Raw genomic sequence first — 144,179 nt, forward strand, 5'->3', positions numbered from 1 at the left:
TCTTCTGGATGTGTAACATTCACAACACACACCTACATTCACATAGCAGCACATCGTCCACGACAATGGACATTCCTGAATGAACACTGTGTACGGTATGTCTGTATGACCACTGCATATATCACTGGTAGCCACCAGCATGGCTGCCTACAACAGCGGTGTGTATCCTGTGCAAACATGGGTTACACCTGTCACAACACACCTGTGTCAGATGGCCCTGTAGTGGGTGACAGTGCAGTTCCATACATCATGTAACAGTATACATCGTGCACCAGTATGTTGCAGACATGTGAACGGCTGTGCTAGTCGACATATGCACACATGACACATCACCTGGTACACCGTGTCTGCCTTGCCACCTGCTATTGTGACCACCCTGTGATGACATTGTACGGCCCACATGGACTGGGACATGTGATGGCTCAATGGTGAATTAACCCTCCAGGTGTGTGTCTAGCCAGGTGTCCAGTAGCCAGTGGTCTGCACGCAGGGATAGTGTACATTGGCCTACTCTGTCACTGGGACTGTTGACTATGGTCATACTGTAGTTATGCAGGCATGTAGTGTTTGTCCAGTCTGATAGCCGTGTTCAACCACACTACCGTGGCACACATGACTTGTGGACATCTGCCTAAGGTGTGCAGCCTACATGTACATCTTCACATGCTATGCTGCCTGTGCAGCGGTGTCACATGTCTGTCTCCGGCAGGGCTGTCACAGGTAGGCACAGCATGCAGTGATGTGTGACAATGCTTACACCCTCCACTGTGCTGTACACACGCACTGCACACACAGTACAGCACACATGTCATTTATCTGCAGTGCCTGGGACCTGCCTCCATGCCCTACACGGCGCACCTGCCAGTCTAGATTGTACACAGATCATACCTCCCAGGCACATACCTGGACTGCAACACACACGGGTGGGTGGTTCCCACACCACACAGTGATTTACACACATACTGTATATTCCCAAGACACATTGCATCATAGGTAATCCATGTTCAGATACCCATGTTCGTGACCGCTATGCACATTGTGACACGTGACAGTGAATACACTGTACACCACAGGTTACATGCTGGTCATGTTGGCATACTGTACATTGCACCTAGGACAGTTGCTACTGCTATGTATTGACAGCAACACGCCCTTCCTAGTATGGACTCCCATGTACCCACACATGCTTAGCCATGCAGTACGCATAGCTGGGTGACACATTACACGACACATACCATACCTACACTACCCTCGGCATGCACCAAACCTCCATGTGTCTGTGTGCTATGCCTACACACATCCCCCCTCTGTTTGCTGAACATCCATGCTTCTCATCCCTGCTAGCCACACCCTAAACACACAACCATAGCAGCATGCATGGTACATACACTCTACAGCCGGTATTACTGACATCCACTGACAGAGGTAGTTGATGGCATGGCACCCCGTACGATGGACAGTCTACATGCCTATGCCAACACTGATCACAGTGCACTTCTGCTACATTTACACACTGGTAGGGACCATGCTATTCCACACAGAGACATGGTGGTACTGGCCTTTTCACAGACGCCACAGTGGTATTCCTGTTCCATGCACACATGCTGTATGGGCACATGTGCAGGCTGTTGCACGGTAGTTATGTTCACCTGTGTGTGGTGTGTCACTTGACAGTCATGGTGTGTCCTCATGGTGCATCACATACTCCACAGCTAGCTACCTACACATCACTGCCAGACATTGCAGTGTGGGCCCTCATGTAGTGTGGTGGTATGTCTCTGCTGTTTGACTACATCCACATTCAATGCAGCATACCACAGTCATGCAGGCATTGCCAACACAGATGTTGCTGGCATCGTGCCTGCCAATGGGGTACCTACCAACAATACACACTCTCACTCACTACAGGGTTCCAATCCTTGGCTGGACATTGTATTAACCCTGTGGACACATACATAGTACTGCCATGCACATATTATGTCCGGGAACACAGTCCCAATGTCACCTCCAATCACCGTAGTTGTTGTATCCCGCCAACCTGGCTGTTACATGTCTCTGCAGCAGCACACTGCATTGACTGCTAGCCCATTCATGCGTTGTGTACCCTGACCACCACACTACCACATCTATCACACTACACATGGGTGGTACTGCATTGCACGTATGGGGCTGCATTTGTACACCCATGACTGGGCCATTCAGTATGGCACTGGGCCACATCTTGACATACATGCTTCACACACTCATTGACTACCTGCATGCCTTTACTGGCACCCTTGTTGGGCTTATGTGCGCCACAGCATACCACATCCCATGCTGGCCACCTGTCATACTATTGCATGGGTGGTTGGGGTGGTACAGAGGGTATCACATCAGACATGATCTGCTCTTTGCCCTTCAGCACCATTCCACTTTATGCTATTGCCAATGTACACATCCAGCATCGCATCGTACCCTATGTCTCGGGATGTTACGCCATGTGCCTCCTGTACAGGTCACACAGTGGTGCAGGCATATCATGCTAACTACAACAAGTCAGGGACGTGTGACATTGCACAGTCCTCAGACATGTGTCCCCTCATGCTCAGTATTTGCATACGTACACTACCTGCTGTCACACAGTATTGTCCATGCCTACATATACCACATCTACATACCTGGAAGCATTCTAGCTCATCCTACTCATATTGCTAACAACCATACAGGTGTCAGTGTGGCAGATATATCATGTAGATATCATTGCATCAGTTACATCACACATAGTGCATACACATCACCTTTGCATAGTGACAGTCATGCAGTGTGTATCACATGGATACTGTCCCTATACATGCATATCACGTTGTACATGGTTGATGTACACACATGCCCCACATGGTGCTGTGGTTGCCATATTCCACCATGGCGTGGGTACACATGTGCAGGACCACGCATTTCTGGACCGTATGTCTAGCTGATACCTTGGGTGCCCTTGTACCTGTGCCATACACACATGTACACGCGGGCAGTGTTACAATAACACATGTGTGGTGTACCTTACACAATGGATACAACGTTACATGTCTCAGTATAGTCATGCTGTGATCTCTACCCGGCTCAGACAGTTTACATATGCAAATGACAGTCATGTAACACATCTGTACTCACCTGCATGCCACTAACACAGGGGTGTAATCTACTCTGCCATGGGCCATGTTCTCCGCAGTACTGATGCATGTAGTACTCCTACATGGTGTTTGCAGTGGGCAGGGTGGGAGTAGCAGTCCTGCATGTGTGCACACATGCCACATTGCTCAGCCCGGGCATCTGTGTGACATCCACAGACTGGACACACACCGTGCTGTGGGACATAGGTCCTATGCACATCCCACAGGGGCACACTGTGTCACTAGTCATGTGATAGCTCCCTTGCTGGTAGGGTGACACAGACCCATGGTACCACCACAGCGGAAGTACTGTATAGACATACAGTTGACATCCACTTCTGCCGTTCGGTGGACACTACCATGGGGGGGGTGACACTACTGTGTACATTGCACATGTGTTTACACGGCCCTGCCGGACATCATTGTGGCACACATTGCACCTGCTACGGAACGTTTGGACATGGTTACTTGCTGTTCCCTCCATTTCGGGTACCTATTCTGCTACTACATTGTCCCATATGTGCAGGGCATACATATCTTGTTTATGTACATAACATTAGGCCATCCCTCCATCATGCATGCTATGCCTGTGATACTGTCTATGATTTCTGAACATATCCATCATGACAGCTTTGCATTACACATAATTGACATAGTCACCCCTACTGCATGGGATACGTGCACGTCGTACGCACATTCCAACGGTATATGCCCATGCACATGTGTGCTGTGACACTATACATACATGGCCTATCCCCTGCTGTGGGGCTTCATTGTTCGATATCCACTGACAGCATCGGCGTGGGTGGTGGCATTGTTCTGTGTTTGGAATCCCTATGGCGGACCTTGGGTTATCACGTCTGTGTACATGTTGTCCCACTGCTGTGCACACGTTGTCCGCAGTCGTTGGTATGCTCCGCGGCTTAGCATTACATGACCACCTTTCACCACTCTCTGCCTAATGGACAGGTATCTTTACTTACACACATCGTTCACATACAGTGCAGATTAGTCATACGTATCATGCGTTACACATCAGTACATCTCGTGGGTTCGACATACCTTTCCGGCCTTTGCTTCTGTATTCGTCAATATCTTCCTCTCACTATTTTCTTTCGATAGCGTTTGTGTTCGTTGTGAACATACGGTTTGAATATCCAGGGAGTCTTCCTTTTATTTCGTCACCTGAGGCATGTGGGTTCATCACGCCAATAGCTGTTCCTCGGTGTGTACTTATCGCATATCACTGGTGATCCTCCTCCATTAAATGACGTTACCCAGGAAACTAGGCCATGGTTCATTCCTCGTGTGGCCGTTAGTTATTTGCACTACCTTCGTGGGGATGGTATGTATTGTATAATGTTTGTGTGACTGCATACGCTATGTGTGGTGTCAGGTACATTACGCTGTGGTGTTAGCCGTGGAGTGTGTGTGTTGGGTATGGTATTCTGTTTGACATTTGGGTGTCCATGTCCTGGCGGCGTCTGTCGATGGCATTGTGCATTCAGATGTGTAACATAGCTGTTATATTCCTGTACACAATGGATGCAAGGATGCATCAGCTGCTGCTAGTGTTTCCCACGCGGCTTGTTGCGGGTATGCCGCTGTCATTGACTGCCTGTATGTTTTTGCTATGGTTTTAGCTGTTATCCCTTTGATACGTGCGATGGGGTATATCTGCGGATGTGGGTGACGGGTACGGGGTGTGGGTCTTGCATTTATACATACAAGATATGCTTGTGTGTGTGCTCCATCCCTGCTTGGGGAGCTGCAGGTTACCTGTCTGTTGTTCTGGGAATGTTTGTTTTGTTGATGTCGTGTGGTGTCGGTATCGCCTGCATGTGTGCTTCCTGCACGTATTCCTCCTTCACATCGGTTATATATCTGCGGATGTTCGTCCGTGCCTACTATCCATTGGCATTTTGTCACTGATAGTTACGGTGATTGTGGTCCTATACTTGGGACGGCCTGTATGCTACCGGTAGCCTCCTATTCGTGTGCCGCTTGCTTACTTAACGGTCGTGGAACACACAGCGGTATTTACGGGACCGTAAGTGTTCACGATCGGTGCCGGGATAGCACATTCGTATTTTCGCCATACATGCCTGATGCTGTGTAACGTTGCCGACGTATCGTGTTGAGTCTACCTTATGGCCGCCATACATACGGTCATGGTTTGTACATGCGTCCTTTGCATCTCCTGTTGGCTATGGCCCTGTGGTACATTCTGGGACATTTCCGCTTTGCATCGTTTTACGTCGCCACGCACATAGCCACTGAAGAGATGTCAGTACTACTTTGTGGGTACTGCTGTACATACGCCTATGGTTCCTGTACTGTATGCCTATGCATGTTATTACACTCCGCCTGTGACATGTCACCTACATACACATTTTACAGTGGCACACACATTACACACACACACAGCGGAACACACGACAACCTCACCTCACACATACACATATTGCCGCCATGGCTCTCAACCTTCTATTTCCAAAATGAGGAACACACACATTAGTAATGTGGAACAAATGGGCATAATGTGGAACACATACTAATGGCATAGTAACAACTTCAGCTAAGTAGGTCATAGGATGGTTGAAATATGCTGATTTACTTACAATGAAGAACCTTTAATGAATTACTATGATTAATTTCTATTTACCAGGATGTCATTTAAATACATTCCTAACAATGGATGTTTGACAGACATTTTCAATGTGGAACTTTGAGGAACTGCGAGGAACATGAACTGTTTTAGACCCCAAATGAGGTCGTTCCTCATAATGACGTACACTTCACTGGTATGCTTGCCGCTTTGCACGGTTGCACACAATACCTACGTTGGCATCGCCGGCGGCGTGTATCTCCGCACTCATATCCTATGGATATGACACGCACATATCCGTTACTGTACCGTGGACTGGTGATCATCCCGACGCGGATATGTATTGATGCAGGTTGACATTTCCATGGCTGGCGTTACCTGCTCTGCCCACCCTCCCGGATGATCGGGTTGTCGGTCACTATGTTTACTATGTGGAGATTTCATCTTACTTATCTGTGAACTTGCATCCCTGGGTTCCATATTAACCTGTTGTACTTTATATCTGTGTATGCATACATATATTTCTACATGTGTACTGATATCTATTTCCGTATCTGTGTATGCACATAAGTACATATGTGGTCGACTTGCGGCGATAGTGGCAGCATCTGACTCGCCGTCTGCTGTAGAACCGGCGTGCGGTGAGGTGTTGGCGTTCCATGCTCTGCTGGCTATTGGGTGTGCAGTGTTTGGGCGGTGCCTTTGTTGGAGTCACACATAGGTCCATACGGGACACATTACGGGCGGACATGTTTGTGTGGCGTCCATTTCACTGTGTGTGCAGGTAAGGAGGTGTCAGTCCATGGGGCCTACACTGTCAAAGTATGTGCTATCGTTCCCTCTTTGCCAGGCGTAGGCATATTGGTGCGCCTCCGTCTACCTACTGGGGCTGGCACAGCATGTTCATGGCGCTGGAACGCCCTGTGCCTGTGCTTGCCTTGGCAGTTGTGGCGGGCTTGGTGGCCCTACACCATTATGTCCCTGCAGCAGCTGTTTCCGCAGAATCATATTGTGTAGCATACAACATACTATGAATATGTGGGCACATGTGCCTGGAGAGTACTGCAAGGCTCCACGGATGTATCCAAGCACGGAACCGTGATTTCAACATCCCAAACACACGCTCTATGATTATTCTGGTTTGTGCGTGTGCCTCATTATGGCGTTCTTGCATGTGTGTGTGTGCATTTCTGATGGGTGTCATCAGCCACGGCTCCAGTGCATAGCCAGCATCCCCACAAGGTGACCTTGTGTGATGTCCCCCCTGGCGAATACCTGATACAGCTTTGAGGCATGCCAGATGTGGGAGTCGTGGAAGCTTCCAGGGCTGCCAGCACACACATCCATGATAATGCCCTGCACATTGCACACGACCTGGCAATTGATGGAGGGGTATCCCTTGCGGTTTATGTAGCGTCTACCCTGCTGTCCCCGCGATGACTTGATTTCTATGTGCGTACAGTCGATCGCACCCAGTACCTCCGGTATTGTGCCACACGGTGGAAGCGGCGATATTGCTAGCCAACTCCTCCTGAGATCTGGGGAAGTTTATATACTCATGGGCATGTCGTAACATGGCATCCAGGAACTGGTGTAGTACCCTAGATGCTGATGCCTGTGAGATACCCATTATATCCCGGTTGGCCTTTGAAAGGTACCTGTAGCCAGTATTCGCAAGCTCACACATACCTTTGTGTCCACTGGGATGGGCTCCCCTCTGTTGTCTCTTGTTCTCAGGCGTGGCCGGCACAGCTCCACTATTTGCTGTAACGTGTCCCTGTCCACCCTGTAGCGCTCTACTATCTCCAGGTCTTGCAGCCCCTGGTAGGTCACCCTTGGTCTGAACACTCTCCTTCTCCTGTGAGGCCTACGGTAGTTGTCGGCACCATCCTCCGCAACTCTGTCTGTCTCTGCCACATACCTATGCATCACGGCCATGGCGGCACCCACCATATACATATTAAAAGTTCCCCGTGTGTTTACACCCTACGGTGCGGCATTTGGGAAATCGCTGTGTGTTGTGTGCATTCACACTTTATGCTGTTGTGCTGTATACCCGGTGATGTCATTGGGTGTGTCTGTGCAGCCGTATCCATGGATTATTTTCGGTGTTTTACGGTTGCAACTGCAACGGTATTGCCTTTAGTGTTACATTACAGTTGCCTGCATTGGCTTAGCTTTGCATCTTACATTACTGCATCCTGCAGGCACATGGCATATGATGCATTTTATCTGCAGCCGCAGTTATGCTACCTCTGTACTTGGCTGTGCTATTTCGGTTCTTTGTTCTTTGCATTTCTACTACATCCCCTACTATCTTTGCATTCATATGCCTCCCTTTCCCGTTATGCAGGAGTCTGCATACAGAGTTGTCGGCTGCCCATTTGCCCTTCCTGGATTGATTGGTGTTGATTGCTCATTACGGCTCCAATTACACTGCTTCGCATTTCCTCATATTCTCCGCATTACCTTCCTATATCCGTGGTTGTTGACGGGAGGCCGTCACATGACTGGGTTGGGGAACATAGTCATCCTCGTGCACATGCATCTGTGCGCGTATGTACTCTCAGCGCATCTATTTCCTCACACGCCAGTCTCTGCTGCTGTGATGTGCATTGTACAGCCCAGGTTTGCTGGCCTCCAATATGCTTCCTCCTACAGTGGCACACCCTCTGCGATTGACATGTATCTCGTGTAGGCCACTCCTTGGTGTAGTACCGCTGCGTTTGCTCCATCCTTACACCAGCGCCAGCTTGCGATTCACTATTATCTGCCTCATTTGCATGGCATTGACTGCTAATACATGGTTACGGGCGAACACTGCCACCACTCCTTGACAACCCTTGCACTGGGGTTGAGGCTTTCCATACATACTATGGTGTGTGGTGGCTGTACAGCTGATGTGTATTATACAGCTCTTTTAGGACATTGTCATATTATTTCATTGCTTTGCACCTTCTGTACACATATCCGGGGTTCTGCTGTGGTTTCTACGCATGACATTTTTGTCATTATTTACAGTTTGTGCATGTTTTCTTTGGACATTCTCGGTGCCTTTCGCCTTTGGCATATTGCACCTGTATGATACCTGACATTGACAGCCTTCCGTTACTCCTTGGTCATGTTTGGGTAAATGTAAACCATTTTTTTCGGTTTACATTGCCGTGCCTTACGCTTCGCATGCCCCACTGATCGCTATTTGCCTTCATTTGCATGGTGCAATACCGCACACAGTGTGATTAGCATACCTACGCCGGGCGGCGGTCCGCGCCGGTAGTGCACGTGGGATTGCTTCATACCTGAATCGCCGGTGGCCATATTTGGCTTTATAACGCCGACGCTATGCTGGCCTGGCGCAAGGTTCATGAATCCCGGGGACATTCTTTCAAGTTTCTTTTTATATGGCACACCCCCCTTTACTGGTAACTTGTTTATTAGCGTTCCCCATCAGAAATACCAGCACTCTGCTATCTTAATAAACCACTTTTTCCTTACTTTAATGTCTTTGATCACTCCTGGAAAATGTTCCCATGGATTTACATAATAATATTGTTTCATCACATTATTATACCACATCCTTCTCTCTGTCTCTGTATCATTTTATTGTCCATGTCAGTATTTTTTGACAGTTTTTAATTTCTTCATTTACATATTCTTTTTCTCTTTTTCTTATTCTCATTTTCTCCCAGAACTGTTTGTACTTGTATTTAAACATTCTCACTATTAATTTCTCATTCTCTTCCTTTATCCACTTTAATACTCTAGACATGTTTAAAGAACCAGAATAAACAACTGGATTTAGTAATCACCATCCCCCTACATCTTTACTCATCTGCAACACACCTCTTTTCATTGAGTTTAATCTTGAACCCCATATGAAAGAAAGCACCAGTTACATCATTTCCTTTTCATATTTTCTGGTGTTATGTAAACATTTGACATATATGCTATTTTCCCATAATACAGAATTCACCAGATAAGCCTTTTCCCTGAATGCTAATCTATATTTCTTCCACAGAGGACATATATATTTTTTATTTGTTTGATCAGACCTTCCCATTGTATCATAACAACATATTTTTACCAAATTTTATTCCTAGCAAAGACACTTCATTCATTTAAAAATATGCACATTTCCTTTAAACATCTATTCAGACAAACCAAAACTTCCCTCATCCGTATTTTGTCCTTAGCAGCTACCATTATATAATCTGCATATAACTATTGGAATTGCTACCTCCTTTTGTATTACATATCTAACATCTTTCATTTTATAAGCTACTTCACTCACAATCACATTCATTACCAGTGCAAACAATAATTCTACTCATGGGGTATCCTTGTCTTACACCACACTATGTGCATATTTCTTTACTCAGCCACCCATTTACAAACACTCTCATTCTATTCATTAGATATACTGACATAGACACTCCCCTAACTCTGTTACCTATTTCATACTTCTCTGTAACATCCCACAAAGCAACATGACCTATTTTATCAAATACCTTGCTAATATTACCTATCATAAGTTTCACATCCTCCCTTTTACTTATATCATCCACAATTTCTCTTGCAACCAGTAACACTTCTTAGCACCTCTTCCCTTTTATGCCATGTATACTTTCTTCCATAATATCCATAATTCTTCCTTCCATTCTCCTCTGTATTATTCTCATCAAAAATATAATCTGTGTTATTTAATATGATGGATCTCCATTTGTTTTTATTTTATTCTTTTCATCTTTCTTCCATATAAATTGTAATATCCCACTGCATAACCCTTCATAAACAAAACTCTTCCTTTGACCATTCATTCAGTATATTTACAAAATACTGTATTTGGCAATTCATTAATTTCATATACATTCCATATACCATCTGGGCCTGTCACTGAATCAACATTTACTCCCCTAAGTTCTTCAACCAGTTGACTAATAGTATTGTTTGAAGTCCTTAACTCATTCTGGATTTTTTTTTACTGCAATACTCATAATTTGATCTTGGGGTCTTTTTACCTCTTCTTTTACATTTTTAATTTCCCTCATTATATTAGCATCCTCCTTTACTATTTTACCCAGAAGTACAGATACCTCCTCCCTTCTCCCTTGTAAATAATATCGCTGCCTAAATATTAATGCCATAACTTTTTTCTTGATTTCATATCATAATACTTTCTTGTATTCTCTAAATTATCTAATACATTTTATATATTTTACCATACTTCACTTTCCCTTCCTTTCTTACATCATCCTGATATTGAAAGAGACCTTTTTTATACTTCTTTTTAAATTCATTCTAGTGTTCATACTAGTTTTTATAGAAGTCCTTCATGATTATAACTGCACTACTTTCTACTCTCCAATTTCATTCCATAATTTTTCATTTATTTATTTTTATTCCCTTCCCTATTTTAATATATCAATATTGCTAAATGGTCTGAAAAACCTGCCACGACTACCTTCTGATAATACAAGATAATCAATTTCAGATCCAAGTACCCCCCTTCTATAAGTCCATTGACTTTTGTTCCACACAGCTAATTTACATGTTGTCACTTCCTGTCTTTTTAAAAATATTCTCTTTGTTTTTACATTTCCCCTTAAATTACAGTTAAAGTCCCCTGTAATTAAAATGCCCATGTCATCCACCATATAGTATAATATTTGATGAAACAGATTCTCATGTTAACCACCACACAGTGTAATATTAGATGAAAAAGATTCTCTCTTTCCTTGGTAGTTGTATGTTCATGCAATGCTATAATTCCATATGATGTTCTGTCCACCTCACCTCCACAACAGTTAACCCTACCATCCTTACTAATATTACATCTAGTATTTTTCACTGTTTTCTTATGCAACACAGCCACTCCAGAACAACGTTCACTTCCTATGTTCCATATTATATTTCCAGCCCACAATTTTTCTGTTTGCAGTCTTTGTTCACTTGTCAGGAATTTTACATCCTCTACCAGAATAACATACACTTCACATTTAGTATACCATTCCAGTATTCCTATCTTTCTTATTACATTAATAATAATGTTCACATTTGCTGAAAGTATTCTAAAAGTGTTGTTTTTCCTGCTTTTTAAGTTTAGGGGAAATATTTTTACATTTTCTTTTTCTTATTTTCACTTTTTCTCCAATTTAATATTTTTCCCATGTTTATGTACAAATAATTATTAATCCTCAGAATAAGACTTTCATTGGCTAGAACTTTAAAAAAAATATTTGTATCAGTCCCTTCTCCTGGCCTCCCTTCCTGCATGCACTCTCCTTCTCTTCATTTCCCCTCCATATTTTTTTCTTTTCCTACAGTTGCTTCTTCTTCTTCTTCATCTAGTTCACATTCTGCCCTAGCCTTTTGTTGTCCTTTCTTGTGTCTGTTTTCACCCTCTTCCCCAGCCTCTTGTTGTCCTTCCTCATGTATGTTTTCTTCCATTTCCCTTCTTTTTCATTATTTACTGTTTGCTCTTGACAATCCATCCAAAAGTATCCCTGTTTTTGCACAATCAGTATTCAGGCACACACCTTCTTGCAGTATGTCATTTCTTCCCACTGTGTATGCACATAAGTACATATGTGGTCGACTTATGGCGATAGTGGCAGCATCTCACGCTACGTCTGCTGTAGAACCGGCGTGCGGTGAGGTGTTGGCGTTCCATGCTCTGCTGGCTATTGGGTGTGCAGTGTTTGGCGGTGCCTTTGTTGGAGTCACACATAGGTCCGCCATACGGTACACATTACGGCGGACATGTTTGTGTGGCGTCCATTTCACTGTGTGTGCAGGTAAGGAGGTGTCAGTCCATGGGCCTACACTGTCAAAGTATGTGCTATCGTTCCTCTTTGCCAGGGCGTGGGCATATTGGGTATGCCTCCGTCTACCTACTGGGGCTGGCACAGCATGTTCATGGCGCTGAACGCCCTGTGCCTGTGCTTGCCTTGGCAGTTGTGGCGGGCTTGGTGGCCCTACACCATTATGTCCCTGCAGCAGCTGTTTCCGCAGAATCATATTGTGTAGCATACAACATACTATGAATATGTGGGCACATGTGCCTGGAGAGTACTGCAAGGCTCCACGGATGTATCCAAGCACGGAACCGTGATTTCAACATCCCAAACACACGCTCTATGATTATTCTGGTTTGTGCGTGTGCCTCATTATGGCGTTCTTGCATGTGTGTGTGTGCATTTCTGATGGGTGTCATCAGCCACGGCTCCAGTGCATAGCCAGCATCCCCACAAGGTGACCTTGTGTGATGTCCCCTGGCGAATACCTGATACAGCTTTGAGGCATGCCAGATGTGGGAGTCGTGGAAGCTTCCAGGGCTGCCAGCACACACATCCATGATAATGCCCTGCACATTGCACACGACCTGGCAATTGATGGAGGGGTATCCCTTGCGGTTTATGTAGCGTCTACCCTGCTCCCGGGGTGACTTGATTTCTATGTGCGTAGAGTCGATCGCACCCAGTACCTCCCGCTATTGTGTCACACGCTGGAAGCGGCGCATATTCCTAGCCACCTCCTCCTGTGATCTGTGGAAGTTTATATACTCATGGGCATGTAACGTGGCATTCAGGAACTGGTGTAGTACCCTAGATGCTGATGCCTGTGAGATACCCATTATATCCCGGGTTGGCCTTTGAAAGGTACCTGTAGCCAGTATTCGCAAGCTCACACATACGTTTGTGTCCACTGGGATGGGGTGCGCTCTGTTGTCTCTTGTTCTCAGGCGTGGCCGGCACAGCTCCACTATTTGCTGTAACGTGTCCCTGTCCACCCTGTAGCGCTCTACTATCTCCAGGTCTTGCAGCCCCTGGTAGGTCACCCTTGGTCTGAACACTCTCCTTCTCCTGTGAGGCCTACGGTAGTTGTCGGCACCATCCTCCGCAACTCTGTCTGTCTCTGCCACATACCTATGCATCACGGCCATGGAGGCACCCACCATATACATATTAAAAGTTCTCCGTGTGTTTACACCCTACGGTGCGGCGTTTGGGAAATCGCGCTGTGTTGTGTGCATTCACACTTTATACTGTTGTGCTGTATACCCGGTGATGTCATTGGGTGTGTCTGTGCAGCCGTATCCATGGATTATTTTCGGTGTTTTACGGTTGCAACTGCAACGGTATTGCCTTTAGTGTTACATTACAGTTGCCTGCATTGGCTTAGCTTTGCATCTTACATTACTGCATCCTGCAGGCACATGGCATATGATGCATTTTATCTGCAGCCGCAGTTATGCTACCTCTGTACTTGGCTGTGCTATTTCGGTTCTTTGTTCTTTGCATTTCTACTACATCCCCTACTATCTTTGCATTCATATGCCTCCCCTTTCCCGTTATGCAGGAGTCTGCATACAGAGTTGTCGGCTGCCGCCATTTGCCCTTCCTGGATTGATTGGTGTTGATTGCTCATTACGGCTCCAATTACACTGCTTTCGCATTTCCTCATATTCTCCGCATTACCTTCCTATATCCGTGGTTGTTGACGGGGAGGCCGTCACATGACTGGGTTGGGGAACATAGTCATCCTCGTGCACATGCATCTGTGCGCGCATTATGTACTCTCAGCGCATCTATTTCCTCACACGCCAGTCCTGCTGCTGTGATGTGCATTGTACAGCCCAGGTTTGCTGGCCTCCAATATGCTTCCTCCTACAGTGGCACACCCCTCTGCAATTGACATGTATCTCGTGTAGGCCACTCCTTGGTGTAGTACCGCTGCGCCGTTTGCTCCATCCTTACACCGGCGCCAGCTTTGCGATTCACTATTATCTGCCTCATTTGCATGGCATTGACTGCTAATACATGGTTACGGCGCCGAACACTGCCACCACTCCTTGACAACCCTTGCACTGGGGTTGAGGCTTTCCATACATACTATGGTGTGTGGTGGCTGTACAGCTGATGTGTATTATACAGCTCTTTTAGGACATTGTCATATTATTTCATTGCTTTGCACCTTCTGTACACATATCCGGGGGTTCTGCTGTGGTTTCTACGTACATGACATTTTTGTCATTATTTACAGTTTGTGCATGTTTTCTTTGGACATTCTCGGTGCCTTTCCCCTTTGGCATATTGCACCTGTATGATACCTGACATTGACAGCCTTCCGTTACTCCTTGGTCATGTTTGGGTAAATGTAAACCATTTTTTTTCGGTTTACATTGCCGTGCCCTTACGCTACGCATGCCCCACTTCGTGAATCGCTATTTGCCTTCATTTGCATGGTGCAATACCGCACAGTGTGATTAGCATACCTACGCCGGGGGCGGCGCAGGTCCGGCGCACGCCGGTAGTGCACGTGGGATTGCTTCATACCTGAATCGCTCGGTGGCCATATTTGGCTTTATAACGCCGACGCTATGCTGGCGCCTGGCGCAAGGTTCATGAATCCCGGGGACATTCTTTCAAGTTTCTTTTTATATGGCACACCCCCCTTTACTGGTAACTTGTTTATTAGCGTTCCCCATCAGAAATACCAGCACTCTGCTATCTTAATAAACCACTTTTTCCTTACTTTAATGTCTTTGATCACTCCTGGAAAATGTTCCCATGGATTTACATAATAATATTGTTTCATCACATTATTATACCACATCCTTCTCTCTGTCTCTGTATCATTTTATTGTCCATGTCAGTATTTTTTGACAGTTTTTAATTTCTTCATTTACATATTCTTTTTCTCTTTTTCTTATTCTCATTTTCTCCCAGAACTGTTTGTACTTGTATTTAAACATTCTCACTATTAATTTCTCATTCTCTTCCTTTATCCACTTTAATACTCTAGACATGTTTAAAGAACCAGAATAAACAACTGGATTTAGTAATCACCATCCCCCTACATCTTTACTCATCTACAACACACCTCTTTTCATTGAGTTTAATCTTGAACCCCATATGAAAGAAAGCACCATTTACATCATTTCCTTTTCATATTTCTGGTGTTATGTAAACATTTGACATATATGCTATTTTCCCATAATACAGAATTCACCAGATAAGCCTTTTCCCTGAATGCTAATCTATATTTCTTCCACAGAGGACATATATATTTGTATTTGTTTGATCAGACCTTCCCATTGTAGCATAACAACATATTTTTCCCAAATTTTATTCCTAGCAAAGACACTTCATTCATTCAAAAATATGCACATTTCCTTTAAACATCTATTCAGACAAACCAAAACTTCCCTCATCCGTATTTTGTCCTTAGCAGCTACCATTATATAATCTGCATATAACTATTGGAATTGCTACCTCCTTTTGTATTACATATCTAACATCTTTCATTTTATAAGCTACTTCACTCACAATTGCATTCATTACCAATGCAAACAATAATTCTACTCATGGGGTATCCTTGTCTTACACCACACTATGTGCATATTTCTTTACTCAGCCACCCATTTACAAACACTCTCATTCTATTCTTTAGATATACTGACATAGACACTCCCCTAACTCTATTACCTATTTCATACTTCTCTGTAACATCCCACAAAGCAACATGCCCTATTTTATCAAATCCCTTGCTAATATTACCTATCATAAGTTTCACATCCTCCCTTTTACTTATAGCATCCACAATCTCTCTTGCAACCAGTAACACTTCTTAGCACCCCTTCCCTTTTATGCCATGTAGACTTTCTTCCATAATATCCATACTTCCTCCTTCCATTCTCCTCTGTATTATTCTCATCAAAAATATAATCTGTGTTATTTAATGCGATGGGTCTCCATTTGTTTTTATTTTATTCTTTTCATCTTTCTTCCATATAAATTGTAATATCCCACTGCATAACCCTTCATAAACAAAACTCTTCCTTCAACCATTCATTCAGTATATTTACAAAATACTGTATTTGGCAATTCATTATTTTCATATACATTCCATATACCATCTGGGCCTGTCACTGAATCAACATTTACTCCCCTAAGTTCTTTAACCAGTTGACTAATAGTATTGTTTGAAGTCCGTAACTCATTCTGGATTTTTTTTTTTTACTGCAATACTCATAATTTGATCTTGGGGTCTTTTTACCTCTTCTTTTACATTTTTAATTTCCCTCATTATATTAGCATCCTCCTTTACTATTTTACCCAGAAGTACAGATACCTCCTCCCTTCTCCCTTGTAAATAATATCTCTGCCTAAATATTAATGCCATAACTTTTTTCTTGATTTCATATCATAATACTTTCTTGTATTCTCTAAATTATCTAATACATGTTATATATTTTACCATACTTCACTTTCCCTTCCTTTCTTACATCATCCTGATATTGAAAGAGACCTTTTTATACTTCTTTTTAAATTCATTCTAGTGTTCCTACTAGTTTTTTATAGAAGTCCTTCATGATTATAACTGCACTACTTTCTACTCTCCAATTTCATTCCATAATTTTTCATTTATTTATTTTTATTCCCTTCCCTATTTTAATATATCAATATTGCTAAATGGTCTGAAAAACCTGCCACGACTACCTTCTGATAATACAAGATAATCAATTTCAGATCCAAGTACCCCCTTCTATAAGTCCATTGACTTTTGTTCCACGCAGCTAATTTACATGTTGTCACTTCCTGTCTTTTTAAAACTATTCTCTTTGTTTTTACATTTCCCCTTAAATTACAGTTAAAGTCCCCTGCAATTAAAATGTCCATGTCATCCACCATATAATATAATATTTGATGAAACAGATTCTCATGTTAACCACCACACAGTGTAATATTAGATGAAAAAGATTCTCTCTTTCCTTGGTAGTTGTATGTTCATGCAATGCTATAATTCCATATGATGTTCTGTCCACCTCACCTCCACAACAGTTAACCCTACCATCCTTACTAATATTACATCTAGTATTTTTCACTGTTTTCTTATGCAACACAGCCACTCCAGAACAACGTTCACTTCCTATGTTCCATATTATATTTCCAGCCCACAATTTTTCTATTTGCAGTCTTTGTTCACTTGTCAGGAATTTTACATCCTCTACCAGAATAACATACACTTCACATTTAGTATACCATTCCAGTATCCCTATTTTTCTTATTGCATTAATAATAATGTTCACATTTGCTGAAAGTATTCTAAAAGTGTTGTTTTTCCTGCTTTTTAAGTTTAGGGGAAATATTTTTACATTTTCTTTTTCTTATTTTTACTTTTTCTCCAATTTAATATTTTTCCCGTGTTTATGTACAAATAATTATTAATCCTCAGAATCAGACTTTCATTGGCTAGAACTTTAAAAAAAATATTTGTATCAGTCCCTTCTCCTGGCCTCCCTTCCTGCATGCACTCTCCTTCTCCTCATTTCCCCTCCATATTTTTTTCTTTTCCTACAGTTGCTTCTTCTTCTTCTTCATCTAGTTCACATTCTGCCCTAGCCTTTTGTTGTCCTTTCTTGTGTCTGTTTTCACCCTCTTCCCCAGCCTCTTGTTGTCCTTCCTCATGTATGTTTTCTTCCATTTCCCTTCTTTTTCATTATTTACTGTTTGCTCTTGACAATCCATCCAAACGTATCCCTGTTTTTGCACAATCAGTATTCAGGCACACACCTTCTTGCAGTATGTCATTTCTTCCCACACTGGTTGTATTGTGCCTTGTCATAATCATTAATTAAATGAGAAAAGGTCCTCACAAAAGAAACAAATAAGACCAGCTACAAAAATAACACTTGGCAAGTGTTTCATCTTGTTGTTTCCACATAACAATTTCAAACCTCACCCTCCATTCCATAAGTTTCTCTCACAATATTATCGAGAGATTCACACAGACCCTGCATGCATTTTTAACACCATCTTCTTCCAGTTCATCAGTTCTAAACTGCAAACTAACATTTTTTAACATTTAAGTTACTACCAGAAAACAAATAATTACTCCACAGATAAAATATTCTTTTTGTTACACCTTTCCAGAAATTTTATCATCAGTCCATCAGTTTCAAATGTTCAGTCACAGAAAGTCTATGTCCAAACATGTATAAAAGACTGAATTTCTTGAGGTTTAAAGACCAGAAAAGTTACCAGATTGTCCCATACATAATATCTGTCTATTACAGTGTAATTTTTATTCCTATTCTAACAGTTGGTCTTCTCTTCTTTTTAAAAACAGTATTACAGTTTGTTGCCTCTTTTCTTTTTTTCACACTTTCACAGACTCACTTATTTCTTTCTCCAAGGAGACAGCTAAACACTGCTCATTTGTAACACCTACCACACAGGAATCTTTGTTTACATTATGCACCTCCATATCAAACATATTTTTCTCCAAATTGCCACCTTCCACTTCCAAACTCTCCATAGCTTTTTGCTCCTCCTCCATGCTGCTGCTTCCATTAGGTCTCTTTCTTGATGTTGTAGGAGTCCTCCAGCACCATGTAGCAGCTCCAAAAAGTAGGGGAAGCTCCCTGGTGCCCTATCCAAATTTCCACTAGTCAGTATTAATATCCCTTCGGGTCTCCTCTGAAAAGAGGTAGCTGGTCTGCTGGGACTATCCCAGTCAACAAAGTACAAATAAAATAAAAATAATTGTTGCATTTTATCAAGTTCATTTTCAGATTCTAAACTCATATGAAGTTTTCTGATCATTGGGATTTCAGCAAAACAGAACATTGAACATTCCTTGGCAGTCCCATGAAAAAATGTAAAAAGAAAGCTTAAGGGAATACATAGGTACTGATCCTCTACCTTCAACCTTTGTATAAACGCTAACTGATTCAGAGTTCTGCCTGTAAAATCTTCATTTCTAGTGAGTGAAGGAAATGAATGATGCAAGTCAATCATTTATTCTGAATGAACCATGTAGAACTAAAACATTAGTAGTCATGAAAATAGTTATTTTGCCTAATACTAAGAATATTTTTTTTCTTTAATCTGGGGGCAGTGCACTGTTAGAAGATCCTGATTATTGTGCTTACAAAGTAAAAATGCTATTTTTATAGTATTAGTATGAAATAGCAGATAATACTTTTCCTCAAAAAGGAGAGTTATGATGTTTATTACCGTATTACACTCTGTCACTGTGGCCAACGTTTGCCTACATAGGACTTGTATGCTTTTGTCATTTTAAAAAGCACACCATATTTGTGTTAAGGGGAGACTGAACTGTTTTGTAAGTGAGAAAAAATAACCACAAGTGCACAATATGAAAAAGACGTGCATAATGAGACACAAAAATGATGCATATAACTTTTCATTCCTCTCTCCTAGTCTTTTCCCAGGCGAGTTTATAAGAAACATCTAACTATGCTTGTGCATCTCCATGAAATGATGATTAATACCAACGATGAGATTTCAAAGCAAGAGAAAGCTAACAAGGAAAAGGCTAACATACAAGCGCAAAGGAAGGACAGTAAGACAACCACATACTCCCTGGGTGGTCAAGCCTGGACTGCTCTTGGAGTTTTTTTAATGGGATATTGTAACACTGGTGTATACCAGTTACCCCTGTTTCATGGAGCACCTAGCAAGGTAAATATAACAATTAAATACACTTGAAAGGAGGGTGTTATTCCTGAGAATATGAACTGCATTAAATAAGACCTGATAATCTTGTATAGAAATAATATGTTTTCTGTAGCTTTGCACTCTCATGATGTACAATAGCATGCCCAGTAAGATATTTTAAGGCTATTTTGCCCGCTAGTCCAGTTATGTCTGAAGCCAAATTACAGCCACTGATTAAAGATCAGCAGCGCAAAATTCTGAAACAGAACTGAAAAAAAAATGGCGAAATCATTTTATCTACTTTTATTGCAATATTTTGCCTTCTGCTAGAATCAAAATAACTAGCAATGGTAATAAGAGGCGGTGTCATTTCAGAACCCTGAGAAAAAGGCCTTGTTTTAGATAGAAACAAGGCCTATCTTTCTCATCAAAAAGATCAAGATGAAACAAGTAAGTGACTAACAAAACAAGAGGACACCGCTTCTGTTTGTCAAAAGAGGTTAATTTTATCTGCTAAGGCATCAGAAGACTGTTGCAATATTTTATACATTTATGATACAAAAATTATGTTGTGTAAAGACTACACATTGCTGTTTTACAGTATTATTTAAAGATTTTTCCAAAAACTGAACCACAATTGCACTGATACACACTCTTTAAAACTGTATTTTTTTCTGTTTTTACACTAAAGAGTAAAAGAAAACAAGTTGCAAGTTATATTTAATACGATTCTTTTCAACTTTGACAGTTTTTAAGGAGATAATGCATAAAACAGTGAAATGTGTTTTTATTTATGTATGTATATGTATGTATGTATGTGTGTATGTATGCATTTATTTATTTATTTATTTAAGATTTGTTAACTGGGGTTGAACCCTGACCCAAACGGGCAGTCTTCAGGGTTCAGCCCTGTAAAAACCTGAATACAACATAACATTAAATACTACAGAAATAAGAACAACAATATACATGAAGATTACAAATAGTATAAATGAAGTTTACATAATTGCAAAACAAGTATTATATGACCATAAATGAAGCTTAGCAGTGAAATTGTAAACAAAGGTGTTAGTTTAAGCACACACACACACACACACACACACACACACACACACACACACACACACACACACACACACACACACACACACCATTGCACTGGTCGAGTGTTTGTATCACTAAAATAGGAAATATTAACTCTTATGATCCATTCCCATTTTGTCAATAGTTACAGTGCTGTATAAGTGTGAAGTTAGCAGACTGTAGGGTTAAGGAAGTTTCTTCTTTTCCCCACTGTTGTGTGATCTCATCATGGAACTTTTAAGGTATCATACAGTGAAAACTCTAGCTAATATAGTATTTTTGCAGTTGTTACTGAATGGTTTGCCAGCGTGACCTTTTTACCATTTGGTTTCTTTAACAGAAGAGCAAACAAACAAACAAAAAACATGATTTCAGCTGGGCTGGGCTGCGACTACAGGAAGATGACTGGTCCATTGGTTTCCTTACAGGCAAATCCATGCCCTTAGCTCTTTAATAGCGTAGCAAACAAAAAGGACTTCAGCACACTGTAGAAAGCTGATTGGGCCATCAGCTTCTGCAGCATGTATACATATATATATATATATATATATATATATATATATATATATATATATATTTGTATACGTATGTGTACTTAAAAATATCTAAACACCCATATGTGAGTTAACACAAAAATTTGAATATCTATGGTACTTACGTAGTATCGCAACCAGATTCTTAAACTGCTGTAATCTGAAATGTTTTTGCAAAATGATGTATCTTAACATAAAAAGGGTGTGTAAACTCTTAAGTAGTATTCTGTCACATTGTTTTTGACATAGGAAGAGGAATAACGGCAACATTCCTCTTCCTGGATACCGTCCTTTTCTGACATAACTTAATGGAAAATAAAATAAACACGTCTGCCACTTCAGAGTTGTCCTTAATGGTACAACTGATGAAACACACAGTTCAACAAAATGAGATAGATACTTAAATCAAAAGGTGCTTCAATGAAGTATTAGTTTAAGGGTGTGCACACTTATGCAACCAGCTTATTGTATGTTTTTTATGGTTTATATTTTTTCCCTAACAGATTTGTTTATTTTTCAGTTGAATTGTACAGATTATAGGTCACATTAAAGATGGGAAAAGTTTTGAAATGATTTACTGTGGTCTCATTTTTTTATATCACAGAAAACCTGTCATTTTAACAGGGGTCTGTAAACTTTTTATATCCAGTGTATGTCTCTAATGCAAACAGATAACCTGTAAATGGTTCATCTCCCAGGCCCATGCTTACACTTATCAAGTTGTCAGAACTTGTTAGAGATTCGGGATGCATGGCTAGACTTAAAAAGGCCCTTGTGATTGTTAACCTGGTAAACACCTATGAATCTATGAACATTTCAAATAAAATAGGTGAAAGACCACATATGTTTATACAAAAGGTCAGAGCTTAAAATACACTGTGTAAGGCTTGTGCCAAAAAAAACAAAAAAACAAAAAAAAAACAATAATACACATAGGGTATTTAAGATTAATAAATGTGGCCAATGTTCTATGTGTAAATTTATTTTAGTATGTCAACAATTTAAGATCAAGGAATCTGATTTTAGAATGAAATGGTCATGGAACTGTCAAACATCTGGCATTATGTATGCTACATTGTGCCAAATATGTCCTGCATTGTATATTGGCAAAATGGAGCATAAACTAAGAGCTAGAATTTACATGCATACCTATGACATCAGGAATAATAAAGAATACAATGCCTTAGCCAAACACCTGAATGAATGTACAGGACATTGTTTTAAATTTGTTGTTATTGAAAAAGTTAATTCTTTGATACAGGTCCATGGCCTCCTTTTTGAAAAAACGGTAAATATACTGGTAATTAATGTTGAATGCCAGCATATGACCAGGATTAAATGAGCAGACATCCATCAGCTACTTGATAAAGCTAAAAGTACTTGAAAGATAAATATCTTATGGCTTTTTTATGGAGTGAACCGTTAATTGAATATTTATTTATTTACAATGATTTCCGCACATTTGTAAGGTTTAATAATATATTATTAATATGTAGATTGGTATTTATAATAAAGTTTAAAATGAGTGACTGGTGCTTTAAATCTATTCTTGCTATGGGGCTCAGCTGTCATGTAATTTTAGGTGACTATTTAAACTGCATAATTTACATTGCATTTTATCTGATGAAGTTTTATACTCAATAAAATGAAAGAGCTAATTCATTGAACTTGGTTTACAAGTTTATTTTAACTCTACAGTCATAAGTTTACTTCTTTTGTGGTTTTTAAGCACGGTCAGAGTCTCTGCAGACCAGTGGTGTGTTTTATCTAGTTTGTTATTCTCTTGGTTTTTATTTTTTTACCATAGAGTAGATGGAAGATTGTAAGAAGGATGGCAGAAAGTTCACTTTAATATTTTTTATAAAGCTCTGATGGCTAGCACTTATAGTTTTAATATTTGAAAGCAAAACATCTGCTGGTGTGAAGGCCATTTTAGATGAATTCTTAAACTTCTATACAGATTTTCTGGTCATAAAAATTACAAAGAAATTGTACAAGCTGTCATACATACTGAAAACGATGTATCAAACATTGGTGAGGAAATGGGCTCATGGTCTCAGAGCTCCAACTAACTTAGTGATGACGCCATTGTTTCCAGAGAGGCTTTTTGGTGCATTAAGATCACGCCACTGCTAGATAAGTGCCTGAAAAGGCTGTTTTGCACTGTATTTTTAAAAAGTTAAAAGTTTTGATGTTAAACTGCACAGCTTTTGAAGAAGATTTTGCACTTTAAACCTGCTATTTAACTGTTACTGTTTGTGTTTGTTGGACTGCATCCAGAGCCAACCAGAACTGTTTATTTAATGCTGAGTATTGAACTGCTCTTTATCTGAAAATCTATTAGTGATGTATGGTTCATACATTCATAGGTGTGTACTAGGGTAATGACCACTGGGGCCTTTTTATACCTAACCATGCATCTCAAACCTGTGACAAGTTCTAGTACTCTTGGTAGTATGAGCAGCGGCTTGGAAGATGAAACATTTTTTAAGCAGGGGCCTTGGAGATTAAATATTTACAGGCTGCCTGTGTCCTTTAGAGAGATAAGTGCCAAACCAGGAGAGAATTTCCCGTTCCCCATCCCGATGTCCAAGTTACACTTGAATTGGATTAGGGAGGAAGTCTGATTCACATGGCTGGGAGCCTGTTCCAGAGAAAGGGTAGTATCTGGGATACATACCTGTCTTTCTAGCAAGTCCTATTTATATTGCTTGTTTTGTGGATATGTAAGAGGTCCATCAAAGTGGGGTCCAAAGATGCTTTGTTTGCTAGGCTTAGAACTCCCTGCTCAACAGCCTGTAGGAGACAGACTACAAGGATAAGGTTTTGAGAAGGTCTGCATAGGACTTGCTGTTTATTCCCCATATTCTTTTAGTGAGAAGCCTCTTTGGATGCTCCAATTGTTGGATGTGCCTGGTTAGGTGAATACCAAAGGGGGCATTATATTCAATGATAGTTATGATGACTATTAGATGCTATACCTTTATTTGTAAGTTGAGCAACATAGAGTGATTTCCTCACTACCATAGACATATGATGGTCAAAGGTTATACATAAAGGATTCTGAATTCCTTCCCACAAACTATTCATGCCTCAGAACAGACAGACTCCACAAAAAGGTGGAGGCATCACCTTATTATATCCAAGTACCTTCTCAGTAATTCCATATTCTAAGCCCATTCCCTCCTTCTCTACTGTAGAATTACTTATCACTTATTTCAAACTAAATAACTATAAAAACCTATGTATTATAGTCATATATATTCCCCCAGGCAACAATATTCCCATTCTCGAAGACATCCTTGCTTGGACTACCAATAACATAAAAAATGAAACAATAATCTTAGACGGCGTAAATATTAATTGGTTAGACATGTCCAATAAAAATCACTCCTTAAACATCAACCTTCACATCTATACCCAGCTTATTTCTGATATCATCACACCTTACATTAGGAATAAGAAAGGTTCACTCTCAGATTGGATCATGGTTTCTGACCCTGATAACATTTCCACGTCTGATACTCTTGCAGACAGTATAAGTGACCACTCTCCAATATTCATAATACGTAAGCCTACCACTCTACTTAGCAAACACCAATATAGATACACTCGGAACTTATCCCAGTTCTCCCCAAATACCTTTAATGATACTTTGCAAAATACTAACTGGAATCTAGTAAAATCTAGCCCTCTTAATGAAGCTGTAGAACCTTTCAATACTACATTTCTGACTATCCTAAATAATCTTGCCCCTCTCCAGTTAAAAAGAGTCAAGACAAAACATGTCAACTGGCTCACAAAGTCAACAAAGCAAATTATGTCCTCTAGAGATAAAGCCTGGATAAAAAACAAAACTCCTGCCACCCTCATGCAATATAAACAACTTAGCAATCAGGCCAAATGATTAGTACTCAAAAACAAAAAAGATTACTTCCAAAGCCTCCAAAACCAATATAATCATAACCCCAAGATTTTTTTGGGAGCAATCAACTCCTTACTCCATCCTGGGGCCATCCAGAAACCATGCCCTGATCCAGAAAAAAACACCCAGTGAGTTAGCCTCTCTTTAATTCTTATTTAATTGACACTATTGCTAAGCTTACTACCACCTTCCCACTCATCAACACTGACCAACCAAACCCCACTATACTACATACCTCAACAACTACATTACCCACATTCTCACTGTCCCCCATACCTACCTCTACCATACAAAAGCTCAATCACAAACTGAAACCATGCGCCAGTGCCCCAGATGACCTACCTGTAGAATTCTTACAATTATCAGCCCCTCTACAGCATACCCCATCAGCATTCTCCTTAACAGGTACATTCAGGAATCATGCATACCTGGAATCTGGAAAAAGGCATATGTTCTCCCACTTCACAAAGGCAGCAATAACTCTGACATTCCTAACTTCCGGCCTATTGCCATTCTCTCCCCCATCTCAAAAATACTAGAGAAGTGCATTCACACTCAACTCCTTAGCCACATGACTAAACACCACCTCCTTTCCTCCACTCAACATTGCTTTAGGCCAGGACATAACACTAGCACTGCTCTCATTTCCTTCCTGGACATAGTTAATAGAGCCAGGGATGATGGAAACATAGTTTCCACACTCTTCCTCGATCTATCAAAGGCATTCGACACCGTTTCCCACTCCCTTCTGCTTACTAAACTCTCAAACCTTGGCACCTCTCCGTCCACCCTCCAGTGGTTTTCCAACTATCTCAGTAATAGGCAACAAGCTACTATGTGGCAGGGCTGCTCCTCATCTTTCACCAACATTAATATAGGAGCACCCCAGGTTTCCATACTGGGTCCCCTTTTCTTTCGTATAGTCATCAATGACTTTCATACAACTCTTACCCTCAGTACTGTAATCCAATACGCTGATGATTCTACTATTATCTGCTCTTCTAAATCTGCCTCTACACTACAGTAACTTAGCCAAAATGCATTCACCTCAACTGAATCCTGGATGTCACAGAACCATCTTGCCTTTAACCCCAATAAAACTAAACTCTTAATATTTACCCCCCAAAAATCCAGCCCAGTTGATAAGTCTGAATTTTCAGTTCATTCCAAAACAATACTGTTATTGAAGTTATTCCCAGTACCAAACTGCTCAGTGTCATCATTGATGATAATTTAACTTTTGACCTTCATATCCATAACAACATAAAAAAAAAAAACTCAAAAGCTAGGTGCCCTCTATAGGCACAACTACTTTATCAGCTTCTCTGCACAAAAAGCTCTTGCCTCCTCATTCCTACTTCCTACTCTCCTATATGGCGCCCCCATCCTGACCAATATTCAATCCTCCCTGAAAATTAAACTCAATTCATGCTACAACAAAGTTGCCAAATTTGCTACAAATGCTAAATTCTCCTCTCACCACTGTTCCACACTAACAACTTAATTGGCTTAAATTCCCCCATTACCTCACATACCTACAACTAACTACTGCCCATAAACTTATTTACTTCCCAGCAACCTGCCCAGCCCTCACTGACATCTTGACCATCTACCATCCTAATCGACACCTAAGGTCAGAAAACAAAATGCTATTAAACACTGATAAACTTAAGCTCTCAGCCAGTCAAATGCTGTATTCTTTTACTGTCTCCAAGCTTTGGAATAATCCCCCTCCTTCAAAAAGAACTATCAGTAGCTCCACTGCTTTAAAAAAATCCCTTAAACTTCACCTCTCATCACATTGGATATGCACCTGCACCCCTAATTACAACCCCATTACCTGACCCCCTCCCTAAATCCTACTCATCCTATCTCTACACCTAAACTTTTTTCCCTTCTCTTTATCACATCAGCTCCTTCTGCTGACACTTAGCCAGTGCCATTCCTACTCTAAGCCTTCTGCCTCCTTCTTCTTCCCTTTAATACAATCTCCTCTCTCAGCTAACAATCTTACCTACCATCTAAAACTACTATTTCTATACTTCTACCATGATTTTAACAATTCTTTACTGATATTACCAAGTTATATAATGTGAAAACGAATACAGGCACCAATGGAGGTGAAATAAATAAGTCTAAATGCTGATAATGGAAATGACAGCTAAGTTTATTCATTATCAGCATTTAGACTTACTTATTTCACCTCCATTGGTGCCGGTTTTCGTTTTCAAAGTTGTTTCTTGGGTTTCCTAGGCACTGTAACTCAATTTTGGTTAAGTTATATAATGTGATTACCATATTATTGTATGTAGTTCTTACCATATTATTGGATGTTGTTATTTACTTATCTACCTGATATACTCTGTGTTATATGTTCATTTTTTATGTAACTACATGTGGAGCTTTCCTCCCCGGGCCTCCACTGAAAATGGGCTCATTTCTGGCCCAGTGGACTTTCCCTGTAAACAAATGCAGCAAACAAATAAATAAATAAATAAATAAATGTCTATGTGTGTTCCCATGTCCCTGACTATTGGCTCAACTCTTAGTGTTGTGTTGTCAGTATGGCAGTTACAAAGGATGGCTGAGATCCCAAAGGATACTATTATGTATTTCTTGGTATTTAGTTTTAGTCCATGGCTGTGACATCAGTTATGTGTCTATGTTAGCCATTTTTGAAAAACATTAGTGTTGGTAGATGATTCTATGACTGCCTCTAATTTGCAGTCATCTGCAAATCTGGTTAGCCAGAGGCCCTTGACACTGGCCTTGATTTCAGTGAAGTAGATACCAAAAATGAGCAGTCCCAAGCCTGATCCCTGAGGGACATGTCTGGTGAATGGCTTTTTTTGTAGAGAGTTCCCCTGTTCTAACTTCCTGGGTCCTGTCTTTGATCCAGTTGACTATCCACTGGGAGACATAAGGGTTTAGACCTAACCGTCTGAGTTTGTCAACAGTGCCCAAGTAGGGATTTTGTGTTAAATGCCTTGGCCAGGTGGAGGTAGGCAGTGTGAACCATTTTGCTGACATCCAGTGCTTTGGTGACCTTCTCAAAGAAGTCCACCATTTTCAGCAGGCATGACCTGCCCTTGACAAAACCAAACTGGATTGGGTCCAATGTCTGGAACTTTCCTATGTCATTAATGATCATTTCCTTAATAATTATTTTCATGGCTTTGCATATGAGACAAGTAAAACTGATAGGTCTATAGTTTCCAAGATCCACAGATGGTCTGCCTTTGTGCAAAGGGGTGATGGCTGTCCTTCTCCATTCATAAGACTTAAAGCCTGTTTAGGGTATTACTAATCTGTGCATTAACTACTGTGATCTTGTTCTTAGTTTGAAATTATCTGTGCCCTAGACTCTTGCCATGGTCATTTTCTTTGATTTCCTGCACTTTCTGTTTAGCTTCTAGCCTTGATCTGTTGCCTCTGCACTTTGGGTGTCCCAGACAGTGTTTTTATATTAGGAAGTCTTTGGAATGCTCTCTAATGGTAGTAGAGGGGGGCAGGCCACTTCTGGGCTGGGATACACTGTTTGAAACCTCCAAGTGCCCTCGTGCTATTGGCCAGAGGGCTAATTTGTTTGTTTGATATTTGTTTCTGCCTGTATAAAGCCATTGTATTTCTTCAATGTTACTCAGTGTGCTGCAGTTTTCACCTACAATTGAAAATTTTCCTATACAACTACCTCTCTAAATATCCTGAACTGTGCACTGAGCAGCTAGTTTGTGTACTAAGTGTCCAGTTTGTGCACCCCTCAAGTTTGACAGTAGGCAGTTTTAGGCAGTCTTGTTAGTAATCTACAGCAACCAAGCTAGCCAGCTGTGAACCAACCTTGTAGTATCCCCCTGTAGAATAAGCAACTAGAATTCAAAGCCATGGACATGCACCTCCCTGCTCTCTCTGCAGCTGGCCTGCTGGACATGAAAATCCAGAGGAAATGCAGCCATTGCCTCATGTACATTGACAACCACCTGATCCTCAAACATACAAATAACATATGGAAGAGATGTACTTATACAATGTCATTAGAGGCCAGGCTCTTACCTACAAGCACCTACACTACCAAACAGGTTGTCAGTAGCATGCAAGACACCCACAACTAATAGTACAAACCAGTCATGTAGACCCACATATGCTGAAGTTCTTAAATGTAATCTCCCCAAAAAACAAAGACCTCACAGACAATGCACATACACAAGAAGACCTCACCATTTCACAAAAACAGTTCCCAAAAAGACACATACTCCTAAAACCTATGGTATCTGAATCTCTAAGCTGATACCACTACACAATGTAGTATTCTGGTCATAAGATACTCCATAGTAAAACACACAGGCTAAGCAAAGACAGAGTCAAGGTCAGCTGCCTTTCAGTGGCCAGGGTCCATCATGCACTCGGTATCCCTAAGAGTACAAGTATGACTCACTTATATAGTCCATGTGGGTGGACCATGGTAACAGTCTGAGATATACCTCCTTGGACTATATGAAGAGAGAGACATGACTGAGCTCTTGGACTATTTGTCCCAAGCTGATATGATCTTGCATTGAGCAGCATTCTACTTTTTCCAACAATTGGTTTGAAGTATAGTGTCATTCAAAGGGGGTACAATATCTGTCTGCCTTGGTGGACTTAGTTGACAGTCCATGCTGCTTTGCCATGGATGGTCTGCACCTGTTCCCCCCCCCCAGGATTTTGAATATTGGCTAAAAACTTTTACACTCCATATTGCCTTTTTTAGGAACTGATAAACCAGTTAAACCTTCCAACATAGTTGTACCAAACCAGGAAAATCTGAAGATGTTACTGTTTATTGCCAGGAGTCTGAAGAAGAAACTCTACTCCCTGCAAGCTTTCCTCATCTTGGGAACGTAGATGCTTATGCAGTCACTAAGACATAGTTTAAAGCCATGGAAGGCACCCTAGCAGTAGAGGGCTACAATGCCTTCCACATGTTTAGACCAGCTACTGCACAAGAAGGGACAAAGGGAGGAAGTATCTATATACACACTAAAATAAATACATCTAAAGGCTGGTCTATCACCATGATGGACCTGAGCTTCTCCAAGTCCAAACCACCATAAATAAGGTCTCATACTATACCCTTGAAAACTGTAGGTTATCCTCAATGATCCAAGAAAACTACAACACTTATTTAAAGGCACTCAACACAGTCCCCATCCAACCCAACACCATATTCAATGGCCTCTTCAAGTACCTCAATGTAAACTGGGAATCTTGCACAGCCCCCCAACATAAAGGCCCAGAGATTCCTGGACTATGTAAACACCAACTTCCTGGGCCAGTTAGTTCATACATCCACTAGGGGCTCGAACATCCCTGGCCATTTCCTTACAAACATGACAGAACACTGCAATCCCCCAGTTTAATGTCCTCACTAGTCAGTTCAGACTATAAAGCTGTCTCCATAGAGGTATAATTAAAACCATTGACACCTGGAAACCCTAGAATTTTGAAAAATTATTCCAAGGAAAACTTTCCACTACTAAATGGCATCCTAAATAAGTTTCAAGTCCTCCTAATCCTGAGAATACTGCTGCCTATGCAGAAACTGTCACAGAAACCCTGTATAACCATATCAACAGCTATATGGAATCTGCTATACCTACCCAAAATAAGCACAGGGCTGGTGCAAAAAACAAGCCATCCTGATGAAATGCCAACATTAATAGGCTATAGAACAAAAGGAAGAAGCTTGTTGCAAAAACTTAGAGGGGTAATACACCACAAGGTGAAAACACCCTCATCAGCCTAAACAAGCAAGTCAGGGGGTTAATAAAGTCCAGAAAAGTCAAACTGTGTTACAAATAGCCACCCAAGTCAAGGACAACCACAAGGCTTTCTTTAATTATGCCTGAAACCTCAAAGGCATTATATAGCAATGTACCAAATTAATTGTAAGTGGTGTCATCTACATGCAGCCAAAAGATACAGCTAATCTCCAGACTGAAAAAATTGGCTCATGCTTTACCCTCCTCTCCCCCAGATATTCCTCAGAAACTTTCAATATCCATCTCATCCCCAGCCATCACTAGAGAGCCGATCTGTAGGGCACTCTCCAAGGCCATGAACACTTCATTGGTGGGTCCTGATAATATCACAGGATGCCTCTTAAATAGCATGAAACATAAACTATTGGTCTTACTAGAATTATTCAGCCACAGCATCCAAAAGGGCTTTGTACCTAATGAATGAAGGACTGTAATGGTCATGCCACTGGGCAATGGTTGTCCACTAACAGACCTGGGAAGCCAACACATTATCCTGATGAGCCTGTTGTGCAAGGTTATGGAAAGGATAATCATAGATATCATAAATGATGACATAGTCTACAAACACTGGACCCTAGCCTGTTCAGGTCTTGCCTGTTAAATCTGACCGAATTTTTTGAGAAGGCTACCAAAGTGATGGATGAGGGGAAATCAGTACTTACTGCCTACCTTGACCTGGCCAAGCCATTTTACACAATACCTCACTCAGACATTGTTAAGAAGCTCAATAAATAAGATATTAACTTATACATCACCCACTGTATAGCCAGCTGGCTCTCTGACGAGACCCAAGAAGTTAGAATAGGGTATCTACCTCCACAAAATGGCCAGTTACTAGTAGGGTCCCCCATGGCTCAGTAATGAGGTCACTATTGTTTGACATCTAGTTCTCTGAAGTCAAGGCTAATGTTAAGTGCCTCTGGATGGCCAAGTTTGGAAACAATTGCAAAATGGGTGCACTGATGATCCCCCCAAGACACTAATAACATCTATGAGGATCTGACACAAGCTAATAACAGAGTCCTGACATAAAACTTGGTGCTATGTAGAATATCATCCTATTTTTCAGAGAGATGGCCGCTCCTGCAAACTACCATATTGATAATACACCTCTGAGAGTAAAGACTATAGTCAGGGACTTGGAACCTAACCCTAGCCAGCCACATCAATAAGACATGATGGAGGAACAGATATGTGTCTCAGAGGCTCTGCCTTCTCTGGAACTACCCTGAAGTTATTCAAGCAGAACCTGGACCTGTGGATGGGGAACTGCAAATATACTCCTTGCCTGCCACGCATGTATCTTCTAGAGAGACTTAAACTGAGAGCAAGTCTTTTAGAATCAGGGCCATAATTTGAAAGCTAGCAGGTAGAAAGGGCCTTATTTGATTATCAGCCTGAACTTGTATATATAAATAGTACAGAGATCTGCAAAGTCTCTTACTTTTCTCCTATACATATAGGATGAAGGCTGTTCAGATGACAACATCTAAACTAGGAGAAAGTATATAGTAGAAGTCATATCATGAGAGACTGGATGTTTACCCAGTTCTGTGCTGTAGAGAGATAAATCCCTGACTATGATCCAGCCAACCCAAGTTCAGCTAGCAGGCCAGGTTCTGCAAGAGCCAGGCTGAGGGATAGGAGTGAGTAGCAAATAATGGATTGTCCATTGTGTGGAGACAGGGAGAGAGAGAGAGAGAGAGAGAGAGAGAGAGAGAGAGAGAGAGAGAGAGAGAGAGAGAGAGAGAGACAGACAGAGAGAGAGAGAGAGAGAGAGGTGGTTCCAGTTAGCTGATCGTCACCATACAAGCCTTTGCTTGCATGACACTGAAAACAGATAAGACTGAGGTATGTGCTTGGAAGTGCCAAGATGGTGATGACATCCTTCATTAGTGCATGTGTAGTACCATGCATGCACATGAAGAAGTTGTAACATGCCCAAACCGACTTGCGTGATCATGTCAAAAGTGTGAGGTGAAGTGAGGGCTCATTAGAAATGCATTAACCATCATTGATAATAATGGCTTCTTGGGAAAAGTTCTCTTACAAGCAAAGGGAAGAAGTAACAAAAGAAGAGACTGAGGCAGGGAGACAATCAATGAAGACAGAAGGCCTCTCCTGCAGGTCTCTTGGTCTGATAATCCAGACAATTTAGATGGGGGTTGGCTGCAGATAACTGCTGCACTAACAGCCTTCATGCCTTCTTAGATGCTGGTTTCCCCTGGGTGGCTGATGCCTGAATCACATAGGAAAAAAAAAAGAAATAGAACAGTTTAATATGAACACCCCAATAAAATAAGTGATGGGCCATACCAAAAACTTTCAGATACTACAAGGTAAATAACAAGGATTTGGTGACAGGTGCTTTCGGGCTTTAAAATGTAGGGATGCCAGGATACATAATTTGTAGATGGCAACAGAAAATGGAAATAATACGAGAACTTACTTTTCATAGGTAGATTGGCAGACCCATGAAATAATACTTCTGGGCATGATGATGGATCAGACACTGAAAGAATCAGAGTACCTGGGATTTATATAAGGCAATTACAGTAAAAAGGTAAAACCAAGCAGGCTGCTGCTTATCACGTGAATACTTGCATGTATACTGGCATGTCAGGTGTCATATTGGTAGTCACCCATTGGAATTTCCTCTGATCTGATGAAGCTTTAGCTTTTTGTCTCTTGCAGTGCAGGTAACATCTGGAATCCCTTTTCTGAAAGGGATGAAAGCCATCCTTGTGATATCTGGCCACAGTCCATGTTTGTGTCCACATTGGTAAGACAGCTAGAAATAAAGGATGAGTATTATGTACTTTAGTGGGTCTGTTCCAGAAACAATCCAGCTAGCATTGAATATGTATATTACTGTTGAGTTATTTAGGGTAATACATATAACAGATGTTTTAGAAAAAAGTACCTTCAGATTATTTTTGTAATGCTGTGAATATTAACTCCTGATGTCTTGATGCTTATGTGGGACAAAAATGAAAGAATGGTGTTATATCTCTTACAGATACATAGTTAAAATGCATAACTAAATACATAAGCAAAATATCCCTAATCATCAGAGTGCTTTCTCCATTTGTGTTATAAGTTTTCAGTTTTAGTCACATTATTTATGCAACCACCCAATTTTATATGCAGATCATTCTGAGACATTCACTTATTGTATTATTATAAAACCCTGTCATATTCTCTTCTGTTGCATTTCAGTTCAATGTTCATGACTATGTGTTTTATGTCCTACTTTAGAGTATTTTGACTGCTTTATCCCAAGGAGAGTGCCACAGTGTCATTAAGGATCTCATGGACAGTAAGTCTGTAAGTACTTTATAAACTTAAAGTTCCAAATGTGTATCAGGATTAAATAAATATATAGGAATGATTTTTGAAAACAAGTGTAAAGTAGTAAGGCCGCGGTGGTGCAGCGGTTAACGTTGCTGCCTCACAGCAAGAGGTTCTCTGGTTCGATCCTCAGCTAGTGTGCCTTCTATGTGGAGTCTGCATGTCCTCCTTGTGGTTGTGTGGGTTTCCTCTGGGTGCTCCGGTTTCCTCCCACATCCAAGAGATATGCTGTAGGTGGATTGGATACTCTAAATTGGCCTTAGGCATGAATGTGTGCATGTGTGTGCCTTCCGTGGAATGTTGGGCACCAGGCTGACAATTTGACACTGTAAAACTCCACTGCCAATCATGAGTGGACACATGATCTGCTGTGGTGATCCCTAACCAGGCAGGAAAAAGCTGAATGAAGAAGAGTTTAAAGTAATAAGGCCTTGTGTTTCAAGCACAAATTGGTAGGAACCAGGATCCTTGCTGTAAGTCAGGAACATATTCAAATTGATCTCTACCCCCCAGTTGTTTTATTTGATTGGCATTATTGCATGCATAGGCAAACAGGATATCATTATTTCTTTTTGTTGATGAAAGACATTTCCTGAACTTACATGTGGGATCCATAAGAGAAAAAAGACAATGAAGCTACAGGAGAAGGTAAGCCTGTGCATCAGGGTAAAATGCTGGAAACACAAGTGGAGGGGAGGTGGTAGAGAAGTATAAGAGGCACACTACAAGAATGGAAGCTGAAAGGCAACAAAGAAGGTGAGGATTGCAAGGGTGCAAGATGAAAGAGAGTCGCAGAATGGAGTCAAAGTTGGGAACAAAGGCTTGTATAGGTATATACCTGAAAGATGGAACAGAGTTACATACCTGACCATGCTGAGTAAAGATGGAAAGGAGATCATGGAAGACTGAAAAAGCAGAGATTGAATGAATACTTTGTTTCAGTCTTTAGGAAGGAAATTAAGGGGGAACAGTGCTATGAGGGAAGTGGAGAAGAATAGAAAAAGTAGTGGAGAAACACCAGGCTAGTGAGGGATGATGCTGAGAGGGAACATATTTCCATAAGAGATAATAAGCTACACAGACCAGATGGGCTGTCTTCCATGGTCCTAAGGAATCTATTCAGTGGCGTGTGGCCAAGATGGTGACAGGTTAGCAGCATAATTCTTCTGCTCTGCTATTTGAAATATATTTCTGACAGGAAATTTTAATTTTAAGTCTTTCAAAATACCGTTTTGTATGGGACTAATATGGTAACATTACATTGAAGTTTTTTTTAAATATTAGATATTAATATTTTCTTGTCAGTATCATAACAGAAAGGTTCTTATCTGTTTTTGAAATGAGTCATACACAATCTAATTTACAGGACTCATCATTAAAAAAAAGAATTGCAGTCAGTTCTGACAAACATGCAAGAAATTTCATTAAAATGGATAAAATGGACAACAAACTAGATAATTTTAAAGAAAAATGTTCTAAACAAATGGAACAGTTCCAAGAGATAATAAAACAACAGAAAACTCAAATCTTTGGAATGAAAGAAGCCTTGAATGATATAGATGGCAGAATGTCAGAAGGAGAATATAACACTTTCTTCTAAAACAGAGCAATTTATTACTGAATAAAATCAATGATCTTGAAAACAGATGAAGAAATAACATTCATATATATGGTTTACCAGACAAAATAGAATGTGATAGCATGGTAAACTTCCTTACATATTGGCTTCCAAAAACTTTAAACTTACAAGAATCCATGTCATTTGGAATTGAAAGAACTCACAGATCTTTAGTCGTTCCTTCTTCAAAGAAAAACTCTCCTCCAAGATCCACAATTGTTAGATTCTTCTCTAGTCAAGACAATAAATTGATATTAAAGACAGCATGGACTAACTCTCTGATTAGAATAAATGACAATGACTATTCTACAGCAGTAAAGACAAGAAGGGGGGAACTACTACCACTACTGAAAGAATTAAAGAAAAAGATTAAAGTACATTTGTTGTTTCCTGCCAGACTTAAAATATTTCTCCAAGATGATACCAAAGTAATTGAAAGCCTAGAAACATTTATGTCTTTCTTAAAGACAAGTAGAATTCTTGATCATACAGAAGAAATGAACAGGAGTAATAGTTCCTTGAAAAGACATGCAGAAAAAAATTGGCTGGAAGGTTAATGGGAAGAAGAAGAAACTAAAAGATAAATGACTTTTTATTTAATACAAAATGATTCTTTTTTTTATATCAAACTGACAGAATAATTATTGTTACTGTAAGCATTGTCTTATTTAAATCAAACCTGAAGGAAAAGAATTGTGAATACACACAACCATAAGGTAAACATTCTAATTATAAATTTCAATTTATAAAAAATTACTATAATAAATACTTACTAATTGCTAGGTAATAACTTATGTTGATATTTGACATATACCACTTAATCTAAGATGAATGCTTTTAAAATAAACATAAACTCTTTCTTTGCTGAAAAATGATTAATGTTATTAGTAAATATATATATATATATTTTTCAATTAACTTAAACCTGCAGGTAAACAACATACCACCACTTACATTAGTTTAAAATACTTGATTAATGCAATATAGTCATGGCATTAGTTAGAACTTAATTGTTGGGCATATGGTCATTCTTGTTTAGATGTGTATGACTTATCTGCAAAAACGTTCATGCCTCTCTTGATGATGCTTTCTTATTTATTTATCTATTGTCATTTGTTGACTGGGAAAGTCTGACTGGGACAGGAGACCATTTTCAGTGAAGGCCTGGGGAGAAAAGCTTCACATCCACAAACACATTATGACTGCATAGTATTTTACAAGAATTTACAGAAATTACAGTACAATACAGTACAATGTAACAAAATGAGAAACAGACTAAAAAATTGTGGGATGTTATAATATGAGAGAGAAAAGCAGAGTAATTTATAAGATATGTATATATATATATATATATATATATATATATATATATATATATATATATACACACACACACACACACACACACACACACACACACACACACACACACACACACACACACTTTTTTTGTAAATATTGAAATAGGTTGAAAAGAAAGGAAAATATTACTAGAGGGGTAGTGTTAGGTTGAAAGAATTAATAAAGGGAAAGAAAAATCACTGGCGGGTTAGTTTTAAAGGAGTGAGGCATTATAATGATAGTTATGGTTAGAGCGATTTATAGTAAGAACAGAGTTGTTTAAAATAACTTAGAGATCAAAAAGAGTTTCCTACTGGTTTCAATGGGTAAAGATTGGGGTAAGCTAGAGGAAGGCTTAAGGAGAATAGGATGTTTAACTATTTGGATAGATGCAGGGGCAGATTTTAGTATTTAGTAGGTAGTTCTTTAGGGTAACTTTACATTTGTTGTAGCAACTAATGGTGTTTATGCTGGTTGAAAGTGAGTTCCATAGTTTAGTGACAGTGTATGAGTGAAGGCAGTGCCTGGCTCTTTTGTTTGGTACACTAACAGTTATGAGTTGTTTACTTTCAGAGAGAAGGTTTCTGGTGGGGCTATAAGGTATTAAAATTTTCTTAAGGGCAGGGCAGTTGTTTGGATTGTAGGCAATTTTATGTGCTATGGACAGTTGAATGAGGTTAAGGTGATGTGGAAATTGAAGCCAGTTTAATTATTGTAAGGCTTGGCAGTGATGTGAGTGGTATGTGCTGCCTGTGGCAAATTTGGTGAGTTTATGGTAGGAGGACTAGAGCTTATTTTGTGCAGATGAATGCAGGTTAATAAAAATGGGGGCACTGTATAATTGGGAGGGGAGCAAGTAAATGTTGGATGGAGCTTTTTTGGTGGTGCCGTCCATGAAAATGTTTATGTCTGTATAGGGCTCGTAACTTGCAGTGTTTTTTTTAAATGGCCTTACCAATATGGAGGTAGTTTACATAAATATTTAAGGACGTTTAATGCAGATTATATTTCTACAAGAAACATGTTTAGTACAAGAAGATACAGATAGATGTAATACAAATAATTATTCGGCACTTTCTAGTTATCTTTATATACAAAAGAGAACAGGAGTAGCAATTCTATGGAAAAATTCTTTACTAACACCTAGAATGTTAAACACATATAATGACCAGAAAGGTATGCTTTGTCTGGTGACCTTAAAATTGAAAGGAAAGATACATACTTTGATTAATTTTTATTACATTCCAATAATAGGAATAAAAGCTGTTAAACAACAATTTGTTGAGAGATTACAGTTTTCTAAAGGGAGTATTATATTTGCATGCAATTTTAATTGCATATGAGAGATAAGAACACTAATACTATCAATATATATATATATATATATATATATATATATATATTTTTATCACTAAATAAATAAAATAAATATATTGCTCTTGGCATTTTCAAAGGGAGATCCATTGGTCTGACATGCGAGTTAGTTAAGATAATAGTTGCAAACACACTAAGCTAAACAGAGCTCATGCAATATTTAACAGTTCTCTTTTAATTTTACATACTAATTTTTACTTACTTGTTCCCATTGTTGACTCATGACAGTGTTGTTTTTCATTTATTCAATAAGGGGGAGGGATGTGAAGAAAGAACTGAGAAGAAAAGAGGAAAGACGTCTGTATGATATCATTTGAGAAAGGTTAAAGGTCCTATTAAAACTGGAGACTATACTTTTTGTATGGAAACAAGAAGTTTTAATCCACTTTATAAGGCACTAAGCCAAGGAAAAAACAAATATCCTTTACAAATAATACAATTTTAAATAATTTATGAATGAGAAGATTATTGTATTAAGTTAAATAAGAAGAATATTGGTTTTTAATGTTTGCTTAAGAAAAAAGAAACTGCTTTTTTTTAAAGTAGAAAGAATTTTTTCTCTAGTGTTAAAACTATTAGATATTAATTTATGATTAATAGATATTATTAAAGCATGTAAATGAAATGCCGTTAAGAGCCTTCTGTGGGGCAGATTTTCTATTGCTTACATTATCAGTACAGTAGATAAACTAATGAATGATGACATATATTACATTTATATTCTCTGTTTTTCTTATGCTGTGTGTATCTTGGATAATACAATCATTTTACTAGCATATTGTACTAGACTAAACTTTAAGATATAATTAGGATATTGTGCAAGACTCCATTGTATGACATGTAAGACAAGTTCTAGTAAAAAGAAATATATATAAGCTACATTACAGAAGTGATTATTAATACTGGACAGCAAAGATAATTATTCTAAAAACAAACACTGCATGTCTTAAATAAATTTTAATGGTCATAGCTTAATGAATAATGCAAAATATAGGTTATCTAATAAAACAAATATAACCTTATATTTTAAACCCTACATAACTGCTAAATGTTCAAGTTAATTATTCTCAGACTTCAGTTATAGTTAGCAATATTAAGACTAAAATAGTCATAAGGCTAGTGGGAATAACTTGATTTATATTCCATAATATAAATAATATAATTTATAAAATCAATAAGAAAAATATTAAAAAACAAAGATATAAATATGATTAGTCATTTGAGAGATGTTAATTGTGCATTTCAGTTTCATAAATACTGTTACTATATCTTGTTTAGTATACATATTTGTATAACCATCGAAATATGTCTATCTACTATTTTAACAACTGAGTTACTATGTTTAAAGTGCAAATACAGAGTCTATTTCTTTACCATTTATTTTCTAGTAATAGTGCACATATGAAATATGAGCTTTATGAAATCATAATATAATGTGCTTGCTTTAACTTCTTTGCTTGAATTACATGTATTAAATCCATTCTATATTAATTTATTTATTTTTATTTTATTTTACATTTGTTGACCAGGCTAGTCCAGCTGGATATATGTCCATTTTCAGTGGAGGCCCGGGGAGAAAAGCTCCACAAACAACAACCAAATAGGACAAGACAATGATATTTACAATAGAAATTGGTACATTACAAAACTTTATAACATATTACATATCTAGGATTTTATATTCTGTATTCCAATAGGGGAAAACCTGATGTAAAATTAACCTAGATACAACAGTAGTTTGAATTAATAATGGAAATTATATCTAAGATATACTACAGATACTAAAGTCACACAAAATATCAACACTAGGGTTAAGATGATAGAGTATACAAAAGCAAAATGCAAGGATACAATTATAGTGTTCAGTCTCACAAGAGTTGTGGTCTTATATGAAAATAGTTAGTCATTCAATAGTATATACATATTTACATGAGGACAAATCCTCAGAATGGTCAAGCACACTGTTATCAGTGAGTAAACACAAGATAATGTTCATAAGAGGCTAGGAATCAAGGGAGTCTAGGAAGGTTAGTCTGGGTTATCACAGGGGCATAGCCAGTGTGATTTGAGGTAGGGTTTGAGCTTGCTTTTAAATAGGTTAACTGAGGATAGTGAGGTTAGTTGACTTGGAAGGCTGTTCCAGGTTTTACCTACTGTATTAGAGAGCAGGGTTTCACCAGCTGAATTGTTGGATTTAGATATTTGTACAAGTAGTTTATTAGATGAGTGTAAGGTTTTGAGATTGTTATAGGGGGATGACTAGAGATGTAAGTATGGGTGTATTTTGAGGTAAGTACAGGATCTTATGGGCCACTATTAGCTGATTGAAAAGTATTAGATTTGGCAACTCTAACCATCCAAGTTGATTCAGGTTGATACAGTGATGAGTTCTATAGAAGGACCCAGCTGCAAATCTGGCAATATTGTTGTAGGAGGATGACAGTTTACTCAGATTACTTCTGCATATTTTGGTATAGATAGGGGAGGCATAGAGCAGGGTAGAGATAAGGTGGGTGCAAGCAATGGTGACTCTGGCTAGTGGAGTTAGAAAGGGTTTGATTCTGTAGAGGGAACCTAGTTTCTTATTTACTGTTTTTATGGTGTTATTAATGTGAGGTTCAAAAGACAAGTTATTATCTATTAGTACTCTGAGTAGTTTGGTGGTTGGTTCAGGAGATCTTATAGTTCCATTATTTGAAGTAATAGTAAAGTTAAGTGGGGAGGTTCTGCGGGTGGGGGTGAATAGTAGCATTTTCGTTTTTTTTGGGGGGTTTAAGATAAGACACCTTTGTAGGAGCCAGTTTTTGGCTGTGCTAAAGGTCTTTTGGGTTAGTGACTGAAGTTCTGATTGGGAAGTAGCAGAGCATATGAGTTTGGAGTCATCTGCGTATTGGATATAGTCAGCTTGTAGAATTACAGAATGGAGGTAATTTGTAAAGATGGAGAAAAGGACCCAATATGGATCCTTGAGGGTCCCCTAGGGCAACTGGGAGGTGGGAAGATAAAGTATTATCCCATAGTACAGCCTGTTGCCTATCATCTAGGTATGATTTGAACCACTGTATAGTAAGGGCATCCAATGACAGGTTTTTGAGTGTGTCTATGAGGAGGTGGTGGTTAACCATGTCAAATGCTTTAGACAGGTCAATAAAAAGGGCTGAGGATACAGTATCATTATTATGATTACTATTAATATGGTTAGTGAAGGATAAGAGAGCAGAGGTGGTGCTATGAAATGGTCTAAAGCCATGTTGACAGGGTGCTAGTAAATTGTGTTCAAGTAGGTAGGTTAACAGTTGTAAATGAATACATTTCTCCATTATTTTTGCCAAAGGAGATAGTATGGCTATGGGCCTCTAATTGGAGAACTCCTTGGAGTTACCACCTTTGTGCAGGGGGATAATGTGAGAGACTTTCCAGATTATGGGGATAGTTCCTTCAGAAATAGTTCTGTTAATGAGGATGGATATGGGGTAGGCTATGACTTTAGCAGCTTTTTGCAGGTATTCTGCAGGTAATAGATCTGCAGAGAGTGTGGTGGATTTAAGTTTCTGGATGAGGTTAAAGATGAGCGATATGGGCACTGGTTGAAAATGAAATAGAGGAGGATTATTGGTAGAGGTTGTGGTAGAGCATGAGATGCTAGGGGATAGCTGGTTGGCTAGGGATTGTATTGTTTCAGTGAAAAATGTGTTAAATGAGTCGGCTATTTGGATGGGATTGTTGTGATCAGAGCCAGAGGGAGTAGGAGTGCATGAGTGTCTGGGGTGTAGGAGGTTATTGATGCCTAGACAGAATTTTTGAGGATTATTTTGGTGGGTTTGTTGAAGCTGGTAGTACTAGTTTCTTTTATCAGATAATATGGCTTTTTTTGTTTAGTTTCTTAGCTGTCTGAATTGTAAGTGATCTGAGGGGCTTTTTGTTGAACGCCATTTGGCCTATAGTTTATTTCTTTGGAGGATTTTTTGTTTGGTAGTTTTGGTGAGCCATGGTGCTAGTTTAGTTCTGATTCTAACTTTGCGTTTGAATTAAAGTATTTAACTGCATTATCTAGTGGGAAGTGTTTCAGGGGTGACCAGTCACAGGCACTTAGTTCAGTTTGAAAGTAAGCAGGATTAAAATTTTTGTTAGTACAAATAGTTCTGCAGATAGTTGAGTTTGGAACTTCAGTTTTATATCTGATTAGATAGGTAAGTAAGTGGTCACTTATGTCCTCTGGGAGGGTGCCTGTTTTATAGTTTTGTTGAGGAGTATTAGTGAGTATCCAGTCAAGGGTACTTGTTTTGTTGTTAAGTTTATTAGTACGGGTAGGGGATGTTATAGTTTGGGTAAATATTAAACCTAAGCTTAATTTATACCTTCCACTCTTCATGGAGTTTAATACTCCTAGTTTGAAAAGTATACCTATCCAAACATATTTTCTAGCATCCAAGATCATAGTCAAACTTTTCTCTCTTACTATTTGAAATTTCATATTAAACAAAAGGTGAGTAGAGGGACATCTCCGTTGCTTATTTTAAAACTGTCTTGCTATGTTAAACCCATTTAACATAGCGAAAACAGTAAAAAAAAAAAGCAACGGAGATCTTGCTTTCTCCGTTGCTTTTGCCCACAGCTCTGATGTATTGCGCAGTACATCAGAACTGCCGCGGATGCCAGACATCTGCGGAAGGGCAGTAAACAGGCATTATACTATGCCATTATTTAAGAAAAGTAATAGTTTCTTTTCTTAAATAATGTCATGGTATAATAGCAATAACCACTTCTGGGTGTGGGTAATGCTGTATTTACCCACGGTTGGCTTTGTTTGGTCCCTTGGGCTTCACCCTCGGGACCAAACCACGCCAACCGTGGGTAAATCCAGCATTACCCACACCCAGGCGTGGGTTATTGCTATAATAGTTTTCACTGGTTGCTAAAAGAATGCTTTTCAAAAAATAAAATTAAACCTATTAGGTCCAATTATATTATTACAATATTAAATACTTTAAATATACATATATATATATATATATATATATATATATATATATATATATATAATATTTAAGAATAAATAGAAAATATGGCTGTTTTTATAATTTCTTATTGCCTTTACACAAGAAAATATTAACACTTTAAATATTTCAAAAATGATAGGATTTAAAGACAAAAGCTTAATATTTTGGCATCAATTGATGAAAAATGAGAAAGTACATTGTAATAATTTTATTATAAATAATTATGATGTAAATGAATACATGTGGATAGATATACAAAACTGTAGACAATCTATCATTAAAGGGATTGAGTTAATGCGTTCAACCATAAAAATACAGTTTCTAAATTTATACAATTTTTAATTAATCTAGTAAGTCATAATGTTGTTGGGAAAGGATATTATTTAAAAATATAAATTAGTTAAAAGTATGAAAGTATATTATAAATATAATTGATGGGGATTATTTCAGATTTCTAAATGAACACTCTCCAAATGGGGAAGAAAAATAATACTGTTGTCTTCTAAACAAACTACTCTTTCATTGCACTGGAGATTATTCTCCACGCAAAATTGAGTTAATGCATAAAACATAATTTGCTTGCTGAAGAAACTAAAAATAAAACCTCATTGGCAACATATGTTTTATGATTGCAAACTGCTTAAGTCATTTTGGGAAACTATAAATTCCTTTTTAGAAGCTATTTTTAATGATACATATCTTCTAACCAAATCTTTAGTGCTATTTAATGCATTAATCTCTACATATGTTGCCAGAATAAAATATCCTCTTCTCTGGAGTCTTTTGAATATAGCTAGTAAAAATAATCACACGTAATTGAAAAGAGTCTGCCCTACTATGAAAGAATTCAAGAACATTGCTAAAAATGCATGTCAACTTGAATTAACTGCAATCAAGACAAGAACAGACATAATTACTTCATATTACAATATTTGGTTGAAATGTAAAGATTTGCTAGAAAAAAAATGGATGATAATATTTAAATAATATGTCAGAAGATGAAATTATTAATAACTTTTATTGTTTGGTAGACACATTTGTTAATAGTTTGTTGAAATTAATTTTTATTTTAATTGTTAAAAATGTTTTAAATTTTAATGTTATAATTTGTTAATCTGATTAAAAAACTGAGCAAAATTGAGGTTTAAAATAGATCACCAACCACTATCAAACTGCTTGAGAATGGGAAGACAGTAATTGTCAGAGCTTTGTATAAGGAGGAATATGAATAACCCAGTGATTCACAAGCCTGTTAGCTTTATGCAAAGATAAGGAAAGGAAAATCTAAAGTGAAAGGATGGTAGTTTTACCAGAAGACAATCATTTTCAGGACAAGGACCAACATGGGTTCAAGTAAAGAAGAAGCAATTAGTTAAACCTGATTCAGTTTTCTGACTAGATTACAAGAGAACCTGAAAAGAAAACAGCAACAGTCATGGCCTACTTGGACTTCTTTATAGCCTTTGACTCAGTCCCGCACAGGTAGCTGCTAGAATAATTGGAGGGATTGTGGTAAGATCAAGACTAGACAAGGGTATCAATGCATGGCTTACTGGTAGCACAGAGACAGAGAGAAACAGTGAATGGAATAAGGAAAATGGCAAGTGAACTATTGCAGGGGTTGGTCATGAATGCACTATTCTTCAGTGTGTTCATTTTAGGCATAGTGAAAGGAATGAAGAATAAAACTCTCTGCTAGAATCATGGCATAAAGACTGGTGCAGTGGTTGCAGACTAGACAAATGTCTAAGTGAGAATTTGGAAAAGCTGACCTAGTGAGCAGAAATGTGTCAGTTGGTGTTCAGTGCAGACAATAATTGCTGGACCTGGGCCACAGTAGCTCTGATGTGATGTATCAACAAGAGATTAATAGAACTGATGTCAAAAGAACAGTAATAGGATCTGGAGTGTTGATCAGACTTGTATTAGAACATCAGGAGCAGAAGGAAAGTGCAATGGTAACAGAAAACAGGATGCTGTGTATCCTTAGGAGGATGGATTCCAGAAGTAAACAGGCAGTGTTCTAACTCTGCTGGGTCATGATCAGGTCATACCTTGAGTAGAGAGTGCAGGTCTGAAGGCCATAAAAGGTGAAGGGCATCATGTTTTTGGAAAGAGTTCAGATTAAAGCCACCAGATAGGTGCATTGGATAGAAGGGAAAGGATATTCATATAAACTAGAAGAGTTATAGCTCTATAGTTATGTAACAGAATATGTGTATAAGGCCTCACCAGAGAGAGACATGTAAAGGGAATGCAATGAACAGAAAGAATGGGGGTAGGGAGTACAGGCAGTAGATTATAGGGACTGGCTACTCCTTGGATCTCCAAAAGTATTTCTTCATGGAGAGAGAGTTTTGGGCATATGGAAAAAACCAGTGCAGTGGATGATGGTGATAGAATCTAGTGAATTATTTAATAAGGCATGGAACAGGTGAAGAAGGAATGATGGGAAAGGCATGGATGGAGGGGAAGTACAATGTTCAAAGCATTTAAACTACAGATTAGTTAAGCCTATTATCTTTTATTATTAAATAAATGTAGTATAATGCAATGATGCGCATGAAATAGTTTAAAGACTTATTATATATTGTCAAGTTATTTCAGGTGACTTGTGTGACAGACAGCAACAGAATGCATTGCTGAAGTCACTAATGAGTCAAATTATTGAGCTATAAAGTAGTGCAATGATCTCACTTGAGTAGGTAGATATGCACACCAGAATTAAGCTGCAGAATATGCTACTTTGATTTTGGTAGATATGCAGAGGTCAGGGTTTAAATTGTTGTCTACCACATTCCCTAGAACTTTAAGGGTGCCTTTTTGTCATCAGATCATTACATTTGTATCCATAATTTATTTCCTTTTTGCTGAATTTTGTGATGCTAAATTTATTGATAATAAAGGTGAATTACTGCTATGCACAGTATTTTTTAAACTCTCTTGAAGAGCTTCTTTTATTTAATTAACTATGTGCCTATCTAGCAAACATCAGCATGTGGGGTTATTCATAGCCAATTTCCAACTTTTATATCTGAAAAAAAATAGACAAAGTGGGTAGTCCATATACAACATAGTACTGATACCTGTGGACAGGGCCAGATTAACAAGGGCACTGATGGAGATGTAGCTCCAGAACTACATGCCTGAAATAGACCCTGTTGTTTCTACTCCTAGTTTACTCTAAAATCTTGTGCTATTGTCACAACAAAGAAATAGGCTCCTTTTATCATTCAACTTCAGGCACATGATGCTCATAACCAGCAATGCCTGCTGGACACTACTGGTTCTTCTGAATCTGCCCCACATCGTGAATTGTACCCTGTCACTTATAGTGTTTCCATATAGAACTGTGTACAGAGTGACATTTAATGCATTTAACTTGTCAGTCATTTACTCATGGAGAATAATGTCAAACGCATTAGTAAGATCAGGGAAAGCAGCATGCACCGTCAGTCTTTTATCAAGTACTGCTCTTAACTCTTCAAAGAATGTCCCAAGAGTCAAAACACACTAGGCCTCATCCCCCTTTGTAACTAAGATGCTCAACAGGAATTGTTAACAATTTTTTTTGAGATTTGTATAGTGATGAACTTTCACAAACAAAGACACACAAGAAATTAAATTAACATCTCCTGAGCAACTTGACAATATAGACTATAGCACTTTTAAACTTCCTTCTTTAGCCTTTGTTACATTAAAGACATAGAAGTTTCAACAGGCTTTACTACATAAAACCCTGGCTTGCTAAATGATAATGAGATGGTGAATTGTGAAGTTCATATTAGGCTAACTGCCCTGAAGGGCCATTTTAAGCCTAGCCAATAACTTGTAGTTAGAATCAAACCTTGTACCTTGTGTGTACGAGGTCAAGACCTTAACCATTATGCCAAATCCACCTCACTCTTCAAAGATATTGGGCAAGTGAAATGAGAACTTCACTGAAAGTAACAATGTTAATTTTCCTTCTACATTCAGTATTTCAAGATAATTAAGCAGAAGTTGTTACCGACTAGAAAAGAAGTGCAGTTAACGCTAAGTTAACTGGAACACAAGCAAACGGCACTCTCAAGCAACAGCAAAAAAAAAATTGAAGAAATGCAGCACAATTTTCATGTGTTGCACTTTCTGTTTTGCCCCTGCAGAGACATACCTTACATTTTTAGAGTTTTAGAGTTTTAAAAAAGAAGGTAGGAATTAATTCCTTCTCTCCCTAACCTGAGAACAAGTCAAACCAAGCAAACATTATAGGGTGCAGCATTAATAAGGCCTATTTTTTAATAGTAACTCTCAAACAACCAGAAACTATAGTTATCTGGCAGTTACCAATCCCCACGGGTGCCAGTTAACTGAGAGTTTACTGTACTACAAAAATATTTTAGTTTCATTCCTTCACAAAGAGAAAAGATGGCCAAAACTTTAATTGCCCTGAAACATTTCACTAGAAAACTGAACCTTTATTCAACCTTTCCCTGAAAAAAACATTGACTCCTGGTTAAAAGAAGCAGCAACTTCTAGCCATCTTTAAATCAGACTATTTCAGCCTTTGAAAAGGCATGTGAAAATTACATTTGGGCAATATTAGACAAAAGCTGCCACTTACAGATATGTTGCCCTCATCCCAGATGAAAATGCTGTACTTATTGGGTTGTCCCACAGCAGTCAGCTGTCTATAAGGAAAGCAGCAAAGGTGGAGGAAGAGTGCTGTTTTACAAGCAGCAAAGATGGAGGAAGAGTGCTGTTTTACAATCAGCAAAGGTGGAGGAAGAGTGCTGTTTTACAAGCAGCAAAGGTGGAGGAAGAGTGCTGTTTTACAAGCAGCAAAGGTTGAGGAAGAGTGCTGTTTTACAAATAGCAAAGGTGGAGGAAGAGTGCTGTTTTACAAACAGCAAAGGTGGAGGAAGAGTGCTGTTTTACAAAACCGGCTATATTTATGAACTGCCATTCATGATTTGTGATGCACAATTTTATGAAGAAGTTGCTTTATTTGATCTTATTCAATATTTTAGTGATGGTATATTATTTGAGCTACTACACAGTAATAACTTAGCTTTGCATCTGCCTGATCTTTTACAGGTAGTCTGATCATTTCTACTCTCTCTGAAATTACAAAAATACCCAAATCTGCTACTAGACTTCCCTTTGGGTCATTAACTTCTGCCACAGATTCTAAAATTGAATCTGTAGCCATCTTGACTGACACACATCTGAACACTGTAGTCTAACTGGGTCTATATTACGTTGTCGAACATTTACATGTTCGAATGTCGACACCATATGATCGAACATGTAAATGTTCGAACATTTCAATGGAGATCTCCTTACAGTGTGGAAATGGAAGTTTTCCATTGTCTGCACTGTGGCCCGATGTCAGAGTTGGTATATTTAAAGAGTGGGGGGTGCAGGGGGGCTTGCCCCCCCCCCGCTTAAACTTTCAGGTTGTTTTTTTCTGTTTTTCTTTTTTGATTTTCGAACATTTAAGAGTTTGAACATAAGGTGTTTGAACTTTTAAAAGTTCGATAATATAGACCCGTCTAACTACGTAATATCATCTGTTTACTACTCCTTTTCACCACTTTCCTATACTTCCACTTTCACCTGTTAATCTAGACAAAAATAGATCAACACACGGGTCCACTTTACATGACTGAAAGCTCATAATACTGAAATTCATTTGACTGAGTCCACAATCCTGAATGTTCAAAATACTAAAAACTCATTTGACTGACTTTCAGAATACTGGAAGCTTACAATGCAATGATAACTGTGATCACTCTGTTTTCCCATGTGAGGGATGTCAGTGATATGGATGGCAGTCTGGCCCAAACTAGTCCAGTCTTCAGAATTATACTGAGACCATTCATAGCTCTCCTGCAGGTGCCTTTGTTTGCAATCCTGATGGAGGAGATGTAAACATAATTTTGTCTCCTCCACACACTACCTCTGTGCTCTGAAAGAAGCACTAACGTCTCCTTATGCAGCCATAATGTCAAGAAAAATGTCAAATAATAGGTACTCAGTTCAAGTCTTGCATATCCCACCTGTTGTACAACTATAGGCATCGATAGCATCGCATTTGTGAGATGCATAGCAAACTCAGAAAATATAGATTATCTATTATTATGGATCACAATGTCAGTTTAAAATGTTAAATATGGCAGTCCTAAATGACATTGTATGCTAATCAGCAACATGCTGTACAGTGACTCCATGTCGAGATGGTTAAAGATTGAATGACACCCCCCCCACACACAAGACTACAGGATGACCACACATGTTCAGTGCTACCTGCAGAGACCCTGGAGTGTGCACAGCATCAAGTAGAAATCTGCATGATGTTTATAAGGTGTGCTCATCATACAAAATGAATGATTCAGAAAGAATAATGAGCCGAGTCCTAATTAACATAGTCATCCTGACCAAACAGATGAATCCACACAATACAAGCATAATGAGAAGCACAGTGCCGCATCACATAACTGAAGAAAACACTGCTAACAGAGATTGATTCCTGACACAGGTGACTCTGCACTGCAGTTTTTTCAGTATAATGTATCTGGCTGTAATAGAAGAGAGCTAATCTTATAGATCCATGCATTTGCTTTTACCTGTTATTGAACTTGTTGTCTGTAAGAGATGTCAGTTTGACATTACTTTTAAATGTGTTGGCCAAAGTGAATGGAGGGGTAGATTGCAAGGGTATTGGACTTAGTAGCCTGCAGGATAGCTAAGCTGGATGATAGTCACTCCCTGAGCTCATATTCAGAGCACTGCTCATTGCTACTTTAGAGTTATATACTTTGCACATATGTCATCAGCCACAATATTAGTTAACAGTACTATTGTAATGGTCATATGTCCTTGGACAGTTGTACTTCTGTGATTGTTTTCTGGAGATATGTGGTCAGTACACCTACATGTGTCACATTTACTTAAAGAAAAGGGATACAGATATCTAGCTGTCAGGCACAAATGCAGCATACAATGTAAGAACGTGAATGTGTCCAAGAAGAAAGCTATAATCAATATTCGCATTTTGTTCTGTGCCTTATCCTATTGGTCTTGCTAAAAAGTATTTCTAACTTAGACAATATATTTGGACCGTCATCTTTCTCAAGAAAAAGCTGATTAATTGGTTTATTGTAGGCCATATCTTAATTGTCCATCGATTCCAAACAGTAGTGGAATAATGTACCAAAAATAACCTACTTGAATTGTACATTTTGGATGACTTATCCAAATGCACTCACCTCTGAAGAGTCATTTAAAAAGAAATGTTCCATTTACCTCAAGTGCACTAATCCAGGAGATTGTTATAGTGATGTAAAGACACAGCCCTCTGCACAAATGTAAGGTGCTTTTGCCTCTCCCCCCCAAAAAAATGGTGAAAAAATTTAATGAGCTTTGGATGATTAAATCAAAAATATTTTTATAGGTACTTTTTCCTGCAGGCCTGTTACAAGCCTCCCCCAATGGTATTATGCCTGTTTTTTCCTTTACAGTAAGGAATTACCCCAGTACAGTACAAAGTTGACAGCCATCTGGAATGACTATTTTACAGGCAGACATGATAGCTGCTTATGCCCTCATTAGCATGCTCATAATAAGGGGATTTTATATAGCCTAACTACACACCTTGGTTGAAGCTCCCTACATCACTGAAAGACTCATAATGCCTAGGCCCATGAATACATATGCCATATACTAATTAATGAAGACTAGCACCAATGCAGTGGATGGTATACTGAAAGCCCTCCCTTGGGATGTCCACTCCTCTTCTGAGGAACTATGACTGTACACAGCCTGCTCTGCCCCTCCCTGTCCCCTCGATATGCATTCCAGTCCTCTCCTGCCAGTCCTGTCAAGTGCCCAAGCCCAAGTGGCACAGACACCAGTCAAACTTGAGTTTCTTGGGCCATATTCATGGCTTTATTCATATATGCTATAGAGCTGCCATATTACAACCAGAAATATCTGATGACTGGAAGATGTTGATTAAACATCCTTTAACACTCCACATGAAGCTAACAATGTTACTGCTTCAAATCACCTCAAGTATGCCTTAAATGAGATGCACCAGGAAAGCAGTCCCAACTCCAGTAAAATACGTAGTTTTGTTGTTTTCACAGGTTGATCTCATCTAATGGATTATCGTAACAAGATTGTTTTCATGATCTGAATCTTAAATGCTAAATGCCATCTTATGGGACTTTGAATTGCTGTCCATTGAGTTCTTTCACCAAAACAAGCTCCAACTCCACAATATCTGGCCTTCCTGCTTCTCAATTAAAGAGTTTTCAAAGAAATCAGTCACACCAGATTCAGTTTATAGTGGATCTGACAACAGCTCATACTATGTTGTCTTCAGGAATAGTCACCAAATGACCTGCCACTTAAGAAATTCTATATCCCTTCTAAGCCATATTTTGTAGTACCTCATTAAATTTAAAATATTAAGCTTATTTATTAATCATGTTCATCTGAAACATATTTTATTGCATAGTTCATAAATGCCATTCTATAGCTAGGAGGTTAATATAGGTCATGTGATGCATCATAATTAATGCAGACACAAGTCTAATGACCCTTTGTTGCATAAACAGGCTAAGAATGTTTTAGAACAGCTCCTGGCTTATCTACCATGTATTATGTAGCTTAGAAATGATAGTTCAGATGTTCAGATGTCACCACAATTTACATTACTTCTCTAATTTAAAAGTTTGATGACTGCTTTATTTTTATATTCTAGATCCAGTTGGTGAAAGGTGCATCTGTGATTGTAAGAATTGCAGATGGAAGACGGGATGAAGAACTCCAAATATTCACCAACAGGGTAATTATCTTTCAGAATACATTTGCCTTATTTCATAAGTTTTAAATTATTATTATTTCAGTAGATAATGTGATATGTCATTGTGTATGATGATTTTTCTGGAATACTTGACCCCCAAGAGTGACTCAATACCTGGGGGATCACACCTCCAGGGATACAAATGGAACTCCTTCTAGCCAAATAATTATTTTGATATAACCATATTCATTTCTCTCCATAACCTGCACCAGTAACACCATCAAAACATACTATGTTTTCTCAATCACCCTGCCACTGAAGATGTAGGGAACCTACTGCCTGATAAATTTAGCTCTGTCTTTACCCCTCTCTCCCCTCCATCTGTCTCTCAAGATATACCTGAAACTGGCTTTCCTCCAGCTGTCACACAAGACCAAGTCATGAAAGTGCTGCCAAAATGAAAAACTATATTGATGGGTCCTGACAGTATCCCTAGATGAATCTTAAATAGCATAAAGCATGATTTAGCCACACCCCTAACAACACTGTTCAATCTCAACCTCCATGCAAGTTTAGTACCAAGAGACTGGAGAACAGCTGCATTCATTCCCCTGCATAAGGGAGGACCTTCCACAGACCCAGGCAATTACAGATCCATAAGTCTGACTAGCCTCATGTGCAAAGCCATGGATGGAATTATTATGGAACTAACCAATCAGAACATAGAAAACATCCAAACACTGGACTCGTCATTTTGGATTCGTCAAGGGCAGGTCATGCTTACTCAATCTGATGGCCTTTTTTGAAAAGGTCAAAAAGCAAAAAAAAAAACAAGACAAACTAGAAAAACAACAAAGGCAAGGGTATAATCCAAAATCCAAACTTTATAAATGTTAGCGCTTTCGGACACTGCCAATACATGACCTTCTTCAGACAAGGAATCATGTCAGAATAGTGAAATATATACTTACTCTCCTAATGACATCATTACACCAATTAAAATCTTAAAGGCACATGTATACAAAATATAAAGTATGCATAATATAGATACAAGTGTAAAAAATCTCAGTTAAAATAATACAGTGGTGTTGTTTGGGAACTATCTCCCCAGAGATTTCTTTTTAAGAACACATTTAATACAACACAAATCATTTAAACCTGGAAAAGCAAAGGCATTGAGTTTCAACTGCCAGTGAAGTTCCTTTTCTTCAAGGTATATTTGCCATGGCCCACCTCGGGGTGTTTGTTTAACTTGTTCAATGATAAAATAATGAAAATAGTGTCCAGGGTTGATGAGCACGTGTTTAGCTAAAGCATTACTCTTATTGTTTTTGGTAATGCTATATTGATGTTCATACATTTGCCCATTTTGTCATTCAAACAAAAAAAGTTAGTCTCAGAAGCAAACTTACAAAAATTACAGCTCCCACATTTCCACATTCCAGCATTATGGGGGGGCTAGTAAATGTTTTACGTTTTTTGTTTGAATGACAAAAATTACAAAATTAAGGGTAAATTTAATTGTAACACCCAAGGGGTTGCTTATGTTGCAAAGTGCCAAATGTGTCCAAGGTTTTATTTTGGTAAAACAGAGAGGCACTTTAAACAGCGAATGTATGAACATCAATATAGCATTACCAAAAACAATGAGAGTAATGCTTTAGCTAAACACGTGCTCATCAACCCTGGACACTATTTTATTATTTTATCATTGAACAAGTTAAACAAACACCCCAAGGTGGGCCATGGCAAATATGTTGTTGTGTCTTTAGGCTTTTCCCGGTTAGGGGTCGCCACAGCGGAACTCCAGTCCGCTAATGATTGGCAATAGATTTTTACGTGCCGAGTTGCCAGCCCTGACGCACAACCTTCAACGAAGGTACGCCCATTCACGCATATCTCCACACAGAAGACGCTCTAGCTGAGAATCGAACAGGACAATGTCTTACTGTGAGGCAACAATGCTACTGCAGCACCACCACCGCAGTACATGGCAAATATACCTTGAAGAAAAGGAACTTCACTGGCAGTTGAGACTCAATGCCTTTGCCTTTCCAGGTTTAAATGATTTTTGTTGTATTAAAAGTGTTCTTAAAAAGAAATCTCTGGGGAGATAGTTTCCAAACAACACCATTGTATTATTTTAACTGAGATTTTTTACACCTGTATCTATATTATGCATACTTTATATTTTGTATACACGTGCCTTTAAGATTTTAACTGGTGTAATGATGTCATTGGGAGATTAAGTATATATTTCACTATTTTAACATGATTCCTTGTCTGAAGAAGGTCACGTATGGGCAGTGTCTGAAAGCGCTAACATTTATAAAGTTTGGATTTTGGATTATAGCCTTGCCTTTGTTGTTTTTCTTTTTTGAAAAGGTCATTAAAGCAATGGATAAAGGCAAAATGTTATACACCATATACCTCAATCTGGCCAAAGCTTTTGGCAAACTTCGACTCTCAGACATAGTAAAAAAGCTAAATAAACTAGGAATAAACCCCTATGTCACCCACTGGAATGCAAACTAGCTCACAGATAGGATGCAGGAAATTAAAATAGGGGAATTTATTTCCACAAACAGATCAGTCACCAGTGGATTCCTCAGGGTCTTGTGCTGATACATCTCCTGTTTGGCATCTACTTTTCTGAAGTAAATGCCAATACAAAATGGCTTTGGCTGACTGAGTTCGTAGATGACTGCAAGCTATGAGCAGTCATTGAATCCTCAAATGACTTAGCCATGCTGCAGGAAGGCCTGTCCCATATAAATAACTGACACGAAAATCATGGACTGAAACTAAATGCTAAAAATGCATTATTGTATCCCTTGGGAAGTTATCTACCCCAGGGATCAACCATCTTGACAATACCCTGCTGGGAGTTGACCCAGTTGTTGTCCATTGTTGTAAAAAAGTCCTTCTATATTGCTCATCTTCTAAACAAAGGGATTATGTCTAGATCTAGGGATGCCAATGTCCCCCCTTTTACTCAACCCTAATTAGGCCAATTATTAAGTATAATTTCTCCTTTGGCATGTATACATCCAGACACATGCAACAACTGGAACCCCTACAGAGATACCTTACTAAAAGGATACAAGGCCTAAACAACATGTCTTATATGGACCGACAGAAAGCCCTGTCGCTGTACTCTGTATCTTACAGACTGCTAAGAGATGACCTATGTCTGGCATACAAAGCATCCTCAGAATCCTTACTGATGGATTACTGCACATCAGCAAGTTAAATGGCATACGAAATACTTGGTATAGGCATCTAATCCTCTTTTGCAACATCAACAGAACAGTTTAGAGGGACAGGTATATCTCACAGAGGATACCACTGCTTTAGAACAGACCCCCTCCCCCCATCTACATTAAAACAAAGTTCAGCCCTGTTCATATTTCAGCACAACTTAAATCTATGGCTGGGAAACAGAGAATTAACCCCAGGACTGCCCCTGTATTAATGGACAGAGATACATCTCCAAAATGCTTCATCCCATGCATGGGTGACCTCCAATTATCTATAGTATAATCCCAGTTATTCTCATTAGGGGTACTATATAATATATAATTATTGACCATGGGATGGGTAAGGCCAATCTATAAACAAATGGCATAGGTTATTTTGAGTACAAAAAGGGAAACTGGTTAGGCTTAAAATGGTCTGCAAGGGCAGCTAGCCTAGTACTTACCCATGAACCTACTAATGGACATAGGCAGCTCCGAGATGCCTTATCTCATGCAATGGTATCATACTTTTCTGTATTTATCTCAAGGCCATCGTTTCAGCATCATTTATTTGTACATATTCATCTTTCTTGTAGGACCTAGCAGCCCTCTACAGAGTTTATGATGGAACCACGTTTGCAATCATCAGCAAATGTGATTAGCCAAAAGCTCTTGACATAAGCTTTGACATCTTAGAAATATATGTCAGATAAGGGTGACCCAAGTGTTACATGCCTCTTGTGTATTCAAATGAGACACTGAGGCACTGGATGGGTTCAAGTCATTTAATGTACATAAATGCATCAGGAGCTGTAATTAAAATATATACTTTGAACTTCGTATGTTTACTGACTCACTCATTACTTCTAACACACTTGCATGTGCATTTCCATTCAAGCTAGCACTCAGTCTGAATGACTATACAAAATGGCACTGATCTTGCATGTGCTCAGTAACTTATATGCACGTGCTATCTAGCTACAGTCACTAACTAGGTACAATATACACACTGATCTACACCAAGTACCAAGCCCTGGAGTACACCACTAATAATGGGCCTTTTTTGAAGACAGTGGGCAACTCCCAAATCTAAATTACTGAGTTCAACCTGTTTGCCATTTAACTATCCAGCAAGTAACACAAGGTTTACCACTAGTTTGAATGATTTGCTTATGATGTCTGAGTGTGGAATGGTATCAAAGACCTTAGCAAAAGTCAAGGTATAGTGTGACTATAAATTTGTCTTCTTCTAAGATCTCAGTGACTTTTAGCTCCCTTGAACCACCTTACCCATGCCTGCAATCCCCTGCCCTAATAATACCTCTCAAACTCTTAGTGGAAAATAATCTGGTCAAAGCCTGACATAATGGGGGACAAAGGTCCAAAAATAGGGACAGATTTTAAATATTGCTCTTATAAGCTTAGAAAGTTGCTAGAATAACAGGATTTGTCTTAACATGCATTTTTCTGAAGAATATGAAGTCTGAAACACAAATGTATATCATTATTTACAAACACACACAATGACACACACACACACACACACACACACACACACACACACACACACACACACACACACACACACACACACTCCCACCCCATATGCTGAAACTTTCTGGCTGAAGCTGTACATCTGCCCACACAGTCGGACTCTAATCTAACTGGAGAGCAGGCAGCTATAAGCCATAACTGTCTCCACAGTTTTTATTTTAGTTCAGAGAAATGCAGTATCCATCACTCTTAGTGATACTGGAAGAGCAGGGAATAATCTACACACACACACACACACACACATACACACACACACACACACTTTAAAACATATCAACATGGGGGGGCTTTGCCCCCCACACCTCCTAACTAAATATGCCAACTCTGAGATCACATTACAGTGAGGAAAGGAGCAAACACATGGGGATGGCCAAGCGATTTCTTTCCCAGGGAAAGAAATCGCTGTTTTTAGCTTTCATGCTTTAGTGCATTTGCTCATTACGTGTAAACCAAGTGGTGTTCACTGAAACACCTCTTCAGTCTTTTAATATAGACCCAATTATTCATATGCACCTTGTCATGTTTTAGTTTTCATGGATAGAGACCATACACGTGTATTTCATTTTATGGTGGTTGAGGTTATAGATGAAAGTATTAGGTTGGGTGATCTGGACAACAGAACAGAGAGAAGTGAGTTATGTTGGATACTTAAGCAAAGAGCTGATAACAGTTCTGGTTTGAATGGAATAGTTTCTATTAAACCAGTTCTCAAATCAAGAGAGCTCCTTAAGTAATTTTTTTGTTTATTTTTTTCATGTGTTTAGATTGTATTGAGGTTTTATATATGTTTTAGGTGCTGACTTTGAAGTTTAAGTCATTTCAGAAATATTTTGCACTTAATAGAGTATATGCCTGTAATTAGTGGTGACGTTGCAACATGAATACCTCTCAACTGTACAGATTTTTGCAGTACGTCCAGATATTTGCCTCATATTTTTGGTCTGTTCCTCATAAAATTTGTGGTTTTCTGGCAAATCACTGGAATGATCTGAGAATTGAAATAACTAAATAATGACATACATTTGAGTTTCACACTTCAAATACTTTAAAAAAATGTATGTTAAAACAAACCCTGTTACTCTAGCAGCATTCTAAAGTTTATAAGAGCAATATTTAAAATCTGTCCCTATTTTTGGGCATTTGTCCCCCCATTTTGTCATGCTTTGTCCAGATTTCTTGCACTAAGAGGTTGACAGATATAAACCTGATCATGTTGGTTAGTATGCATTTCTTTATGTTTGGTGAAGGGAACTGTTTGAATGAATGGATTCAGTAATTATGTAAGTTTTCAGTTGTTTTTATTGAATTTTTTTCTGATTGGCTCGATGTTTTTAAAATGTGAATGTGTGATATATATATATATATATATATATATATATATATAAAAGTGTTGTTGTTTTATTTAGTTTTTATGTGATGGTCTGATGAAGTGACCTGTATGGTTAAAAAAGCACTAACCTTTTTCTAATAAACCTGAGTGTGTTCACTGCAGCCATGTATCGGTTCACCATTTTATTGTTTTTATTTGTAGTTTTTGTTTTCTCACTATCGTGTGCCCAAGCAATCATTGTTATTTCTGAATGTTTGCTCATTTGATTCACTGCACTATGCCTGTATGTATGTATGTATGTTACTTCCTGTCTCTGTATCTTGTGAAGTTTTTTTTCCCTGGACCTCTACAGAAAAAGGGTTTTCCACCCAATTAGACTTTCCAGGTCAACAAAGGTAATAATAAATAAATAATTAACTAAACGTGCCCTGATTAAGACATGATGTCCATGCCAACTGCTGTATTAAATGAAAAAACTGGGGAAAAAAGCGTAACAAGAAACAATCCACTGAATATATTACTCAATCAGTTTAATGCTTTTATTCTGTATACATTCAGAACTTCATCAGGGCTGCTCAACTAACACAATCCAAACATTTAAAATACTGTCAAAACATCAGGTAACATGAAACAAACAATAAACTAACAATAAAATCATAAATCATTTATGCTGTGGTGTTTTTTTTTTTTTTTTTTGAGGTTATTTAGGAAAATCTTCTGGACGAATTCTGTGTTTTACTTGGTGATCTGCATCATCTATATAAAATAATTTCACAGTTCTAGCAGAAAAAAAGTAGAGTTGTGTAAGCTGAACTTACCACAGTCAATATTCAAATAATCACTGTTATACTAGCCTTAGCTATATGGGTTACATCCTGTCAAGGTTATAACAGCCGGCCTACTTCCAAAGCTTCAGGACACCTTCCACACAGAAATTTCCTGCCAGCAAAGTGAGGGAGGCTGAGCCCTGAAAGGACAACCTAGGAACAACAAAACATAAATGTCCACACCCTGGCATAAAAAACACACCAAAAAAAGTGGGGGTGGAGACCTACTGCAGTAGTGACCATTCAAGCATCTACTGTTATGGTAAGTTCATTTTACTCAACTGTACTATGTTCTTCATATTGATAACTACTGCAGTAGCCTTAGCTATATGGGTGAATCACCATAGCTAGCTATATTTAGGAGTTGGAAGGAGAAGGGTCTAGGAATCCCTGGAGAATGGTCCTAGCAAAGTGTGATCTAAACCTAGAGAAGGACTCTAGCTTATAGTGCTTTGTAAAAATATGTACAGAGGACCAAATAGCAGGTTTTAGAATACTTCTAGAATCCATCCCTTTCCAAAAAGCCATAGAAGACGCTAAAGTCCTTGTAGAGTGGCTTTGACCCAGTCTGGAAATAATTGTTATGGTGAGTATAACTAAAGGTAATAGAATTAGATAACCGGTTGGAAATAGTGTGTTTTGGCACCAGCTGTCCCTTCCTCTTACCTTCAAAAGAAGTGAACAATTCACCCAATGGTCTGAAAGATTTAGTTCTGTCAAGATATTATCTGAGTTCTCTGTGGAAATTAAAGGTATGGATTATCCTTTCTACCTCCGTTTTAGGTTCAGAAAAGAAAACTGGGAGATGGATAGTTTGGCTTAAAGTAAACTCAGATCCTATTTTAAGCATAAAAGAAGGATTAGTTCTCAAAGAAAACCTGTCCTTGCAGAAAATGCAGAAAGTGAGGTAGGGCTGGCAACTCAATACCATTTTTGCAGAGGTCAGACCAACCAATAAAACTGTTTTCTAGGTTAAGAACCTCATTTCAGCCAGATTAGCTGATTCAAATGGAACAACCATTAGCTTTTCTAACAAAAAATTAGGAACCCAAGGAGGGGCCACCAGTTTACTTAGAGGTGTCTTATGCAAAACCCCTGTCAAGAAAATTTTAACATGCAACTGCCTTGAAAGAGGAGGATCCATGAGCAACCATGCTGAAATGGCCAGTAAATGAACCCTGATAGAGGAATAAGAAAGGCCACAGGATAGTAATGCACAAAAATATTGTAAAATATTGTAAAAGCAGAGAACAACTATTCCTGAATGGGTCCTGGTTATGTCATTGGCACCAACTAGAAAACCTTTTCCAATTCCTAATGTATGATTTTCTAGTAGCAGGCTTTCTTGTCCCCATTAGTATCTGCTGCACATCCTCAGACAACAGGTGCCTAAATGGAATTAAGATCCTATCATCCAGGCAGTCAGTTCTAGATGACCGATGTTAGGGTGTGTCAAACACCTCTGTTCTTGTGTGAGTAGATCCATTCTATAAGGAAGCTTCTGGTAATTGCCCCTGCCACTTCAAAAGAAGTGAGAACCACGGTTGCCTGTGCCAGGAGGGAGTCATCACAATGATCTTGTGGGATTCCTTATGAATCTTCAGCAGTACCCTGGATATTAGTGGAAAGGGTTGAAAGGCATACAGGAACATCCCTGTCCAAAGAAAAGAAAAGGCATTTGTCTTCCAGGCCTTCTTGCATGAAGTCCTATAACAGAATTTTGACAGTTGATTGTTCAGACAGGAAATAAAGAGGTCTACTTAAGGAATTCCCCACAGATGGATCAACTTTTGGAAGACCCCTGGATCTGGTTTCCAATTGTGAGGGTCTGCCCTGGTCCTGCTCAACTTGTCTGTCACACAGTTTTACTCTGTCAGAATGTAGGATGCCTGTAGAGTGAGACCGTGCTGTGAAGCTATATTCCAAGCTAACATGGCTAGTCTGCAAAGGGGGTACAGTATGGTTTCCCCTTGTTGGTGTACCACATCACTGTGGTATTGTCTATACCCACTTGAATTGGTCCCAGGGACCAAAGATGGTTCAGAAAATTGAGTGCCTTGATCAGGGCAAACATCTCCTTGATATTTATATGCTTGCATCTGTCCTTGGTATCCCACACCTCCTGCACTCTGCAGCAGAGGGGCCAAACACTAAACCTCCAACCATGGGAGAATTTAAAATCTCATTTTAATATCACCTGGAAGGCACTGAGAATGCAGCCAAGCAAATATCCTTAAAACTGCCCCAGTGGTCATAATCCTGAAGAAGTATAAACAGTGTCATACACACATTGCAAACAATGAGTAGTGACCTGGGCAGTAGAAGAAACTATGTTATTTAAAGCAGATTTTTCTTCAACAAAAGAAACTTGTAGATACAATGTTCCTCGTATTTTCACAATATGTCAGAATAAACTTTAACTGATAATTTAAAATTCTGAAATTCAAAGTTGCAGAAGTATGCATTTTTCCCCTACCTAGCAATGCTTTTTCCATCCTTATTAGAAAGAGTAGGATTAGAATTAACTGAATGCTTAGCAGCAGAGACATCCACTGAGGCTGTAACTGTTGAGTCATGTTTGGGAGTAGTGTATAATAATTTAAAAGACTGAGGAACTTTAGACATCCTATCTACCTTTTTAGGGACAGCTGGTTGACTTTCAGGAAAATTGCAGGCAGTACCACACACATCCTCTAAAGCAGAAAGGACAGGAGGAATGTCTGTAGGTTCTGGAAAAGCCTTCTGTAATAAATCATAGTAGTTTTTGAAGGACAGAGACACCTCAGTATTCTCCCACTGAAAACACTGGGACATTCTAGCAATAGTCTCAGAGAATGAGAAAGAGAAATCCCCACAGAGAGAATCAGAATGTGAGCTTTCCGCTGAGTCTGAATCAGAAACCTGAGGACAAAACTCTGAATCCATCCCTGCATCTTCCTTTTCAGATTCGTAATTATGAATATCTTCAGGAAAGGAGACATCCCTCTTTCTTTTACTGGAAACTACTCTACAAAATGGATCAATAGCCTGAATCAAACTCAGAACCAGTCCAAGTAAACTACTCATATCCCAAAGAAGTTTGAGGAGGAGTAGATACATGTTTGGTTTTCTGTTTCTTTTTGACAGGAAAAATTGGGTCAACCATGTTACGAATGGCAGTTTCTGCTTTCCCAGGGATGGGCACAACATTTTGACACAACAGGTAAACCTTTTCTGTTCCCACTCCCAGGACTATTAAGAGTGGTTCTCCCTTGCCCACTGAGGGCACCCCAGCAGCTGCAGAGGATGTGGCTAGCTACCAGTCCATAGTGACTGTAGGTGCTACACCAGAGGTTCCAGGTAAAAGATTAGAGGTCTGAAGTACAACAGATGGGCACAGCTGAGTCACCTGCCTATGACTGAGGCTTATTGCAAGCCTGCAGTGGTGGCAAAGGCTGTTTGCTTAACTTTTTCTTTTTGGGACTGTAAGAAAGGCCGACCATGGGACTGACAATTTTTTCCATGGTCAAGCCAAAAATGGTGCCTCTGATCTGGGGAAAACAAGCAGGAATGCCAGTAAAACTTACAGTCTACAAAAGTTATATTTTTTACAGGAAAAAACACAGTAAAAAAGCACCTTCAAACACTATGGCAGCCCCACAAAATTAAAATAACACAATTTTCTCCACATATATCATTTTATAAGTTAGATAAGGCTACTTTTAAATGGGCAGAAGTGAGTGCTCTGTTTAAAAGTATGTTACAGTTTCCAGACATGCCATTAAAATACAACACTCCTAGCTTTAAAATAACCTTCTGAAGTGAAAAGTAATAAAACGTGTAAAAAAATAAGAAAATGGAAGTGTTTCTTCCCCATAGGGAACTTATATGTCCAGCTAAGTAAAGCACAAGCTGACTATCAGTTCTCAAATGCCTCAGAGGATCATACCCTTCAGTGGCAGTAAAGCTCTGAAGGGCTTCACACCTAAACTTGTATTTTAGTTAGCTCAGCTCAAGCTGCTTGACAGTCTGGGTGCATGGAAGATGCCCTGAAATTTGGGAAGCTGTCTGGGTGTTATATCCTTGGCAGGATATAAGCCATATAGCTAAGGATACTGCAGCAGTGATCAGTATGAAGAACATCATGTTGAGACTTGTTTATACGAGTCAATAAGAATAGAAGACCAAATATGCAGCTTTCAAGAAACATCACTCTCAACATTCTAGAAAGCAGGATGAGAACTCCCAGTACTAGTTTAAGACGGTATATCAAAAGGACAACTATGACACCGTATCATGACCTAAAGGTTAAAATCAAGACCCTCATCACCAGCCCAACGAATAACAGAGCCAGTCCCTGCATTCCTAAAAAAGTCAGCAGTCTAAGCTAAGGTCTGAAAACAAAGCAGCTCTAGGCATAATTTCATCTAGTGTAATGTGCTATTCTCCGTGCAGTCATTTACATTAAACATGTATGTGCCCACTTCCCAGGATTCAAAGATTCATCTTAAACTTGGTCTGGCCAATGTATTATTTTGGATGTACCAAAAATATAATTTGCACATTCGTTGTTGAAATCTACAGTGCTTCTTAATGATGTAATTAAATGCTGAACTATTAGCATACCACACAGATTTATAATTACATAGCAATCAAAAACTATATTTTATATAACCATAACATGTCCTCATGTATTGTTTTGTTTTGTGATATTGACGGTACAAAGCAATGTTTGACTGAGTACTTACAAAGCCTAGAATCTTTGTAACATTTTTTTTGTTTTTTTGAACACAAGAATGCCTTCTTTTTTGAGTAACAGCATATAAGACAGAAACAGGCCACCATGGCAAAATACAGTACAGCCCTCCATGAATGATGTATATTATAGGGTTAATATAGGACTAAGCAGAATGTGCCATTTTCTGTACACTAACATTAGGGAGCCTGCACATTCATGGACCACTGGTGTATATATTTGCAGGTACCTGTGGTGTGGGTCTAACAAGCTTATGGTTGCAGAAGATACAAGGAATGTGAAGACCTCAAATTCTAGAGCCAGTGAAGCTCTGACTATCAGAGCCATATCTGCTGTAGCACTTTGGCAGAGCTGCCCCTCCGCTGCTCACTGATGCTTATTTTGTATTCTAGAGTAACTGTTTGTTTTTGTTTCTCCAAGGATATTGATCAGTCTTTTCTTCCTGTCGATGAACTGGATGCATACATGGCAGAACCTAAAAGAGATGCCATCTCAAACTTAGTACTACATGGAAAAGCTGAAGAATCAGTTAAAATACAGCTAGCCTACAGATTTAAACAGGTATAATTAAATGTTGCATTGAAATGAAAGCTACATAAGCAGCTTTTTAAAAATGAATCTGTGAAACATTCTGTCCAGCATTATAAACTGGGTAAATTTTACACGTTGTTATACTGTTTTAATGTTAACAAACATTGTTCCATCAAAATCCATCAATATTTACTCCACAGACTCTCAATTCTTGTCATTCTGTGAGATATGCTATAGCGAATTGCTTCAGTTTTGACCAGCTGCTAAGGATGAAACCTTCAAATTGATTTGCTTAGTGGGTAGTAGTGTGTGAGGAAAACTAGTTAAAGATTAAATATTAAAGCAATAACTGACAACGTGGTGTGGTATATTGAAGATTTACCCATAGTTGGTGTGGTTTAATCACGAAGGCGAAGCCTGAGAGATTTAATAAAGCCAACCGTGGGTAAATTTCAATATACCACAACCATTGAGTCGGTTATTGCTATTATACAATGACATTATTTAAGAAAAAAATACTTTTCTTAAATAATGTCTTTGTATAATGGTGCATCACTGTTCTTCCGCTGGTTGTAGTACACTGCTTCCTTGTTTTGATGTACTGAGCATGCGTATGGGACTTGCGTCCCATGCATACCCAGTACATCAATGTTTTGAAATAGAAGCAATGGAGAAAAGACAGTCTCCGTTGCTCCGTTTTTTTCTTTTTTCTTTTTTTTTATTTATTTAAAAAAAATGTTTTGAGGACTTTATACCAATGGAAAAAAGTTCAGGTGACCGGACCTTTTTTACATTGGTATATTGTGGGATTTACACCGGGCATGCTGGCTAATCAACGTGCATGTTTTGGAATACTAATGGGTGGGGGGGGGGTCATTGTATAATTTAAAATATGATATAAAGCATGCTTTGAAATGAAAGAATGGTTGTCCGAACCAAGATGTTTGCTTAGCCCCGGTGAGCACAGTATGTGTGATGAATGATTATACCCAGAATGTGAAAGATGGGAGAAGTGCAAGGTTTATACCAGCTGGCTTCATGACTACAAAAGGTATTCATGCAGTTATCCAGACCAGTAAAGGGAGCTAAATAGAAGCCTTATTTGTGCTAGTGGGAGGAGAAAGGCACTGGCAGCCATCCTGAGGATAAAGGCCTATGCAAAGCATGGATTGAGCAACATGCCATCTTGTAGATGGTGCCTCTGTAACAGTGAGTGATATGGCAAGAAGAATGAGAAACCAATTAAAAAACATTAAACTGCATTACTGTAACATTGGATTAAGAAACATTACACTGCATTACTGTAATATTTTATTAAGAAATGTTACGCTGCATTGCTGTAACATTGCATTAAGAAATATAACACTGCATTACTGTAATATTGCAGGGAAGCATTACACTGCATTATTGTAACATTGTATTAAGAAACATTACACTGCATTACTGTAACATTGCATTAGAAAATATTACGCTGCATTACTGTAATATTGCATTAAGAAACATTACACTGCATTACTGTAATATTGCAGAGAAGCGTTGCTCTGCATTACTGTAACATTGTATTAAGAAACATTACACTGCATTACGGTAATATTGCAGGGAAGCATTACACTGCATTACTGTAACGTATTAAGAAACATTACACTGCATTACTGTAACATTGCAGGAAAGTGTTAAAGTGAATTGGTCACTTGCTGGGCTAGTACAAGACTCATCTGATGTGCAGTGCTGATCCAGTGATAGTTCTAGTGAGTGAAGTGCAAGCTAATCAGAAGGGTAGACCAAAACCTGAGCTACAGTCTCTAAAAGAAATTTAAATAGTGCTGAATATTGAGGGACCTACTGAAGAGACAGGAAAAGGAAAAAAGTGGATCTTAAAACTGCATTGATTTAGAAATTTGCAAAAATGGCTTAGACAAGAATATTACATATCTGCAAAACAAGTCATTACAAGTGTTCCACGAAGAGTGCCATGCCTCCTTAAGTTTTAAGTCATTTTCTTTGTTTTAGAAGGTAGTTCTGCATGAGGACAATACTAAACTGTGTACTTTCAACATTATCTAGGAGATATTGTTTTCTCTGCCTCATCTTTGGAGTCTGTTTCATTTCAGAGGCATTTCAAAGACATGACAATAAATTGTAAAATAATGAAGGGTGATATCAAGATGTAAAGCTGCATAAGATTTCAGCCCAAGCTTTGACACCCAGACTGAAACTAAATAAACAGCAGAAGCATACATTTTAGCTAGGTGAAACTATTTGCATGGGAGTCAAACTATTATTTATTTACTTATTTTATTTATTTTATTTTACATTTCTTTACCGGGAAAGTCTGACTGGGCAAAACTTGCTCATTTTCAGCAGAGGCCCAGGGAGAAAAGCTCCACATAGTACATCATAGTACAAAAATATTCAAAACAGTCAGTACAAAAATATTCAACAAAGTCATGACAAAATACATATACATAATCCACAGAAATTTGTATACAGGTGGTTAACGTGAGATAGTAATACACACTGAAGTGTCATGCATTATGCAACTATAGAACTTTATAGAATATACCATTTACATTCAGAAGAACTTGTTTAATAACTCCAAAAAACAAATTGTAGTTAAGTGTTTTCATCTGTAACATCCACAGACTTCTCCAGAAATGAAACCACCACAGGGGAACATGAGCTTATGATGGTTGAAAATGGAGGTGCTGTATCCATTTTCTACTATAATAATTTCTTTATTTTCAACTGCCGATCTTTAGAAATCATGCCATTATATTTCAAGTTATTCAGTATTGGATTCATGTTCATAACAACACCCAAAAATAAAAATCACAGGCCTCCTTTTGGAACTAACACTATTTGTGAGGAAACTTGACTTTTTTTTTTTTTTTAATGAATATTTTAGCATCATAGGTCATGGACTCATGAGAAGAAGCATGGTGAATCCATCTTTAAATCTGACATTCTCACTTTTGTGAGAAGTATGAAACTAATATATACTTGCAATATATTAAACAAAAAGAGGTTCTATAATTTGACTAAGGAGGAAAACCTTCTATAGTTATGTGTTGATGCATAATGAAAGTAAACAACGGTGTGGGGGTGTTATTATGAACAATATTGATTATGTGAGCTGTATGGGCTATATATATCATTTAATATGATGTTTTACCAAAGGACTTCAAAACATAAATTGAACATATCATACTCAAGCAGATATGATGTTAGAAGACCTTTTGTTACAAAGAGTTATATTTGTCAAACTACATAATACAAGGCATTATCTTTGGAATACCAAAGATATGTAAGGACATATATGACAACCCCCCCCCCCCACCCCACAAAGGCCAATTGTTTCTGCCTGTGGCTCTAAGACTGTACATCTGGCAAAGTTCATTGACAACAAATTAAAAATTTTATTTAACATTAAAGTCCAACTTGAAACAAAGCCAATTTTCAGAGGAGGCCTGGGGAGAAACACTCCAGATGCATGTTTTTATAACATGAGAAGAAACCAGAGCAAACCCACACAAATGCAGGTAGGACATACAGACTCCACACAGAAGGCACTCCAACCGAAGGACCTCATGCCATGAGGCGACAATGCTACCACTGCACCACTGCGCCATCTGAATCATTGACATTATTACTTACTCAAAGCAAGTACATTCCAAGAGACTCATAGCATTTTTACAGCATACATTTAAGATTAGTTTTGATAATGACATTTATAAGGTGACTGGTGATGTTCAAAATCTAATCAGCATTATCCCTAAAGACGAGGGTATGACATGGCTTATGAATACCACTGGGGAGGGAGAAAAAAGTGTCTAACACAAACTTTAACAGAACAATTTATGGAATGCTTTTGTGATTACAATTATTTTTTATTTTTACTTTGAAGGTGAATTATACCTCCAGACACAGGGGATTGCTATTGATGGTGCTTCAGCCCCTATATGCAAACATTGTAGTTTGGGAATGGGCGAGCCTACGTGTTCTTCCATTACCCTATGTGTCTTATATCAAACTGTATTTACAATTTTTAGTTGATATAGTTTTGTTGTTGTTGTTGTTATGGCATGGAGATGAGAAAGCACTAGCAGAATGTTTTGAGTATTTAGAGGCTACAACTACTTTCCTAAAATGTGTTTAGAAAGCCTCAAAGGACAAGATCAGTTACTTGGACACAAGGGTGCCCGCAGGCAGGTTCAAGGGGGTGCACTTGCACCCCCTGGAACGGGCGGGTGGGCGGGAGATTAATTTTCTTTTAATAACCAAAAAAAAAAAACTTTTAAGGGAGTTCTTCTTTAAGAACGGTCTCGTAGCTTGCTGGTCCAGTCGCATCAAGTCTGTGCATGCAGATGTCATGTTCCTCTTCACCCACGCTATTTGAAATTACTGTTCACATTGTTTGGTAAGGGAATTGTGTTGAATGCTGCAGTAAGTAAGGGAATTCCTTGCCCACTCTGTTTTGCTATTGCTTTTGCTTCTCTTCACGTCAAGTCAGGTAAGGGAATTTAGTTGCACACAAGACACAACACTATGTACACATAGAGGGTATTCCGAGACATTTGCTGTGTCATGGCACAACATTAAATAGCTACTTTTGGAGCTTAAGTGGTTTAAAACGGGCGCATAAACTCGTAGGTCAAGTCTTTCCTGCAATGCATTGTTTTTATGCTAACCTTTTGTGGTGTAGTCTCTCAAGGAGGTGGTGGAAGACCACAAGCTGAAACTTCAGACTGGCTTTGATTTGTGTATTAGAGACACTTTATTCATACCGGATCGTCAAATAACTTAGTAGTATAACCTTCCATTTGTATTGTTTGGAGGTGATACAACTTGTGGATATGTGAGTTTGTTATTGTTATTATGTAATGATTCAGCTGAATGAATGAACTGGTGGTTAAACTGGTCAGCAACAGTGTTTCTGAGGTCTGTAGTGGATGGGTTACTCATACTGATTTGTCCTGGATGGAAGAGATTGCTTACTGATGTCCAGAATTGCTCGGGATTATATTTATTTCTATTTTGAAAAGACGTGTAGTGAGATATCTTTACCTGATCTGATACAATGATTGGCTTGATTCATGAGATGTCTATAATACTGCATTTTTTTTCTTGGAGTTATTTTGTGACCAGGTTTTCCAAGCTTTGTTCCTATCTTTCATGACTTGTTTAGTTTCGGTGGACAGCCATGGCATAGGGTTTGAGTTAACTCTTTTAGTTCTACGTGGAGCATGAGTACTGGAGATATTCAGAAAGGCTGTATTAAAATCTGAAGCTGCAGTATCAAGTGGCTGGTTTTTAAGTGTGTACCAGTTAAAGTGTGTTTAGGGTATTTTTAAAGTTCTCTGGTTGGAACTTACTGAAATCTAACTTATTCATAATGGTGTGGTTTTTCCGGGAATGTTTATCTGGCTGACTGCAAATACAGGCAAAGAGCCACTCATAGTATCTGTAAGGGTACCAAATGCTGCAATGCTACTTGTTGACAAAGTAATGATCCAGTCACATGCTGAATCTTTGATGGATATTATATTATGTCTGGTTGAGGAGATGATAAGCTAGGTGAAACCATACAGATGTATAACGTTGGTAAACTCTGCTCAGCTAATAGTCATTCAGTCAATGTTTAGGTCACTTAGGATAAATGTTTCTTGTGCAATTTTATTTGAAACCCAGCAGAGAAAGTCTTTAGTGGCAGTATTGCTACCATGTAGAATGTATCTGCCTATAATTACTATGGATTTGTAGTTATTAAGTTTCAGTAGTGAGATAACTATTTCCAAATTATGAAATTGTGGAATACTGTGGGGTAGGACAATAATTTGTGAGAATTTTTATAAATTACAGCAACATCTGCTTTTTTGTTTGTTTTGTCTAGTCTATGGGCATTGTAGTAAGGGGTAAAAACTGAGTACCTGTTTTTTAGCCATTAGTATTTGATTTTTTATCTTATGTTTGGTTTCAAAGCTACTGAATTAATTTCACAGCATGTTTTTCCTGAGACAATTGACTGCTAACCCAACTCAAGCAGAGAGTTTAAAGAGCTGAATGCATGCTGTAATGTATTATACAGGAGCAATGCATAAGAGGCTAGGTAAGTTATTACTGATAGAGCCAAGAAAGGTGATATGGTGTAAAATCTCATAGGTGAGGTGATGGTGGTAAGACGTGAGGTCTGCTGATACATTAAGGAGGTAAGTCATAAGTAAGTACTAGGCTAGCTGTTCTTTTTTGGGCCATTTTAAGCCTAGCGAAGTTCCCTTAGTGAGATTCAAACCATGTACCTCCTGTCTGTGAGGTAAATACTTTAACCATTACCTCCACTTCCAACTCCGAAGATGAAGTCCTGTGATCTGCATGGGAAACTGTTTGAAGCATGTTGTGTAGGTTGATTAGAATTAGATATGAACATTGCAATGCAGTGTTTGTGGTGGAGGCAGTGATATGAAAGTGACTGGACAAGAAATATGCTAAAAGGTACAAGGTTGGGTGGGAGGGTACTTTGAATAGGAGGAGCAGTGGATGGTTATGGGGGGGGAGGTAGTTCAGCAGTAGCACCTTCTCTTAGGATGAATCAGCTTGTAAGTTCTACTGAACTGATCGTTAAACTTAAGTTTGGGGCAGCGCAAGAGCGAGCGTTGCTGGCATGCTTGTGCAAGTTTATCAACTAATTATTGTATTTTGTTCTCTACAACTGATCCGTGATAGTCTGCACCTTTCTTGGTTGGTTCGTTCAAAAAAGTTGCCATTTTGGATGGGGTTAAGGAAGACTAAACATCAACTGTTTGTGGTGTTCATGTCGGTGTTGTGAAAGTGTTATGCAACCGCTGTTACTTTAATGATCAAAGCACGAGTCTGTAGTTTCTTAAAAGAAATTCTTTATCATTAAAGAGGCCGCATATTGAGACTTAAGCAGTTGGAACTGTAATGCTGAAGCTAACAAATAGTTGCATAGTTGGTAGCATTTCTTGTGATGGTACTCCCTTTTTTTGTTTTTTTCTGGCAAATCATTCAGGATTGAAATCAGAAAATAATGGCAAACATTTGAGTTTTAGATTTTATATCCTTAGAAAATGCATACTAATGCAAACCTTGTTGTCCTATCCACTTTCTAATGAGGTAGGGGGATGTATGTGTGTGTTATACCTTTCAACTCTACAGATTTTCACACAATGTCAAGATTTTTGCCTTATATTTTTGATCTGTTCTTCATAAAAATTCTGTTTTTTTTGACAAATCAGTGGGATGAGCTAAGGATTAAAGATGCTAAATGACATGTATTTGAGTTTCGGACTTCATGTCCTTTAGAAAATGCATTCTAACACAAATCCTGTTATTCTAGTAACATTCTAAATGTGTCCCTAGTTTTGGGCCTTTGTCCCCAACATTATAACAGGCTTTGTCAGGCTTTGTCTAGATTTCTTGTGCGAAGAGATTGAGAGGTGTGTGTGTGTGTGTGTGTGTGTGTGTGTGTGTGTGTGTGTGTGTGTGTGTGTGTGTGTGTGTCTTTATGTATAAGAGGGAGGTAGCATATCCCTCAGTTGTCCAGGTTTTTGCAGAATGTCCAGATTTTTGCCCCATATTCCTCCTAAAAAGCATTGAATTTGCTAAATAATAGCAGGCATTTGAGTTTAGACTTCATACCCTTTAGAAAAATGCTTACTAACACAAATCCTGTTCTAGCAATTTTCTAGGTTCATGAGAGCAATATTTATAATCTGTCCCTATTTATTTTAGGCTTTGTCCAGATTTCTTGCACTAAGAGGTTGCGGTGTGTGTGTGTGTGTGTGTGTGTGTGTGTGTGTGTGTGTGTGTGTGTGTGTGTGTGTGCGTGCGTGCGTGCGTGCGTGCGTGCGTGTGTGTGTGTGTAATGCCCTAGTTAGAGTTAGCAGATGGAATTTATTTTCAAGGAATTGTGAGCTTCAAGGGAAGAGAAGTTTACAGCTGCTCATGCCAAGTCTGCTTAAAATGTGCAACTGTTTTGTTTAGCAAATGGCATCATGATTGTGGTATAGAATTTTAAAGCAGTGTTAGTAGCACAGCAGGTAGCATCCTTGCATCTTCATGTAGAGGGCTGTAGGTTGTAGTTCCACAGCAAGTTGATTTTAAGGAGGTGGGGTGCTGCAGTGCTGAGTATGATGTTCTCTGGATGAAATGCCTAGAACCTATGAATCTGTCCAGCCATTTTCCTATTGCAATATGCCAGCTTACTGTTTTTTTAATGTAACAGAGGCAATTTATTCTTTGAGGGCAGCAGGTACTGAATTTGTAGATGAAACAGTGAAATATAAAGTTGTTTTCTAGCAACAACATCTTCACTATTTTCAGATATCTTTAATGTGGAGTTATTCAGATGACTTTTACTTCTGCAGAGATTGTGTATATTGACTGATATTGGTGGATTGTAATGGCAAACGTTTGAGTGGCCTTTTATGGTTGAAATGTTCTGAATTGGGCAATTTGTCATTATTGGTTTGTATGTTTTGTTTCATTGCTTAGTGGAAAAATGTTCAAAACTATAAATTTAAAACACACTCTCTAACAAGTGATGCTGTATTATGCAAGGGATATAATTCAATTTATATATTATAATTAATACAATCAGTAAGGTGAATCAAAGAACGTTTGCATGGCCCTAAAAAATGCGTGCAAGGGCCTATGATTTGAAAACAGTCCAAAGGTAAACTTAACCTGCCACTGGCCAGATACATTTTCTTTAAATGTGAGTTTCAATGCTGTTTCAATGAATGTGAGTTTCAAAGGTAGAGAAGTTTTAATGCTAAGTCTGTTTTCATTGTAAGACTATTGCTTTGTTTAGGTTTAGTAAATGTCTATCAGTGTTTGTGCTATAAAATGTGAAATAAAAGCTGTAAATGAAATCCAAATATCTGTAATTATTGTAGATGTAAAGCATAAAACAGTATGTACACTGAGAGATTTGAACAGTGTCTATGACAAATGGGGAGAAATATCCAAGTAATGGGACACTGGAATGGCTGCATGGGTGGGGGTGGGGGGGCTGTGTGGGTGGAGGGGGTGGGGCTGTGTGGGCAGAGGTGGGTGGGGCTGTGTGGGCAGGGCTCTGGGTTTGCACCCCCTGCAAAAAATCCTGTGGGCTCCCTTGCTTGGACATTATGTCATACAAGTATAACATTAATGAAAAGTTTTGCTCAGCTATATACAGAAAACCCACATTCTCAAATACTTTGTAATATTATACTAGCAGCCACCCAACGTGGCAAAAAAAGGAATATAATTAAAGGCCAAATGGGTAAAGGTATCTGGGCAAGTAAGTGAGGAAGAAGTATTTATCAAGGAACTTGGAAGCCTGAAATAGATATTTTTTGACAGAGACTATCTGCCTAAAATAGTTGAAGCTATAGCCCAATAAGTTAAAAGTCACAGAGCAAAATATTTTCCTCCTGTATTATTTAGAGCAATAAATAGTATTAAGCTTACACATGGTACTAATGCCATAGATAATTGATTCTCTAAGGCCATGGTTATTCCTTGTATGCATCAAAGTTTGACATCTATTTTTACAGGCAGCATAAAAAAGTATTAAAAAAATATTGTGACTAAGGACATTAACATCATGACATTAGGGGATATATCTGTTTTTGTGTACAGGTGGGGTAGGAACATTACGGATGTTCTTCAATGTAAAATGGACAATCAAGTAAATTATAAACCAAATGACAGAGTAAAATATACAAATGTACATCAAGTGAAGGTCCCTATGCCTTAGTAACTTGTTATTCTAAAACTATTGCTTGTCTGGAAGCCTGTAACTATAAAATCAAAGGGGTAGTGCATTTGGCCAGCTGCCTTTCCTGTGATGTTTTCTATGTAGGGAAGAAGAGAGGCAGTTGAATGACATAATTTAGGAGCACCTTAATGACCTCAGAAAGACAGCATCTAATAATGTCATTTAAAACATTTTACACAATGTACCATTGTTCTTTATAATACAAAAGGTAGATATTTCACCTTGAGGGGAGTATTGAAAGAACACTCTCAAGTATGAAGAACTTAGGTGTCAGATAGTACTAAATGCATCTAATCCATCTGGTATTAATCATGCCATCTTGATTAACAGTATATTAAAGCTAAGAGCAGATTAGCTGTGAAAATATTACAGCATGGATTTTTACTGTGTATTTAGTGCATGGAGTACAGTGATTGCATTCAAATATCTGGAACTGTCCTGCTTAGCCCAGTCAGTTTGTAAAATAACTCCTTCTCTTTGAAAAATCTTTACTGTACTACATATGAAGTGTCCTGACATTAAACAAAACTTGTAAAAATGACAAAGCTTGAGAAAAAGCACCATCTTCGTTGATTTCAACCCTCCCTGTGTCAATATGAAATGGAGAAGAAACGTTTGAGAAGATCCTTTCCATTAATTTGAAATTTTAAAATACCAAGCAGCATACCTCTCAACTGTTTAGATTTTCACAGAATGTCCAGATTTTTGCCTCATATTTTTGGTCTGTTCTTCATAAAACTTGTAGTTTTCTGGCAAATTACTGATGACTGAAGCCACTATATAGCTGAATAAATTTGAATTTTAGACTTCATATCTTTCAGAAAATAAATGCTAACATAAATTGTGTAATTTTAACTACTTAATAATTTATATAAGAGTAATATACCTATTTTTGGGCCTTTCTCAACCGATTATTTTAGGCTTTGTCCACATTTCTTGCATTAATAGGTTGACAGGTATGGCAAGCTACATTTCAAGCACCCTTCTTGTCAGTGTTATACTATCTACTTTCAGTAAGGGCATAGATCTTTGTTTCAGATTTCAGATTCACTAGACCTACTTTTGTCACCAAAACAAGTCCTTACTTAGAAATATCCTTAGAAACTAAAAAAAGACCTTACTTAGAAATCTCCTCAGAAACTACTGTTTATACCTTTGAGTTTTTTCTCACCAATAGCAGAAGATGAACCTGTACTAGCTCCTTCAAATCTCTATATTTTGAAAAAGCATGGAATGTTTGTCTTGGAACTTGAGATTTCTTATTTTAGCACCTTCTGCCATGTTTACAAAACTCAAAATATTAAAAATAAAGGTAATTTTATTCAGACACAAATGCTGCTGCTGTTTAAATAAAATCACAGCTACAGCTCGGTGATTTTTCTCCAAAAGTGAAAGTAATTTCAATGCACTTTCTTTTAAGTGTAACTTATATACCAGTGGCCTACAGTAAAGGAATCTTTATTATAGATCTTATTACAGTTTAAAACAAATTTTAAACTTAAAATTTGACAGACAAATTTTGATCTCTTAAGTGCACACTGCAAATAAAGCAGGAAAACCTACTGAAGGGTGATAGCTTATTTGAGATAGACAATCCAGTGAGATATTATAGCCCAAACACCTTATCTGCATATCTCCAAAAAAAGATTAGCAATCATTTTAGAAAAGGAACAAGTATCTCAGCTCAAGTGCAAATCTTCTGTTAGTAAATAAATACTTGGCATAATTACTTGACACAAGCTTTAATCTGTCAGAAAAATAAACAGTCGTCAAGTAAATAACATAGATGATTTTGATCAGGTCGCTGAGCATAACCTGTTTATTATGTATTTGAGATATGGATGGCAAGAAATTCACCTCAAGAGCCATGTGACCTGATGATAATTCTTTGTATTGCATGGAGCTTTATCTGCTCCGTGTACTACTACTTACAGAAAAAAGAAAAATGAGTGATAAGTGTTTTGAGAGCTTTCAAAGCTGTAAAGCACTTATCGGGTACTGTAAGAAAGGCAGAGTAACATTTTCCACTGTGTTTACACTCATCTTTTATGGCTCTCAACAGTCCCGATTTTTGTAAAATGTCCAGATTTTTGACTTATTTATTTGGTCTGCTCCTCATAAAGTCTGGGGCTGACAAAATCATGGAGGACTGAAGTCATTGAATAGTGGCTTACATTTGAGTTTCAGAATTCGTACCTTTTAGAAAAAAAAATATACACTTTTGGCAAATGCATCCTGTTATTCTAGCTACTTTCTAAGTTTGTAAGAGGAAGGGGCATGTTATCTCTTCAGACAGCAGTACTGCCACTGTCATTTACTAGTCAGTACTGACATATTTAACTGCCTAGCACTAGACCTGACCATAAAAACTTAAAACATGGGGTGCTTAACAATTGTTAAGGTCGGGTTTCACTTTACTTTAACACTTAACTGATTTGTCTTTTTTTCGAATTTCAGACCATAATCACCACACTCCATGCGTTACAAAAATGTTTTGCACTCATATAGCAATCAGGAAATAATTTGTCTATGCAGAAATTGTCTGAAACAATTCAGCATTCATGTACTGAACAAGCAAATAAGTTATCGGTATCATAAATAAAACACATCTGGTCTTCTGCAATTAGGAGAGATGTGACTGTGGCTGAATAGCAATATACAACAAGTAGTCTTGTGTTCTCATAAATTGCATCTCATTTCCAAAATATCATCTGGCAGTCCTTAAATATTATGTTTCATTAGTACAGCTTAGTTTTATTCACTATTATACTGATATATCACTGAAAAACGGGTTCCAAAACACTGTGCTATAAATCTTTTATGTTTACTATTTGTGTAATATATACAATTTCTGGATTACCTTGTTGAAATAACAAATTTCTGAAAGTTTTGACAAATAATTTGTTGGCTATGGTGTTCATTTGGAAGAAGTAATATAGTTTTCAACGTTCATTAAAATTCTTCCACTTTTCTCATTCCATCAAGACTAACTGCTTCTGATATATAAAGAAACAATTTGTCATATTCTAGCACATGTGGCCTTGGCAGAGCTTTCATGCCACAAGGCTTTCAAACAGAAAACAAAATTTTCTCGACTACTTCTTTATTTGCTGTCAAGTACTTTGAGTTATACAATTGCGCAGAAATCATTCTTTTCTTAGAATTGAACAAAGAGGAGATGTAAGTAGTTTTGGAAACTGGAAAAGATCAAGCCTTTCTATTATCATGTAGCCAGTTTAAGTTTTAAATAGATTATAGGTTATTTACTCAAAGTTTAGATAATACAATTCTTTCAGCATTAGAAATCTTAATGTATAATAACAAATGTTGATTTCTTCAAGATAAGTAGAATTAGTTATGTCAGTGTGAAGGCAAAAAATACACACACACACACACACACACACACACACACACATATATATATATATATATATATATATACATATATATATATATATATTTATATAGATGTGATGCCTGTGCACTGGCCCATTAATCAAGGAGCCTCAATCCTCACCACTAGCATCAGTGAGGGGCATGCACATTGAGGGGATAACAAATACACACAGTAAAGTACAATTTCCCTTAAGAGCACACAGAGATCATAGTCAGTCTGGGGCCGGTTTTTCTCTTTGAAGAAATCTGGCTAAGTACAGCCCCTACCTCATGGTTCAAAGCATCCACCTGCACAACAAATTCTTTGCTGTAATCTGGACTGGCTAACACAGGGGGTCCTCCCAAAGCTTCTTTAAGCTTCTGGAATGCCTGCTCACATTCTAGAGTCCACACTATCTTATCTGGCTTGTTTTTCCTTGTTAGGTCCTTGAGAGGAGCAGCTATGGTACTATAACAGGGGACGAACTTTCGGTCGAAGCCTGCTATCCTTAAGAATGCCCTCACCTGCTTTTTGGTAACAGGTGCAGGCCATGCCTGAATGGCTTCTACTTTGGTCAGTTCTGGACAGATCTTACCACTTCCCACTCTGTGTCCCAGGTAGGAGACCTCTGCCATACCCACCTAACATTTGCTGGGCTTAATGGTCAACCCTGCCCTCTGTAGTCTTCCCAGCACCTCCCTGACATACTGAAGGTGCTCTTGCCAGGAATGGCTGTAGAAGGCAATATCATCTAGGTAAGCAAGGGGAAACCCTCTTGCTCCTGCTAGGATATGATCTACCAGCCACTGGAAAGTGGCTGGGGCATTTTTCATCCCAAAGGGCATTTTTGTGAACTCATACAAGCCACAAGGGGTCACAAAGGCTGAGCTCTCTCTAGCACTGGGAGTCAAAGGCACCTGCTAGTAACCCTTGGTAAGATCATTGGTGGTAAGATACTTAGCCCCACCCAGCTGCTGTAGGGCTTCATCTGTCCTAGGCATGGGATAAGCATCTGACTCTGTGTGACTATTTAATTTCCCGTAGTCCACACAAAACCTGGTGCTGACATCCTTCTTTGGCACCAGCACCACTGAGGAGGCCCAGGGACTGTTGGACTTCTGAATTACCCCTAGTTCCAACATTTCCTGTATCTCCTCCTTCAGAGTCTGTTTGCCTCTCTAAGGCACCCTATAAAGTGCCTGCCTAATAGGGCTTTGGGGTCATGTATCCACCTGGTGCTCCACCAGGTGAGTACATCCTGGTTTCCCAGTGAACATGTCCCCAAACTCCTGTGGCACTACTCAGATTTCTCGAACCTGGATAGGACATTGCTACTTCTCCCATGGAGGTGTTAGTCTGAATTCACTGAGGAGATCAGTTACAAGATCTCCCTCAGACTCCTCCTGTAATCCACTACAAATACTCAACACAAGGGCCTCCCTATCATGGTAGGGTTTTTTCATGTTAACATGGTGCAATTTGTGCCCCTGCCTCCTACCTAGCAGTTCCACCATGTAGTTAACATCACTGACCTTCCTTACCACCTTGTAGGGTCCCTCCCAAGATGCCTGCAGCTTGTTATATCTGACAGGAACGAGAACCATTACCTGCTGTCCTACAGCAAATTCTCTAGCTCGAGCATTCCTGTCATACCAGACCTTTTTCTGCTGTTGTTCTTCTGCGTGGTTCTCCTGGGCCAAGCCCATGAGTTCCCTGAGCCTTGTCCTGAGGTTTAGGACATATGCCACTGCAGACACCTTGTGAGATTCACACTCTCCCTACCACTCACATTGAATTAAGTCTAGAGGCCCCCTCACCCTATGCCTATACAACAACTCAAAGGGTGAAAAACCTGTGGATTCCTGGGGAACCTCGCTGTAAGCAAACAAAAGATGGGGCAAATATTTGTCCCACTCCCTCTTAAACTGGTCTGTAAATGTCCGTAGCATGGACTTTAGTGTAGAGTTTAACCTCTCAACAAGACCATTAGTCTGGGGATGGTAGGACGTGGTATTTAGGTGCTTCACCCCACAATACTTCCACAGACAAGCCAGCAGGTCTGACATAAAATTGGCACCTCTGTCAGTCAGTATTTCTTTTGGGAAACTTACTCTGCTGAAAATTTCTAACAAAGCATTTAACACCTTTTCTGCCTCAATGGAGGACAAAGCCACTGCCTCAGGGTATCTTATAATCTACTACCACTAAGATATACTTTTTCCCTGTGGAAGTTGGGGTGCTCAGAGGCCATACAGTATCCATAGCTATCCTCTGAAATGGCTTCTCAATCACAGGCAAAGGCATCAAAGGAGCTCTCACCTTGTCTCCTGCCTTGCCTACATTTTAGCACTGCTCACAGATCCTGCAGTACCCTGTTACATCTCTGGAAATTCCAGGCCAATAGAAGTTCTGCATAATACGTCTCTTTGTATGTTTTATGCCCATATGACCTGCAAAGGGAATATCATGGGCTATGGTTAGAAGTGCCAGATGGTAGGCTCTAAGCACTACCACCTACTGTATTCTCTCTCCTTCTAGCTCTCCCTCAGGGGTCCACTCTCAGTAACCCTTTGTCCCAGTAAACAGATTCCCCCTTCCCTTGAGAATCAGGTGCCTCACTGGCTACCTGCCTCAGGCCTTGTAATGTAGAGTCTGAGAGCTGAGCTTATCTCATCTCTCTCTTTGTAACCCTTCCCAGCTCCCCTTCCACAGGAAGTCTGGTATCCTCTGACAGCGGTGCCACACTTTCAGCCTGGGTACTACTACTCACCTCTACCTTTACAGTCACTTTGTCCAAGGGAACATCATTTGTGTTTCACATTCAGTCTCACTGCTACAGAGTAGCTCCCTCCCTGAAGTAACCACCTCACCAGTCCTGGCTGCAAGTGTGCGGTCTGTCTGGGTCTTCCCCAGGCTACCAGACCCACATGCTTGTCTCCAAGCCTCACTGCATGTAACTGCATGAATGCATGGTGCTGCAGTATCAAAATCATTCCCTATCAGGACATCTGCAGCGATATCCTCAAACACACCTACTTGCTGGCTTCTGTTTCCACACTCCCAGTCAATGTGAACCCTAGCCAAAGGCATTTGGAATGGGGTCCCTCCTAAAGCTCTGACAGGAGTAGACTACCCAAGCAAGTAGTGCTCCTCTGTAACCATTGCAGGCTTCACAATGTATGTCTGCATGTCTGTGATGTAATAGCAAGGCATTACATGTGTATATGTCTGTGAAAATAGTCTATATGTTGTTTGCATATTGAGTCTGGAGACACGGAATTTCATTCAGTTTTTGCACTTGTGTGATTTCTGAATCACAATAAAGTTTACTTTGACTTTGACTTTGACAATGGTTATGTCAGAGGCTATGTCTCTCTTAGCAATGGCATCTTTGCCATTCACTAAGATAGGCTATAACTTGTTGTGGTAGTTTGATACCCTTGTTGTCTCAAGGCAACCTACTGTCGGCATTTTGTCTTTCCCACTTACTGGCTCTCTCACCTTTTGTTCCCCAACTTGCCTCCATGGACATCTATATGCCACATGGCCCCACTGGTTACATTCAAAACATTTAACCCTTGGTCCTGGACATGTACCTGGACTAGTGGCTTCCCCTGATACTGTCAGATTCTGTTGTGGCAGTCTGGGCTGCCCATCATGGGTTCCTTTAGACCCATTAGCAGCACTGGTTGTCCCTTTCCTGTGCAGTGATGCTTTGCTTGCTAGGTATAGGTCTCCCTTCTTCCCCAACTAATCTGATGTAGCACATTGTCTGTCAGCTAACCAGATCCTCATGTCCTCAGGCAAAGTGCTAAGGGCTTGTTCCCTCACCAAAAGGTCTGCCAGCACTTCAAAAGTGGTGACCTGACATCCACTCACCCACCTTTGAAAACATGTGCTTAGTTCAGCAACATATTCACACACACTTTCATAGGTTCATAGGTTGGTACTAGGCTATCAACCCTATGGCCTATACAAGCCTAGCCATAACAATTCCCTGGCTACTTCTTCCCACACTATTTACTTCCCATTTGCCTTGCATCTATGCTCACATAACTTTTTCATGTAATATTCAGGTGTTAGCTTAAAAAATTCTAGCAAACAATTCTTTACAGTATTATAATTTAAAAAAATCATTGCCAGAGAGTTTGGAAAGTACATTCGTAGCTTTACCATGGAGTAAGGGGTTCAGGAACTATACCCAGAGCCTTTGGTCAACATCATACTGTTTACATACCCTCTCTAACATATGAATGAAAATATCAAATTTACTGACCTTTTATGGTTTTGGGGTCCAGCTACTCCCTTCCCCATTACCTCCATGACTCTGGTGAAGAGTCAGCATCTCCTTTTCATGTTGGCTCTGCCTCTCCTTCTCCTCACCTTCCATTTCCAAACACCTGGCCTCCAACTCAATCCTCTTTATCTCCAGATGGATTTTTAAGACCTCTGCAGAAAGGTTGAGCTGTCCATTCTCTGAGTGTTGTACATCTCCCTGGCCAGTCTGCTCATCCTCCGGGTTGCTATTTTCTGAGGCAGCTGTGACCAAAGCTGCAATCATGTCTGCTTTAGTCAGGTTTCCATGCACCAGTCCTTTAGCCTGGCACATCTCAGCCAAATGGCTCCTAGTCAGCGTGCAATATTTCTCTGCTGAAATGCTTGACTGCTCTCCCTGACTAACTAAGCTAACAAAAGAAATAAAACAATTGTGATCAGAACTATGAATGTTCGCTGTGTGGTTGATTTAAATTATCTCTACACAAAACAGCCACAGCTGAAATGTTTAAAAATATTTAATAATAAATAATAAAAACACAAGACAATATTTATTACTTCAACACAATGACATTACAGAGTTCAGAAATCACAGGAAATACTTTAAAACAATATTGTAGGATAGTCTGACATAAATATAGAAAACAGCTAGACTAATCTGGGTATATTCATATCTATCTCTAAGAGAAATCACTGTTCTAAATTCTACTAAAGAGCAAGCAAGTGCTGGTGAGTGGATGCTCTTACTAGATCCAAGACAAGATATACAATGCTCTTCTTTCTTTTTGAGATAGCCCTTAAACTGATAATGCACAGAACTGCTGAGTCATTTCAGATTACATCATTCTTGACACCTTTGCTGAAGTTTCCCATGCTCACAGAACTTGAAATTTTACATATCTTTGTAATTTTGCACCTGCCAGAAGCTACAGCAACAAAGGACACTTTACATGTAAAATCTAGTAATTATCTCTGTCTTACAACAATAGAAACTTTGTTAAAAAGGAACAAAACCACACTGAATCCAACAATATGGTTAGCGCTTTCGTTTACTGATTAAGCAAACTTCTTCAGACAATTCAAACTACAAGAATACATGACTTAAATAAATTTACAAGTTATGACATCACATAACAATTAAATGCCAAGCCTTCATTTAAAGGGCTAAAAGCCCTACATTACTCCATGTTAATAAACATTAAAAAGACAAAAAAAAAATAAAAATACATATATGTTAGCATATACTAATAATATTCAAATATATAAATACATAAATATAAATCAAACTCATTCCTTTCATCTGGTCAAAGCCTTCAATTTCAATATACGTTTAAAAAACAAAGCATCATTCAAACAATAGAAAGAATTTCCTAGCCAAGACATCCTGCCTCCAAGCTTGAGATCAAATACAGTTGTAAAATTCTTTACTTAACAGCTTTCTTCCAGCAGGGTGCACTGTGGTTACATTTTTGAAGCTCAGTACAACATATAGTTTAATCATAACATATATTTCTTTTTACATTTGTAAAACAAGCCTGTGGATTATATTAATATTTACAAATGACATAGAATTGTTTACAAATTTCTATCTAGCTAGGCTGGCAGCCTTTCAGTTTATCACTATATATATATATATATATATATATATATATATATATATATCTATAATACACACACAACTCACACACACACACACACACACACACACACACACACACACACACACACACACACACACACACACACACACACACACACTCTCGCACATATATATATATCTATATATATATATATATATATATATATATATATATGTGTGTGTGTGTGTGTGTGTGTGTGTGTGTAAAATAAAGGTGTCCCTGCTTTTAATGAAAACACCCATAGATGACTGCAAAAACATCAACCACATATGGACAAAAACATGGAAGTTGACACCACATTATTCATGCGCCAAGAAAGCCTTGGCGCATGCAATTGCAAACTAAAAAAAAATCAAAGTAAAATTCTGTTTTCTGCAGGGGGGCAAGCCTTCCTGCATGCCCTCATACCCATACCCACTGCTAATTATATATACTAACTCCTAGATTGCTCAATCCCCAGGGAAATGGAACTATCCCCTACCTGAGGATTATCCTCACACACCTGTCAATCATCTTCATACTCGACCATCTAAAGTCAACTAGACACAGACCTCCCAACCATCCCAAATTACTCGGTATTTACCGAGTTTTGGTGTCCAAATGAAGGGGCACCACGATTCCTGAGTGGTACCCCTTCATTTCCGATTTCTTTGCTTTTGTTTTTTTTTATTTTTAAAATTTTTGCGCTGTCGGAGATGACATCATCACGTGCGTGATGACATCAGCTCCATCAGCACTACCAGCCCATTGGAAGTGAGCTCAAGGAGCTCATGTCATCATTTCCGGCTGGCTGCGAGCATGCGGGAAGTGCTTTGAACTTTTGCTGCAGAGAATGGTGGTTTTGAACCGTTGCTGCCGAGAATGCTGGCTTTGCTGCTTCAGACAGAAACTGCTGACTTTGGTGCTGCCTGTCGTTTTGGACACAGAATGCTGCTGAGAGGGACTTTGCTTCTGCTGTATTGTTGCTGCCAAGCCGAGAGAATAGGGACTTAATCTGCTGCCATTTCATATACTGACTAGGTTAGGAAGTGTGTGTGTGTGTGTGTGTGTGTGTGTGTGTGTGTGTGTGTGTGTGTGTGTGTGTGTGTGTGTGTGTGTGTATTTGATGAACTATAGAAATAATCCACTGCACGATGTTTGCTTGCTACCTGCTCATTAATGTATGAACTATTATACGAGTAATTAATGATTACTGAATTGTAAACTGAACATAATTCCTGGGTTTACTTCACTGCTGATTCCTGAGAAAAGAAACCAAGTGCAAGTGACAGAATTAAAAAAAAATTGTCAAGTCAATAACTGTACTATTGTAGACATGCTATATCTGTGTCTGATCTAAAGAAAAATATAGGTTTCATAGTTTTAGATATCTGTGCTCCAGCCCAAAGGTCATGTTAAAGCATATTCTCTAGATACAAAGAGAATGTTACATATTCTGTTTTGTGTACTCGTATTACTTACCAGATGCTTTTGTATTGTATCTGAACTTCATTTTGCACAGGTAAATCCATGTTTATTGTAACGTTATGTAAACAATTTACCTTTTGACATACATGGCTGATGGTAGTCATGGTACCTACTGTCTGCATAAGTCTTATGGTTAAAATTAGCTTGCTGGTTTACAGAGTCCTTTAAAAAATGTGCTTTCCCAAATACTCATCCTTCAGACATAATTAGTAACAAAATTAACTCTATGATTTTTAGTGACAAGAGAGAGCTTGCTTTTTTGCACCATAGGAAGGCAGAATTTTAGTTGTAAAGCAATTATTTTCTCTGTAAATTGGAAATAGGTGACATCAGTGAAAACCTGTTAGATGAACACCATTCAGTTAAAACTGAATGACCAAACAGTGCTTCATGTAAACTGTTTTTGATTGTATGTGTCATGGCTGTTTACATAGTTTAATAAACTCAAAGGTAGGGTAATGCAGGGGTGAGGGTATGTAGGAATAAGGGCTTTGACCCCATGCAAAAATAAAGAAATAAAAACTTTTATTTAAACTCTGGTCATTCAGATTCAAGAAATAAGTATAAGGGGTTTCTTTGACTATTTGATACAGCTTTCAGATTCCCATCTGCAAGGTATAAATTGCAGAGGCAAGACAAAGGACCACTTAGGCAAAGGGCCACCCAGGAGTAAGCATGGAATTATCTTAGGCAATAAATGTGTTTCATAGAAAGGCAGCCCAAACTAACAAACTCCAGAGACTGTAAACTTACATTTTTTTCCAAAATGTTATTTTTTTGGCTAAATAGTGGGTTGTACAAAAGCAGTGCTGCTTTAAGCAGTTTCCACTGCAGAAAAGTTATAGCCCATCCAGTGGTAGGGTGGTATGAAGGTGATGCTGACCTGATTTCAGTGATATATTAACACTGGAGTAGGTCAGGCATGGTAAGGGTTTATAGTCACATGAAAGGTATGTGCCAGGACTTGTGTACTGTGTCTATTGCAATTTGACTGACACCTAAGAGAGAGACAGAGTACATATACAACAACAGTCACTGGGGATGAACATGGAAGACATATACATCCTCCAGAATCTCTCATGCATGTCACTCTATGTTGCATTATCTAAGTGAAGGGATTATGAGATAGAAACAGGCCATCTTAAGTTGATTGATTGACCTTGACGTTACCATGCTCCCAAATAGCACCTTAAGAAAATTCTGGTTCCAGGATGGAGAAAACTTATTTCAGATATTATCTTTTTTTCATTTCCTTTGTTACTTTAGACTGTAAATATGTTTAAACTCTGGCATATGTACTTTTTACCTGTGGCAGGAAATGTGTGTAACCTTGTTCTAGTACTTAGCATGGCTAAGGGCTCATATTTATGTCAGTTAAAATAGCTAAGGTAGTTATCTAGTTTAAATAAATGTCTTCTTTAGGAGTTATGTCTATACAACTAACTGTTGTTTTATATCCTTTGTGCATCTTCTTTATCTTTGTAATTTTAGTGGGTATCAGCACTGTCCTGATGTCTTTATTGTTTGAGTAATTTTTTTATACATTTTTTTTTATTTATACATTTCTAAGCTCTTGGGGCTGAGTATTTATTTATTTATTTATTACCTGAACAAATACCATTTGGCACTATAGGTTGGCAAAGCATATTACCAGTGTGCTATTAAGTCAGGTCTGTAGTTCAGTAATATAGAGTGGTTGCAGTACTACTTTACTGGAAGAAGAATTCCATCTGCCTCCCCCGCAAACTGTGTGTGTGTGTGTGTGAAAATGCCCCCAATGTAATACACCTGGTGGCTAGAGGTATTTAGGCTCAAACCCTGTACAATGTAATACACCTGGTGGCTAAAGGTATTTAGGCTCAAACCCTGTACCTTTGGTACAGGGTAAAAAGAGCCTAAAGACCCCTGCCACCACCATTTCTCTGCTTTGCCCAGATTTTTTTTTATGCTAAGAGTTGAGAGCTATGATGACAACAGAATTTGTATTCCCCCATTATTGGCTTTGTTGTTTGTCCAGTTTAAGCCCTTCTGTGTTGGAGGGAAGCCTTCTAGCTTAGTTTTTTTTTCTTATAACTAGCCAGTTTTCTAGTTTCAGCACTCAGATCTGTTTCTTTGATCTCAGCACTTGTTCAGAAAAAAAATCTGCTTTTACTGTACTTGTGTTTCTACCTACTTTATTTTACCTTTGCATTATCTTAAAAGTACTCAATTGTATTTATTACTGCTTGGTGTAACTCATTCTAAGCCTTTTGGTTTAAACACTTGGGCTTCAGACCAGTTGTTTTGCACTGAGAGGGTTTGTGGTCTGCACTGTAGTGGCAGAACAGGTAGCTTACATCCTTCTAGGTTAGGAACTGCTGATTGAGGGTTCAGTGTCTGTTATTCTAAAAGTGTATTAATTCTGGTTTAAGCACTTGGGCTTTCAGGTCAGTTATTTTACATTAAGAGGATTTGTGGTCTGTACTCTTGTGGGAGGAGAGGCTGGACTCTGCCCTTCTGAGCTGGGAATTTCTGGTTAAAGGTTTATAGTGCCTGAATATTTGAACTGTATCTTACTGAAATTGGTACACCTTATTTGCTGTAGCATAGACTAGATCCAGGCCTGCTGAATCTAGCTTTGTTTATATGCTTGTTGTTTGTTTGCTTGTTATTTCCCTGGAACGCTAATTCCACCTAATACGCGCCTTCTCAGCGCTTCTGTGGATCACTAGTGATATCTGCATTGCTTACTGTACTTATTTCCTTGTTTCACTTGAAAGAAAGTTACTGTTTGTCGTTTTTGCATTTAAGTTACCTGTAACACATTGCACTTAAGTTACCTGGCACTTGCTCGCTAAAGCAATTATATAAGTCAGCACTAAAAATTAAAAGCACTACACCCTCACTCCCCACTGGCCCTTGTTTTCAGTTATTAAGGAATTCCCAATATTATTCTAGCAGGTCCAAAGGTCAGTTGTCAATCTCCTCTCCGGTCCAGCTGGTGAATCTGGGAATCTTGAGGCAATGTTACAACTGCCTCATGTACACAGACAACCCTCTCCTCCTCCCAACAAATTCCAACACATGTGAGAGATGCAACCATATAGCCAAACTGGAGGCTAAGCTCTCTCAACTCGGTACTGGCATAACCAGTCAGGAGGAGAAGGAAACCACACTCACTACAATTCCAGTCTCACATAGACCTACCACGACAGCAAACCAAACACATAATCACACAAAAACATACTTGGAGGCTCTAAATAAAGATTTGCCTAAGCAGCAGAGACCTCCAAAGCAGACACCCAAGCAACCGCTACCCCAAAACAAAACACGTGCAACACATATCTCACAAAGCCAGTGTGCTGAACAGTCACAGCCCTTAAGACTAAACAACACACCTGATACACTTGTAATAGGTGACTCTATCGTCAGGCACACTGACTTCCCGCTCACCAGGCTGAACAAGGAGAGGGTCACGGTGAGCAGCCTGTCGGGCGCTAGGATCCGCCACATAACACAAGCACTCAGGTCACTCCAAGGCAAGTACAAATATGACTCAGTCATTGTCCATGCTGGTGTGAATGACCTGAGATGTACCTCCCTGGACTACATGAAAAGAGACATAAAGGAGCTCTCTGAGCATGTAGCCCAGGCTGGTATGACCCTGACCTTGAGTAGCATCTTACCCTCACCAAGAATGATGCCACAATATGAAGACAAGATGATCAATTTCAACAATTGGCTTAAGTACTGGTGTCATTCAAAGGGGATCCAATGCCTGTCAGCTTGGGATTATATGCTCAACAAGCCACGATGCTTCGCTAGGGACAGCTTGCACCTGTCACCCCTGGGCTTTCGGATATTGGCAAAGGCTCTTGCTACCCCTATAGTGCCTTTTTTAGGCAAGGCTCAAAAGACAAACCCACCTCCATAGGTATCACAAGGGATAAGAAACTAAGAGTAATGCTACTCAACGCCAGAAGTCTAAACCTCAAGATGCACGCACTCAAAACTCTCCTTAGCATGGAGAACATTGATATCTGTGCAGTAACAGAAACCTGGTTCAGGGCTCCCGAGAGCACCCCAGCACTACCAGGTTATACCTCATACCATGCTTTTTGGCCCCATAACTTGGACCGAACCACAAAAAGAGGGGGAGTATCGATATTCATCAAAGATACCCACACCTCCAGGTTGGTGGCAAAGCACGAAGCATCAGAGACTATCCATGTGCAACTAACAGTGGGTAAAACTGCCTTCCAGTTTATAGCCTGCTACAGACCACCCTCCCAAACCCAGGAACCCCACTCAGCCTTTCTGAGAACACTGGAAAATATGAAGGTCTCTCCAAACACCATTATATTGGGCGACTTCAACTACCCAAACATAGACGGGGAGCATTACTCTAGCTCCAACACCCTAGCCCAAAGGTTCCCAGAATTTATAAACTCAGATGCTATGGAACAACTTGTTACCACTCCCACAATAGGGGAAAACATACTGGACCTGATCATCACCAACATGGGGACTCTATGCTCCAGACCAGAAGTGTATCCCTCACTGGTAAGATCAGACCATAAACTAATCTCACTGGATATTCACATCCCGACCCCACCCCCTGCCCAGAAAACCACAGTGAAAAACTTCTCTAAAGCAAATTTCACACTCCTCAAAACTGAGGTGGAATCCTTCAAAGCCCCCGGGCCTGTGGAAAATATGGCCCAGACCGCAGAATCCTTTATAAACACATTCTATGAACACCTTCAGGAATGCATGGATCATGCGATCCCAAATAAAACCAAGACCCAATCCTCCAAAGGCAGACGTCCTGTCTGGTGGACCCCAGCCATAAACAAACTATACAACAGAAGGAGGAAGCTACTAAATGATAGAGCAAAATCCCAAAATGGGAAGGCATCACTGATCAGTATTAGCAAAAAACTACGGGCACTCATAAAATTGTCTAAGGCCAACTTCGAGAGAAAAATTGCACAGGACACTAAGGATAATCACAAGGCTTTCTTTAGTTATGTTAGGAACCTGGGTGGTAATTCTCAGATATGCTCAGAATTAGTACAAAATGACAAAAAATACACTGAACCCACAGACATTGCCAACATCCTAGCTGACAGGTTCAGCGCAAACTCCACCCCCCCTCCCCACCAAAAGGGCAAATATCTATCCCAGCAGAGTGCTGCCCCCCTGACATCTCAGATGCTCAGGTAAGAGCTGCCCTCTCCAAAGCAAAAAACACAGCATCAATGGGACCAGGCGGTGTCCCGGGCTGCATCCTACATGAACTCCAAGAAGAGCTAAACCCAAACATAAAACTACTGTTCAATCTCAGTCTTACTACAGGATATGTGCCCAAAGATTGGCGTACAGCAACAGTGGTCCCTTTCCATAAAGGTGGTGCCTCAACTATCGCCCCATAAGCCTGACTAGCTTGGTCTGCAAAACTATGGAAAGGATCATCATGGACCTCATAAATAAAGATATTGGGGACCTACAGACACTGGATCCAGTTTGGCTTTGTTAAGGGCAGATCCTGCCTCTTAAACCTGGTTGATTTCTTTGAAACAGTCACCAAGGCCATTGACGAGGGGAAGGTGGTCCACACAGCCTATCTGTTCCTTGCAAAAGCCTTCGAAACAATACCACACTCGGGCATTATAGATAAGCTCACCAGCTTAAATATAAACCCCTATGTCACTAGATGGATTGCAAACTGGCTCAAGGACAGAACCCACATGGTTAGAATTGCTGGAGCCATGTCAGACTCCAAACCAGTTACAAGTGGTGTCCCACAAGACTCAGCCCTGGGACCTCTCTTGTTTGGTATATATTTCTCGGAGGTACAGGCCAACACGGAAGGACTGTGGCTGACCAAGTTCACAGATGACTGCAAACTGGGCGCCATAATTGACTCTCCAGCCGACACAAGCATCCTCCAAAAGGGCCTCATAGGAACAGACAACTGGTGCCAGAGCCATGGCCTCAAGCTAAATGACAAAAAGTGTATAGTCATCCCCTTTGGCAAAAACAAAGTGCCCACAAATTACCACATAGGTGGTAATCCATTAAGTACAGAAGAAGTAATTAGGGACTTGGGGACCCAAGTTGATAGCAATCTCTCATTTGACAACCACGTGGCCAAAGTGGTTAGAAAAACATTTTATATAGCCCACCTAATCATGAAGGGATTCACATCTAGATCAGGGAGGTCATCGTGCCTCTTTACTCATCCCTCATCAGGCCCATAATTGAGTACAATGCCCCTTTTGGGATGTACCTTACCAGACACCTGCAGCAACTGGAAAGACCCCAAAAGTACCTCACCAAGAGGATCAAAGGGCTCAAACAGATGCCATATGCTGCCCGGTTAAAGAAACTCCAGCTCTACTCAGTGGCATACCACCTGTTCAGAGGCGATCTGTGCCTGACGTATAAAGCCATGTCCAACCCGGAATTAATGGACATGCTGCACCTCAGAAAATCCAAATCCCATCGAGCAACGTGCTCGAAAGACTTGAACCTCAGCACTGAAATAAATAGGACATGCTGGAGGGACAGATTCATAACCCAGAGGCTCCCATCATTCTGGAATAAAATCCCAGTCCAGGTTAGGTAGAGTCCCTCATTGACTCTCTTCAAGAGGAATCTTGATGAGTGGATGGGAGATCGTAGGTTTACCCCGGGTATCACTTCTGTGTCACTGTTAGACAGAGGCACAGTATACTAACCTCAAAAAAGGGCATAGCAAAATAAATTTAAAATGGGTGGCAAAAGCCAAACACATTCTGGCTAGGCTTATAAATGCCCTAGGGCAGATAGTCTAGTATGAACCTATGAACCTATGAACCTAAGAGGTTGAGAGCTATGGTGAGAAGTGAGAACTGAATTCACTAAATGATAGCCATTAAGTTTCAGTCTTCCTAATTTTTAAACTGCTGATTTAGCATAGTGGTATGTTGCACTGACTATAGTGTTCTGGGTTCAAGACTTGCCAGTAACATGCATGGTGCTAACGCAACATTTTATTCTAGCAACTTTCCAAAATTATGCAAGCAATGTTTAAAATGTGTTCCTGGTTTTTGACCTTTTGCCCTCCCCCCCCAAAAAAACCTGAAATTGAAAATAAGTGCGAGAAGCTGTGCAAGATGCCTATGGCTTACACTGCTGTCATTTTGATTATAGCTTGGGTGTGGAAGTAGACTTTTTTATGATGGAAATGTTCTGAACTGGGCAGTTTTGTAATTATTGGTTCATGCATTTTCTTTCATGGCCTACAGTACAGCCTACTGGAAAATTGTTCATCCAAACAATAAATTTAAAATGTGCTCTGTCTAACAAGTGTGCTGTATTATACAAGGAATATAACTTAATAAAGTCAGGAAGGTGTATCAAAGAAAAGAACACATCTATGTTTCTTGTTTTGTGTGCAAGGGGCCAATTGAAAACAGCCCAAAGGTAATCTTTATCCACCTCTGTCCAGATACATTTTCTTTGGATGTGGTGCAGGTTTCAGTGCTGTTTCAATGAATTTGAGTTTCAAGGACAGAGAAGTTTTAATGCCAAGTCTATTTTCATTGTGAGACAGTATTGCTTTGTTTATCAGATGTCTGTTAGTGTTTGTGCATTGATGTGCTGCAAAATGTCAAAATAAAATCCAAATAATCATTGTAGAAGTAAAGCAGTATTTAGTGTTTCTGGTAAATGAGGTGAAATAGTCAGGTAATGGGACATTGGAATGGCTGCAGGGGGACTCTGGTGCCATATTTTGGTTGTCTGTTCTTCAGTTTGTGTTCGAAAGTTGGTATCCCACAATTCCATTGGAGTGGGTGGGGTTACATAATTATGTATGCAAATTAGATGTTAATCAGCGTACAGATTTGTACCTTTTTTTCATGGCCCTTGTCCAGATACATACACATAGCTTTCTCTGTCACAAAACCTAATAGGCAACATGCTGTTATTAACTCTAAGCCTATTCACTGCAAAAAAAAAAAAAAGAGAGAGAAATCTGGCCCAGGCAACACACTATTATTAACACTAAACCTTTTTGGTACAAAAACAGAAAATCTGGTACATTTTTTTCATATCATCTAAATTCAACTTTTGGATGGCAGGTTATTTTTTTTAAGACAAATGTTCTCTACCTTTAATTTTAATAAAATAACGAGACAAATGTTATGATTATTATTCCTGCTTTTTACTCTGTTCCTATTACTTTTGGCCCTGTTACTTAGCCAATCATCATTCCCAAGAATTTCTATCAATGGGAAGAAGGCATGTTATCAAACATTTTTTGATCACCTTTTAATATTATTATCTAATCTTGTAGAACACCAGCAAAACTGTTCAAGTAATCAGCATTTATTTTATAGCCGCTATCTGTAAAAATAATGCTCATGGCACATCAAAATCTTGTGTCTGGTCTTCAAAAAAAAAAGTACTGATTTGGGCAAACAGTGGCTTTTCTAAATTTCCTATGCTACCATTCCTTTTGAAACCTTTTGGAAACTCTACAGGTCCAGTCATTCAAGCTTTCTCAGATGGATGTCTCTCGAACCTCCCAACTCGTTAGGTTTTCCTCAGCAAGTCATTCAGTCATTCAGTCAGTCAGTCCCTGACTGCCTGCCTTTTCTTTTTTGAAATTGTCTCTGCATTCACAGGATCCCATTGATGTACTTTTTGCTTGCTGTCAGTTGGCCAAGTCTACATTCAAGAGGCCATGCCAAGTACATCTCTTGACTTCACATAAAAAGTCAGCTCCCAAAAGTTATGTTTATCATCATCTATATTGTCTGCTCCTTGGTTGAGCACAAGTTCTTCACATTTGGCCATGGCTTTCTCTCTGGTCACATGATATTCCACTGGTAAACTGGCTGCTGCTGAGTTCCTTCGGTCTTTGGTGAACTTATTTCATTACTTAGTCTGGGGAATTTCCTGGCTCTCCTGACTGCCCATGGATTGTAGCTCACATTGTGTACCATAAGTCCCATTGAGCAAATTCCATGCTTAATGCTGAAGGACCCAGCCACTTTACTACTCTTGGTTGGATTCCTCCTCACAGTCCTATCTCATTGAGAAATTGCCTAGTAGCAGACCATCTCACCTTTCTTCTTGTGATTGGCTTGGGACTCATGATTTCCTATTGGTGAAAGGAGCTGCCTACTCATTGACTGTCTTTCTTCATGTCTTAGGATACATTTTCCTATTGGTGAAAGAGGCAAGCTACTCACTTTCCACTGGTTACTTTGACAATAAGTATAAATTATAGGAATGATAAGCAGAATCATAACATGGTACCCATCCCCAATAGCTACGATCTGCCAAGGGCACAGTTTCATTGGGTTTTCTAGTCCCTCAGCATAATGAATGGTTTGGGATAGATGAGCTATGGATTGCATTCTATGGATACATTTTCATTGTCCCCATTGGTGGCACTGTATTTTTTTAAGTGTCACTCCTACTGGCTGCTGATCTTATTTCTATTTCAGAACTGAGCCAACCAAGGTGAAACCCTAGTGGTTTGCGCTATTACTGACCATTTACTGATTGGTGTATGGTTTTATTTTTCATTCACTGGTTTGACTTAAAAAATGTTCTTTTATTATGTGAATTAAGAATATGTTCTTATATAATTGTTTATGACATTTTAGTCATGCAGTCTGACAAAGTTTATAAGAACAGAACCCCAAACTGCTTGTAATTAACTTCTTTAATATAAAGATAAACATAAACATTACCTCATTTGCAGATGACATTTCACCGTGTTTCAAAAATCTGGAAAAATCTATTCCATGTTTATAGCAGTGTCAAATATTAATTTCTCTCAACGAATTAAATACTTTTTTGTTACATACAAACCTGACATCCATATTTTCTACTATATAAACTTCATGATCAACTTGGATAACTGGAATAAAATCAGTTTTATTTTATTTTATTTATTTATTTATTACATTTGTTAACCAGGAAATGTCTGACTGGGCCATGAGCCCGTTTTCAGTTGAGGCACAGAGAGAAAAGCTCCAAAACCGTAACAATTCTATCAATAAACATACAATATGGAATACACAATTCAGTAACAGTGTGTGCGCGCACACACACACACACACACACACACACACACACATATATATATATATATATATATATATATATATATATATATATATATATATCTACAGACAATCATTAACAGAGACACTTTTTAGAGTTTTTTGTTCATATGTTCATAGGTTCATAGATGTGTACTAGGCTAATGGCCCTGGTGCCTTTACAAGCCTAGCCCATAGGATTACCCTGGCATCGTGCCACCCGACCTTAGTTCCTAGAGCCAGTGGAGTGATCCCCAGGGTGAATTTTCTATTTCCCATCTACTCATCAAAATTTCTCTTGAAGAGGGCCATTGAGGTGCTCTGCTTGACATGTATGGGAAGTCTATTCCATAGCATAGGCAGTCTCTGGGTTATGAACCTGTCCCTCAAGCATGTTCTGTTGATTGTGGTAATGAGGTGGAGGTACTGGGATTTCTTTAGATGTAGCATTTCTAACAGAGTTGGGTCAGACATGGCTTTGTAAGTCAAGCAGAGATCGCCTCTAAGTAGGCAATATGAGACAGAGAATAGTTGGAGTTTTTTTAGTTTGTCCATATAAGACAAGTGTTTAAGACCTAGGATCCTCTTTGTGAGGTACTTGTGTGGCCTCTCCAGTTGTTGCAGGTGTCTAGTGAGGTACATGCCAAATGGGGCATTGTACTCGATGATTGGCCTAATGAGAGAAGAGTAGAGGGAGACAATGACCTCTTTCTTCTTGGATGCAAAACCCTTAGTAATGAGATGTGCCACATAGAAGGACTTTCTGACCACAGTGTCAACGTGGTGGTCAAAAGAAAGGTTGCTGTCAACTTGTGTTCCCAGAGCTCTTTTAATGCCTTCTGTGTTCAGTGGACTACCATTAATGTGATAATTCAAGGGAACCGGGTTTTTCCCAAGGGGGATGATGACACATTTTTTGGCACTGAGCTTAAGGCCATGGTTCTAACATGAGTCATTGGTCTCACTGAGGCCTTTCTGTAGGATGTCAACATCACTTGGGGAGTTAGTAATAGCTCCCAACTTTCAATCGTCTGTGAACTTCGTCAGCCAGCGTCCCTTTGTGTTGGCCTGGACTTCAGAGAAGTAGATACCAAATAGGAGAGGACCCAGGACTGAACCCTTTGGGACTCCAGTCGGGACTGGTCGGCAATCTGACTTGGAGTCAGCTACTTTCACACTTGGGTTCTATCTGTGAGCTAGTTTGCAACCCACCTAGTGATATAGAGGTTGATGCCTAGCTTAGTGAGTTTTTCTATGATTCCTGAGTGGGGAATGGTATCAAAGGCCTTGGCCAGATCAAGGTAGGCTGTATGAACCACCTTGCCTTCATCCACAGCTATGGTGACTGACTCAAAGAAGGTGACCACGTTCAGTAGGCATGATCTACCCTTCACAAAACCAAACTGTGTAGGATCCAGAGTTTGGAGATTCCCTATATCCTTGTTTATTAGGTCCATGATGATGCATTCCAAAGCTTTCCATATCAGACTTGTCAGGCTAATGGGGCAATAATTCCTGGGGTCTGTAGTCGCTCCTCCTTTGTGGAGAGGGATGACTGTGGCAGTGCACCATCTGGCAAGGATAAAGCCTGAGGAGAGGCTGTGATTGAACAGGGCATATAGATGGTGTCAGTTCACTCTGTAGTTCATGCAGGACACAGCCAAGGATATTGTCAAGTCCCATAAAAGCTGTATTCATGGCCTTGGCCAATGCTGTTTTAACCTATTCAGCAGTAATACTGGGTGCCTGGCAATCTACTGGTATTGTGATTGGTCCTTTTGAGGGGGAGGTAAAGTTAGCACTGAATCTGTTGGCCAGTATATTGGCAATATCTTTTGGCTCGGTATAGGAGGTACCATTGTACAGTAGCTCAGAGCAAATCTGGGTATTGCCGTGGAGATTCTTTACATAACTATAGAAGGCCTTATGGTTTTCTTTACTATCTGCTGCAATTCTGTTTTCATAGCTATCTTTAAAGGATTTGATGAGAGATCTCAAGCTTTTGTTGAGGCTGATTAGGGAGTTTTTCCAGTCTTGGGACTTCACCTTATTCTGCATGTTTCCTCCTTCTGTTGTAGAGTTTGTTTATGGCAGGGGACCACCAGATTGGCTTCTTTTTTTTTTTGAGGAGACTGTCTTGGTTCTATCGGGTGTTGCGAGATTCATGCATTTGTGTACGTGTTCATACAGTGCATTGGTGTATGATTCAGTGGTCATGCAACTATTTTCAATTTGCATGGGTGCTGTGAAGTTAGCCACCTCTGTTTTTAGGAGCCCAAAGTTAGCTTTGGAGAAGTTTTTCATGCTGTTTACCTTTGCGGTGGTGGGTGGTTGGAGGGATGTGGATTTCCAAGGTGATTAGTTTGTGGTCAGATCTAACCAGGGAGGAGTTGACTATTGGTGTAGAGCAATGGTCGCCCATGTTAGTAATGACCAGGTCAAGGATGTTGCTACCTCAAGTGGGGGTAAGAACGAGCTGGTCCAGGGCATTGGAATTAATAAATTCCAGAAAGCATTGGGCAAATGTATTGGTACATGAGTAGTTTTCCCAGTTAATGGAGGGGTAGTTGAAGTTGCACAGTATGAGAGTGTTAGGTTGGAACCTAATATTCTCCAGGGTGCTTAGGAACATGGAGTGCGAGTCTTGGGACATGGTTGGGGACCTATAACCGGCTATGTCCTGAATCACTGTCTTACCTAATGTTAGTTGCACCTGAAGTATCTCAGGCGCGTTATGTTGGGCTACCAGTCTGGAGGTGTGTGCATCCTTTATGAATATGGAAACACCACCTCCTTTGGAGCTTCAGTCCAAGTTCTGGGGCTGAAAGGTGTGGAATGAGTTATAGCCTGGTAGTGCAGGGGTGCTTTCTGCTGCCTTGAACCAGGTCTCTATTACAGCACAAATGTCGATGTTCTCCATTTTAAGGAGTCCTTCGAGTGAGTGCATTTTGAGATTTAGACTTCTAGCATTGAGTAGCATGACTCTCAGATTGCATTTGTTTGTAGCTGTTACGGTGGTAATTTGGTATATGAACTACCACCTAAAAAAGGCACTATAGGGGTGGCAAGAGCCTTGGCCAGTATCCGAAAGCCCAGGGGTGGCAGATGAAGGCCATCTCTGGCAAAGCATCGAGGTCTGTCAGTCATGTTATCCCAGTCAGACAGATACTGGATCCCCTTAGAATGACACCAGAAGCTTAGCCAATTGTTGAAATCAATAATTTTCTGCTTGTACTATGGTATCATTCTTGGTGATAGTAGGATGCTGCTCAGGGCTAGGGTCATACCCACCTGGGCTACATAATCCGAGAGCTCCTTTATTTCTCTTTTCATGTAGTCCAGGGAGGTACAGCTCAGGTCATTCACACCCACATGTACAATGACAGAGTCATATTTATACTTGTTGTTGAGTGACCTGAGTGCATGCGTTATGTGGTGGATCCTGGCCCCTGACAGGCAGCTGACTGTTACTTTCTCCTTATTCAACTTAGTGAGTGGGATATCAGTGTGCCTCACTATCGAGTCACCTTTGACTAGTGTGTTGGGCATGCTGTTTTGCCTTAGAGGCTTTGGTTGAGTGGCACACTCTTTAGGAGAGTTATGTGTCTTGTGATTAGTGTTGTGGTGGTCGAGTGTGTTTCTGCCTTGGAGGTCTCTTCTGTTTGGGTAGATTTTTATTGAGAGCCTCCATGAAGGTGGGTGTGTGATTTGTGTTTTTATGTGAAGGCAGTGCTGGTGTGTGTTCTGGATGGCTATGTGTTCAATGTGGTGTGGTTCTCCTCTTGACCAGCTATTCCAGTCTTGGCTGTAGAATGCGTGTCTTCCAGTTTGGATATATAAGTGCATCTCTCACAAGATTGAGTGTTGGGAGGTAAGAGGAGAGGGTTGTCGGTGTACATGAAGCAGTTGCTACATTGCCTCAGGATGCCAAAGTTCACCAGGTTAATAGGATAAAGCATAGGGAATTGACCTTTAGACATGCCTGGAGGGGTGGGAATTAATAAGTACTGGAGCTGTTTCCTTGTAGAACATTTAGTGCTGGTAGCACTTTTGTGTGCTACAATATTTGCTACAAGATGTCTGGTAAAGTGCTAAACTAATAAGCTAGTAAAGGTGCAGGAGAGGAGAGAACTAGTAGATCTAAGGGAAAATTGAAGAGCAAACTTTGGCACTGCTTATAAGCTTACAAACAGTCCTGGATGCAGCAAATCTGTACCTGGACTAGATTAGTTACAGGAAAGGTGGGAAACAAATGCAAATATGGGCTTTTAAACCAGAAAGTTGAAAGGGATGGAAAAAACTGCCCAAACAGCCAATAGGCTAGAATTTCTGGGACAGAAACCACTCCTCGTGTGGTTGATAGGCTACCTAGTGCTTACCACTCCAACTGCCAAGCTAGAAGCCTTTCCTCCAACACAGAAAGGCTTGGGGGGCTCAGAAGCTTACAAACAGTCCTGGATACAGCAAATCTGTACCTAGACTAGACTAGTTACAGGAAAGGCAGGAAACAAGGGCAAACATGGACTTTTAAACCAGAAAGTTGAAAGAGATGGAAAAACTGCCCAAATGGCCAACAAGCTACAATTTCTGGGCCAGAAACCACTCCTCTTGTGGTAGATAGGCTAACTAGTGCTTAGCACTCACACTGATAAACTAGAAGGCTTCTCTCCAACACAGAAAGGCCGGGGGGGTTCAGAAGCTTACCAACAATCCTGAATACAGCAAATCTGGACTAGATGAGTTACAGGAAAGGTGGGAAACAAGTGCAAATGTGGGTTTTTAAACCAGAAAGTTTAAAGAGATGGAAAAATTGCCCAAATGGTCCATAAACTACAATTTTTGGGCCAAAAACAACTCCTCTTGTGGTAGATAGGCTACCTAGTACTTATCACTCCCACTGATAAGCTAGAAGGCTTCCTTCCAACACAGAAAGGCTTGAGGGGCTCAGAAGCTTACCAACAATCCTGAATACAGCAAATCTGTATCTGTACTAGACTAGTTACAGGAAAGGCAGGAAACAAGCTTAGAATTTTTTTTTCAGGAAGCAGCTAAAACAGCACTAAAAACAATTCAAGTGCAGTGCAAGCTAGCACACTTGAGTGTGTAGCAGTATTGAAGCAAATACAGTTTAAATATATGCAATTTATTCAAATGTATTCTGAACAAAATTCAGTTGTTGTTTTATTCAACTCTGAACAGTTAAAAAGTGCCAAAAAATATACTTATCTGAGAAGCACACTCAGTCAGAGCACAAGGAGATTTTTTTTAATTAATATACTCCCAAGGCTATTTAATTTTTGCAATAACTCAACTTTTCATATGTTAAACATATTCTTTTAATCTTTTTTACTAAATAATTCAAAGTTTCCATGGAATGATAGCACTCCCTGGGTCAGTTTGAGCAATTTTTCAGATCTCAAGATAAAGGTAAAGCTTAGACTTAAGGTACAACATGTCACTTTTTACTTTTTATTCAGTCTCAAGACCAGTCAAATTGTTTAGTAGTTTTGGACATATTACAACAGGTTACCAGCAGAGAATGAAACAAGGAAGTCTCATTATCAAAAGGGTGTTTCAGGAAAAGAAAACACTAACTATATGCATACCTTTTATGAAGAGTTTTTCTATAAGTGACATTTTCAGCAAAAAAAATTCTTATTGATTTTACCTAGGCATTTTATTTTTTTTTCCACCATTTTCATCAGTTTACATTGTTTTTACATTTATTTCTGATATACATAAGCATTCTGGGCTCATTGTGATATTACTATTAATTCTAGCAACATCTGTTTCTGAATTCTATTCGATTGCTCATCAGAAGCTGAGGCATCTCCGTCAAATCTTTCCCTTTTATAGATAAACCATTACATATATTCTATCATTTTATCAATAATTCACATTCCTGCTTTTTAGCCTTCCTTTTGATAATGTACCTGAAAACAGCTCTATCATTTTGTAAATTACTGGTACTTCACTCTCATATTTTTTTTTAAAAAGGCTAACCACTCTTTGACTATCCTATTATCACAATCAATACTAAACCCTCAAGATATTAAATTTCCCAGTGATAAAGCTTATATACATCACCGGATCTGCAACGAAAATTGTAAAATTGTGAAATATTAAAGCTATTGCTACTCCCAGCTCAATATAATAAAAATTGTAGTTGCTATTTTTTTCCAGTTTTGAAACTGATAAAATTAAATACGGTTTTATTGTGATTGAGTTAACTGAAAAAGAGGTATTAGTTAACATTTGTTTATAATTCAATATTTAATTCCATTTACTTTTCTATTACTTCTTTCTTTGAGTATTGTTATGACATTGCTTAAATAAATACATTTTTTTCTGGATGGGAAGCAGTTTGGTGTGATGCATATAAGAGCTTGCTCTTTCTTTAATTTATTCACCAGCACTTAATATTTCTATACAATATCTAGCTAGATCATCATAAATTAACAGTAGCATTAACCACAGCAGTAGCATTAACAACAAACTTGGCTCCCCTAACTGAAATATCCAGGGAATTATTTTTTTTACTGGAGCTTTCCACAACTTTAGCTTATGTAAATCTATTCAACCTAGTTGGCTTTCATGGGTCTATATTACAAACACGAAAGCTATAAACAGCAAATACATGTACATTGACAAATAAAGGTCAATGTACAAAATGAGAGAAATACATAATCGGCGATAATGAAAATTGCCAAACGTATTTCGTCAACCAACAGCGCAATGTATCTAAGCTCAAACTAACTAAATAAAATTAAATGAACACACTTTTGCTGCACCCCCACACCCCCCCTACTTAAATATACCAACTCTGAGACCGCACTACAGTGGAGAAAAGGATATATTTCCTCATCCTCACGATCACCCTAATGGCCAAGCAAATACATTCTGTGATTTCATTTTCATCGATTACGTATTTCGCTCTTTTTGTACATCGACCTTTATGTGTACATGTATTCGCTATTTTGGGCTTGCGTGTTTATAATATAGACCCGGCTTTCACTATTGAATAACCTAAAATATCTTATTATTACAAAAATTTGAAAAGATTGTGATTGGTATAATTCTCTGTTATAAAAGCAGATTGGTTTAAATGTTATTTAGTAATACATTGCTCAGAAAGAAAGAAAAATGCCCTTAAAGCTGTGGTATGTCTTTATAAAACAAAGTGTCATCTTCATGGAAGTACTTTAACATCTTTCTTCAATCATCAGATTCCCTGACTTGTGGGGTAATTTAAACAAAATTTATTGTTCTGAAAGCTGAATCATCTTAGTGTCACTTGCTAATTTATTTGGATGTTACCACCTACAAGGTCATTTTTTCATCTTCAGGTGGTAAATCTGTGGTTTCCTTTGCCTATGTTATATTAATATTTTAAGGATGGTATAATTATTGTCCATTACTCCAGGGTTATTTGTGACACTGTAATATCTTGCAAGACTACTTGTGATTGTATGCATCTAATTCTTTATGATGATAATACTGTATATCTGCCTTAAGTGTTATTGATATAGATTTCAATGTTACTTCTTGAGTTATTTTCTCAGTTATGTTGAAAATAAAATCATGATTATAAAAAATGGTTAAGCAATATATGTTAATTTTATCACCATAAAGGCTTAGGGAGTTCCTTCCTTCCTTCCTTTCCTGCTGTAACTTGACCACATTAATTTATCTGCGTACAGCAAGCAGGAAATTTGGAGAGGAGAAGAGAAATGCCACTAGATATAATAAAGGTTCAGCACACACTAACTAATAAAACTGAGCTTCAATATTAAATAAGTATTTGAATATGTTATACACGAATTTTGAATGTGCTATGGAAATATTAATGTTCCCCTCATCTCATTACGGATATAATTATTGCATATCATAGGACAGATGTTTCATATAACTTCTGTCAACAGCTTATTGATTTATTTCAAATTTTTAAGAAAATTGGAAAGAGCTGTCCTCGTGTGCCAATAATGCCTGCTTTCCTCTTAGAGCTCATTAACCAAGCCATATGGGAAATCAGAAAGCAGACAACAACAAAGTGTAAAGACGTCTCATTCTTTTTACGTACAGTTCATCTGATGAGGAACTGAGAGCATAACTGCAAGTGGTCAAAACCTTCTCAGATGATATAAGAATGTCATTTGGTCTTGATAAATGTGCAACAGCAACCTTTAAAGCAGTAAAACTATAGCACCAAGAAAATATCAGCTTGGGACATAATGTGATATAAAATAGCTTGAGTAAGAGGGAGTGTATAAATATTTGGGAACTGATGAAGGATCAGCAATAAAGCAACAACAGATGTGAATAAAATTTCATATGGAATATTTTAGAAGATCACCAAAGGAGAAGCTATGCAGAAAAAGGAACCGGTAATCCAAACAAACTCCACAGTCTGGGTGAATAGGAAGGAGTATACTCTACTTGTGGGAAATACCAAGTAGTCACACAAGGGACCAGAAAAGGTTAAAAAAAACAAAACTGCAGTAAGGCTGTGATAAAAATCCAGTCAGAGTGAAAGTTAAAAACAACATTTAATACAAATTATAAAGAAAATACGAAACAAAGTTAAGCACTTTTGTCCCTCATCATTTCAAAGGGAAAACAAAGGGTGTGCTCTGAAAAAGGATTTATGAACATGAGTATGACATTAGAACAACAAACACCAACAATGCCTTATGTAAACATTCATTACAGTGAACAAATTTTAAAAAGTTTTCTTTTGGCACTTTGTATTTGCTTGAAGTAAACCCAAGGGGAGACTCATGGGACACCTGTTTGGAATACCAAAAACTGTTTTAGCAGCTAAAACTGGATGTCACCTGTGCTCCAGGCATTAATGACAATATTTCACTACACCCTGTAGTTAAGCACGTCATGTTTTACTTTTTTATTCATTCTCAAGGAGTAGTAAAATTATAGAGTTGTTTTTATTTTGGTCTTAAAAGTCTTGCTTTAGTTAATATTTTGTTATCTATCTAATATATATGTTATGGTTATTCCACTCACAGGTGTAGCAAGCAAATTCCATTTTGTATTCACAAGCTCCAAGTGCCCTCTCCCCTACCCCTGAGGAAATCTGTCATTTAAAAATGGACACATCTCTCAAAAGGTTGCCTCCCCAAGCACTTAATAAATATAACATTTTCAGTTGTTTCCACTAAAACTATTAAAAATATTGTTTTTAGACAACAATATTGCACCTGTTGGTGGCATTCATTTATACAGCTGTAGACATGATACGACCTGGAAAACAAGCCATAGTTATGTGGTGCTGTGATAAAAACATACTCAGATACTCAGCAGAGTACAAAGAGTATTCCTGATTGATTTCACCTACAGGGCTTTTAAGCATATTAAAGTTGTACTACACTTTGAATTTATAGATTTTTATAACAACATATATATATATATATATATATATATATATATATATATATATATATATATATATAGGTCTACTTTGTTTCATTGAAAGCTCATTTTACTGAATTTCAATTTACCCTCACCAAATCGCTGAAAGTTCAAATTATTGAAAACTCATTTTAAAGAATGTCATTTCACTGAAGTGAAGTACTGGCACTGTGTAGAGTACTGTAAGGCAAGTTAAAGGTATATGCCCTTTTCCTCGCTGTAGTGCAATCCTGGAATTAGTCTATATAGTTAGGGGTGTGTGGGGGCACAGCCCCACACATTGGGGGGGTGTAGCCTCCACCTATTATATTTCTCCGAAAGCTTCAAAACAATACATTTTAAACCATAGACATGCGTACTTACAATACCAATTACTAACTCAACTAACGCTTTCCAGAAGACAACATATACTCAAACTAAGTGGGGGACTATTCCCCCCACCCCCCAATGTAGGGGGCTGTGTCTCACACCCCCCTAACTATATATACTAACTCCATGTTCACACTACAGTGGGGAAAGGGCATATACCTTTCACTTGCCTTACAGTACTCTACACAGTGCCAGTACTTCACGTCATTGAAATGAGATTCGGTAAAATGAGTTTTCAGTAATTTGAGCTTTCAGCGATTTGGTCATGGTGAATTCAAATTCATTGAAATGAGCTTTCAATGAAACAAAGTAGACCTATATATATATATATATATATACATATATATATATATATATATATAATATATATATATATATATATATATAATATATATATATAATATATATATATATATATATATATATATATATATATATACACACATACACACAAATGTGTGTGTGTGTGTGTGTGTGTGTGTGTGTGTGTGTGTGTGTGTGTGTGTGTGTGTGTGTGTGCATTGTTTTACTTTTCTAGTACATATTTATTGATTTTATTCAATATGTTATGCTATCAGGCTTGATTAGTTGTATAACATGTATTATTTTTTGTTAGGACTTGAATTGCTTGAAGTGAACAACGTTATTTAAACTGTATTAAGGCATTTGCATACAGTTCTGATGAAGTCCCCTTTTAAATGATGAGGGACGAAAGCCCTTAACTTTGTTTCTTATCTTGTTTATCATTTGTATTAAATGTTGTTTTTAACTTTTACTCTGACTGGAGTTTTATCACAGCATTATTGCAGTTTTGGTTTATGTTACTTTTGTTGGTTCTCTGTGTGATTACTTGGTATTTCCCGAAAGTACAGTTATTTCCTTCCTATTCACCCGGATTTTGTTTGGATTAATATTTTAGAAGACTAAAATTAATACTGAAAGCAGCCCTGACATCTAGGAACAAAGTCTAAGCTATATACCAATTTGCTCTTCCTGTTCTAACTTACTGTTTTGGGTTGATTGACTGTCCCCCAAAGGTACTGGACCAGTTGGAAAGGAAAACAAGAAAAATGCTTCATGCTTATCAAATGATACATAACAATCAGTGTATACCAAGATTATATATTCTTCTTTCTGAAGGGGGTATTGGGCTCTATGAAATTACTACCATGTATAGATATGCAATCGTAGTATTCTATACATATTTGCTGACCTCAGCAGATCCAAATATAGTGAAAAATTTAAAACATGACAAGAACATATCTAAGATGAATTTTTGCTAGTTTAGCAGAAGCATATTGATGCCAAGTGGGAATGGAAACCAAACTAAAAGTAGACAAAAATCAGGCAGTAACTGAATGTGCCAAAAACAAAAAACAACAGAAAGATTATAAGGAGAAGGGTCAGATAAGGCAAGAGATGTGGAAAAGTCATAAATATAGCTGCAAGTGCAGAAAACTCATGGAACAACTTCAAGTTGCTCAGGATCTGAAACAAGTATGGTTAAGGAGAGGAAAATTTGAAGCAAAAGAGGAAAGGTTAATACTAGCGGGCAAGGACAGTGGACAGTGAACTATGTACATGTTGATTTACAAAGTCCATTGAACATAAGGGAGAAACAAATAAATGTAGGTTCTGTAAGACAGAACTAGAAACAGTCACACATCTTGGGCATGATACACTAATGACAGAGGGCCTATATACTGAAAGTCATAATGATGTGTCAAGACTGCGACACTGGGGATTGTGCAAACATTGCAATACTAAAGTAGTTGAGAATCATTGGAAATGTGAGCCACAAAGCATTATAGAGGAAGATGAAGTTTATATTACATATATTACCCATTGCCAACAATTCAAAAAATAGATGTGAGAAAAACAGATATAGTAGTTCACGGAAAAGAAGACAAAATTAGCAAAGATATTGCTTCACCCAGTGAAGAGACACAAAGTCATAAAATACCAGGATTTGCAGGCAGAAATGATTGCAATGTGCAATGTCGAAGAAAGATACCAAGACAGTTCCAATAGAAGTAGGAGCAATGGGTCTCATGAAAAGAATTTATGGTCTTATGTAGATATGCAATGAATTGCAGAAAGATTCAGTTCTGGGCACATTGGAGGTGCGGCAAAGAGCACTTTTGGTTGACATCAAAGACTGAAACAATACTAATTTCACAAATTTTAATCATACTTTGACTTAGGAATGGGCCCATTCCCATCATGGTATTAGAAACCCAAAAGACTTGGAGAAATTAAATGCATATCATAGCTCAGGCAATCCATAAGATCAAGCACTATAATTTAATGTTACTGAACCTGAGCAGTGAAGAAATGAAGCCTGGTCTTTTTTATAGATGTTTCATAGGCTCTCAGAGTAAAAGATGCATTAAGCAATACTGTCACTTAATTATTATGAATTTCAAAAGTTGAAATCTCGGGAAACCTTTACACTGGCTACATGATTTACAAACTATGAATTTGTTGGCTACAAATCTCAGTTTACTTAGACTGAAGAACTTAAATGTATAAACACCAACCAGGAATCTTGAAAGTAATATAGGCAATGGAAAAGCATACCAGGGGACTTTGGACAAAAACTAGCTTTTATAAAACAAATTGTGTCCCCAGCTACTTAACCCATTACAAACATGTGGCATAACTCCCTCGGATATGTATATTAGGAATGGGATGAACTGTGATTTTTTTCTGAAGTGTAGAGCAAACTGAGGCACTGTCAGATATCTACTTATAATGGAAGGATTACCAGTATGCGGTTTTAAACTATACACGTCACCTTTTCATTTGAAATATTGGCATGGCTTGTAGTGTCCAGAATACAGGGTGTTTAGCAAGTCCTTCTTACAGACTTCCAACACCATTTGGTATGTCAGCACAATTACATAACACAAGTTGACTTCCCTTCACATGTTATGTATCAGCAGAGAAAGCTTCATTACTAATGCAGGTACCTTCAAATTAAGAGTTTAAAATGCATTCTCAAAATGAATGATAGTCAGTAAATGAAAAGAGGTTGATTACTCTTAAAGTTGGACGGACAGCGCTATTTCCTTTACTGCTGTATTGTATTTCGATGCTACAGAAGTTGGAGGTGGAGAAGATCTTAGTTCAATTAAAGATATTCTCTAGACAAAGAGGAAACGTGGTCATTTTGAAAGAGAGCTATTCCTATATGTTTCCAATAATTAAAAATAATAGAGTAGGCACACCAGAGGAAAATCATCTCACAAGCAGGTTTAATAAGGCAGACACTAAGTATAATAGTAGTACACCTACAACTCCGTATACAAGATGGAACTGGGAAACTTAGTGGCAAACCGCAATACCTATATGAAGGAGATACATTGTGATCCCCCATAATATCTCAACATTCCTCTGGTGGACAAGCTAGTGAAAACTGAGAGGCAGATATACTGTAATTCCTTCAGATATGAAACACTTTTATTAAGTGAGAAAACTGTGTGTGGGGAAGAGCAGGCAATTGTTCTCCAAACTTTCCAAAGGCATCATGTTATTACAATATTCTGGGTTGAAGTACTGAACCATACTCAGGGTGTCCTGAACATGTACCCCACCCCTTCTCAGACATTTGTGATTATCCAGGCTCTGTCTATGCATAATAACTACACCAAATCTCAACCGTCTTTCTCATTTTGCTGTATGAACTCATTAAACAAGCCATTACTTTTTAGCGAAACACTGAACTCTGTTTTTACCTGAAAAACCTCTGATCAGAAGGCATCACCTGATCAATATGTACGGAGAGAGACTGCTTAATGTTCTCCAAGTGTAACTTATTCAGAGACTGCAGAAAGTTGAAGTATGTGCCATTCCATTTGGGATGCTTCTCAGAAGCTAAGTCAGCAAGATTCAGTGAATTGCATTTTGATACAGTGACTACCTTATAGGGTATTAGACTATTGCAATACAACATTAATTAAATATATAGTACTTTGGACTGGTGGACTAAAAACAAGGACCATAGTTACCAGGTTAAGCACAGAGCTTGGAGACTACAATACTGCAATTCACACCCTTCCTTTGTTCTCAAGCAGTATATTACTTAAGCTATGACCCACCCACGCTCCCACCTCATTGATACTCAAGACTTGATTTAACAGAATAGGCTAGAATGTTGGAAGATATGAAGAACTGTTACTTTCCCATGGTTTGAATACTGATACATGAGCTTTGTTTGAACTGAGTCATAAGTGCAAAGCATATCAGTTGAAATTCATTAAACAAGGCTATGTATTAATATTTGTTTTTTATTTTCAGACTCATAAATGAGTAAAAGAAAACTGTGGATAATATAAACTATAATTAAAAAAAAACTTAGAAGACTGTATTGGTTATATGGTAATTTAGCTCAAAAATGGAGAACAGTACCGGGCCCACTTAAATCTGCTTGAATAATGATTCAAAAGCAGCATATCCCACCTGCCACATATGAGCTGCAAGTAAAACTTAAAGAAAAAGATGAAAAAAATGTTTTTCATTGTATCTTGATCTTAGGTGGTAATAATTGCCAACCTCACTCAAAGCAGTTATTATTGCCTTTTAATTTTTATATTATCAAATAGTCAGTCATGGCTACCATAGTATATGATTTAATTTTGCAATCAAAGTTTTTGCCTCCTTAATATAAATTAATGTGGAGAAGGAATGCAGTGTGGTAAGAATGTTTGCTGTAGTAAAATACCTGCATTGATGTACAATGAAAGTACTTTGGTTTCATGTAACTATTATTGTCAGACAAAATCAGTCATTAATGTACTTCAGAAATAATTCTAGTTAGTTCTATAGTATATAGGGGAGGAGCCCAGCCTATAACCCAGGTGAATGGGGTTTGATTAGCACCCTCAGCACTGGAAGAGCAGATGAGAGGAAGGAGAGGATTGAAAGGGGTGTGCTCATTTGCCCCTCTCTCTGTCTCTCTCTCTCTGGACAGGGGATGGGGACTGTGTGTCTGGGAGACGTGTAGCCACTGTGTTTATGGTGGCAATGGAAAACATAAGCGAAGTGCACATTAGGTCAGATGGGATGGAGCCCCCGAGGTGATGATGTACTACCAGAGAGGTGAAGCATGGCATCATAATGCCCCATTTCATGCTTCTTGAGAGTGAGGGCTCCCAGACAATGATATCATCATGGAGGTGAGGGCATCTGCTTCACCGACTATGCCTGGTATAAGCCTTAAATCAGATGTCAGATCTCTAACTCATGACATGCTGAAATCAGCATGTCAGAAGTTAGAGAACCAAATCCATCAGCCCATAGAATGATACTGTCTCCAAAGTGACCCCAACGTTTATCCTTTGTGGCCAAAAGGGAATGATTGGGACAATTAAGTGGTTAGGAAGATAAGCTGTTGTTTAGCAGGAGACAGCCAAAAGGCAAAAAAAAAAGTATTTTAAGAGTAGGCTTGATAATCAGAAGACACTGGGGCAAAAAGCAACAAGAAAAACATATATATTTGAATATTAAGTATAAAACAGTAGCTTTGTTTTTTTTTTCAGCCTTAGTAATGCAGTGCAAACTTCTAATCCATAATTTCTATGTCATACTGATGTCAGTCATGTGTGACTGATGGCACACATAGTAAGACTGCAGTTAGTGTTTATGTTTAAAGCTTTTTATTAGCACCGTGACCAGATTCAGAAATCTGCATATCTACATTATTTGCTGAGATATAGCTACCCTCCTAACTAACATGGTATCACAGATTATGTGACAAAGACCATAAGGAAATAATACAAGAGTTCACATACAGTTATAATGGTCTTTAGAGAAACAGATTCAAGCAGAAATTAGTAGAAGTACTACTTAATTTGTTTTTTCTTTGCATGAGACTTTATTGGAGTTGGACTAAAAGAAAGGAAAAGCATTTTGTAATTAGTAAATGGAAAATTGCATAAATCTGTCCTTTAATGCAACAAGCTGTGGCTTAGTCTGAACAGCCAATTAACATGCGATGTTTGCTGCTAAATTTGGTTGTGAAAGAGCTCATTTAGCTATAGCTATAACAAATGAAGGCTGATAGTTTTAAAACATGTATGTGGTTTAGAGGGATACTCTAACTATGACCCAGACAATCCCTTTACAATTAGCAGCACAGGAAGCTGCAAGAGCTAGGGGTGGTGGAATTGACGGGCTAGTGTCAGATCTCCTATTTTGACTCCAACAGAAGAGAGGAGGTCTGGTATGCTGCACATATGGCCAGGGGGATTGGACTTGTGTGTATCATGCATGCATCCCCTCAGGAATGCAGTGATCAAAGAAGTCACAAACTGCTGTGGGTGGGATTACTGCCAGGAAGAAAGGGCCCAGCCCCACATGTAGGATTGTCTACTACTGAAGCTCAATTTTTGCCTCGTCAAGTGAATGAATGGGCCAATAGACTCTTATCCCTAGCAGATAACAGACAGACTATAGTGCTTTTATCATAACTGAAGAAGAAATGGGACAGCTCTTGGTAGTGCTTTCTCTGTGACAGAGACAGAGATGTACTGGCGCCTGCCCCGAGGAGAAATAAGTTGGGGGGACACTTGAAGATGGGCATAGTAGGGGTCTAAAAATGAATAAACTAAGGCTATGTAATTATAAGAACAGCTGCATTTTCACACTGATTAAACTCTATGTTGTGTTTTTCCTTAGCTGATCTATAAATCTGCGGCAAGCCATTCCACTGATAATTTTGTTGCAAGTCAAATGACAACATCCAAAGACTCCATGGACAGAAATACAATACCTGTCATGAGAATCAACAAACCTACAGGGCAGAAACAACTTGCTGAGGCACAGGGACAAAACCAACATGTCACGTCACCATGGAATGAGAGTGCTGAATCACACGAAGCTTTCGCTACAGGAAGATCTGTGCCTGAAGGCAGTAGCCATTTTCAGTTACCAACTGCTCTCTAAAGCGCTAGAGAGCACTACTAGAAACAAAAACAAAATAGACCAAATGTTTTTATTAAAATGACAGACAATACAGCAAGCCCCATCTACCTTGATACATTTCTATAGATCAATTAAAATGTCTTATTTCTTTGTAAATCGTGTTGTATTTGTTACGTTGATTTGTATTTTTACAGTCTCCACATTATGCCAGAAGACTTCAAAATCTCAATTGTCAAAGAATAGCTCCTAATCTGAGTGACTGCACTTTTGGTAAAATCTCTGTGGGAGCTTTGCCTCAACATTTTTTCTAGTATACAAATGCTATTGTCAATAGACAGACACTATAATTAGATACAGCAATTCCATCCTACTTCCCAACAACTCATTCAATGCTTTTCTGGGCTGCAACTGTTTCAGAATTGACTACATAATTTTCTTGAATGCAATGTGCACTTAACAAATAAACATGGTTGAAGTCAGCATACCTAGCTTTGAAATACATGTATTTATATAACTTAAAATGTGACATATCATTTAGCTAATTATTTTCTAACAGCACATAATAACAATGTAGAACATTTAGGTAAATATGAATGAGTTTAGCACATAATAGTGCAGAGCATGTTGCTAAACAGGAGTAAGTTTATCTACCATATCATTAGATGTTTCACATTTAAAAATAAAACATAACCTCTAACTTTAGAAGCTCCCATAACCTCACTAATTTCTGAGACATAATTACTGCAAAAAAGCAAAACTTAGAGCAATTTTCAGAATGATTTACTTACTATGTAAAGCCACTGTGCACAGCTTTGTACACTATGCAAAGGAAAGCAATTCTTAAAACCTTATTGCCCATGATCACATACATCATTGCTATTACAGAAGTTGTATAGTAAGGTGATTCAAAGGCACTCACACTATGCAACTTCCATGAAGGGTGAATGCAATTCTAAACTATGCCGGATCCATTCATATCAGTAAAGAACAGTTGTTCCCCCCAGACTCCAGTTGTGCAACTCAGCGCTATACAGAAGCAGTCTACTCATTGAGGTGCCTATCCACAGCTGTTCTAACTGCAAAGTGTCTGATTCTTAGACCTTCATATGAGGATGTTAATGGGATTCAAAGGCATAGGAATTATGCATGCCACAGTATTCTGCCAAAGTGAGCATAGCTTGCTATTCAGACCTGTAGAGTGTCTATGGATACTGCCTTGTGACTGTGCAACACTTACAACTCATACCTCATATCTTACAACTTACTCTAGCAGGCCAGTAACCAGAAGTTATAATCAAATCACGTATCTTGTATCTCTGAGGTAAAGACCTTAACCATTATGCCAGTTCCTGCCCCCAAAATTGTTGTTTATCCGTGGCAGTCTTATAGGTTTATAGGTAAGTACTAGATAAACTGCCCTTGTGGATGAGAATCAAATCTTATGTCTTGTCTGCGGGGTAAACACTTTAAACATGCCAGCCACAACCCCCATATTGTTACTAATATATATTTCTCAGTGGGGGGCAGGTGTCTACTAAGTAAAGGGAGTGCAAGAAGTAACTGCATTGGTGGGCCTATTTGGAAGGGGTGGGGCTATATTATTGCAGATCAAGGACCATTACCTGTGATCCTCAAACAACAGATGGGGTCATTCACCTTCATCCCCAAATTGCCTCAGTGCATACTCATTCTACCCACTTTATTGACTACATGCAATTAAATAAGTCTGACTGCAAGCAACAAGTGAAATGGATCCCTAGACAAACAATTCAGTTGAACTGTCTGTTGTACACTGGCACCTTTTGCACCTTCCTGCTTTCCCCCCATTGTGGCCCAACACCATCCAGTTTATTTATTTCTTTTTTCACACTTTGTCTTACTTTTTAACTTTCCGCATCATTTTAGCACAGCATAACTGTCCACGTGTTGAGGAAGCAACTAAATTATGCTGGGGCTCTGTGAACTGCCCCAGAACTCATAGGGTTAGAGATGCTCTGAAGTGCATCTTAGAGCTTTATCTCCAATTTTTTGGTCCATTGGTGGTCCAAACAAAAATCATGAGTGAGGAAAAAAATCAGTCTTAGTTGAAAAATAACTTGTGTCCAAAGCTTAATGTTCAAAGCTAACAATGCTGTAGTTCCCAATAAACTGAGAAGAGAGATTCTTGCACAAATATGTGCATCCTATCTGGAAAAAGTGTTTGCATCACATCCCTCAAAAAAGTTATCTTTCACTGTGGTATTAGATTGAAATAAAAGCACAAATGACCACAGGCACACATTATACAGCTATGGGACCAGGGGAAGAAATCAGAACATCCAGTTAAAACTCACACAGGAAGTGCATACAGACTCCAGATGGATGAAATCACAGCCAAAACCTCAACCACTTTCAGAAGGCAATAATACTTGTGCCACTGTGTCAATGATCAGTTGATATCATACAAATCTTGCCCAGCCTGTTAGTTATTGTGTACAATAATGCAAAGTAAAAATTTTGGTCACCTTGCTACTTTTAGATACTCTTCAAACTGCACAGTCATTTTCATGACAGACAGCCCCCATACTTATAAATCACAGATACTTTATTCCCTATGCACACATCCAATTGTATAAAAAATCACTACAAAAAATTGTTTCAGCTAGCTTCACACAAATTCACACTATGCCAGAATAATAACTGTTTATTTGATCAAATGACAGTGGAGTCAGTCACTTGTATTCACAAATGGCCCTCACACACAGCAATTATTTCAACTTTTGATGATAATGCACACATCAGGTCTTCTGAATGAGATAAAAGAGAATGACCATGGTATTGTTTTACTTCATTTCACACAAGTGGTAGCCAAAGTAAAGTATTGCAGCTTGCTTCACACAAGTAACTGTTATCCATGGAGAACCCCTGCACCCAACAATTATAGCCATTTTATTGACTGCATATGCCTTGGAAGTGTGACTGTGATGTAAAATGGCCACAGTAAAGTATTTCATCTTTGTTTGACACAAACAGTATCCATAGTTAACATAAATAAACACATAATGACTGTTTAATCTGTGCAACTAACAGCAGTGTCAGTTACTTTCATTTGAAGACAGCCCCCATACCCAGGAATGTAAGCAAAATGTGTAGACTGTGGTTCAAATATGAAATTGTAATGAAAAAAATAACAATTGGCCACAATACTTTACACACACACACACACACACACACACACACACACACACACACTCACATGCATACACGCACACACGCACACACACAAATATACACACAAACACATGCAGGCATGCCCGCCAATTGTAGCAAATTGTATGGTTGAGTAATCTTCAGATAACTTATTGGGATAAAATTAATGAATGAATATATATGTCATGGCCACATTATTTAAAGCTTGCTGCTGTTATAATTATGCAGTGCACCATACTGCGACTCCTAACTGCATACCCCTCTACTCACATAGATGTGACCATCAATTACAGCCACTGTATGGATATGGCTGTACATCTCAGATGCTTGAGTGTGATCAAATGAATGAATAAATGCATAAATAATTATCTTTTAACCTCTTAGTTCAAGAATCAAAGAGAAAGCAAAAATATAATTTGAGACAAAGGACCAAAATCAAAGATAGATAATTCCCTTAATATATTTGAAATTTGTTAGATTAACAAGCTTTACATTAACATACTTTTTAAGTCTAAAACTCAAATGTTTGTCATTATTTTGCAACTGCAATCCTCACTGATTTACAAGTGTAGCACAAATAGTACATAAAACAGATCAAAGTACAAGGCAAAATCAGGAATATTCTGCAAAGTCAGAGACATCCGAGAGCTTCTATACTTCATCCACATACATTTGTTGTTTAGTCTTTTAGTTGAGCCCAAGGCTTCCTGATCTCAAGGACTGTAGCATGCCAGGCATGTCTGTTAAAAACTGCTTCTTTTAGTACTTGCAAATTTATATTTATTTCTTCAGTAATGCTGTGTAACAATCTAAGCCTCTGTTTTCCCCTTTGCCTTCTTCTTATTCTGCATTTGATCTTTCTCAGCATCAGTGTTTTCACTACTAAACCCTGCCTTCACATTATGTGCCCAAAGTATGTGAGTTTTAGTTTACTATCAGGCTTTCCAGTGAACAGTCTGGGTTTATTTCCTAGGGACTGAGTGGCTTGATGTTTTTGCCGACCACAGAATTCTCAAAACTCTTCTCCAGCATCACAGTTCAAAAGCATCAAATATCTGCTGCACAGCCTTCCTTATAGTCCAGCTCTCACAGACAGCTTTGACTATATGGACATTTGTTGACAATGTGATGTCTTTGCTCATTAAAATCTTATCCTGGCTTGCCATAGTTTTCCTTCCCAAAAGCAAGTGTTTTTAATTTCATGACTGCAATCACCATCTGCAGAGATATTTGAGTTCAGGAAAACACAATCTATCACTGTTTCCACTTCTTCCTCATCTATTTTCAAAGAATTGATAAGACTAGATGGCACGATTGCATTTTTTTTTACATTGAGCAATGAGCCAGTCCTTGCACTCTCTACTCCCATCTTCATCAACTGGGCTTCAACTCCTTCTCACTTTCAACAATCATAGTGGAATTATCTGCATACATAAGTTTATTAATATTTCTCCAGCAATTTTAATTCCAGCATTTGCTTCATCTAACCCAGTATTTTGCATGATATATTCATTATATAACTTGAATAAACGGGGTGACAAAAGGTAGTCTTATTATACTCTGTTTCCAGTCCTGAACCAGTCAGTTTTTCTAAATTCAATTCTAATTGCTGCTTCTTTTTCTGCATACAGATTCCACAATGCTGTAAAAATACATCTCACTTAAAATGTGTTTATTAGGATGTCAGTGTAGCATTCAAAAATGTAACAGTGCAAACTCCAGACTGTCTTATAGGTTCATAGGTAGGTACTAGGCTGTCGGCCCAAGGGCCTATGTAAGCCTAGCCAACAAGGTTCCCTGGCTTACGCCACCCAAGAAAGTTATTTTCCTGTGCCACTGTTGAGCAGAGACACAGAAGTGATCCCCGGGGTGTATTTCCAATTTCCCATCCACTCATCAAGATTTTTCTTGAAGAGTGCTAATGAAGAACTTTGCTTGACATAGATGGGTAGCCTGTTCCAGAGTATGGCAAGTCTCTGGGACAGGAATCTATCCTTCCAGCATGTCCTGTTTATTGTGGTGACAAGGTTTAGGTCCCTAGAGCGTGTAGCTCAGTGGGATTGGGATTTCTTTAGGTGTAGCATGTCCAACAGCTCTGAGTTTGACATAGCTTTATATGATAGGCAGAGATCACCTCGGAGTAGGTGATATGCTACGGAGTAAAGCTGGATTTTTTTGAGGCGGTCAGTATAGGGCATTTGTCTGAGGCCAGTAATCCTCTTTGTGAGGTACTTCTGTGGCCTTTCCAGCTGCTGCAGATGTCTTGTGAGGTACATTCCAAAACGGGAGGTGGACTGTATAATGAGTCTAATGAATGTCGAGTAGAGGGGAACAATGACCTCTTTTTTCCTGGATGAGAACCCTTTTATGATGAGGTATGCCACGTAGAAGGACTTCCTGACTACTGTGGCAATGTGACTATCAAAGGAGAGACTACTAAAGCTCCTAAAGGCTTTATTCCATGCCTTGGATTTATGGTTATAAAGGTTATAAATAAAAACGGCAATTAAGCAATAAGAATGTTATCATCTGGGAAATATAAAATTTTACAAGAATGTGTGATTGGAAAGAAACTAACGAATGCGATTATGTCAGTTTATGAAATGTCATGAGTGTCACAATGAATAAATGATGGCTAGGGAAAAAGGTAAAATAAAAAGAGGGGTATTGCAAGGGTGTCTCTTGAATATGTGGTTATTTGTGATGGTTATGAATGCAGTAATACAAAATTGTGTTTGTAATCTGGTGGAGACAAGATGGGAGGTGAGATGGAATAAAGTTACCTTTAATGTGGTCTTAAGCAAATGACTTGATACTGGTAGGAAATATAAGTTATACATAAGAGAAGTTATAATAAGGACAGATGGAAAGAAATGTTGGGCAAAGCTGGCTTGCAGTTAAATAATCAGAGATGTAAAGGATTTGTGGAGGTAGTTGAAATTAGTGTAATTTATTTATTTACTTATTTTATTTTTTGCAGGGTAAGATTTGGTAAGTATCACTCTAAAGTACATCAACAAGTGAGGTTTTTCATGTGCTCTTAAGGAAAAAGACATCTATCCTGTAGAAACCCAGAAAGCCAGCTATCTGCTAGGAGTATGTTCCAGTGTTGGGAGGGTGGCCTAATGGTTAAGGTGTTTGCCTTACAAACACAAGGTCCAGGTTTCAAGTCTCATAAAGAATAATTGGCTAGGCTTAAAATGGCTTGCAAGGGCAGTTAGCTTAGTACTAATCTATGAACCTATATCTTTGGACACTGTTCAATAACACATTGATGCTTCACACATAGGTGGTTACTAAATGGATCACTGATTCATTCTCCTGTTTTTTTCTTTTTATACCTTAGAAGATCACTCCTATCCAATGCTGATACCCAATTTCTAGCATTGAGGATGTTGCCCATTTAATAACCCCTGTCTTAAATCTGGATGTGAGCAAATGTGCTTCATCTCTCTCATACACACACACACACACACACACACACACACACACACACACACACACACACACACACACACACACACACACACACACACACACACACACACACACACACCAACCATTCCCTCCAGTTGTCCCCTGCCCCTCTCCAAATCTTGGGTTCTGTATACCACGCACATTACTTTTTTCTTCCATTTCTCACATTTTACCTTAATCTTCAGCTTTTTCAGGAAGTCATAACTTTCTGTGTGCTCTGAAGTGCATTTTAATTTTTTTTTTCTTTTTATACACCCTTTTCATCCAATGATGGCTTAAACGGAAATTTTAATTAAGGAAAGAAACTGTGTTGCTATTCAGCTTTAGTTTTCCTTGCATCCTTTAAACACACCTTTCTTCACCAAGTAAGTATAGTAATAAACATTTAGGAAATAACTCATTTAAGCCAGGGCCCCCAGAAGCCATTGGGTGTGCATGTTCTGAAATGCATTTAGAGCATTTTCTCAACCTTTTACTCCAGTGGTAGCCTAAATAAAAATCAGGAATAAGAAAATAATTTCAGTCTTATTTTTTTTTCAAGGAAGACATAAGTTGCACCAAAGGCTTAATGTTCAAAGATGACAAAATAGTAACTCACAATAAATTAACAAGCCAGTTGTCTGGATACACAGGTCCTGTTTTGGAACTGCCTGCCTATATATCCCTTTGGTGTTAGACTGGGATGATATTCAAATTGTCACAGTCATGTATTTCAAGTGACTGGTGACATATGTTTACATAGCATGTCTCCTCAACCCAAACTGTCAAAGGCCGCTACCTGTACACATGCCTGAAGTGTGATTATGTGGAAAGTGAAACAAAATAATGATTGCACACACACACACACACACACACACACACACACACACACACACACACACACACACACACACACACGCACACACATAACCTACAGCAGTTATTTGTACACACACACATCTGAGTAGAGCTTGTTTTAGAATGGATGCAGTTGAGAGCAGAGGCCATTATCAGCTTTATCATACCAGGGTCATATCACAGGCCTGTTCGGGTTAAAGAGCATAATCAGAAAATACATTTTTCCTCCTCATTTTTCCCCAACCAGCAACAGCTTTTGTGGGGCCCCAACATAGTCAAGGGTGATTAAGGGAGTCCCCTTTATCCAGTTATAGAGTCTCTGTAGTGGGGCTCCAGACTATTAGAAGATCTAAGTGTCTGAATGTTCTGTGATATATTGCGTCTTGGCATTACTGGGTGTGTGCACAGGTAAAACATAATAATTTTTACACACACACACACACACACACACACACACACACACACACACACACACACACACACACACACACACACATACACACACACACACAGCATAAGCCATAGCAATACTAGTTCTGTACTTATTTCAGCAATACATTGTGCAACACTGGTGTTGGCACACCAGATCAGTGACTGCCATTTAACAGTCGTCAAACAGCAGCAGGGGTAAATCATTTTTATTTACCTCAGTGAGGAGTAATGCAAACCTGTCACTGTCCCAGATTTCACAGACTTTCCCCAATTTTTCTCATAATTTTGCTCTATGCTTCAAAAAATGTTGATTTGCTTGTAACTCATTCAGGATTACAAAGACAGTAAATAAATCCAGATATCAGAATTTCATACTTGCTGTCCAAAAAATGCATGTTGATTAATAAAACTTGTTCCTGATTTTAAGCCTTTATTCTGCTATTATATGTACTGCACTGAAATCTTCTGCAAAGAAGTTGTAAGTTATAATATCTGGTGTTCTGCTAGTGTTTAGAAAACTCCCTGAAAGAGAAAACCATCCCTGATGATCAGAAGCATTAGCTTTTCATAAACTCCAAGGTTTGCACTGGTATCAGTCACTGCTGATCTCTCTAGTGCTTATCTTGCTTAATTTCATTGTTAGCTTTATCCTAACAGGGTCATATCTCAGACCTATTCAGGTTAAAGAGCATAATCAGAAAATGAATGCACTTTTTCTCCTCATTTTTCCACAACCAACAGTAGCTTTTGTTGGGCACCCACACAGTCAAAGATGATCAAGGGGGCCCCGACACAGTCAAGAATGATTAAGGGGGCTCCCTTGCAGCCACGGAAATTGCAAGTACCTAAGCTGACTATGTTATTAGTTTTAGTGGAGTGAATGCTCACTAGCAGAGTTTAACTAAGCCAGGGGTACTATGCCAGCCGTAAAATACTTAACTGAATTCTGAAGCCTGTTGCTTGATAAAGTACTGTTACTATAACGACAGATATCTTTGAATTTTAAAGGCGATATAAATAAGAGTTATTACCTATCTGGTTTATTAAGAACACATCATTGCTATACTAGCTTTTTTTGGTTTGATAGACATGTTACAAAATATTAAGATAAGACAACTTGCTGTGGTTTGGGGACCCCCCCCAGGAACAGGGTGCCCCAGTGACCGCAGGGTTCTCTGGTGCCTAAAGCCGGCTATGGGGGCAACAGAGGTTGGATATTTCCCCCAGAGTTTCCTTGTCCACCTTGTATCTCCCAACAATTTTTGTGTCATGCAGTCCATGATAAGTCAGAGTCTAAACACCCTTCTTCTTCTCGCCTGAGGTCTGGCAGTAGCAACCCTCTGATTTAAAACCTGTTGTATATACAGCATAGTAATAGCAACTGCAACTCCTAACGTTTTTTTTTTCTAGTGTAATTGTGCCCTTTATTTGAAAGAATTTTGATGTACAAGGCAAAAGCATACATTGAGTGTGTTGAATTGCTTTATAACGTCCTGAATAATTCCGCCATGTTGGATTGGTTAATTAGCATGTACTTCAGCTCTTTATGCTGTCATTAGCATATTCTGCTGGTTATCTGTGTTTTTCGCTCTACATATCATGTAGATCCACTTAATGATTACCAAATAGGGATCTATGGTGTAGCTGTTAATGAATCCAGTCCGATGTCTAAGTGTGATAGCTGTTCGCAATCTAGGTTAATTTATCACAGCATCCTCATTGTTGTTCATGTTTTTTCTAGATCTATACCATTTCGAGGTAATCTTAATTATAACACTAAGAAGTATTGCCTATTTAGCAAAGTGTTTATTGTGATAGTTTTTATGTGGGTAAAACTGTGAGAAGTCTTAGAACATATCAATATTGTCATGATATAAAAAATAATAATAATGCTCTTTTTAAACATAGTACATTATGTACTATGTTTTTAAATAATGTTTTTGTATTAGAAAAAGCTGAGATTGATGAAAGAGGTGGTTATAGGAAAAATCTATTAGAATACAGTGAGTTAGAATGGGAGATTCATTTTAATGCCACTCAATATCCTGGCTTGAATAAGTATGGTTCATTAGCTCCTGTGCTTAAAAATGAATAAGTTATAATACTTAAAGTAATTATTTTTTATAATAATTCACAATATGTCTATTTACAATAATTTAGTGTGCAAATAAAATGTAGCTGTTATTTCATTGGTTGGCATAATTTAGAGCCTCCCCCTCTGTCTCTACCCCTATTTCTTACAGATATCTATTCCTACTTGTATTTTATTTCTATTTCCCAGGTCTTTTACTTTTCCCTCCTACTAGACTCCTATTCTTCACTTTACACTTCTACTTCCTATATCTCCCTCCACTTATATTCTGTACCACCCTTTTCTTTTCCTTTCTGCTAGGACCTTTCTTTTTGGCACTGTATTGCCTCACTGCTCGTATACTTAGGTTTGCAATTTCCCATTCAAACAATGTATATGATGAATCTGTGATTGTATGGCACATAACAATTGCATCTATGTTTTTCCATTTTTTTACTTTCTTTTCAAACATTTTTAAAGATTAATCTATGTTTGCTGTATGTATCTCCTCATGATTGTATGCTTAAATATTTAATTGATTGTAGAAAATTCATTCTGTACTGGAGCTTTTCTCCTTGGGACTCTACTGAAAAAGGGCATCTGCCCAGCCAGACTAACCCAGTTAACAAGTGGTAATAAAATAAATAATTATATGATTTTAATTTGTTATTTAAAGTTATTATTATTAGTAGTAGTACACTGGCTGTTTAGATGGTTTTGATAAAGTCCATTTTATTGTGCTGGACAAAAATACTGAAGCCTTGATAAAACTCCTCATGAAAAGATTTTCAGTGATTTTTTATTTTTATTTTTTTATTTGAAGTAGTTATTTCTGCTGGCGGAGTCATTGCATTTTCTGTGCGTGTTCATTTGGTTATGTATCTCACACCTACTCAAGCATGTCTTAAGATAATGAATTACCTATGAGAGTATCACATGAATCATTACAGGGTGATTTAACTTTATTTTTAAGACAACTTTCTAGATATGTCGACTAGTCAAATAATTCTATTCCACCTTCAAGAATTGTTCATTCATCTCCCCAAGTTTCTGGGATTAACTCAGTGGGTGATATACAACTATCTGGCAGAGAAGTTGCAGCTCCTTTATGCACTACAAAATTTTCTTTGAATTGATTCAAACTTCAAAGTCATTTCCACAATCTGCCATTACAGACACAGGTACTGTATCTCAACAGCCAATCAGTTATAAAGAGATGCTTACCAAATATTGTACTTTGCAAATAGGTAATACATTTTTACATGAGTGCATATGCGTCAACAGGATTCCTAAAGGCCTTTGTTTATGTTAGTGTCCTAATGGTCTGTAGAATGATTCTTGTATTCATAAAGAGATGTTAAATTTATTTAACAAAACTGGTGTGGAGTTAATGTGTATCTTACTTAAACATAATACTTTAGCTATGGACAATTTGCTAAGAAAAAAATAATGAATTAAATTAGTCTATTACTCAGGACTTATTATTTGTGTCAATTCAGTGGAGTATCATTCTTTGTTTGCTAAGGTTGACAAACATTGTTATTTGGTTAAAGAACATGAGGACAAAAAAAGTAAGCAGGGACAAATGCCAATAGGCGACTGTGTTAGCATATCCTGCTACTAATGTCACAAAGAACACAATGTTACGCCCATTTGATGGCATGGCTCATCACGCATAGAGTGTCTCTGCCACTAGTGCTACAAGGAGAGAACAAATGCTCTAGCTTTATTTACAACAGCAGATATGGAAAATTTATACCTGGTAATACCTCATGATACAGGACATAGTTTATGGAGATGGTAGTGCAATCTTGTGAACTTGTGAGTCTTTTATGCATTTAATATTAACCAGCAACTTTATTTTTTTTAAAGGCAAATATTTTTACCATAGTAAAGGTGTCGCCATGGGATCTGCTTCTGCATCAGTTAGCCCCAATTTAATTTTGTTACTGAGGAAAATCAGCAAAAGGATTTCACATATCAAATCATGAATAACATTTATATTTAAGATGTCACACTGACATATTTTTATAATTAAGAACTCAAACAGGGTTGGAAGAACTTTTTGAACCACATCAGAATTTTTAACTTTTTCATATGTGAGTTCCATGGAAGTAATTCATTATTTAGATGTCATGAGTAAAAAAAGACTGTTTGTTGAGGTGTTATGAATGCACTATTTACTGAAAGCCCATTTTTGAACTATTATTTACAGTGGATATAAAAAGTGTACACACCCCTGTTAAATGGCAGGTTTTTGTGATGTAAAAAAATCAGACCACAACAAATAATTTCAGAACTTTTCCCACCTTTAATGTGACCTATAACTTGTACAATTCAATTGAAAAACAAACAAATCTGTTAGGGGATCAAATATAAAAAATAAAAAATGTACAATACGCTGGTTGCATAAGTGTGCACATACTTTGTTGAAGCACCTTTTGATTTAATTACAGCATTCAGTCTTCATGGGTACACACCTGCCATCAATTAAAGAAAATCTGATTAACCCCAAATAAAGTTCATCTGTCCTAGAAGGATTTTCCTTACATTTACTAAGTTGCCTGCTACAGCCAAAGCCATGGTTTGCAGAGAGCTTATAAAGCATCAAAGGGATCTCATTGTTGAAAGGTATCAGTCAGGAGAAGGGTACAAAAAAATTTCCACAGCATTGGATATACCGTGGAACACAGTGAAGACAGTCATAAAAAAGTGGAGAAAATATGGGGCAACAGTGGTGTTGCAAAGAACTGGATGTCCCTCCAAAATTGATGAAAAGACAAGACAAAAACTGCTCAGGGAGGCTGCCAAGAGACATCCAGCAACACTGAAGGAGCTGTAGGAATTTCTGGAAAGTACTGGTTGTGTAATACATGTCTGGACTATGGTGTAGGGTTGCAAGACGGAAGCCTTTTCTTACACAGAAAAACATTCAGGCCCAGCTAAAATTTGCAAAACAATACATCAAGTCTCCCAAAAGCATTTGGAAAATGTGTTATGGTCTGATGAGACCAAGGTTGAACTTTTTGGCCACAATTCCAAAAGGTACATTTGGTGCAAAAACAACACTTTGCATCACCAAAAGAATGCCATGTCCACATTGAAGCATAGTGGTGGCAGTATCATGCTTTGGGGTTGCTTTCCTTCAGCTGGAACTAGGGCTTTAGTCAAGGTGGAGAGAATTATGAACAGTTCCAAATGCCAGTCACTTTTGGCCCAAAACCTTCAAGCATCTGCTAGAAAGTTGAAAATGAAGAGGAATTTCACCTTTCAACACAACAATGACCCTAAGCATACATCCAAATCAGCAAAAGAATGGCTTCACCAGAAGAAAATGAAAGTTTTGGAATGGCTCAGGCAGAGCCCAGATGTAAATCTAACAGAAAATTTGTGGGGTGACCTGAAGAGGGCTGTGCACAAGAGATGGCCTCACAATCTGACAAATGTGGATCACTTTTACAAGGAAGAGTGGGCAAATATTGCCAAGTCAAGATGTGCCATGCTGATAGACTCCTACCCAAGAAGACTGAATGCTGTAATTAAATCAAAAGGTGCTTTAACAAAGTATTAGTTTAAGGGTGTGCACAGTTATGCAACCAGTATATTGTACATTTTTTTATTTTTTATATTTTTTCCCCTAACAGATTTGCTTTTTAATTGAATTGTACAGGTTACAGGTCACATTAAAGGTAGAAAAAGTTTTGAAATTATTTATTGTGGTCTCATTTTTTTATATCACAAAAACCTGGCATTTTAACAGAGGTGTGTACACTTTTTATATCCACTGTATATAATTCAAGCTATCATCCAGCACATCAAAAAATAAATCATGTAAAGGAGCAAATGACTCATTTACCTAGACTGATATCTGCAGACGATTTTTTTTTCATTGAAGTTAAAACTTTAATTAAGATGCTCATTTAGAGAGGATGTACTATTTGTTTGTCAAATAACATCAAAAAAGAAATGTATGAAGCCAGAACAGCTAAGTTCAAAACTATTCTTTCAAGAGATAGTGGTAGATTTGCTAATTTCTCTACTGACAGCCAGTTTTACATGAGCATGTTCATTAAACTGTATTCTTTGGATGCAGTGTAGATAGGTAGAATTTTGGATAAATACCAGAAGTTACAAAACAAACTGGAATCAATGAAAACACAAGACAAACTTTAAAATCAAATCCTGAAGTCCAAAGCAACAAAGCTTATGAGCTTAAAAGAGATGTAATTTAATATTATAAAATTGAAGCGCTTTTCGTCACCGCAAGTCCGTTAACTTCTTCAGAAGTGGTATTACAACAACCAAAAAAAGTACAGGTGTTCAGGAAAGTTTTAAATACAAGGAACAAAGTATCACATGATGAAAATCCACCAGTCAGATGGAAGTACCATTGGTGGAAACATTTTAAAGAAATAATGTAGATAAAATGTTCCCATTCATCTCATAGTTAATGTAAAACATGAAAAATACCCATTATTATACAATCACAGCTCTAGCACAAGACTAGTAATCAACAATGAATACAAGTAATAAACAATATAATCTAGTTATCAATAAGACAATAATAAACCCATTTAAAAATCATTCTAAAAAATAAATGAATGAGTGCAACAGGTACATATTATCTATTTAAACTCTTCAATTTCAGTAAACAAGAAATATTACAAGCTTCATTTAAACCTGGAAAATAAAAGGCATTTAACAACAACTGCCATATTAATTCACGTTCCTCTAGGAGCAAGGTTGTAGGCCCACCCCTAACATCAGGTTTAATTTGATCAATAGCTTTAAAACTAAATTTATGTCCACCACTAAAGTGGGAACGTTTAGCAACCACATTTTCACATTTATTTTTATCTATGGCATGTATATGTTTGTGTATTCTCTCACGGAACTTGCGATCCGTCTTGCCAACGTAAAACGCTGTGCAGTTGTTACACTTTGCAATATATATGACTGATTTAGATTCACAGTTCAATTTATGATTAAGTTTAATTTTTTATTGTTAGTCATGAAAGAAGCTCCTACTTCAATGTGTTTACACATTCTACATACACCACAAGTAAACATACCTACATTTTTATTATGGTATGATGAACCGTCAGTTTGTAATAAATTCTTTAAATTAGACCCCCTTTGAAACACTATACTAGGGAAATTACCTAACTTTTCAAGGAGAGAATTATCTCTACTGATAAAAACCCAGTTTTTATACAGTATAGAACATACATTTGCACTATCTTTACTATAAGTTGTAATAAAACTGGTGTTATAGTTAGGTTGTGAGATAACATTAGGTTTAATGTGTTGATAAAAGTTAGAATTAAGATTTGAGTTACTAAAATGGCAGATTACAGTCTGAAGGTCAAGTATGATGTCTTTCCCACATAATAAAGGTTTAAAATAACCATTGTACCATTTACACTGTATCTCATCAATCAATGAATTTAATAAATCAGTGGGGTATCCTCGTTTTTGAAACATACCACTGAGGAAATTACATTCATCAAGAAAATCTTCATTAATAGAAACCATCTTTGCTGCCCTTATAAGTTGACCTTTAACAATAGACCGTTTTTGTGCAAACGGGTGTCCACTAGTAAAATGGAGAAATGAATTACAGTAAGTGGCCTTCCTAAAGATTCTTGATGTTAACCTTTTGTTTATCAGGTCCTTAAATAGTTTAACATCTAAGTAGTCAATCGTATCACTACTGAAGTTAAATGTAAAGTTGAAGAAATCAGTGGTACTATTTAAATAACTAATGAATATATATGCTTGTATATTGTCGCCTTGAAAGACGATAAATATATCATCCAAAAAGCGGGTGTAATACGCCAGGTTCGCCATGTGTTGAGATTTACTGAAAATGAATGTTTTCTCCCAGTAGGCCATAACAAGGTTGGCCAAACTGGTGAACCCATAGCGGCACCTCTTTTTTGGAGGTAAAACTCCCCATCAAATATAAAATAGTTGTTAGTAAGAATAATATCTATTAATTCTTCTATCAAGTGTATTTCTGACAATGCTGCCCCTTTATCTTTTAGGCTCACCCATTCAACTCCCTCAAGATGGGGGATAGAAGTATAAAGATCTACAACATCAATGGTTAAAAAGTTGTTGTCTTCTCTCGATTCTATGCTATTTATCTTCTGTAAGAAGGTCCATGAGCCTTTACAAATTTGTGTTTTGGACTTTAAATATTTCTGTAGGATGACATCAACCACTTTAGCGCAAGGGTATGTAATGGAAGACAACCCATCTATAAGTGGTCTCATAGGAGGCTTTAACACATCTTTATGGACCTTTGGGATGCCAAACATTACAGGTGTTTTTGGGAATGAGATAGACATATAACTGTACATTTCAACATCAATTTTAGCTTCAATGAACAAATCATTCAAATATCCCTTAATACTTGATTGTACACTATATTCATCTCATTTATTGATGTTTTTAAATAGGCGCCACCATTTAAGACCTCCTTCATTTTATTGTTGTAATCAATTTTATCAAAAATAGCTAATCCCACTCCCTTGTCGGGCTTAATTACGCTCACATGTGAAGAGCGTAACTGTTGTAAAGCCTGTATTTCATCATTCCTAACATTACTTTTGCTAGATTTTCTGCCATTATTAACCAAATTCGATTGTGCAATATGTCTTAAATCTAGTTCACGAAAATTTTCAAACACAGTTAACACCGGGTGTAGTGGGGGGTTGAATGTACTAGAAACTTTAAATGGACGATTTATATACATATAATTACCCAATAAAACTGTTAAATTAAGTTTCCTAACAAAACACTTTAAATCAATAATGGTTTTTGCAATGTTCATATTTCTGATGGGAACAAAAGTGTTACCCTTAGCAAGCAGATCAATTAATGCCGGGTTGATATTAATTGAAGAGTAATTGAAGATGTTAAAGTCAGCGGTAGAATTTTTTACTATGTTTAATTTAACACTTTCATCTTGAACTGTCACCTGCGTCTGTTGTTGCGCGGTCTGCTCTTTTGATTTTTTTGCTTTTGATAAAGACTGTCTTTTCGGAATAGCACCTGGGTGCTTGTGAAATTTTTGATTATGACAGTTCTGATTGATAATTAGATTATATTGTTTATTACTTGTATTCATTGTTAATTACTAGTCTTGTGCTAGAGCTGTGATTGTATAATGGGTATTTTTCATGTTTTACATTAACTATGAGATGAACGGGAACATTTTATCTACATTGTTTCTTTAAAATGTTTCCACCAATGGTACTTCCATCTGACTAGTGGATTTTCATCATGTGATACTTTGTTCCTTGTATTTAAAACTTTCCTGAACACCTGTACATTTTTTGGTTGTTGTAATACCACTTCTGAAGAAGTTATCTCACCCACAGTGACGAAAAGCGCTTCAATTTTATAATATTAAATTGCATCTCTTTTAAGCTCATAAGCTTTGCTGCTTTGGACTTCTGGATTTTATTTTAAAATGCTAGAAGTTAACAATTGCAATTGAATTGTGTAATAAACTTGATGACAGAACCATACTTATTTTCAGGAAGAATTTCCATATTAAGAATATTTTAGAATTTAATACATCCATTAAAAGTAACTCTGGCAAAAAACAATGTGAAACTGTGGTAGCTGTTTGCAATGCAGATTAATTTATTGCAGCAGCTGCATTGCCTTCCATGGTTTTCTAGATGTATACCACATCCATGTAATTTTAGTTACAACCTAAAGGTATCATCTATTTAGCAAAGTGTTTGCCATGTTATAGTTTTTATGTGGGCAAACTTGGGAGAAGTCTTAGGATTAGGATATATAAACATTGTCATTATATTAAAAAAATAATGCCAATATCCTGTTTAAACATATTACATTGTGTACTAATTTTAAAGTGTCTTTTTTTTGCTTTTTTGTATTAGAAAAGGTTGAGATCGATGAAAAAGATAGTTGTTGGAATTACAATTGGTACAGCTATTGGAGTAGCCCAGCTAGCTCAGTCAGTAGAGCATGAGACTCTTAATATCGTGGTCATGGGTTTGAGCCCCAAGTTCGTCGAGTCACTTTATCTGGCAATTGAGTCAGAGGTTAAGGTTGTGAGCTGTAGTTGTTGAGGTACAAGGTCTGATTCTCTCAGCCCTCATTTGCCTAGTGTGTGACCTTGAGAAAGTCACTTAACTAGGAATTGCTCCTGGGTCACCACTGAAAAGGAATTGCTTGTCCATTGAGCCTACCTGGTCATAAATATGATAAGGGCTATGCCGAAAAGACAAAAAAACTCCCTCATCAATCTCAACAGCCTACTCAGGGAACTAATCATCTCCACCAAATCCAACTTTGAGGCAAAACTAGCCTCCCAGACTATGGATAACCATAAGGCATTTTTCAGTTATGTATGCACCCTTAAAGGAAATACTCACTAGTGTGCCTAACTAATGATAAATGGAAATTTCTATACCAAACTGGGGCATATAGCAAATTTGCTGGCTGGTAAATATAACAGTTCTCCACCAGGAAATATCCTCTACCATTTCTCCGCCAACAATCACTAAAGAGCAAGTCCTCAATGCACTCTCCAGTACTAAAAACACTCATCAGTAGGTCCTGATAATATCCCAGGATGCCTCCTAAATGGGTTGAAATATGAGCTGTCAGGCCCACTAGAATCTCTATTCAACCACAGCCCATAGACAGTCTTCATTCCTAGGGAATGGAGGACTGCAGTGCTCATCCCTCTACACAAAGGTGGTCCATCAACAGACCTAGAGAACTACAGACCCATCATTTTTAATAGTCTTATATGCAAGACCATGGAAAGAATTACCATGGATTTGATAAACAAAGGCATACGAAATCTTCAAACTCTGAACACATCCTAGTTCAGTTTCATCAAGTCAAGTCATGCCTACTAATCTTGGTGGACTTCTTCAAGAAGGTCACTAGAGCCATGGCTGCAGGTAAAATTGTACATTCTTCCTACTTTGACCTGGCAAAGGCATTTGACACAATATCTCATTTGAGTATTATAAACAAACTCACAGATTTAGTCATAAATCCTCATGTCACCCAATGGATAGCCAAATGGCTCACAGATAGGACACATGACATTAAGGTGGGAAATCCACCTCCATCAAGAGGCCTGTTACTAGTGGTGCCCTACAGGGCTCAGTACTGAGATCTCTCCTGTTTGGAATATACTTCTCTGAAGTCAAAGAACATGTAGAAGGTCTTTGGCTGACTAAATTTGCTGATGACTGCAAGTTGGGTGCAATGACTGAATCCAAAGACATAGATATCCTCCAGGAAAGTCTGCCACAGACAAATAACTGGTGCCAGAACCATGACCATAACATTTCCCTAAGAGTAGACTCAATGGTAAGAGACCTGGGAACTCAGGCTGAGAGTAACCTGAACTTTGATCACCATGTGTCCATGGTAGTGAGCAAATCCTTCTACGTTGTGCAACTTATAAGTAAGGGAACGGCATCCAGATCTAAGGCGATCATACTCCCATTATACTCAGCCCTTATTAGACCAATAATTAAGTGCAATGCACCCTTCAGCATGTACTTGACCAACAATTTGCAAAGCTGGAGTGACACAGAGGTTCCTTATAAAAAGAATACAAGGTATAAATAATACGTCCTATGCAAACTGCCTCAAAGCCCTGTCCCTTTACTCAGTCTCTTACAAACTACCGAGGGAAATTTATGACTAACCCACATTGTCTGATCTTGCCCTGATGGATCTGTGACACATTTGCAAAACAAACAGCAGTAGAATTACCTGATCTAAGGATCTAAACCTTGTCTGTGACATAACCAAAACATTTTGTAGTGGCAGTCATATGTCTCAGAGCCTACCCTTTCTCTGGAACAGACTCCCCATTCATGTGAAACAGATCTGTCCCCTAAGCCTATTCAAATGCAGATTGGACCAATGGAAGGGAAATTGCAAATTCATCTCTGGCTTGTCACCAGTGGCCCTTATCGACAGGGGCAGTTGGTAGATGCTCTAAGGCACAGGCATATAACAAAGCCATTCTAGCCTGTAGGCATTGATAACTGGGAAACACGGGGCATGAATGGCTAGGCTTAAAAAGGCTTTAGGGCCATTAGGGTAGTAACCTCCTACGGTCCTATGATCCTATTTTATATGCATGAATATGAGGCTAAGTGGAAAAAGCTAGAATGTTTAACCACTTAAAAGTTTGGAAAATTTGAAAAGTTTTAATTGTGGACATAGGTTAGGAAAATGTAACTTCCCTTTGCAGTAGAGAAGACTATTGTGACTTTACTCAACATATTAGGACAACTGTTACATTTTCTCATGATCACAATCCATTCAAGATAAAATGGGTGTTCAGGGAGAGCTAGGTACAGGAAAATGGAAAGAGACAAAATCGTGACATTATTATTTTGTGAGCAGGTAAAATGCTCTTCAGTTCTGGCCCATGTTAACAGATTCATCAACATTTTTTATTTGATGATTTTTTTTAATACTTGAATATAAGGAGATTGCCGATAAAGCTAGATCTTTGGATTTGACAGAATTTTTGGATGTTTTATCCCCATTAGTGATAAGTTTCATATGAAAGGCAAGAGATGAATCCCTGGTACTTAGAGGATTAATCAATCACGCTTACAAAACATTGAAGGCCTTTGATATTAAAGATAATAGATACACCAAGTTGGGGTTGTGTACTCCCTTAGATGATGATATAGAAAATATAACTTGGAAATGGGTTTGTCAACTACAGAGATGTGTCATCAAATCTTGGAAGTTCAGATTTTTTGCACTAGAAATATTTCCATATATGTTTCCAATTGTTATCTCTCACTGTTGGAAATGTAAGGAAAGAGTAATTGGTTCAGGGGAACATATTTTTGGTCATGGTCAGATCTGGATGTTTTTAAGACTGAACTTGAAAATTTATTGGGAGGTGCAATATACAAAAGTTTAAGGCTTGTTAATGTGTCAATGCTATTAGCAGATAAGATCTCATCTGTATTCTGCTGGGAAGAGCAGTGTTGTTTCTGATGATAGTAGTAAAAAAAAATAAATAAATTAGTGGAAGGCAAAAAAGCCTCTGACAATGGCTGACATTACATAAATCATTTGTGAGTTGCATTGAACAGAGAGCTGTATTGCTAAAAAATGTTCATGGGTCAAGTGGGTAACAAGGTGGTTGCATGGAGAATGTATAAGAATATTATTAATGGTTAATGATAAGTTGAGAAGACAAATACAAACAGAAATATTGATATTAAACTGTCATTTATTTAAGTTGCATTACTTTAACACATGAAGTTAGGATATTTGTGATGAGGTTAAAGGCAATAGGTTCCACTTTCAAAGTGCAAGTTGGCATATTTTATATTTTCTATATTACTGAATAGACACTGGTGAATTTCTTTAATAAAAGTTGTCAATTATGTTAATTAAGTCTGTATAAAAGTTGATAGTATGTTAGTATAAAAATTAATAAAGCTGTCTAAAATACCTGTACCCATGAGAATAAGCAATTAAATGGCATTCGTTATAAATTATGTTAACCAGATGACTATTTAAGTGACTTTTCCATTTTTATGCAGATATGCATGATTGACAGTGGATTTTTACGGTTGCCAGCCCGATGCCCAACTTTCAAAGAAGGCACGTCCATTCACGCTCGCACCTACCTGCATGTCTTTAGCATCACTCGACCATGGGGAGGACATGCAGACTCCACACAGAAGGTGCTCCAGCCGAGAATCGAATGGGAGAACCTCTTGCTGTGAGGTGACAATGCTAACCGCTGCACCACCACGACACGATGCAGATATACAGAGTAATGGACATAATTGATAAGATGAATGTAAACTTCTGTTGTGAATTCTATTTACATGTAATAAAGGTGATTGCTTACCAAAAAATCTCCTTTATATTATGGGTACCTTTTAAGGGTTTTAAAAGTACTAGTCGTGTCAAAGCTCACTTATATAACGCTATGGCAGCCTTCTCCTCAGGAGAACCTTTATATAGTTTTCTCTGAAAATGCATTTGATCTGCTTACACTTTGTTCTCACGCATTTATTTTATTGTCATTTCAGTTACATGTCATGTGCAGTTATTTGATTAAGAATGTACTTTTTAACTGTTGGCTCTTTCTTCTCTGCATAGTCATGTTGATATTCAATTACAAGGTTATTCACTGAATCAGAGTTTATTTAAAAATTTCACTCTGGATATTGAAATCATTCACATTACCTGTATTCTTGCAATTCTTGCACGGCATGGACTCTTCTTTAAAGTGATGTATAACATTTTCTTATCAGGATCAGCTTTGTCTACATCAGTAACCTGTGTAATTTTGTTCTGAACTAGTTGTTGTCTCTAATGCAGTAATTTTATTTAACTCATTAAAGCTATGGGTATGGAATGTTGCACCTCTAGCAGCCTAGTCCCACCTTGTATTCCAGAACATTTTCCAAAAAATAAACTTACAAGGCATAAGATAAACAAATGTAAATATTTTGCAAACAACAGATGCTATTAAAACTGTACAAATAGCAATGCTAATCAGTAAGAGGTATTCTTTATGGGGATAATAGTGATTTCATATTCTTTTCCATAAATACTGTAATATATTATAATATATGTAATGTACTGTAATATATTATAATATACACAGAAACCCCAAATTATATTTGCTCTAAACTTTCATAAGCACATGTTCATATCTTGAAAACTATAGAACCTACACCTATATTGTTAGAGCATTTTTTTGTTAACCAGACATAAGCTTTCACATGACAACAAGAAATTCCTAAATACATGTACATATGAAAACATAAGTTTAATTGTATTATTAGCAAACCAAATAATACTGGATGTGCAGCTTACAGTGCAAATATCAAAGACAGTTTTCTTCAACATCTAAGGTTTCTTCTGTTATCATGAAAGTTTGAAAGTCACTTGTGTTTTGAAGTATTAAGTACATATGGAAATAGTGTTTATGTTCTTAATTACTATAAAAACAGCTATCCATATTTCTTGTATAGTGTGATATAAACCACCACTGACAGTGAATGATCCTGTGTCCCATACTGGTGTTTCACACCATATACCTCAATAAAATGTTATGAAAACACAGACATAAATATGACTAAGTGGCAAATGAGGATTCATTTCTCTACTGCAGGATATCATAGACTGACAATCTTAATGTCATTTTGTTAATAACTCCTTGCCCTTTCTAATATTGCCTGCCATTAACTGTTAAGTCACTTAGTTAAAGAAGCCATAGCCAAAAAGTTTTAGACACCATAGGGAGGTACAGGTGAGAACTGGAAGTATGCAAAAAAAGTGTTATAGGCATGCGTGAGTTAAATTATTTGCTGGTTCTTCCACTCTATAAACATTTTGGTTTCTCCTGCTGTGAACTGTGTTCTCTGCAAGTGTGAAATAATTATTCTCCAGGCATACCTTTTGTTCTTGCCATTATATCTGACATTTGTTGGTTACCCTGACAATTTTGGCTGCTCCATAGCTAGGCTAATCTTTGGTGTGGTATCATTTTTGGACTCTTCCTAGTAGTCACTCACCTCTCCGCAGAGCATTATTTTCCTTTAAATTGTTTGTATGCCTTTTCTTTCTTTTTATTTAAAGCCCACTATCTGATCATGATGAAAAATCACTATAGCAAATCACACCCACTTACTGAAAATAACTTTGGTATCCTGGTGGAAGTCTGAAGGACTTCCACTTGACATTTAAAACAAGTAAATAGCACTGTAATTTACCTACATGACTGAGTTCATTAAATGTCAAAATATGCACCCAAATTCTGGGTGCTTGGCCTCCTTGAATTGACTCTCTGCTTATTACTCCTCCTCCCCCAAGCTCATCCATGTCAGCTTGGGTAATAACAGCTAGTATGAAGAATGAGACACTTGTTTAGTAACTAAATGGTCAGATATTCCAGCCATATCTGGACCTAACTAAATCTGATACATCTCTGCCTCTTCTGTTTGATGAAACGCCAAGTCATATGCATTGACACCTGCTGTCCTTTGTCCTAAAACTTGTGGTGACGGGATGGGTTACCTTGTATGTGTAAGAAATGTTAGGTTTCCCTTCTTGACTCTAACCACTCTTCTGACCATTTAGCACCTGCATGTCCAGCTGCATAACAAAGATTAAAGTGAAGCACATCCTTTTATCTCCCCTGTTTCCTTAACCTTCTTGCAAGTATTAATGTCTGATCTCATAAATGCAGTTTTATCCTAGCGACTGATCTTAATTTAAAAAGATTTGGATACTCACAGTCTTTCTGTAATCATCCCACATGAACCCACCCCCTTTCTCTATCACTATCCTCTCTATCCCTCCCTTCCCTACTACCAGAACACTCTTAACTGCTCTGCATTGTACAATTATTCTCTGAAGATAACCCATTGTGTTGTTTAAATTCATTCAAATGTGTTATTATATATTTATTTGCTATGCTTTTTCTTCAATGTTATAATGCCTCTTACTATATTGTACTGTGGAACTTTACCTACATTTGCTTAACTGTTTTATTGTAAATTGTTCACTGCATTCATCTTTGATTTTGTAAATTTTCTTACTTAATTGTACTGTGGAGATTTTCTCCCCAGGCCTCCACTGGAAAAGGACTTTTGCTCAGATGGACTATCCCGGTTAACAAATGTCAAATAAATAAATAAATGGTCTTTCTGTTGTCCAATCCATCTTGCTTCTGTTCTCACCATATCAAGTACTTCAACAGCAAATCACACCTCATTTGATGTTATTTGTGTCAGCAAAGTTTATGCATGAAGATTCATCCTAGTTCTCTAAGTGACCATTATCCTGTTATTTCCTGTTGGTCTTTCAAAAAAACAAAAGCACCTGCTTTTTTAATCAGTAATATATCGTCTCCTTCCAAAAATTAATTTCTGAGAATGGTTATTTGGAGGCCAATATTCTATGCTGACTGGGTCATTAAAGCCCTTGTGTTCTAAAAACTTTCTTACAAGATACCCAGAACTGGATTTTCTTTCTAATCTACTATGAAGTAAAATGATTCTGATGTTTCTTGATTTCTAATGATACAAGGGTATACATTAAGTTAGCAGATAATGAATGTCAATAATAGGAAGCCTCTGATATAACAATATATCATTACAGATTTTTGGAAATTTGTAGCAATTTCAAGATCTCTACTAAAGTTGTCAAAGTCACCTACTACAAGGCACTATAGTCTCCTCTGCTCAATCAGCCTAAGTCCTGTTGGAGTCAGACTCACTTCCTAGAGCAATGAGAGTTGAGTTGAGAAAGGTAATGGTTACTATTTTTTTTTTTTTTTTTTTGCATCTAAGTTCAGGAACATGTTCTTGCTAGGTATTTTCATTGGTATTCTCTTATGTCTGCTCTTATTTTTATTACACCCTTTACCTCCTGCTTAAAACAAATCTTGTCAGATGCTAATATTGATGGTATGACCCCTGGCAGTTTCAGTTTTATGAAATAGTTAATTTATTGCTTCATTTAACATGGAAAATCCCTATAGTACAGCCACAATAATGAAACATTTCTAGATCTGTGTAGTATTGTAGCAGCACTTCAAGAATGACAGGTCATTTTTTTCCTTCCTGTTGTTTTATAAATAGCAAAATATTTTGCCAAAATGTTTTTTTAAGTGCTGGAAAAATATGTACACTAGGGTTTGCCCTTTTTTTTTTAAATCTGGTATCTGAGATTGGTAAAATTTCTCTCAGAATTTTTTATTCCAGCACGTGAGTCGCCTAACCAAATTTTGTACATTATATATTCAGGATATAAACTGAAAAAATAGGATGGTGATATACAAAGCCTTGTTATACTTCTTTTCCAACCTTCAGCCACTCGATTATTCCATACTCAGTTTGAGATGTTCCTTCTTGTTCTGCGTACAGATTCATTGTGATACAAAACATGTGACTCCATATCCTAATTTCTCTAAGAAAGTGCCATAGTTTTTATTTATTTAATGACACTTGATTACCAGGAAGTCAGACTGGGTAGGAGCCCATTTTCAGCAAAGGCCAGGAGAGAAAAGCTACAATGTATTACAAAGCATTTTAAGAACAACGTTTAGAGCCCTGCTAGGGTTAAGAACAGCATAGTTTATTAGGGTTTACAAAGTCCAAGACTTTAGAATAGTCAGTAAGGCATAAGTAAACACTTTTCTAGAATTCCCTTGCATTTACCATTATGTAGTGAATGTTGGCAATTTGTTCTTAGGTAACACTGCCCCATCTAAAACTAGTTTATAAATTAGTAGCTCTTGGTCCATATACAGAAGAGAGTCCATTATCCGAGCATCGATTATCCAAACGCAGTCTTCCAATGTTTTGGGGTAGGAAAAAAATCATAAAGTCTGAATATGTAAACATTATATATATTCACTTGTGTGCACTTTTTCAGCTTGTAGCCCACTCATATGTGAAAAAATATTCTTTATTGTCCCCTGGAATAGCTGTATGGTTGAAAAGTGTATTCCCTGCATGCAGAAAAAAATAAGATTTTTAGAATTTATTTTTATCTGGTTCAATATATGTTTGGTTATCTAAACAAAAACAAGATTTTTAGAAGTTTTTTATCTGGTTCAATGTATGTTTGATTATGATTATCCTAACAACCCTAGGTCCCAATTAGTTTGGATAATCGACTCTCTAAATATTGCTGGAGTCTAGCTTGCAGGATCTTCAGCATTGCAGTTGTAATACTGTCATATGTTTCCAACCTCTTAGCAATTTCACTAAAATGTATGACACCATTAAGTAAATTTTTTACATGCCTATTCTTATAACAATATTGTGACTTCCTTACCTATCTTCTTACATGTAACTCTCTTTGAACTCTAATACTCTTTGTTTCTGTATTCTACCACAAAAACTGTAAATTTAGTAAATTTGGAAGCTGATTAATGGAGCAAAGGATTGCTGTCTAAATTGTCCCATTGGATGATACCCTATGTAAATTAGGTATTTCACAGTAATCCCTTAAGCTAGCTGAAATATTAAAGGGATTTTACCATTTCCCTTGAGGCGAACTTGTAAATCATTGTATTAATTAAAGGGTACAGGGGGAACTGCCCACTGCATTGGGTTTGTCAGAGATTGTGTTTCCTCCTTTGAAAACTGATTTCAGCCATTTTGCTAATGGCTGACATTTTTGGTTTAAATCTCAGTTCTGCCACTTTTCATTAACCTAGACACTGCAAATACAGAGTGATTTGCTCATTTTGTGTTACTGTGTAATAATAATAATAATTTTATTTATTAAACTTAGATGCGTGTAATTCTGTTTGTGTGAAATACTTTACAAAATTATATATATATATATATATATATATATATATATATATATATTGGTTTACTACCAAAATGTTGAGCGTCCCAACATCGAACCACTTCCGCGAATGCTAAACTCCGACCACTGCAAAACACCAACACTGACATTTCAAACCACATAATCAGGCTCGCTTTTTGACCCATGTTAGCACTTACTTTCTGGTGTGGAGCAGTCAGAAATGTCACTGTTCGGTTTTATTTCAGCAGTCTGACCTTTCGGTGATTTGGATTTTGTGGACATGGGTCGATGAAGTGCACATGCGACTTTGTGCATTCAACATTATACCCCCCACCCAACTCCCGTAAACATAAACAATTTGCAAATAAAGAAATGAAATAAAAAATAATATTATACCCTCCAGTTTTTTAACTAATAGTTGCATAATTCCTATTAATTCCTTTAATATTTTTCTGCCTTGAGTCATCGTTTCATCTAGGTATATTTTCATTCCCTCTTGTAGCGGTTGCCTTTCTGTAGTGGAGAGTAAGAATAAGGGCCCAGCATTTGTTGTACAAAAATCAACTTGAAACTCTGCGAATCACTGACTGCACAATGCTACAGTCAGGCTATTCCTAATTTTCTTTCTGCTTGCTTTCTCTTTTTTTCTGTGTTTTACTTATTTATTCATTTAATTAGTTAACTATGTTATATTCATTTCTTATTAGAACACTGATCTAGCTGAATCGTTTTCAGGTTCAGTCCGAAGAGCACAAACAACAAAAGAAGCAACACATTTTAGGAGAAAGAAGAAATAAATCCAACCATTATACGGCAATAATTGGAATGTCATAATGTAGTATACGTCATTAAAGTGAATTAATGAGGTAATACATTGTGTGTAACATAGAATGGTTTAAAGGCTGTTATGAACAGGAGTGGCTATGCTACCTCACATAGTATACACATGTAATTGGGAGCGAGAGAGAAGAAAAAGAAAAAAGAGAAAAGAAGGGAAAAAAGAGGGACGTGTTTCCTTTAAAAACAGAGGTAATGAGAATGGGTACTAAAAAGAAGTGGGGGTTAGAAGAGTCATGAATACTTACCGGTCAGTGGAAGACTTAGCTTAAGAGTTTGCTGTGTGAGGACTAGTCTTATTTACAGTTTGTTCAAGTACATTTTTTTTTTACATTGTTGTCTGAATTTCTGAAAGGATGAATTTCTTTTTAGCTATGTTTTATCAGTACTTCCCAAGTCCAAAGGGTCATAACTGAGAAGAAATGATAGACTATGTCTCATTTGCACTGACAAAGGAGAGACGTTTCACCATTCCCAAACATTTCCTATATCAATCCCAGACTGGGTCTGAATGAACTGCAAACAAAACTTTAGATGTGGATCTATAACGCGCACTATTCCTAACAGAAAAATGAAGTCCTTTATAAAATCAGATGAGGAATAATGTACAAGTAGTCATTTTCAGGATGGCAGGCCAACAAATGCTTCCTTACTTCTTTGACTTTTTATGGAAATTGCTTTTCGCACACTTGCGAAGAAGATTCTCATTACAGAAAATATATTATTGTTGGTACTTACCAGTCCTAATTATTTCAGCCCTCCCACCATCATGTTAAATTATTTGTTTCCTATTTCATTATGATAGGTAAGAGTCAAATGATGTTGGTAGAATAACATATATGGCTAACTTGGATTTTTTATCATTAATACCCTAGTGTTCCCATGACTGTTCCTGTGTGCCATCCACATAACTCTATTCCTGTTATAGAATTGCCATGATAATAATTTTGCCATCTAGTTGTGCCATTTCATACAAAGACACATTGTGCATGCCTAGGGCTAGCCTTCTGGTGTCCATCAGAAGACACTACAGCATTGGGAAACCTCCATATCTCCTTCTCTGATCAATCTATTCAGTTTTACCTGGTCAGCCCCACAACTGCTGCACATATTCCATCCATCCATCACTCATCCATTCATTCACGCATCCAAGTCAGGAATCACATTGCGCTCCTATGGCAACTCATTGAACAACGACCATCATCTACATTGTTTTCTAAGCAAGTAAGAAACGGAAGTAGATCAGCAAGTCTTTCTTCTGTATGATACATAAAGACACACACACACACACACACACACACACACACACACACACACACACACACACACGCACATGCACATGCACTCACACACATGCACACGCAGACACATGAACACGCACACACACACACACACACACACACACACACACACACACACACACACACACACACACACACACACACACACACCACAAGCAGACCTAGGGAGAACTTAGAGTCATCTTTCAGTCTACCACATGTTTGTGGACGGTAGGAGCAAACTGGAGTACCCAAAGAAAATACACTTACATGTCTCTAGTATTAAGGAAATCATTCTATATTGCACAACGTATAAGCAAGAGTAAGGCATCTAGGAACATTGATGTCATTGTTCCATTGTATTTGGTCATTATTAGACCAATCCTTGGGTACAGTGCTCACTTTTGTATGTAACAGGCCAGGAATATGCAAAAACTGGCGCATCCACAGAGGTTCTTCACAAAAAGAATACATGGCCTAAACAACATCTCCTACAATCACCGTTTCATAGTGTTATCCCTGTACTTGGTCTCCTGCAGATTGCTGAGAGGTAATCTATACCTGGCCTACGAAGCATCCTCTGATTCAGCTCTGATGGACCTGTTTCACATCTGTAAAACAAATAACATCAGAATTACCCAGTGTAGGGGCCTAAACCTCATCTGCAACATAAAAAGGACACATTGGAGGTACAGGTATTTGTCTCAGAGACTATCCCTTCTCTGAATCAGGGTTCCCATCCATGTAAAGCAGAGTTCTCCCCTAACCAAATTCAAGTACAACTTAAACCACTGTATGGAAAATTTACCTTTGGTCTGGAATCTATATCTCTAGTAGACAGAGCCAGCCAATAAATGCTTGACCACCCATGCCCAAGCCAACATAAACCCATTAATATAGCCCTAGTGAATCAAAACTTGTCATATACATTTAGGAAGCATAGTTATCTTAAAAAGCCTCTTGGGGTCATTAGCCTAGTGATCACCTATGAACCTGAACACAGGGAGGGCATGCAGACTCCAGCAGAAAGCACCCCAGATGAGAAATGAACTGGAAAACCTCTTGCTGTATGGTGAGCTGCTGCTGTTTACACTACTTGGGGTCATATGCACCATAGCTGAAGGGCACCACATTTTCCGTCACCAAAGGGGATTCCCTTAATATTACTCAGACTGTGCTTGTTTTTGACTGAACTGTATACAGAACTATGGAAGATTGTCTAATGCATGGTACTCCTAGCACAATACTACATGCTGTATTGTTTAGTGTGTAAGAATAAAAATCATATACAGTGTAGCTGGAAATGTTCAAATTATCCATTCTAAAGTAATAAGCTTCTGTCATAAATAATAATTTTGGAAAACAAGAATTTGTCAAGAATATGCAAGGTTCGCATCCAACCTGAATGGTATCCTTCCTGCCCAACTTTATAGTGCAGTTAGTTCCCTCTCGTTCAGTTAGCAGTGTACTTTCCAGTCTTTTTACCCTACTGTTTACATGAGGCAGGGCAAATGAAGCTAAAACCCCATTTTTAGACTTTTTTTTAGTTTGCATTACAAACACCTCCAGTTCAACAATGAAACCTAGTTTCTTAATATCTGAAATCATTCACTTTCACTGTTATGACTGCTGTACATCATTGCACAGCATGTCATGACCTTTCTGCATTTCCACTTTAAATATATGCCTGCATCATTTTTATGTTTCATTTTATATGTTAATGTTTATACATTTTCTTAAAAAGTAGGCTCAGTTTATAATATAATTTGCAAGTCCAGAAACAATTTTGCTGTGGAAAACGAATGCATTGTTTTTCTATCAGAGAAGGTCCAGGGGTTACGTAAGTGGCTGGTAGAGCCAGCAACAGATGTAGGGTACAGGTAGAGTGCCGGAAGTATGATGCATAGGGAAAAAATATTTAATATAATTCAGTGGAGGATCCTGAAATGTCTTAACAATTCAGTCCTGAATGAATGGATCCACCAGAACAGTAGATGCTTCCATTTGCTGACTGAGTTTTATTTTCCTCCTTGTACGCTCCCCTTCTAATTTTAAATGTAATTTTATTTCTTCAAGGCAGGACACTACCTGACTGAAGTCGAAGCACTGCTGAGATCTCATGATGGC

At 38.2% G+C, this 144,179-nt stretch overlaps 1 protein-coding gene across 1 annotated transcript; it reads left to right on the forward strand.

Moving 5' to 3' along the window:
* The first annotated feature begins 19,986 nt into the window (after window positions 1–19,986).
* LOC122812829 lies at window positions 19,987–113,135 on the forward strand. Its single transcript, XM_044084880.1, has 5 exons — window positions 19,987–20,243; window positions 34,817–34,885; window positions 52,992–53,075; window positions 65,139–65,279; window positions 112,347–113,135. The coding sequence occupies exons 1-5, from the start codon at window positions 20,019–20,021 to the stop codon at window positions 112,611–112,613; spliced, it is 786 nt and encodes a 261-aa protein (XP_043940815.1). The 5' UTR covers window positions 19,987–20,018; the 3' UTR covers window positions 112,614–113,135.
* The last annotated feature ends 31,044 nt before the right edge of the window (window positions 113,136–144,179 follow it).

The sequence above is a fragment of the Protopterus annectens genome, chromosome 10.part0 (genome assembly GCF_019279795.1).
Source record: "Protopterus annectens isolate FY-2018-M chromosome 10.part0, PAN1.0, whole genome shotgun sequence".
In the NCBI taxonomy this organism is placed as follows: domain Eukaryota; kingdom Metazoa; phylum Chordata; order Ceratodontiformes; family Protopteridae; genus Protopterus; species Protopterus annectens.

Excerpts from the sequence above, each read along its gene's own strand:
- LOC122812829 (XM_044084880.1), top strand. The coding sequence starts at position 20,019 with ATGCTTGTGCATCTCCATGAAATGATGATTAATACCAACGATGAGATT. Across the intron at positions 53,076-65,138 it reads TCCAAATATTCACCAACAGG|GATATTGATCAGTCTTTTCT; the intron begins GTAATTATCTTT and ends TGTTTCTCCAAG. Across the intron at positions 65,280-112,346 it reads TAGCCTACAGATTTAAACAG|CTGATCTATAAATCTGCGGC; the intron begins GTATAATTAAAT and ends GTTTTTCCTTAG.